This window comes from Phyllostomus hastatus, unplaced genomic scaffold (genome assembly GCF_019186645.2).
Source record: "Phyllostomus hastatus isolate PE091 unplaced genomic scaffold, TTU_PhHast_1.1 phas_contig_283, whole genome shotgun sequence".
NCBI classification, from domain to species: Eukaryota; Metazoa; Chordata; class Mammalia; order Chiroptera; family Phyllostomidae; genus Phyllostomus; species Phyllostomus hastatus.
The window spans coordinates 10,793,487-10,934,823 of NW_025333833.1; the positions used below are offsets into that span (position 1 = coordinate 10,793,487).

Sequence of the window (141,337 nt, forward strand, 5' to 3'; positions counted from 1 at the left end):
CTGGGAGAGGCAATGGAAGGAAAAAGTTAGGACAACAGTGTCTGCAGATCACAAGCCAGGAGTTCAGAGCGCACAGAGGAAGGGTCAGGTATGGGGAAGGGAGGAATAAACTGGCCCACATTAGAGGACATGGGGAGTAGCATAGGAATGAGTCACCTGGGCTAAAAGATGAGCTTCGAAGCTCTGGGCGGGGGCGGGGGGGTGCGCTGAGGAAATTCGGGAGGGGGTTTTGATGGAATTAGTACTGGGCAATCGATCAATTAATTCATCGCACGGTCCAAAATAGTTCCGAAGCATGAGGGAGGAAGCTAGGCTTGGTAGCAACGAGCTTCCTCTCTCCAAGTATAGAAATGACTCTTGATGAGATTTCGTTGATGCCAGATGAAGAGCGAACCCAGGTCCTCAGAACGAAACACCAGGGCTTCGCTCACCCCCAAGCCCACAGGTATTTCCTGAACTTGACCGAGAAAAATCATGTGAGATGGTTCTTAACAATAAATCCCCCCTCTCTCCTTCCTCTTAAGATTATGCAGTTAGGTCTATGGTGGGGGACCCTGATTCTAGAAGTTTAGTCTCGCCCCCCGCCTTTTTTTTTTTTTAGAGAGGGAAGGGAGGAAGAAAGAGAGAGAGAGAGATAAACATCAATGTGCGGTTGCTGGGGGCCGTGGCCTGCAACCCAGGCACGTGCCCTGACTGGGGATCGAACCTGCGACAATTTGGTTCGCCGCCCGTAGTCTCGTTCCTTACTGCCCTTGTGGAGAGCCAGCGGCACTGGGGACACAGCACTCTTGGGTAGCACCGTCTTGCATACGGTTGTAACGCTTGAGGAAAGAGTGGAAGGGAGGTGAAAGGAGAGTTCTAGCTGAGTCTGACGACTCCCCACCAATCGAAAACAAACGGCGTGTGAGTAAGTCCTTTGCCTTTGGAAGCGCAGAAACTTACTCGCGCGCGAGGAACACAATGGCTGTAGGGCGGTGACCGCTTCCGGTTCGAGAACGCGTTTTTCGGAAGGACGTCATCCTCCGTTTCGCTCCAGGTTCCTTTCTTGACTCGAACCTCCTTCCCACCTGCCCTTCGGGGCGATCTCGAAGATGCCACGGGTTCCCTTCTAGCTCCTGGGGTTTCCATGGGGGAGGCCCCGGAAACTGAGAATCGCGAGGGAAAATCCAAGCTGTCGGTTTTCCTTCTTAACCCACCCGGCCATTTTAGCCCCCGTGGCAGCTCTTTCAAAATCCTCCCGTTTTCGACTGTTCAGATCACAAAGGGAAGCCACGTGGACGCGACACAGTCCCTTCAAGATCTTCCTCTCTTCTCTCCCCTGTCCAACCCTGCAGGAAGTCGCTTCCCAATCAGGTTTAATTAAAATATAACTGGAGGATTCCACTTTCTAAGGGAGCAAACGGGGGAGCGCGGAGGCCGCCCTGAGTGCGACAGAAAGAAATCGCTCCCCCAAGGAAGGTATAAAAAACCGGCCTCCCCGAGTGAGGCAGAAAGAACCTGCTTTCTTGGGGGCAGAAACGGCTTCTTTGAGGTAAAAATATCGAAATGAACGCAAAGGAGCGAGCAGCAAGAACAATGTCTGGATTAAGGCTGAGGCTATGTCACAAAAACCGAAAGAGCGGACTCGATTACGCCTGCAACTACAAAGACAGACCCAGGTCAGGTGAAACAGCCCCCGAGGCACAAAACCCCCAAACCTTCTCGAAAAAAACGAAAGCGCATGCTCCCAAGGCCGAGGCCTCCTGTTATAAAGTCTCCTCCCACCCCAATTCCCAATTGGTCCGATTTTATGCAAATACAGTTTCCAAATTCGTCAAGTTCTGATTGGTCTGAATCCTGCAGTTCTGATTGGTCGTCATAGAGCAGTTCTGATAGGTCGGTTTAGATGCAAATAAGGATACAGATGTGCAGTTCTGATTGGATGGGGCAGGTCTCAGACCGTTGATCTCAAGACCAATGTGGAGCTTCCCTGCGGTGGTTGACTCAGACTAGAGCGGCAGTGCATGGTGCGGACAAGTTGAGTTCAGGCTGAGGTTCTTCGTTGTATACAGAGTACGTACATGAGAGCAGTCTCTGCCAGCAAACGGTCCCTAGGCTTTTATTATTTATAAAATTAGGGTCCTTGGTTGACCATGAAAAGTCCATCCCAGCAGCTAAATTCCTACTCGGGGTTCATCACTTCAAATGATTCTTTCTTCTCGGGGTCCATAATTTTTACACCAGGACGCACTCAGGAAAGTCAGTGTCCAACCAAGAGCTGATTTCCAGATGCCAGGGAAAAAAGTAAAAGTCCTCTGTTGCTAGAGCACGTTGCTAGGGAACAAAGAACCCAGTGATGCTTTGATGTGTGTGAAGTTGTGTCAGGATGTTTTGCCACGCTGCTGTTATGTAGGGATGAAGTAAGTCATGTCAGGATGTCAACATTCTACATAGGCTGTCATTGATAAGCAGTCAGCAGCCCAGTTGTGGGGTTCACCAGGAGCTTATCTATAAGAGCACATGGAGATGCAACTCCTGCAAGGCGACATTTAGGCTATAAATAGAGTTTTCGAGGAGTATTTGAGACTTTCAGTTTGGGTCAGGTGACTCTTCCCTAACCTAAAAACTCTTTGAAGACAAAGACCCTTTCAACATTCTTTCCTGTCCTCGTGAGACATTCCTTTTAGATGGTGGTGATAAGCCTCCTGTGAAACCCCTAGGAAGAGATCAGCCTGCCTACCAACACTGGCGTCTTTGTTTCCTAGCAACATGCTCTAGCAACAGAGGACTTTTACTTCTGTGCTGGCAGCTGGAAATCAGCTCTTGGTAGGACGCTGACTCTCCCGAGTGCCTCCTGGCATAAACAGGTACACATTATATTAAATTTGGACTCTATTTCTTCACCTCTCCTTGCCTAGAACAATAGTGTGATTAATCTGTCATTTGTTTGGAATATGTTATTTTTAAATTTTGCTTATTAAGAAATATTATCCTGCTTGCTATTGGCTTGTGAAATTCCTACAGCAAACCTGTGCTAAATAAATTACTTACTGGCGAATACAAACTCAGTTACTGAGCATAACTTTTGCTGCCTCGCCAAAACAAAATGAGTATCTGTGGCACCTGCTCCTGGTGTAGATTCAACTTCCTGGAAGTGCACTATAGTGGGCTAGCATCTTCTAAAACACAAAAGAAAAAGGCTTCAGGTCTCCAGGCCCCTTGGGGCTTCCTCACCACCAACTCATGTAGTCGGTATGGAGGCTGGGTGAACGCAGACAATGTCACGTTTGTTGTTTTCCACTAGGAACACTCCGTACTACACCACACCAGGCTGCTGCAGTCCCCAACAGGGACACCAATGAGCCCTGGGGTGATGCCTGCAGGCAGCTGGCACTCAGTGACCTCCTCGCTATGAACCAAGATTGTGAACTAAGGGCTGCCCCTTTGCCCCATTAAAATGAGGAGCAAATAACTTTCCAGGTAGCCTATCCTGCCACTGGAGACCAAGGACATATGAACAAGTAGTACCAATTATGATCTCTGTTGGTTTCTACTCTCCCCTGTTTGTTTTCTCTCCCTTCTCCTTCTCTCTTTCCGTACTCTGTTTCGTTGATTGTTTTGCCCACCCCCCACCCCACCGCCGCCTTCTGTTGTGACCTCTGAGTTGGCTCAGCATCGCTGTTCAAGATCTTAGTTACATAATATGGCTTATGAAAGCAAAATAGCTCCTGCTGCCTGCCATGCCAGGCTGGGGGGAAACCAGAGTCAAAAGAAAACACCTGGTGCTTGGCACCTCTTGGCTTTCTTGGACTCTGTGCAAGGTGGATCGGCAGGAGGGGGCGGACATGTTTCAAGCGCAGGACGTGCATCTAAGTCTCTCCTGAGACTAACTGAGTCAGGTCTTGGAGCTTTCCAGTCCCTTCAAAGGAAAAGGAAAAACATGTGAGAGACAAGGGAGGGAGTGGGTGCTGGTAAAGAGAGACTCAATGGTCACATAACGTGAGGACTAGAACAAGAATCTTCCATTCCTTCCACCCTCTGTTACCATCTCTAGAATTCCATGTCAGCATCTCTCCTAAAAACTTGGCAATAGTCACATGCATTTAATAACCCCTGAAAGTGCTTATTGTTTTTTCAATAGTTGTATAGACAAAAGGGCAGGGCTGTATGAATATTTTCAAACTTCTAGAAATCCATTATTTTAATATTGTCCCCGGGATAATGTCCCTGGCTCACAGATCCTCATTAATAAGGCAGAAATATTAACGTGGCCCCTTAGTGTCCCTCCTGGGGTTGCCGTGGCAAGAACATAGAAATCTTTGAGGGTTTCTGGGTTTATATTCTTTCTTCTGAGGACTTGCCTGTGCTTCTTAAGGAGCAGAAGAACTTGTCCTTCAAGTCATTTTTTTAAAGATTAGAGAAAGTTTAGCCTAGGGCGAGGAGGAATCAATCACCTCTGTGTGTGTCTGTCCTCTCCAAACATTGAAATTCAGGGGAAATGGGGTGACAATGACCACCAAGGGCATCTTTGATGGGAGGGAGCCATCTCACAGAGAGGGCCGTGCAGGGTTGGACTCGCAGATGTTACAGCTGGCTTTGGAGGGCCTAGAGGAGTCTGATCTGAGGATCGACTTCACATGCATAAACCCACACTTTGGGGCTCTTGTGATCCCTGTAGACATTGCCTTTCTTCCCTGCTCCAGGCTTCCTGGATGGCTCCCAGAGCAGCCTCCTGCTTTGGGGGCTGGAGAAGGGAAAAGCAGTAACCAACATTAATCACTTTATGGTTAAATATTCCTATTACTTCTCATACGAAAATGTTGTCTCATAAGTCTGGCTTCCTCCAAAGAATGCTGCATTTTAAGCCCAGGTTGGTGTGGCTCAGTGGATTCAGCGCAGGCCTGTGAACCGAAATGGCTGGTTCAATTCCTAGTCGGGGCACACGCCTGGGTTGAGGGCCAGGTCCCTAGCTGGCGGTATTCGAGAGGCAGCCAATCAATGTATCTAAATCTGGAGGGAATTTCAGGGATGTCCTTAACTCATCCCAGTGATTCTGTAAGGATGATGTAGGTTTCTGTGGAAGTAAATTGTTTAATGCCAGCTAGCTTAAGTATGTTCCTGTTTCCTCCCAAGGGAAGGGAGGAATCTGAAAGAATAAACTGTTTATCCTGCATTTGGGATCAGGAAGAGGAGGGAACTGGGGATTAACTGCAGGAGTGGAAACCGTCAACTTCTAGGACCAACAATGCTTGGGAATAAACTGCCCCTCCCCACCACCCCAGGCTTCTATTCACTTCCTTTAGCCGATGATACTGGTAGCGACCTTTCTCTGACAATTTAATTCGACAAACATTTACTGAAGGCTTACTTGGGTAAGTGCGTTAAGTGAGCTAGTCTATACAAATGTTAAGAGGTTGGCCGTTTCTGGATCCTAAGCCCACCTAGGAATGAATCTGGTGGTAGCTCGTTTGGGGGGAAAAATCCCATTACATTCATTCCGTGATCCACTCTTGTGAAGGAAGCCCCAGGGAAGTGGATTCTCCTACTGCACCCTCTCTCTCCTAATAATAGCTCCTAATGTATTGGAAATTCTTCCCAGACCCCAGACAAGGGTTCACTTCTTCCACGAAACACCTCCTTCCTCACCATACGGTACTATAGTATTATTTGAGTAGAGTTGCTGAGACGGCTCACAAACTCATTTGAGAATAGCTAGTATACAAAGCAATAGAACCTGAAGTCTCAAACTGCTTGCTGATGCCAATGACATTCTTTTAGCTATAGGAGGAGAGACATGAAGAGGAAAAGAAGAATTCCCATTCCCTTCACCTCTTCATTCATGTGTTTGCACCAAAACACCAAAAATAGTGCCTAGTTGGCCCCCATTTTATTTATTACATTTGGAGGCTCTTGAATTCCTCTCCCATTTAATGTCTATAGAGCAGTATAATAGTCACAAGGGAGCGGTTATTCTGAATCTTTATTGAAAGGGAAATGCAGAAAGGCTTCCGCGCAGAGTTTAGATTTAGTGTGTGCCCACTGGAGGTTAAGCCAGCAGATGTGCTGAGGAGGCCAGATGGTGGAGGGGCTGAGCGAGCTGAGACAAGTTACAATCTCAAGACAATGCAAGTAACTCGACCTGAGACACACGAGGAAGAGGACAACCTGCTAAAAGCAATTCATCAAACAATAGAAATTGCGTGGACACTTCCTCTGTTACATGGGACTAGAACACCATTCACCCCCTTATATCTGAGGGCCTTTGGGGCATGAATTATAGACAGATAGTTGCCAGTGCCCGAGGCCCTCCTCTCTGTAAAGCTCTGGAGAGGGCAGAATTAGAATGGGTGGTTCGAGGTAGAACCACGCTTGAAGAATAACAGCAGCTTTCTGTGCCCTGCCTTCCCACTCCTAGCGACAGCTTCTCAGCCCAGTGAATTCTTTTGGTGTCCTGCTTCCTTGCTCCTTTATAAGATATTTCTTTGGCAAAAGTTCATGTAGGATACCTGTATGGTGTACCTAATGTGTATACATATGCATAAACCAAAATACAGTATGTTTATATTGTACCTATGAGTATGAACACATAGTTGAATATTTGAAAATCAAGTATGACTTTTTTTTTTAAAAAAATGAGTGGTTGGTGATTGAGCTAAAGGCTATAAAATGGCAGGGCCCTAATCCACTCAAACTATTTACAGTAGCAATTTATGGGAAACCCCTGGAATTACATGATGAATTGCCACTTTATGTTCGTTATAACTCATAAAGCAACACGAGGCTCTTGGTAGCCCACCTTCAGCCAGAATTCACCAAACCAGTGGAGTCCTTAACAGCTCAGCACAACAGAACTTTGCGTAGTGCTGTGACCAGGGTTAAAACACTGCCAAACAGCTGAGACCCATGAGGGTTTGACACCCCCCAAAGTTAGTTGTAGGCTGAAACTTCACAAAACTGATACTGAAAAGTAATTCATTAAACAAGTACTGCGGGCACCATGGCAGGTCTGGGGATACAGTCCTGGGAACACAGTCCTGGGAAGGAAAAGCAGGATTCCTGCCTCCACGGAGTTGTCAGAAAGTTCTGTTGAGTGATGAGCTTTCTGCGGGGCAGCGAGTTACTTTGCAGACTTTGCACCTTATTGGTACAAGGGCCAAGCAGCAGCTGGAACGATGTAAGTGCAGCAGCCTTTGGTGAGACTGGTGAAGTCCCAGCACCAAGTGCTTGCCTAGGAACCTCTTTCATCCACGAGTGTGCCATTCTGCCCAGGAGTGCAGATCTGACTTGTTAATTGGCTCCTGGCAGGACACATTCCTGATAGCTTGTGCTGTCATCATTTAGCTCTTATCCAGTGATAGGCAGGTTGAAATGTAAGGGTAACTCATGCTTAACGTGGAGAACTCCTGTTGTGAATACTGGCCTCTCTCTCTAAGGCTGAAGGCTTGGCTGTGCTTGTTTAATCTCACTGATAAAGTTATCATGTAACCCAGTGAAATACAAGAGAATTGCACTGTGACCTGTTGGTCGAAACTAATTCTAGTTGTTTCCACCTAACTCATTTTAATTTAGAATTCTTTTCTATGTGATCTTTGTCAGGCAATTGATTACAATGAGAAAAAAAAAAAAACCCACAAAGTGCTCGAGTCATTGCCTCCATCGTGTACATGCAGTTTGGAACACTCTCCTCCAAGTGTAGGGCTGACCCAGGAAAGGCTGGGGAGAGGACAAAGAACTCCAGTTGGGTACGAATCACCATGTAATTTATCAGCAACACCAGGAAAACACTGAGAGGGCACCCTTAACAATCACACTGAAACTGTAAGTACAAACTGGGACCACACCCAGCAAACCAATAGGTAAGATCATCCATCTGCTTTGAAAATTAAATTGTCAGGGACCAACCATTGTAGTAAAATCTAAAAAAACACCTAAGACTTGAGCAAAATAGGCACTTGCTCAAAGAAAACTCATTTGTTTGCTGTAACAGGCCCCAGTAACATTGAAACAGGATACTACCTTTTAAAAACAGTAATTACTATTGCCCACACTACTGGCACCTTAGGTTAGAGTGTTGGATGTTTTTGCTAGAAGTCATATGCACAGCACTACAGAGCAGGAGGGAGCTCCTACCCAGCCTGGTGCAGAGTTGAACTAAGGCAGGAATAAGGCAGAATAAGGTGGAAGTAATTCCAGGTAAAGGGGGAGGAGCAAAGGCATGGGTGTCAACATGTAGCTTTTGGGGGGATCATAAGCAGCTCACAGGTCTAGTGTAAGTAAAGGTATATCCAGGACATACCTGGGCTGGCTGGCCCCGAGCACACCCAGCCTCAGAAGGCTTTAACCAGGGCAGCAACGTGGTCAATATTTGTTATTGAGATGAATCACTGGCAGCTGGGCAGAGGATGCATGCAAGACCAGTTAATAACACAAATACTTCAGGCTGCTATAAAATTAAGCCAGAGGAATGTTCAAAACAATGTTACAGTATGGTAGATCAAAGCCAAGCTCTGGAGCACCGGGCTTGGGTGGGTGGGTGAGGGGTTTGTATCATTTTACAAAACTCTACGGCTGGGATGTGCCTTAATCCAGAGCTGCCAAATACCCAAGGTACAGGGAAGAGCTGGTTGGCAAGGACTCAAGACTTAATTCTAACAACAGGTAAACCCGAGCTTACTTTGCCTCTTTAGAAACCTCCCCATCTGTGGTAGGAGAGAATGAAATGGCACATAGGGATTAAAAAAACAAAAATCAAGTCAGATCTTATAAGTGTCTGGTTGATTTACAGCTGCTCTGGGCAGTTAAGTCTGTTTACAACGAGGAGTTACCTAACTCTGAACATACTGTACATGGCAATGAGAAGTCGTCAGGGCAAGGGGAAAAAAAAACCCACAGCTGGTCTGCCGCAACCAACACAAACACAGCCAGGAATGGTAGGGAGGACATAGAGATGAAGGTGGGGTTTATTTTTTATTATAAAAGAAAAAAAAAAACCTCCTCGGAACCTTAACAAAGGAATATTTTCACTCAGAACGGACACCAAGATACAAAATTACCAGTGTTTGACCCCAGCCCTGTCCCCTCCCCTCTAGAAGCAGAGAAGGAAGGGGACGGTAGAAGCCAACGAGCAATTCTGCAAGCAATTCCGTAAAACAAAGTCTTCAAATCCCTACCAATATGATTAAAATCTAAACGTTTTGCTCTTTAAAAAATTTTTAATATATCAAAAGGCCTGCTTTAGTGACATGCTGTCCCCCAGAAAAGAACCCATCACCCCGTCAGTTACATGCGCAAGTTGACCAGCCAACTCCTACTTCTAAACCCCTGTGCACACGTGTGTCTTTGCACCAAAGCCAGGGGGCTCAGGTGACCGCGGCTGCCATCCCTGCTCCCTCTTGTTAACCAGCTGGTGCCCACCCACTCCCGAAGGGCAGGCAGGACACAGAGAAACCCTTAAATGGTAGTGAGGGTTTCACAGCCCCTAACAGCCAACTCTTCGAGCATCTCCACCCTCACCCCCCAACTCAAAAGGAGCCTTTTTCAAACCAGACTACTCGTCTCCACTGTGGCTCCTGGTGATCAGAATGGTTTTTCTCCTTTAGAAAAAGCACACATATCCGCACACCCATATATATATAATTTTTTTGTTTTTGCATTTAAATATAAAAATACTACTCTGATTTGTTATAGGTGGGGGACCAAGGAATGAGAGCTTTTCTTCTTCCTAAGGTAGAGCGATCCATCCCATCCCTTTGTGCTGAGCTTGTCTTCAAGTGAGGGTATGTAGCCCCAGGCCTGGGAAGCACAGCAGAGAGGGGCACCCTCCTGCCTGCCGCCCACGCTCCCCCCTCTCCTAATCCTCACTTCCACCAGAAATCTGGTTACAGCCTTCTAAGAAATGGAACTCCTACCAAGGGGGAAAATATCTAACCTAGCCACAGAGTAAAAGCCCAGCCCCCCCAACCCCCTTCAGCTACCTCAAAGAAGAGAAAGGTCCTTCCCCTCCCTTCACAAACACTATACTCACTGTCCGCATAGCTAACGCCTGTTGGACAAACATCTGATTAAGTGAAGCAGTGGTTATGTTTCCCCGCGCCCTCCCCACTAACGCACTAGAAAGCTTCAGTGATGGGGGGAAAAGGGTGTGTGTGTGTGTGTGTGTGTGTGTGTGTGTGTGTGGAGATTAAGAACTTGACCTCTGTAACCTGGCCAAAAAAAGCAAGAGATATTAACTGGGCAGGAGGAATAAAAAAAGACCTTGATGCTCTGCCCTTTGAGTTACGGCTATTATGACAATTGAGGGGGAGAGGGGTGGCGCGAGAGTGGAGCGGGTTGAAGGATTAGAAGGGGTTCAATGGCTGCGAGTCTAGTCCACTTAGTTTTTGTACTGGAAGGGCTCCTCGCCAGTTTCATTAAGAAGACACGTGCGGATGAGGGCTTCTGTCACCCCGAAGGGGTCACAGTTGGCAGAGGGGCGCCGGTCTTCAAAGTAACCCTTCTTCTCCTGGCCAACAGCCCGGGGAATGCGGATGCTGGCGCTGCGGTTGGCCACGCCGGCAGAAAAGTCGTTGATGTTGGAGGTCTCGTTGAATCCAGTTAGGCGTCGGGCATTGTCCCGGCCCCCGTGGGGATCGTAGGCTCGGATGTGGTACTGATGCCGCTTGCTCAGCCTCTCGATGTACTCCTCAATGTACCTAAAGGGAACACAAAAGATGAGAGTCCGGCCTGTCACCAGGAAATCTGTCTTTCAAGGGCAAGAGCAGGCAGGGATGCCAAGAATGGAGTAACTTCTCTATCAAAGATTTTTTCCAGTTTCCAATTCACCTCAACATGGCTCCAGGAGACTAAACACCTGCCTTGCTACTGGCGTGTCCAGTGCTCATAACAGCACCGGACACACAGCAGATGATATTTGTTGAATGAAAAGATCGTAATCAAAGACCTTTCCCCGCCCCCCATAAGCGTTAAGTTCATTCACATGCTTGTATCGTTACTTGGTTCTTATTAAAGATTTTCAAATGCCATTAATCTATGTCAACTTTTCCCTATCACCATCCTTATTCCTGAAGTATTTCTGGCCCTTTTCAAAAAGGAACAGAATGTTGGGTTAGAAGACAATTTTTGAAGCCAAGTAGAAAAGCTAAGGTCCAAAGCGGGAGGTCCTGCTTTCTCATCTGCAAACATAAAACCCTTCGCAAGTAAGTGCTCCTGCACAGAGAAGAGGATGACCATGGCGGGGGAAGGCACTCACTTCAGGCCGTTCTCGTCTCGCGTGGCCTTGGTGCTGAAGTTGGTGTGGCAGCCTGCACCGTTCCAGTTCCCAGGAATTGGCTTGGGGTCAAAGGTTGCTATCACTCCAAAGTCTTCACACACTCGGTGCAAGATGAACCGGGCCACCCAGAGATGATCTCCCATCTCGATTCCTTCACAGGGGCCTATCTGGAATTCCCACTAGAGAACGAGAAGGTTGGCCCTTGAAAATAAAGCCACCTGTTCCCCTGGCTCAGAAGCTCCCAAACCCCCTCCCTTTTCACCTCCAGTCCACCCAAGCTCTTAGGTTTTGGGTCAAGGAGGGGAAAGTGTTGCAGACTAGAGCCATTTACCTGGGCGGGCATAACCTCGGCGTTTGTCCCTGCGATCTTGATGCCAGCGTACAAGCAGGCCCGGTAGTGAGCCTCCACAATGTCCCTGCCGTAGGCTCTGTCTGCTCCCACGCCACAGTAGTACGGACCTGCGGAGACATCCAGAAGAAATGCTGAGAGAACGCCCCTTTCCACCTAAGAAGCATGGCCCAGGGTCAGTCATCAGAAAGCTCGTAACACTGGCTCCCTGGAACCACCACTGACCCTGCCTTCTTCGCCTACAGGAGGGCAGCGGGGCAGAGGACTCCATCTGAGTGGAGTCCAAGGTTTTCCCTCAATGTCAATGGCTAAACATCCATGTTTGGTTGGATCTGCGTAACCGGAGGGCAAGTACTATTCCGGCTAGTCTTCGGGACACCCCCATAGCTTTTTGACCCGCAAGGAATCACTACCATCCCTGGGGAAAGAGACTTTCCTCGCCAATTAAGCAGCTGGGGAGGAGGAGCAGGTTCATCTCCCATCAGCAGGACTTACCTTGGGGCCCCGGGAAGCCATTGGAAGGCCAGCCAAAGGGGTGTCCATCGGTGCCCATGAGGGTGTATTCCTGCTCCATCCCAAACCAGGGGTGCTGATTGCTCACCATGTCCATTATCCGTTTACAGGTGTGCCTCAAGTTGGTCTCTAGAAAAAATAGAGTCAATACGCCTTTAGGGACAGATGGACAAATATATTGAATCTCAGTGCTGAAGGGGAAAAAAAGAAAGTTCTTCCAAATCCATGCGGCCTAAGTGTTGAGAAAAAGCTGAACTGACCCTGAGCCTGTGGGAACCTTTCTATGGCCCATCGGCGTAAAAGAGGAGAAAAGGGGAGAAGCTGTAATTAAACACTTGTGGGGAGGTTCCCGAAAGACTTCAGTTAAAATCAAGTCCCACGACAGTGGATCCAGAACAGAGCAAGTTTTCACCCCATCAGCATGCCGGCCACCTCCTGAGTACCGAATGCCAGGCACTTAAACCCTCTCTTCACGAGACAGCTGCTTCTAGAGTCAGACTTATTCCCAGTCTCTTGGGCTTTTAGAGCCAAATCTATACTTTCTATCGAAAGAAATCATTTATGTATGAAGAACCTGCATTCCAGGTGAGAAGATGAAGTGCTAAGTTAAGCAGAGTATTGGCCAGTGCAAAAGAAAAATATTCAAATGAGATGAGCTCAACTGGAAACAATTTCTATGCTGGACGGGGACTTTAAAATAAGCAAATGCAGACTTATCATAGGCTGCTTACCAATGTGCCAGTAACCATGTTAAGAGCTCTATAGGAAGGAAAACTCACAAGTGAGTCTTTGTAACAACCTGGAAGGGTATTATTATAAGCCTCCACTTTTACAAGTGAGAAAACGAGGCTCGGAGATGTTGGATGGCCTGCCCAGGTGACGAGGCAGGCAGCAGAGCCAGGAAACCTGTGACTGTCCTGGCATCAGTGTGCATGTCCTTTACCACATAACACCACCTCTCGAGACAAAGGCCATTACGGTCCAGAGTCATTAAGAGATTTGCCAGAAGGTCTCACTGGCAAAATGTAGCAAGAGACTTCACGTGAGATTTCAGCTGAGTTTCGAAAGATGAATGACTGAGAACTGGGAGGGAGAGGCATGCCAGACAAACCCCAAAGGCGCAGCTAGCGCAGACCTCGAGGCAAATGTACGTATCAATGAACAAAGATGCTCATGTTTTAGTCAGGGGACAGACAAGAAAACTAGCAGTCTGGAATCAAGTAGCAACCAAAAGATAATGTTAAACGGCTCTCAATTATTGGGACGTATTAATAACATTCTTTCTAATTTTGCTGTATCTTCTTCCTCTCCTTTACAGCATTCGTGAATTGGGGTGGGAGCACCCACATCTCTCCCATACGCACCTGCAGGCTTCCGGTTGTACTTTAGGACTTCACAGAACACCAGCTTGTTGGGGTCCTTGCGGAAAGGGTCCCGAAACATGGCGGCAGGAATGAGATACATGTCACTGTTGGAACCTTCAGACTGCAAAGTACTAGAGCCATCAAAATTCCACTCGGGCAACTCTGGGGTCAAAAGAGAGGGGAAAAATCAAGTTAAAAACGCACAGCTTCCCGAGCAAGCACACAACCCCCCGCTGGCTTTGACACCTCTGAAGGTCTACACCCTCTTCTGCATAAAGTCACTGATGCTTGACTGCCACTTCGGACACCCTGACGTTTGCACATAGCCCCACGATCTGGGGTTCTAGTAAGAACCTTGTATCACTTCCTTAGAAGAAGTAACAGTCACCAGAACAATCTAAGAATGATTATTTCCTCCCCGAGTAAGACCACTGGACAACAAGGAGACACACTGAAATATTCTGACATCAGCACTGAGTCAGTAAGTCGTCATCTAAAATGCTGAAATAGGAGCAACGAAGATCCTCGATTGCCCCACTAGACCACGTGTGGTGCTTCCTTGTCTACTTCATCCCCCCACTGCGTATACAGACGGCCGTGGCCTAAGCCACGTCCCGACTTTGTAGCTGAGGAAACAGACAAGCAGCAGGATGACTTGTACAAGGATGCTTCCACATCATTCTCCACTTTATCCACTATGTTTAAAGACCAGTTTCTTCCTCTCCCTGGCTGACCCAGATCTCCAAAGGTGGAGACCAGGCTCTTAACCGTTGCTTGCCCAGTGCCTGTCTAATACCTGCCACACAGCAGGTGCCCAACAGATGCCTTATGTTATGGTCATTCATTCATTCATTCATTCATTCTAGTGAAGTTATCAGAAGACAAAGCTATCCTAAAAGTAGTTAAGAGGTGACAATTTTTCTCCTCTGATCCCTTTCTAGAAGGAGGAGGGCCATGGTTTACTCTGGACCAAAAAAAAAAAAAAAAAATGAGGGCAACAATTCATACCATAACTGCTACAGGGACAGGCAATCAGATGATTGAAAAATTTCCAAAAGTGGCAACAATGAAACGCAAGTGAATAGCTAATCTAATGAAGAAACCACTTCAGGGGGTCTGCTTGCCATCTAGAACCCCGGCGACAGGAGTTCAAAACCCGTTATTTACAGTTTGTACAGTAAGTGTCTCAGTCAGGCTGAAGCAGTAGTTTTCAACGGGGTTCCCTGGGGTGCCTTAAGCCAACTAAGGCAGCATACCCAAGTCAGTAGTCGCCAGCCCCCCTCTACCCCCCAAAGCAGACTTCTCGTCTTTTGTCTTCTCTCTATTGGCTTACACGCAAGATTCCATGTAAAGAAAGGGGTCCATTGTTGCCCCGCTTTGAGGCAGTGTCGGAGCTTCATGTTGACTGAATGAAGGCTGAAAGGCCCTGCCTTCGGAAAGCTTTCCCAACAGAATAATAAGGAGGCCAAGTCCAGAGGCTGGGGCTCCGGCCGCTGCCCACCCGGACGCGGCTTCCGCCCGGCCCGTCCTCCCCACTCTGCCGTCTCTCACCTTCCACACTCTTGGGCTCGCTGTCCAGCGTCCGGGTCTTGCATCGCAGTCCTTCTCCGGTACCGTCGATCCAGATGTACATAGCTTGGACTTTATCACCCTGGGGCAGGGACATGTATACCTGCTTGATGCCTTTGTTCAAGTGGGAACTCGCTGAGGTGGCCATGGTGGAAGATGTGCTGGTGAGGGGAAAAAAAAAAATTAAGAACACCAATTCCAAACGGATCCTCTGTAGGACTCCTTGGATAAGAACAATGAAATCAACAAGTCAGACTCCATGGTGTATTTATTTATTCCGCTTTTGGGGGATTCAAGTTTTACATTGGACAAAAAGCCCCTCATAGGCTTCCTCAAACTAGAATCTACACATTTGTGAAGACTAAGCTCTATTTTCTTAGTGCAGCCAAGGCAGGGGAATTTTCTTTTTCTTTTTTTTTTAAATATGAATTCACTAAGGGGGAAGAAACCCAAAACCAAAAAAGCTGATGGAGAAAAGTTAAGAAACACATGTTTACTGAACAGATGTGGCCTTCTAATACGAGTCAAATCCAGCCACAGAAAGGCTATTATGGTCTTGGGGCGAGTCTGCCCTTTGCCTGGCATGGAGTGGGCATGTCAGTTATTGAAGGCTCCTCCAAACCTCGGGAGCACCCCCCACACATGGTAGGTAGGATGAAGGGGCTAGCTAGATTTAAGAAGCCGGTGGCTCCCTAAAAGAACTGCAGTCCTTCTAATGCCAAGATGTAGAAATAGCTGGTCGGAGTTGGATTCTCAGATGCGCCCTGCCGTAATTTCCACCAGCTGGGGCCAAAATGCTCGTTCGGGAATGACATTCTGAGACTCCACTAGAGCTTTTCAAGGAATTAGGAAATTCCCACGGAAAAATCCCAAATGAGAGAGATGTGGACTTTGAAAAGCTGAGGCATGCTAGAAACTGCATGCAAGCCACCACCACAAAACCTCGGAAAGAGAAGACAGTCTGAAGCCACAAAACCCAAGAGGAAACGGTTCTGTCCCTCCCTCCCCTGCCAGCAGCCCAGGGTGGCTAGAAGGGAACATATTGTTCTCCTCCTATGACTTGGGCAACTCTGAAGTACAGTGACAAAGTTTCTACGGGCAACCGTCCATGTTTACCCAGCTGAAAACATAACTGCCTCTTCCAACAGCTTCACCCTTCCCTGGAGGGAAGAGGACTTCGTCTGTCAAGATGCCTTTTGCCTCGAGTTTGCCTAGGGGGTCTAGAAGGCTTGGTGGGTCAAATCCCACCCTCATCCCCATACCTGCCTACTAAGCCCAGAAAGAACAATCCCTTGATCCCTCCGGCTCCCACTAAAAGCTACAACCCAGTCTCCAACTTTACTCCCCAACATCAAGCCACACTTTTCTCCCTCGAGCCTCGGTGCCACATTGTCTGCTTTTTTCTGTGAGATGAGTTGGTCGCCAACAGCCTAGTTCTTTACTCTTATCAACCGGTGCCACCGGGAGCTTAGCTAAGTTGACCCGGTGGGGAGAAACGGGATTCTTCGGTTTTGAGCTGTTTCTGCAGCGGCAGCTGGCTCGGGGTCCTCCTCCCTGCCTCCTCACTCACCCCATCCACGCAAGGTCAAGCGTGTCCTTGGGGTTGCCCTCTTTGGCCCTTCTCCTTTTGGAGTGGCATTCGTGCCTGTCCTCCATGTCCGGCTCTCGCTGGTCCAGGGACCGGGGCTTTCGGGGTGAGGGAGTCAGACACGGAGAGGGAATCGAACATGGAGAGGGAATCGAACATGGAGAGGAAACAGGAGAGGGCGAGGGAGTCAGAGAGCGGTCGGGATCACACCGGGACATGCCAGAAAACGCAGGTTGGTGGCTCAAGTTCTTAATGTTGACTCGCGATTTCTCTCCCGAGTTTACAGAATAGGTGACAAAGCCATAGCAATCGGAGGGGAGGTCAAAAGTCCGAGACTCCTGGTCATCTTCATTTCCTTTCGATGCCTTCTTCGTGGATTTGTGGCTAGGGGAGGATCCCCCCTGGCTACCCCCGGGGCGGTTGGGATAATCCACTTTGAGTGCCTTCCAACTGAAATGTCTGGAAAGTTGGCGCCCTGCCCCTCGGGCCCCCGTCCGGATCTCAGGGCCTGGCCGAGGGCGCCATACCCCTCCGAGGGCTGAGGTTGGAGGGGGGTGGGGAAGGGGGCGAGGGGATGTCGGCCGGAGGACAGCGAGACGCCGGACCAGGCCTCTCTACTAGCCGCGCCCCCAGCACGCCGCAGCCTGGGGTCCCCATTGTTCAGTCACAGTGGCAGGTCACGGGGACCGAGGCCGGAGCTGACCGCACTAGCACGGTTACTCCTCTCAACGGAGGCGACTAGAAGATCACCAAGATCATGACTATTGCCAAGGCCTGCCACCGCGGAGGAAGAAGGCGCGCTCACGCGAGGAGCCACCCAGCCACCCATCCACCACGCGCACAACACCGCGGAGCGACCTCCAGGGGCGGCGCTTTGGGCCGAAAGCAGGCTAAGGAAGATCAAAACAAGTCCCCGCCCTCCTCAAATCCAGGCTACCGGCGCGGCCCACCATTGCCAACCCAGACCCATCGCAAGCCAAAGCGGCAGGCCCGCGGGACTGCCCGCTGGCCGAGGCTCCAACTAGGGCCAGGAGGTGGGAAGGGGCCGAGCCCCAAAGCCAGGCGCTGCGGCTCAGGAGGCGGCGGGGGCGGCCTGCGTCACCCCCGAGACCCCCGGCCCGGCGGGCCGCTTACCTGGGGAGCGAGCAGGCGGCAGGGCGGGCAGGCCGTGAGAGCGAGGTGCGGAGAGGAGAAGAGAGGAAGCTGGAAATGCTACTCAAACCCTCAGTTCTTCTCCCATCCTCGGCTCTGCAGGGCCGCCCGCCGCCCTGCAGTCTTTATCGGCGGCCAGGGCCGCCCCCATCGCCCTGATTGGCTCCTAGAGGCGGGCAGCCGGGGCGGATCGACTGATGCGCGCCCGGGCACCGCGGCCATTGGGCGACAAGCGGAGCGGGCGCCGCCAGGGAGGGGGCTAGCGCGCCCGGGAAGAAAGAAAGGGTGAGGGCTGTGGGGGAGGGGCGTGGGTACAGGGGAGGGGATGCTGGTGGGGGGAGGGGAGAGGAGGGGCGGGGCGGAAAGGAGGGCCGGTTGCCTGAGGAGGGACAAGTTCCTGCTGGGAAGGACCCCGCCTGTTTTCGCCCTCGCTCGCCACTGCTGAGCGTCCCCAGAGCCCAGACCCGGGTCTGGAAGCATCTAGCAAGCCCCCTGCAGCCTCCGCCCCTGCAAACTTCAGGTTGGATCGTGTTGCAAAAGAGCCCTCTCTTTCTGGAGGTCTGCATGCCCCATAGCTCCCTGGGGGAATTCTGACCCACCGGAACATAAATTTGCCTTTTACTGTTAGAGAACCGCCCCGCCTCCAGCCCCCTTCTTGGTGCTAGTGCCAAGTCGAGAAGGGCGCAGGGGCCGGAAAGCCCTGGGCCTGCGGAGGTAGGCCTGGGAGAGCCCGCTCTCGGTGGGTTTGGGGAAACGACCAGAAGTCTGCGATCTCGCTTTTGTCATCTGTGTGCCGTGTTTATAGTACCATCCACAGAGAGAGGAGCCTGAGAGCTGCAGAAGCAAAGTCGGGAGACCTGTGTGACACTCCCTTCTGTTAGACCTAAAGCAAGCCTCTCACCAACCTCTCTGGGCCCACGTTTTCTTGTCTGCAAATCAAGGTCTTCAAGAGAGGACCGTTAGAGCTGCCCACCAGATTTGAAGTTCTGTGTGCAAACTTACCCAAGGGCAGCTGAAAGGATCAGGAGGCCTTTGCCTACTCCCAGGGTAGGCAGAAAATGTAGGAGTCCTTAAGCAAATCCTCCTGGTTTTGCTTTCAGGTGACTTATTGCGCCTTCTTTTTAACCTGGAAAATGAGAATCAGTACCCCTTCCTCCGCAGCCCTGCTGTGATAGTGGAGAAAATGTATAGGTGAACACAATCGTGAAATGGAGGCCTTCGACAGAGGCACAATAATTATGTGTGTGTGTGCATGTACACACAGAATATGTATAGAAATATTGTGTATGTACACAATGGAACTGATATATATATATACACATATATATCAGTTCTATTACTTAATCATTCTCTGTTTTTATTCCCTAAAATCTACCCGATGGTATCTGGCCTTGATTGCATCTCTCAGGATCCCCAGTGTTTGAGACTTTGAGATTTTTCCAGTTGAAGACAAGCAAGTCATATTTTCAGTGCCTTTGGAAGAGGAAAGGAGGAAGTTTGTTCTTCTGGTTATTCTTTGTACCACAAATATGGAAAATAAATGTTGCTTGTGACCACACACACACAGCTTGGCTTCTTTGGTCAAAATCCCTCCCCTTCAAGAGTGTGTCTAACACTGTAGTGCCTGAAAACGACAGATGCAGCCTTCATCTCAGAGGGGCTTTGGGTATGTTTCGGACAGGTGACATTCTGGACCCGGCAAAGCGCCTCGCCAGTGTAAGGGATTCCCTATTGTTTCTCTGCTCCATGCGGTTGTTGAGGGCTGGGCTTCAGGTCGGACAGGCCTAGGTTTTCATCTGGGCTTTACCTCTTAACGGCTTTGTGCTGACTTAGTGACTTAGCCACATGAAACCTTAGTTTCCTTGTCTACAAAATATTGCAAGGATTAATCGTGACAGTATATACAAATAAAGTAGGATAGGACCTAGAACATAGTGTTTAGAAAACAGTAATATGATCAGTATAGGATAAAACAATCTGAAGAGATTGGATTCTTTCCCATTACAATCTATTCTATACAACGTTCTAACTCTGTAATGCTCCACTGTTTCATGAGAGTGGGCTTAGACCTGCTAACAGCTGTCTTCCTTCCATTTCTTTCTGTGAGTGGTTGAATTCCGTTTCAGTGGTTGAAGGGGGGTAGTGGAGGAAGTGAAAGGTGATGTTCTTGTGTAAAAAGATGTTGGTTTCCAGACGCCAAACTGCCTAAGCATAATGCAGAGCCTTCTATTATACTCATCACTTCCATCCAGCATCTGAGATGGGGATGGCAAACATAATGGAAAGTTGAATAGCACGAACAAGTGTAGTGGGTTTTTTTTGTTTTGTTTTGTTTTTTTAGCTTATGGCATCCTATTTGCTAGGTATCGTAACCTCCTTGAGTAGCCATTTCATCTTGTTTCCCCCAGGAGCATTCAGGATAGACTGTTCAATAAGCCGTGTTTGTTGAACACACAGAAACGACAGCGGCACCGAGAGGGCTAGCGCTTTGAGCTGCTTTTCCGAGAATGGAAGTGGATTTGCTTTGATCCATTCATGTGACCAGGGACATACTTTGTGAGGGCTAGCAACATAATGCGTGACTGCCAAGTCTTTCCGGAGGGAACAAGAGGCTTGTCTTCCTCGGTCCCCCCTACACTTACTTAACCAGCGGAAACCGTGCTCGCACGGGTCCAAGGACCCACCAGGGACATTTAAAAGCACACGAGGGAAGAAAAAACAGCAAACGGCCCGTTACGAACTGGTTCGCCCCCAGAAGCTCAGACTACTTTTGGAGAAGTTAAAAGTAGAACAGCCTGTTTCATCCAGTTTGGCTTTGCTGTGTCCGCTGCCCTCTGTTCCCCTTCCTCTTCTTCCCCAAATTGAAATCCACCCCCATCCCCCACCCCCTCTGAAGTCCGGTTTTTGCCTGTTAGCATAGGGTCACTATGTCCAAGGGGTAGGTGGAGTGGGAGAGTAATATTTTAGGTAAAGAATTTGTTCCAAATCCAAGGAGTGGGCCAGGGACTAAAAGCATTTTTTCAGTGTTGCTCTGTTGCCTGAAATCAAGGCCTTGTCTTGGATGGGTTTTACCTGTGAGTTTACCACTCAATTTCTATCTCTTTTGAAGGATCCATTCTCACTCCGCGGGTCAGAAGCCCTTCATCTGGCGGTTTGAGGTGCCTTCCCCAGCGTTCTTCGTGGCTGCCTTGCACTCCTTAGAGAGAAGCTTTGGGGTAGGGCTCAAACAGACCCAAACCTTCAGCCATAACATGTCATTTGAGAAATGGAATTTTCCCCATGTCTGGACGATTTCAGTAGGCATCCGACAAAGCTCTTCAATCAGGCTAAAGACACATAGCTGAGACTCAGGCTTCAGAAATACCCTGGAAACCCAACCAAAACTGGAAACTATTTTTGTTTTTAGATAAACGAACACCAGTTCTTTCCAAAAGAATAAACCGTCGTAGAATGCTAAAACAAAAATCAGAAAGAAGAAAAGAAACAGTCTTGGAAGTTAATGTTACTTCTAAGCCAGATTTAGGGAAGAAGCTGCTAGTGGCCAAGCTTTCAAATTTCACTGCACAGTCGAAGGAGGAAAGACCTGGTTTTACGGCGGTTCAGTACCTAACACAGAGAATTTGTTCTTTATATCCTTTCTGATTGTTTGATATTCTTAAGCTCACATTAGGAAATGAGGAGTTCAAATCTCGGCTATGTTTCTTTAGCCTGATTTGAGTCTTCCTGAAAACTCCTTGGAATCATTCGAATACAGGAGAAACTCCATTTCCCAAACTGCAAGTCAGGGCTGAAGGTTTGGGTCTGTTTGAGCCCTGCCCCAAGCCTTGTCTCCAACAGGAAACTTGCCTGGAGAGTTGGGAAGAATGAAGTTCATCTTAGCTAACAACATGGGAAAATAAGTCCTATTGGGAAAATTAAAGCCGTGCAATTCTGGAATTAGATTTTCACATTTTTATGCCTTGACGATGAGGAGACTGAGGCCTTGGTGACTCACAGTAGCTTGCTGAAGTCGCATGTTTCCAAGGTGTAACTCCCGTGCGAGCCCATTTCTTTCCCTTTCTGCGGTGTCAGGCTGTGGACAATTCACTCCTGGACCAGCGCCTCTAGAACAGTAAAATCCCTGCTGTACCCACTGAGGGAAGTCCCCGGTGCAGGGACTGATCTGTTTACCCCTAAATCCTACACTGTGGGTTTTAGTGCCTTCCATACTGTGGACACTCTGTATATTCTTTGTGAACAGCTAGATTACCGGACACCAGAAGGGCTTTATGGCAGATGCTACGGACTCTCTGGAGATCATACTTCATAGTCAATAACCTGCTGCTAGTTTCACTTTTGTGAAGCTCGGATGTTCATAGATAAAATCTGTTCCTTATTCTCAATGTACGTGTGGGTCTATCTTTGTTTTCTCTGGATGGATGGGAGCATTGTGGAGGCCTATGAAAACATTTAGGAGATTGAGCATTGTGGTCAAAACATTACTTGGATCCGAGTGTGCCCTTGTTAGCCGGTGCTTTTCCCAAAGATACCCTCAACTGGACCCTGCGTCCTTCCTCCCTCAACCCCATCCCTGCAGTTGATTTGGGTCCCTCTGTGTTTTCACATTCACATGCCAGGTTTTAATGGGAAACAAACAGCCCTGGGGTATGTTTTCTGGATGCTTGGGCAATACTTAACTTCTGCTGGTTCTGTATTTTTCCTGACCTCCTTTTCCCTACCCCCCAGTTTTAAGCCGGTTGTTGAGAGACTTGTTTACCAGGTTGGAGAGCGAGAGGTTTGGCTGGGTGGTGTGCACGTAGTGCCCTCTGGTGGAATTTTGTGAGAATTACATGTCTCCCTCCAGGCTGAAAAGTGGGAAGTTGTCCCTAGACTGGCCTTCAAGGGGTGGACCTCCCTGGCACATCCCAGATAGAGTAAATGAATAGCTATACTGGATATTTAAGAGATATTACCTTGGGGGTATCAATTGATTCCCAGATGTTTATAATTGTAAAACTAGGTTTCAACTGACTAGAAATGGGCAGCAAGCAGCATGCGTGGTTTTTTTGTTTCGTTTTCTTTGGAGAGAGAGAGAGAGGGACATCAGTTTGTTTTTCCACTTATTTATGCATTCATCAGTTGACTCCTACATGTGCCCCAGACTGGGGATCGAACCCGCAACCTTGGTGTGTTGGGACAGCGCTCTAACCAACTCAGCTACTTGGCCAGTGCCACATGTGTGGCTTTCTAAGCCTTCTCCCATCAGTGTGTATGAACGGTGATGAGAAAGGAGGTCCCCCAAGAAAGGTCATTGGAAAGAGTCTAGGAACCAACAGTCAAGGGAATGTGGGCAAGGACCAGAAACCTTGGTCACAAACAATTCTTACTCTGAGCCCTCAGGTCTGAGCCCAGAAATTTCAGACCCAGCCAGAAGCTGAGAGTCAGGCAGACTCTCTTCAAAGGAAACCCTGGCGGCAGGGCCGGGTGGTGGACACAAAGTGTGACACAGACGGCTTCTATGGGGGTCTACCGTATTTACACTGTGCGGCTTGCTTTCCTTCTCTTTGCTCTCTCGCTCTAGCTATTTCATTTTGAGAATCACTCCCTTCTCCATTGCCATTAACAAAATCACCATGACCCACAGGACAGTCACTAGCTTGAGTCAGACACACCTGCCCTTGGGTTCCTGTCTTGCCTCATAGTAACTGTAAGACTTGGGCAAGTCAACCTGGAGATTCCTCATAGAAATGCTTGTGAGGATTAAAAAACAATTAACAGCAAACAGTGCAGACACAGAATAGGGGCTTTTGTTATCCCGAGAATGAGGAAGAGAGTGGGCCCATGACTCAGGAGATGCCTTAGGCTTTGGGATGATTGTGCCTCCCAGAGTTTCACAGAACCTCGGACCTGTCCGGCAACACTTTCAGAAGAAAGGGTAGGCAGAGGTACTGGAAGGAAATACGCCTTTATTAAGCAGCACATAGTTAGCTCGCCCACAGGAAAGTGGGTAACTTGGTATGGCCAAGTCCTTAGTCTTTACTTTAGGTGGTGAGGAGAGGCCTCCCCAAGGGGAATGATTTCAGAAACAGAACAAAGCGAAGCATGTCAGCCGTACAGACAAATTAACCAGGTGGGTCTAGTATTAGTGCCTCGGAGTTCTAGAAGAAAGGAATCGGAGTGGAGGTCTCCCTGCGGGTGCTCGGTGGGGTAAAGGTAGGGGTGGGTCTTATGCTGCGTACCCCAGCACAGTAAAAATGTGATTGTGGAATGGCTTTTCGTGAGATGCCAGGGAGTGAAATTTGCCAAGACTCGTGGAGAGGATCTAGTAAATTACAGGTGCCGAGGTGATGGTGGTGAAATAGGTAGGCTTTGGCCGGAATAGGAGTATGAAAGTAGGAAGTTGGGGAGATACTAAACATTTGGATTCTATAAAAATTACAGTTTTACTATATTAAAGCATTAATAAGTCTCACTTTATGCATTTGAATTTGAAATTAAGCCAACCCTTAAACATTTGGGGGGGGGGGTGGCGGACAGAACGCAGTTTCAACCTGTATGAACCAATTACAAATTCTGTTTGTGCCACTTCTACCTGAGGGCACCACTTTGGTGAGCAAATAGAAGTACCTGCCCTTCTTTACCAGGATGACTCTTGAATGATTCCAGTTCTGAATGGTAAGAAATCAGTATTCCCTTGGGTAAAAGGCAATCGCTTTTGCCTGGGGAAGCAGCTGGTAGACAGCATGACCGCTGGACTCTGCTCTCCCTTTCAAAGGCCCCCCTCGTACTGCACTCTCTAACCCCATGGCTTTTCCTGCACATTTCTCTAGTCCCCCAGTCCCCCTCCCCCCACCACTCCAATCCATCAGCATCCCTCTCTCAGCCCCCTCTCTCCTCACCCCCTCAGGGATTAGAGGTTCAGGGACAGGACATGTACCAGCAGATGAAGACCAGCTGCTCTCCTTCATGGCCATTACCTTCACTTGGGGACCAAAGAGGGTACAGTGCACGTGTCTGAGAGAGCCCACAAGGAGGAAGGTGGGGTGGACAGTGGGCTGGGCATCCTAGGCCCTGTCTCAGGGTGAGCTCTCTGGGAGGAGGTGAGCCTGAGCCTGGTCATCCTTCTCTGAGTGCTCCACTTCTGGCAGCAATGTGTAGGCGGGTCCTTCAGTGCTCCTGCAGTGTGGCGCTAATTTGGACCTGGTCAGCTTCGAGCTGGGACTGCAACGACGGTGCCAAAAGGAAGAGATGCCACAGATTCCCAACAGGCACAAAGTGTTGGTCATCATGTGCCAGCAGAAGAAGGTGGTGACAAACATGATGTCACTGATGTCATCATCGTCCCATGGATAGCCAGTGACTGGTCTGTACAGAATAAAGCCAGCCTGCACCAGCCAGGAGCCCATCATCAGAAACAGAAAGGTCTCGATCAGTGGGAGGGGAAACGCGTTGGGAGCCCACAGCTCCACAGTCAACACCAGCATCAGCAGGAACACCACCAAGATGAGTAGACAGTGCACCTGCAGCTCCACCCCTGTTGAGTCTCGAACGTGTGACACCAACAGCATCAGGAGCACATAGAAGGCCAGCACCAGGGCACCTCTTTCTAGGAACACACACCTCCAAGGCAGCAGGTTCTTGCTCGTGACATCTGCACAGCCACTGAGGCTGAGGAGGATGAACATGGTGAGGTGCTGCCACTCTTTGGGGAACATAAACCTCGGTGGCAGCTCTCTGTTCATCAGCGTCAGCCTGCCTTTAGTGCTGCTGATCTCATACGCTATCAAGAGGCAGCCAGTCACCGTCTTCAGCAAACCTCTGTAGGATATGTCCCACAGCCTGGCCCATCTCCCCTTACTCCTGGGAGGACAGGAAGAATTGGGGAGAGAGTCACTGACAAGCACAGCTTTGGAGACCACTACTGCCTGGTACAGTCCGTACAAAAAGAGAAACAGCCCTGGGTACACATGACCAATGAAGGTTCCCATTGAACTACAGGCCTGCCTGATGAGGGAGAGGAGACTAGGTCGGCACGTCTGTACCCCCTGGGGCCACGCCAAGGTCTGGGCTTTGGAAAGAATTGCCTTCCACCAACTTTTATCACCTCACCCCACCCACTGCACCCCCACAGAGAGGAAATGTTTCTTGAATCAAGCCTACACCTTGGGTGGCGCAAAGCCTCATTGTTCCGTTCCATTCTGGCACATTGGGAACTGGCTTCTGCCAAAGAAGAAACTTGATGAATGTGCTTTTAGGGGCTCCCCTCTGTGGCCCTAGAGGTGCTTCTTGTCACACTTGTCCCCTTTTCCCATGGCTTCCGTCCCCTTGTGCCGCCCAGCACTCAGAGCAGGAGAGAGGACCGTGGGGCGGGGGATAGGGGTCGCTGTGATATCCAGAGGAAGCCTGGGTGCTCACACACCCTTGAGTATCCTCCAGTACTCCTCACACATAACATGGGTGCAATTGTAAGGTTTTCTTCCCGTATACACACATTTATAGACACTTGGATATATAACCATGTAATACATACTTCTCACCTACCTGGCTTTTCTCTTATAGACACATTCTTGCAAATGACCAAGAAAGCTCCCTTCATCTTCTCCCCTTACCTCTTCACATCCTTGCCCCACCTGCTGCCCCCACTTCAACATCTCTGCAGGAGCTAAAAGACTGCATTTTGATATGATTTGGGGGGCAGTGTTAGTTTTGCAGTACGTAAACCTAAGCTTGGGCCATGTTTCCCGGAATTCTCTTCCCTGTGTGGTTCTAGGTTGAGCTGGCTGACATAGAAATTTACCTGACAATCTGAAGGTGAGAGTGAAGCACTCTCTCTCTCTGAAGGTGTGGGCTCCAGGTACCACTGCAGCCCGTGCTTTCTGCTACTGGTCTGCTGGCTCACCACCTTGGCACGAGCAGCAGCCGGGCGGGCCTTTAGCTCTTAATGTGAAGGGCACCAGCTTCTGCAGGTCTCCTGCCACTGAAGTATGAGGTGGTGGGGGCAGACACGGGCTCCATTTTTCTCCTCATGGGTTTTGGTGTGTCCTTGCTCTTCCCTACTTGCATGTCGTGTACTGCTTCCTGATGTCTGCCACACTGACCTGAAATGACCACAGGCCCATCACACCGCAGACAGGCAACAGCCTTCCACAGACTTCCTTACTACAGATGTGTAAGGTCTAGTCACCACAGGACATCCACAGTCCACCATATTCCATGCCACTGTGCTCCCACGATGCACCCCTAACTGATGCAAAGGGTTAGGATGATCCTTAAAATGCAGATACTGTTGAGAGGAGTGGCGCCAATGAGCTGGTATTGGCCATTTGTAGTTTAATGTGAATCCGCCCATCGGCTTCATTTCTCCGTTACTGGTGTCTGATGTACCTTCGGAGACAGAGTTGTGGATATTGGGTAACAGCCAGATGAGTATAGGGCAGAGCATGGTGGGAAACAAAGTGCAGGGAATGTGACGCATGACCCGAGGCCACAAATGGTTCTGGGTGTATTACAGGAGGTACACGGAATAGGAGTTTCTCTGGGAGAGCTGAGGAGAGAGCAAGTTTATCACTCAACGTGAAGTGTGCTAACATCACAAGTCACCGGCAAAACCATCTTATCTCACAGTCCAAGCAATGCTGTGGAGCAGAGAGGGGGGCACCTGTACGCTGGCAGCGCCCCTGGTGGAGAGGAGGAGAATTCACACCCCGATCACACAGCACTTCCTCTGAGCATATACCTTCTCTTCCTCGTCTGCTTAATTCCAGACAAACGAGATCTCTCTCTGCCATGGAGGATGGCAGTAATTCAGATTGCCTCTTGCTATTGAGAGAGCTGGTGGGGCTGGGGATTTGAGTGTGAGGGCAAGTAGAAAAAACAAAACATAAGCTTGCTTTCTGAAGGAATTTGCTATAGTTTAACGTTGAATGTTAGGTGTTTTTATTCAATGCATAGTCGTTGCAGAAAAGCTAGATAAAATATGTAAGCAAAAAGGAGGACATTCACAATCATCTCTAATCCCACAGCCCGGAGGTGACCCCTGAGGTGTGGAAGCAGTTTCTGAAGGCAGCGCGAGGGAGTGGGAAACGCACTGACCGGACGGAAGTCGGACGTGGCTTCTAAGTCCCGTTCTCCCTGACTTGCTGAACGTCATACCCCTCATCGGAGAAAAAATAGAATGTTGGACTTTCTATTAAAGTGAACACAAAAGGGCGTGGATACTGTTGTACCGAAGTGAATATCTTTCCTGTCTGCTTTTCCCTTTTGGTGGTGACTTTTCAAGACACTTGGAGAACACTGTAGAGCTCAGTGCTTAGAGAAGGAGAGTCAACGTGGCAGATTCTGTGCGTCAGGGAGGGGAGAGCCGCAGGGATTCTCCCTGGTTCTCAGATTTGCTCTGGGGGAAGCATATGGTCCGTTGCTCTTCCAGGCATCAGCGGGGCTGGGCCAGAGACCACATGGTCTGCAGGCCTCAAGAGGGGCTGCATTTGGCCACTCTTAATGTTGCCTCTTGTACCTTGAGGCTGTGGTCCAAGGGAAGTGGGGCAGCAGACCTTGTGCCAGCTCGCACACTCATCTCCCCAGTTGTTCCCGGCAGCCAGGACCTGAGAACAGCAGCACTAACCCAACAGCAGTGCAAAGCTGAAAGTGGCACAGATGAGGACAAGGAGCCCTGCTCAGGCCCCGACCTTGGCCAGACACCAACGCTGCATGTTGTTCATTGAAACATGAACATCCTGCTCTTGACTTTGAAGATAGGTATCACACATCCCAACCAGACACTGCCCACAGGTAGCTGAGAAGGGAGCCAAAAGGGGGTGAATGATTAGCAGAGCTGGCAGACAGTCTGAGTCTGTGGGCGCTGAGCACCTGGGGAGCTGTCGCACCAGGAAAACTCAGCTGGACCACACGGCCCATGGAGGCCCTTCCTGGTCTGGCTGCTCCATGGCCAGGCTCCCAACAGACCCATCTCCCCCACCTGCCAGCCCACGTGCTTGAGGGTCCCCAGGCCCAGCCACTGCCACTTGTCTGGCTTGATATGCCACAGAGAGCAAGAAGGTCCTCAGGAGTTTAGGAAACATGAACGTACTAGACTCTGTGAATCCTGAGTACAGCAGGACATGTGAAAAGTATATGACAAGGTTCTAATCCTCAGAGAGCTTACAGTTTAGTGAAAGGCACAAACCGCCACACACGCTCAAACATACGGCACAGACATAGAAAACTATTTAGACTGCTTCTCTTCTGTGGAAATCAAATGTCACGTGTAATTTCAAAATTTCTAACAGCAACAGTAGAAAAGCATAAAAAGGTGAGATATATTTTAGTGAGGTAGTTTATTTAACCCAGTGTATCTGAAATGGTGTTATGAAAATTATGAACGACGTATTTTACATTCCTGGTTTCACACTGAGTCTTCAAACCCCAGCATACACTCTGTACCGGTAGCACATCTCACTGCGGACAGACCCGGCTCCAGTGCGGCACAGCTCCGTGTGGCTAGTCGCTGCCGTATTGGATCACGCCGATACCGACAGTGTAGAGTGACATGTTGGGTGAAGGTCAAAGTTTTGGTGCAAGAAGTTTGGTCAGAAATGGTGTCCAGAGAGCTACATTATAACCTTCTCACTGGGTGGGGGACTTGACTATGGCGCTGTCTAACAGCACCTTGTGCTTTATCTCCTTTCTGTGCAGGGAGGCCGTCGTCGTCGTCGTCATCATCAGAAAATGATTGCGCCTCACCTTGCAGCCAGGCAGAGACGCATGGTAGGAAGAGAGAAGGCTGGCAGGGGTGGGTTAGGGTTAGGGTTAGCGGGACTGCGTTCCTGGAAGTCGGCCCAAGATCAGACCCAGCACGTGTTCCTATGCTGAACTTTCATCTTAATTCAAGTGAAGCCTTGGGTTTGTCACTGATGGACCAGCACGAGGCTCATGAGAGATGAAAGACAACCTTCTGATTTCTTAGCTTGAAGGGGCATATATGTTTTTTATTTTCCTGGCACACCAGCTCATAATTTTCCTCTCTGGAACTTTCTATACTGTGAGCTTTATACTTGACTGCATAACCATGACCTGGGTTTCACTGTTTACATAATTGATTTCAGGTACTTTTCAACAGCCGTGTTTCAACCGCTGCAAATTTTTTCTGGAAACCTTTGGCCAGGTGGAAGCGCGTACTTACTCTGCTAGACCTATTTCTCCCCTTCTGACTAGGCTGAGGACGGAACTCAGGACCCTCAGCCTGTTTTCCCATCGTTCTTTTCTCTTCCAAACCAGAATACGCATCCCCAAATTAGGAGTTGGGCTTTGTCCCTTCTTGTTTAGGATGCTTAATTCTGCAAGTTGGGAATCCCCACTGTGAATTTCAAAACTCCCGGTGGGAGATACAGCTATCTGACCACTGAATATTCTCACTCCCCTCCGAGGATACAGAAGGTTGCTAGGAAGTTCCTGCCCAGCCAGAGACCACACATGCCAGCTTCGCAGTGAGTCTGGGCCAGTTGAACGTGTGTGGAAGTGACGTACACCGCGTCAGGCTGTGGCCCGTAGAACCTTCCTCCTGTTCCCCACTGCGGCTGAATACAGAGGACTGCGAGGCCTGGAGAAGAACAAGTCACAGGAGGGGAGGAGTCTGGCTTCTGCAAGTTCAAGTAGAAGGCTGCCTACTGACTAGGACACTGGCGTTTGACCTCAGGAGTGTGGTAGAAATACCCTTCCATTGTGTTAAGCCAATGCGATTTAAAGGTTCACCTGTTTTTTAATCAGTTAATTAATATACATTGCCAACCAAGGCTTCAAGAGGCCCATGAAAGCTCATAAATTCAATTCCTAGCTGTGAATTTTGATGTGACATAACATCCAGAGGGTTATGTTGATTATTCCCACCCAGCTTCCTCTTCTGCCTTCAGTAGCTCAGAGTCTAGAAGTCTCCTGCACTCCGTCCCAGCCTCTGTTTCAGGGGCCCAGGGAACTGAATTCACAAAGGCTGCCTTATGATTATAGACTCAGAGCATAAGAACTGAATGGGCCTGAAGTTTCTCATTCCCATTTTGTAACAAGACCGCACACCTTAAAGAACTAGTGTTTCTCGTCCCTGACCGGTGAGGGATGAACTTTCACTCAAAACTAATAGGACCTGTATTAGTTTTCTATTGCCATGAAACAAATGAACTTGAGTGTAGGGCCTTAAGCAACACAAATGTATTATCTCATGGTTTCCATGGGTCAGGAATCCAACGTGGGTTGGCTGAGCCCTCCACTCAGAACCTCAGCAAGCTGAAATCAAGGTTTCAGGGGCTGTGATTCTCATCTGAGGCTCCGGATCCTCTCACAAGTACCCTGAATGTTGGCAAAAACCAGCTCCTTGCAGTTCCAGGACCGAAGCTCCTGTTTGTTTGCTGCCCGTGAGTCCAGGATGGCTCTCAGCAACTGGAGGTTGCCCGCAGTTCCTGGCCACGTGCTCCCCAGTAGGAAGTTCATGACCTGGCTGTTTGCTTTCCTCCAGGCCAACAAGGGTGCCTCTCCCTGGGGGTTCACCTTCTTATAAAGACCTCACCTGACTAGGTCAGACCCATCCAGGACGATATCCCTTTTCACTGATTCAGACTCAACTGATTCATAACTAACCATGGGAGTGATATTCCATCATATTCACTGGTCCCACTCACACTCAAGAGGAGGGGATTCTACAGCGTGTACACCAGGGGCAGGAATCTTGGGGACCATGTTAGAATTCTGCTTACTGCACCATGTAATCTTCTTTTCATTCATTACTGTACTTCAGAATATAATTGTGTATGTCTTTGTATCTTTCTCATTATTGTATTGCTAACCTCTGCACAGTACCTGGAAAATAATAGCTATTTAGGATTTTTGAATGAAGGAAGGAAGGAATGAATCCTTTGGTCATCTTGATTGAAGTTGGAAGATCCCTTTAATTTATTACCCTCCTGTTTACAAAATTAGTCTCCTTCACTCTATGTTCACTTTTGGGAAACTCAGTTATAAAAGTTCTTCTCTTGTCATTGTTCCAAATGTCTGCCGATGAACTCTATTTAAAGGTCTGGCCTCCTGTGCCATTACCCTACTCATGTTTTAGAGAGGGTCCGGTAGGAAACAGATGGCAGGCAGCCCAAATTGGGATCGTTCAAGGAGGGCTTGAAAAGGTCCTTCTTGCACAGGCATGGGCAGGGTGTAAGGAGACCACAAGGGGTAACTGAGTAACGTTTGGAGCTGTTACTGCTTCTAGGCCCCAAGGGACATGGGACTGAACTTCCCGGTATGGGCAGCGACAGTATCAGGGGTTGAGTGGTGGTCTCTAAAAACATACTGCCTAGTCTCAACCTTGGAACCTATGAATGTGACCTTATTTGGCACGAGGGTCTTCACAGATATAATTAAGATCTTGAGATGAAATCATTTGGATTTAAGGTAAGCTCTGAATCCAATGACATGTGACTTCATGAGAGAAAGGCCGAGAGAGATTTGAGACCCAGAGGCACACAGAGGAGAAGACCGTGCGTGACGATGGAGGCAGAGATTGGGGTGATGGTCCCCAAGCCCAGGGAAGCCGAGGATGGCCAGCAGCCAGGAGATCCCCTGTCCCTTTTAGCTCCTGAATAGTACTTCATAATTCACTTCCCCATTCCCCTACTGGCACACGTTTATTATTTAAAGTTCTTCACGGAAACTGTGCTTCAGTAACCATTCTTACGCAGGCTCTTCGTGTAGATGTATGAGTATTTCTAAAAAAGAAACCGTATTAGAGTTCTTAGCTACAGACAGCAAGAGTCCATTCTGGCTAGTTGAAGAGAAAGAAATTTATCAACATAAAGGGGTTAGTTCGCAGAATCGTTGAGAGGGCTAGAGAAGGAGATTCCAGTTTAGCTCTGAAGGACTCAGAATTGCTGCACTGTCGAAATGGGTTTAGATTGCTGCTTCTGGCACTGACCCCAGAGCTACGGGGCAAACCAGCGGGATGATGGAAAACAGAGGCTGCCATGACGGCCAGTCCTCCTGCTACAGACCAGAAACCCCAGGCAGAGCTCCTTTCTTTGTGTGGCTCACTTCTGAGTTCAAGTCTTAAGTGGGCGCGTCTAATCGGTGACAGGCCTGGACCCCAGCTAGCTCCCAGGGAGGCCAGAGATTAACGACAAAAATCTACCAGGAAGGCAGGCCTGGCAAAATGGAGACTGATCGAAATGTTGGGAGGCTGTTTCAAAGGTGTCATTAGCCTCACATGACAGATGTCCACGGCAGGTGGCAAGAAGTGAATTGTTTGCTCGAAGGAAATATGCATTTAAATTGTGGCACAGTCTGCCAAACTGACTTCAAGAAAACATAGACCAGTTTACATTGCCCCCCGCAGTGTATGGCAATTCCCTTTCCCTGTGTTTTCTCTGGCAATGAATAATATCATTTATTTAATATTTTTTACCGTTTTTGACAGCCTGACAGTGAAAAAAGACCATACATTACTCTTTTTTTAGAATTTTAAAAACAATTTTATTTATTTACTTTTAGAGAGGGGAAGGGAGGGAGAAAGGGAGGGAGAGAAACGTCAATGTGTGGTTGCCTCTTGAGCATCCCCTTCTGGGGATCTGGCTCACAACCCAGGCATGTGCCCTGACTGAATCAAACTGGCAACACTTTGGTTCGCAGACCAGTGCTCAGTTCATTGAGCCACTCCAGCCAGGGCAAGATCCTACTTTACTTAATCCTGCTTTTTCTCAAAATTGGTTATGTTAACATATGTGTATGTGTATGTTTATTAGCCATTTGTTATTTTTCTAAGACATAGTCATTTATATCTTCTGCCCATTTTTTTCTATTAAGCTGCATTGTGTCAATGTTAGAACATCTTTATATATTCTGGGTACTGATTGTTTTTGTCTGTTAAATGTGTTGAAAATGCTCTTCACAGGATTCCTTTTCTTTCATTTTTCTTGTATCTTTGAGTCATGGGAAGGCTCTTTTGAGAATTTTTTTCTTGCTCAAGAAAGGTTTTCCTGTCTTTTATTATAAAATACCTTCCTTTAAAACATTCTGATAGTCTATGTTTAACTTCTCAATCCATCTCTGATTCTTTCCTTGTGTGTTGTCTGAGGTAGGAACTAAGGGTTTTCTCCCCCCAGGTGGAGAGCCAGTTACTCCTCATTTTCATTGAGGAGCCCTTTCTTAACGTATATGTAATTCTCACCCTACATTTCTATTTCTGCAGTGTCTATTACATTACACTGTGTTGATCTATAGGCCCATGTTCCTGGCTTCCTCCAACACCGCCACTTTAATTATTTAACATTTACAGTGTATTATGAAAGCTGGTAAAGCAATTTACTCCTTATGTGTAGAAGACACTATTTATTCCTCTGGAATGCGCAGAGCAAAGGAGGTGACTGGGATATGACAAATTCTCTGATCTCAACGAAACTACCCTGAGTGGGTAAGACAGAACATCCCTGTGAAAGACACTGTGAGAAACGGGGCGAAGAGTGTATCAGCAGCCTGGGGAAAATAAGGCAGATTTAGATGAGTTGCTGACGAGTTCCAGATCAAAGGGGCATATGACAATTTTCTGGAGAGAGGCTTCTCTCTCGGTGGCAGCCGTGTAAGGAGATGTGATGCCAGATAGAAAATAACACTGTGTGTCGTTAGTATGTGGCTGGGGATGGCTTTTCCCAAAGTGTACAGTGTGCTTTGGAGAAGGCACGAGTGTAGCACAGGCTAAGTTAGGATCCAGTGGGTTGCTGGTGGGGCTGGTGGGAGTTAATTGAGTAGCCAGACTTTGCTTTGGCTGGATTAGAAGTCAAGAATAAGAACTGTGGTAGCATTTAATGGAAATTTGGTTTATGGGGATTTGAAACACTGATATGAAAGTATTAATTCCCACCTTACGTGCAAAATTTGAAATAACACTAATGTACCAAAATTAAACATGTATTTGTGAGACTCTTATTTCTTCAACCTGGTGGAAGAAGTGAATTATTCCATATCGGTTTTCACAAGGTGAATCGCTTCAGTTGGCAAACAGAAACACCCACCATTGCCATTCTGATTTGTGAGAGAGAAGTCTTTATTCCTCAAGTAAAAGCCTGGGAAGTAGCTGGTAGACGGCATGACCGCTGGACTCCGCTCTCCCTTTCAAAGGCCCCCCTCGTACTGCACTCTCTAACCCCATGGCTTTTCCTGCACATTTCTCTAGTCCCCCGGTCCTCCTCCCCCCACCACTCCAATCCCATCAGCATCCCTCTCTCAACCCCTTCTCTCCTCATCCCCTCAGTGATTAGAGGTTCAGGGACAGGACATGTACCAGCAGATGAAGACCAGCTGCTCTCCTTCATGGCCATTACCTTCACTTGGGGACCAAAGAGGGTACAGTGCATGTGTCTGAGAGAGCCCACAAGGAGGAAGGTGGGGTGGACAGTGGGCTGGGCATCCTAGGCCCTGTCTCAGGGTGAGCTCTCTGGGAGGAGGTGAGCCTGAGCCTGGTCGTCCTTCTCTGAGTGCTCCACTTCTGGCAGCAATGTGTAGGCGGGTCCTTCAGTGCTCCTGCAGTGTGGCGCTAATTTGGACCTGGTCAGCTTCGAGCTGGGACTGCAACGATGGTGCCAAAAGGAAGAGATGCCATAGATTCCCAACAGGCACAAAGCGTTGGTCATCGTGTGCCAGCAGAAGAAGGTGGTGACAAACATGATGTCACTGGTGTCATTATCTTGCCATGGATAGCCAGTGACTGGTCTGTACAGAATAAAGCCAGCCTGCACCAGCCAGGAGCCCATCATCAGAAACAGAAAGGTCTCCATCAGTGAGAGGGCAAATGCGTTGGGAGCCCACAGCTCCATGGTCAACACCAGCATCAGCAGGAACACCACCAAGATGAGTAGACAGTGCACCTGCAGCTCCACCCCTGTTGAATCTCGAACGTGTGACACAAACAGCATCAGGAGCACGTGGAAGGTCAGCACCAGGGCACCTCTTTCTAGGAGCACACACCTCCGAGGCAGCAGGTTCTTGCTCATGACATCTGCACAGCCACTGAGGCTGAGGAGGATGAACATGGTGAGGTGCTGCCACTCTTTGGGGTACATAAATCTTGGTGGCACGTTCCTGTTCATCAATACCATCCCATCATCAAGACAGAAGACCACATAAACTGTGAAGAGGGAGCCAGTGACTATCTTCACCCAACCTCCATAGGATATTTCCCACAGCCTGGCCCATCTTCCCTTACTCCTGGGAGGACAGGAAGAATTCAGGAGAGAGTCACCGACTATCCTGGTCTTAAAGACCACTGTTGCCTGATGCAGCCCATAAGAGAAAAGATATAGCCCTGGGTATATATGACCACTGAACTTTCCCATGAAATTACAGATCTGTCTGAATTCCGAGTGAAAAACAGAGCTCAGCACCTCTCTGTCCTCCTCTCTTTTAAGGATGCCCTAGAGTGTTAGGCTGTTAAATAAAGAGCTAATGTCTACCTACTTTTATCATCTCTCTCTTCCCACTGCTCCCAGACAGAATGGAAAGTTCTGGACAGGAGCCGACACTTTTGGTGAGCAGAGTCTCATTGCTACATTCCATTCTAGTACACTGAGAACTAACTGATTTCTGCCAAAGAAGGAAGATGACTGTTTCCTACTATGCACCTGTGAGGGTGTGCGTTCTCATGAGCTCTGTGAGCTCATGGGCCTCTGAGATGTTGCTGGGCGCAGTTGTCCCTCTCTCCCATGTCTGCTCAGACCCAGTGCATCGAGGAGCAGTGGAGAGGTGCATGAACAGGGAGTTTATCTGGATAAAGCCAGAGTTACTCACAAATATGTACACATCTGTTAAGATTCCTCACTCATATCTTTGTTCATATATTGGAAGCAAAGATATTCTTCCTGAACACAAAAGTTTATAAATATTTGGGGGTAAGCTCACACACACACATACTGAGCACCTGCCTGGCCTCTATTTTTCTATAACAGGCAGATTTGGGGAACCACCCAGAAAGCCCCTCACCAGCCCCCAAATCTCTCTCCACTGGACAGTAGGTGAACCTGAAAAGCCACTTTTGAGATCAATTTTGGGACATTAAAGTGCGGTTTCTTGGTAAGATGCAGAGATGTTGAGACAAGTAGATTTAGTGAGCTACTTATAGTCAATGTGCATCAGCTGGTCGGCTTTATTTTCTCTTTATTTCTATTTGCTGCTGTAGAAACTGTCCTAAGCCCTAGATGAGAACCAGCTGCATCTGAGGGACTGTGCCTAAGGCAAGAGTTTTCATTTAGAGGTGATGGTAGAGAACAAGGTACAGGGAATGTGAGGCGTGCCCGGGTCACACAAGTGGTTCTGGGTATATTGTAGGAGGTACATGGAATAGGAGTTTCTCTGGGCGTGATAATTGTGCTGAAGGGAGAGGAAGTTCATCACTTAATATGAACCATGCTGACATCACAGTCTTCACCATAATCATCTTGTCCTCACCATGTAAGCCATGCTGCGGGGCAGAGAGGCAGCGCCACCCACATGCTAATAGTGCCCCCAGTGGGGAGGAGGAGAATTCACACCCAGGTCACAGCCTCTGAGCCCTCAGTTTCATCCACATATCTCCCTTTCCTACACCCACTTATGTCAGAAAAATTCAATCCGTTCATACCCTTGAGGATGAAGGCCATTTCTTACCGGTGGGAGAGTGGGGATTTGAGTGAGAAAATGCTGTAAGAGAGAGAGCTTCAGATAGCTTTACAGAGGGACTTGCCTTCCTTATTCCATTGTAACTTTAACTTTCTTTTCTTTTCCTTCCATAAGTGTGGCATAGATCGGCTAGCAATCCACTCTGTTCATTTCCTCTGCTTCCTTTGTATGCTAATAAACTACAGTTCCCACCATGCCTATGGGTAGATGCAGCCTTGCAACTGAGTTCCAGCCAATGGAATATGAATGGAAGTGCTATACATATATTAATTTCTGGCCTCTTCCATAAAATTGTCCCTTGTGTACTCTCTTCTCCTGTGCTATTTTCTTTTCCTCTGGCTTCAGACAGGACATCACAGCTTATTTGAAAGACATATGTTGTTGAGGACAGAGGAGCCCCAAGATGGAAGGAACGGGTTTCCCGGATTACTCCTTCTAGGAGGCCTATACATTGTCAGAAACACTCATTTTGGATTATATGTGGTCAAGAAATAAGCTTTTTTTTGGTTAAGCAGTGAAAACTTTTACGTTTGTTATAGCAGCAAGTTCACCCAAGCTAATGCAAAATTAATACATAGCCTTCGGGAAAAAAATTTTGGAAAAATCTGTAAGCAAAAATGAGATAAAAACAAGCACCTGCAATTCCAAACCTGACGATAACCACTGTTAACATTCTGCTGTAGAACATCAGCCTTAGGAAGGCATGGCTGTGAAATGGAAAAAATAATGACTAGAAATTGAGAGACCAGGATTCCAGCCCAAGTTCCCCCTGATTACAGAGCTTCGATTTCTCTGTTAGAGAAAAGAAAGAGCTTTGGCATCTGTGTTCTCTGAAGGGGGGGAGAGGACAAGAAGAAGGAGGAGAAAGGTATGGGAAAAGGAGGAGACAGAGGAGGAGAAGGCTAAAGGGTGAAGGAGGAAGAGGCAAACATGGGGATTACTGCAAGGAAAGGAGTGATTTTTTACTACCCAATGTTTCTTCTACCCAAAACACCCAGAAAACCTGGAAGAGCTGGACACTCAGGGAGAGGAGGTACGAAGGGCAGCCATGAGTATGAGCCTGCAACAGAGTAGACCGTGGAGGAGGAAGCTCTGGGACTCTCTTTGGTTCTTGCCTTTGTTCTGGGAAATTGCTGAGCTGCTCTGAGGGGAAGTGGTCCTCCGTGTGGCCAAGTCCATTGCCCACTAAGTATTTACCATTGTAAAGAACCCATGCGTGTTTCTGAGTAGCCCACCTCTACCTAGAGCAGATTCAAGATGTCCGAAGTGACTGTTTTGGGTCCCTAGAAATGTTTTCTCCAGCATGTCAGATCTGTGGGTCTAAGGGGCATAGTAGACAGTGAAGGACAAGCAGGCAGTCTCCTGACCACCACATGTATCTCCACTTCTTGACCATTCCTGGCATCTGTGAGCCCATGGCCAGAGGAGGAGGAATAGTGGAACTGACCCAACAGCAAGGTGAGGTTGGAAGTGGCATGGATAAGGACAAAGAGACCCACTTCAGGACTTATGTGGGATGCTCAGACCCCCACCTTGGCCAGACACCAATGCTACATGTTGTTTATTGAAACATGAACATCCTGCTCTTGACTTTGAAGATAGGTATCACACATCCCAACCAGACACTGCCCACAGGTAGCTGAGAAGGGAGCCAAAAGGGGGTGAATGATTAGCAGAGCTGGCAGACAGTCTGAGTCTGTGGGCGCTGAGCACCTGGGGAGCTGTCGCACTAGGAAAACTCAGCTGGACCACAGGGGCCCATGGAGGCCCTTCCTGGTCTGGCTGCTCCATGGCCAGGCTCCCGCCAGACCATCTTCCCCACCTGCCAGCCCATGTGCTTGAGGATCCCCAGGCGCAGCCTCTGCCACTTGTCTGGCTTGATATGCCACAGAGAGCAAGAAGGTCCTCAGGAGTTTATAAGACACAAATTTACTAAATGCTGTTGAGATTATAATTTTTGTAGGCTTACAATATAATTAAAAGAGTAGCAAACACACACATAAAATATTGAAATGTACAGTAATCTAAATTATTTAGAATTAATGAATGTCATGCTGACTGATGTATGGAGTGTGTATTAGATTTCAGTGATGAGGAAGGTTCAAGGTTATTCAGAACCTTCCTTAGATACGTTCTAGAAAACTGCCAGTGACTCAGGGAAGGTTTTAGGGTCTGGTTCTTTCAAAAACTCTTATACGAGCTTTAAAGGAATCTTTCACTTCTTATTGTATCAGGACAGACAGACGTGGTTAGGAACGCAGTGCTGTACTGTATGTGGTGTCGGGCGACAGGACCGACTGAATGCTTGCCCCACCAGTCTCTAATGCTAAGACGGGGCCACGTGTAGGAGAAGCAGTGGGGCCCTGAGGTTTGGGATGGGGACACAGGTGAGGCTGAAAACTTTGAACTCCCCAATTCCATAGGACCCCCTGCTTTCTGATAGAAGAAAGCCCTCTTTCCACCTGAGAGAAAGTCTTTCTCTGTAGAAATACCTTTCCACAACAGCACCTGAGAGAGTTCTGGCACCAAGGGACACCAGTCTTAGTAGGACCCACTCCCACTGCCCTCATTACCCTCCATGTTCGTAATAAGAAATCCAGTAACAGCCCAAACAAGCAGGTATAAGACCTGAGGTGGGGAAGGGAATCGATACAGCAAAAGAATTCCAAGACCCCACCAATCAACATTGGCAGGAGTGTGGGGAGCATGGATGTGAATGAATTCTAAAGGTGTTTGACCATTACAGTGAAATGGAAGAGTTGATTGAGCCCCATTTGTCAATAGGAGTTTACTTCCCCGAGATTCTAGGTTTAGTACTTGGCTTGAGTGTCTGGGGATGGTGTGAATAGTCTGCTAGGTTGGCCAGTTGAAACCTGGATGCAGTGTGGGCTACAATCAGTGAAGTCGACCCATTGGAATTTCCCTGCAAAGTCTGGATTGGCATTGCCCAACAGAACTTTCTGCAAAGACGGGAACTTTCTAAACTCTGTGCTTTCCAATGGAATGACTTCTAGCCACCTGTGGCCACTGAATGGTTGAAGTGTGGCCAGTGCAGGTAGGGAACGGAATTTTTAATTTTAATGCATTCAAATTAAATTAGCCTTGTGGACAGTGGCCATCGTATTGAATGGGGCAGCTCCAGTGTAAGGAGTCTGAAGTCTCAGGGAATGACAAGGAGCCGCCCTTTTGATCAGAGACAGAGAGAAACATCAATGTGACAGAGAAACATCAATCAGTTGTCTCCTGTATGCTCCCTGACTAGGGATTGCACTCACAACCTAGGTGTGTGCCCTGACCAGGACTCTAACCGCCAACATTTTGGCGCACAGGACAATGCTCCAACCAACTGACCCACCTGGCCAGGGCTATTTGGACTTATTTTTAACATTTTATTTTATGTTTCCATGTTCCTTTTTTGGTCCTGACTCCAGTTCTTTCTTTAAAAATATTTCCATAGGAATGAGTCACTTACATTTGCTAGAATTAAAATTTCCACTGAAACAAAGAAGTGTCTGTTAGAAATGATGGTTATGGGAATTTGAAGTTGGTGACATTACTGTGTTTCTGTGTTCCCCAGCTTTCCTTACCCCTTGGGCTCTAGCTTTGTAAAAACTGACAAATAATCCTGCTAAATCTTGGAACCTTGGCATGCCACACAGGCATGTCCCGTAGGCCAAGCTGTCCTTGAGTTCTCATATTTCCAACAGTTTATGTGACAACCTCTATTCTTTTGTTCCTCAAAAATATGAATGTTTATATATGAAATTTACTAAAAATCACTGATAGCTCATTCCGAGCTGAATGCAGCAGGTAGAGGTCAGTGTGTTTTCTTTCTGCGAAGAAAGACGAGAACGTTTTGAGGTATCCTAGGAAACAACAGGGTAAGATGGTTAGTAGTGCAGACTCGAGCACTACTGAGCTGTGGGTGGAATCTCAGCTTGGTCACCTCCTCTGCCATTCAATAGCTGTAAGATCTCAGTCCAGCAACAACTTCTCTAAGCCCCATTTTCCTTATAGGTAATACAGGGTCAATAATAGTATCACCTCCAGGGGTTACTGTGAGGATTAGAAGAGATGCCCCATGCAAATAAAAACACTCAGCACAGTCCTTGACACACGCGAGAACCCAGAAAATGGTGGCCGACTTTGTTACTAATCCCCTTAGTCCAAACCCAGGACTCTAGACCAGACCATTTTCACAGGAATGGTTGTTTCCAGGAGAGCTGTGGAACTCCTTGAAGATCATGCTATCTCTGAGAGACATAATCTACTTCTCCTGATATTCTGAGCACCACTGAACCTGACTGCAGATGTCATCTGTGAACACAGGCCATGGGCTTAAACAGATGCTACAGGTATCTGGCCTTGAACTGGCAACCTCTGCACTATTTTTAGGTTTTATCTGCAGTTGCTGCATTAAGAAAACACAGCTTTAGAGAAATATTCAGTCCTGGATCTTTTCATGTTTTGAATGAAGTTTAATGAGCAAACAGGGAAAGATCAAGAGACCCGAGACCGGGACTTAGGGGAAGCTTTGAAGCAGAAGCCAGGACGGGATAGATGTTCTCTGGAGATGGGCCAGCGTGTGCTTTTGATGACAGCGAACCTTCAGATCTCGTTCATTTGAGCTGCAACAAGGGACTCTGGTAGCAGGTACCTGAGATTTCATCTTCTGTGATGCCTCTGTGTTCCTCATTCAACGAACACGTGTTGAATGCCTACTGGGAGTGAGGAACCTACTCCCAATAAGTATTTATCAGGCTTCTCTTACACGCTTTAAGGAATACCAAGATTCGCTGTCATGTTCCACTTGAGGAAATAATGTGTACACAAACAGCCACATTGGGAGGGGGACTGAGATGTCACCAAGGAGGTCCAAAGGAACCAAGACTGCTGTAAGCAGGAAGTTCGGTGGGAGCTGCCCCTTTAACCATACTGGCAGGATGAGCACAGGTAGAGGTGAGCAGCGATCTCTCAGGTGGCACACAGTGTGAGCAGTGGCTGGGAAATCCAGGGAAAATCTCTTACTGTGAGCTCAGTTTCCCCCGAGGGCTAGTTCTGTCTACTCCTGGAAAAGAACCATTTCAGTGGAAGGGTGGGGCCAAGAGTCTGTTTGAAGTTGGCTCAAAATAGGGTGAAAGGACAGGAACTGAGACCTGAGGGTAAACAACTTTTTGAGATTTCTAATAAAGGGAGGCAGGGCCATAGGGTGGTATGCAAAGCACTCAACACAGTGCCAAGCACATAGAAAGGGCGCAATGCATGTCAGCCAAAGAAGGGTGGCTCATGGGGTGTGCTCGGTGAATGCTGGCCTCCTGAATACGTGCTAACAAAAGGAGACGTAGGCACAGGGGCTGGTCAGGAAGGGCTTCTTGGAGTCTTTTCTTTTGAGTCCTAAAGGATGGAGGGGAAGAGCATAGGGGTGAGAGGGTGTTTCAGGCACCAGCCAAGGCACCAAGGGAGGACTTGGGGGAGGGGTAGGATTCCTGCCAAGCCGGGAGATTTGTGGGGGGAGCAACCAGACTTGAGTAGAGAGACCTGGAGACACGGCTGACAGAAGACTTTGAGTACCAGGCTGTGGCATTTTTTTTGGGTCTGATGAATCATGATGCAGCCAGAGATCTTGAGCCATCAGGGACATAGTGGGAATGTAGCATTCATTGTATTTTTTGACCCATGTGCTGTGTTTCTAGTCCAAAATCGAAGCTGGGCAGGTGACGACTCGGGCCCCAGACTATCTAACGAGAGGCACATGTGTTGTTATACCAGCTCCACCCTTCAGTTTCTTCCCTGAGTTAGGACAATCCTGGGGATAGAGTTCTGGGGGTAAAGATTAATAGGACATCAGAATTCATATTAGGGACTTAAGGAGGAGCAGGGAGAAGGAGGTCTGAGTGGGTGCATTGGGTGTGGGCTTGAAAACAGACTGTTTCTGCAGAAATCTAGGCGACGTTCTCAGCTGGCTACTAGGAGCAGGCTCTCGTGTCTCAGACAGCAGGCTGCAGGCCTCTCTCATTCCCATGAATCGGGCTGACAAAATAGTCACCCGGCTGGGTATTTTAGACTTAGGGTGATTCACCTGGTCACATATGGTACTGAGATTCTGACCAGTCTGGGTGATGAGTCTGGGTCCGAGAGGACAAGCACCAGGCTTTGGCTCAGCTGGACCTGAGCTTGAATTCTGACCTTTCACGAGTCCCTGAACCTTGACTAAGTAGTCAAGTCACATGAGAATATGTGACTTGTGAGGGTATGTGATATTATCCTCACGTGACTTGTCTATCACATGAGGATAATGCTCACTGCGAGGCTTCACTAGCTACAGAGTTTGTTGCCTAAGAAGAATATCTATTACTGCCATTCATTTTTTTAAAACGTCATCCAGTTCTGGGTAGTCAATACATGATGGGTAAATGGAGAGCTATGGGAAAGAAGCAGCCATACATTCTGGCAGGACCACAGCAGTTCAGCTAGCTAAACCCCCTTAGCCTCAGATTAGAGTCCGCTCTTTGGCAATCCTGTTTTGGTCGTGTGTTCCAGTTTGTAAGGGACATTCTCACAAGAGTTTGCAGCCATTTCTGCATTTTTTAGATTGTTACATTATGACTCAATATCCTTTCTGATCCTGAGGCTTTTCACACGGAGCAATTGGGCAGGTGCACAGACAGAGGGAATGAGGAGGCAAAGAAAATGCTTGTTAAGCAGTGGCTTTGGGCTTTATCTGCACTCAGAACTATAGCTGCCTGTTAGGTTATCAGCTGCTGGCTGGGTTAGTGGAGACTCCAGGTAAGTCTCCATGGGCATTAGAGACCCGCTCCACCGTGGAAAAGATGCAGGGCCAGCCATGTGTGGGCAGCCGTAGAAATTCATCGTGGCCCGTGATGGGGGTGGGTCTGGCCAGGCACAAAAGGTATTGCCCTAACTGCACTGCCAGAGTACCAATAGGCTGTTTGTTCCAGAAGTCTGGATTTTCCTTATCTCTCAGGAGGATGGACAGCTCTTTTTTTGTCCTGAAAATGCAGACCCTGCCTGGTGTTATACACACTACTGCAGCACAAGGGGTCAGGAGGACCCTTCCTTCAGGAAGCGAAAAAGCTTAGCAGCAGCCTGGCCCTGGGGGAATCCCAAAGGCTGAGACAAGCATGAGACTCGGATTTGGCTGAAAGTAGATGCCATCACTCCTCTGAGCTGGACCTCAGAGGGGACATCAGGGGTCTGATAGGATTGAATGGGGGAGACGCGGTCCTGGGCCCATGTGAGGAGCTCATGTCTGAGGTCGCACACAGTGACTGTGGTGGCTTAGAGTGGCCCTCCTCCTAAAGGCCCTGCTGGCCGGAGCAGGGACTAGACCGTGGCCTTTCCCCTCAGACACTAGAAGGGAGGGACATGGTTGCTGTATCAACAGCAAGAGCGCTGCATCGTGTCTCTGTCGTCTCAGAGTGGCTTGAGCAGACACCTACAGTCTCATAGTCCTGGGGGTGAGGAGTCCGAGATCAAGGGGTCAGCAGGGTTGGCTCCTTCTGCTGCTGTCGGGGGGGTCTTTCCATGCCCCTCCCCGAGCTTCTAGAGGTTGGCTGGTAATCTTTAGCATTCCTTGGCTTCTAGAAGCATCACCTGCTTTCTGCCGTCATCTTCATGGGTGTTCTCCCTGTATCTGTTTCCAGACTTCCTCCTTTCACAAGGACATCAGTCCTATTGGACTAGGAACCCACCCTATGTCAGTATGACCATTTTAACTTAGATAATTACATCTGCAATGCCCCTATTTCAAATAAAGTCACATTCTAAGGTGCTAGAGATTAGGACTTCAACATATGAATGGGGGGTGGGTGCAAAATTCAACCCATAATGGGTCGGTCCACACAAGCAGGGTCAGCTGACACACACGGTCAGTACCAGAGACTATAACAGGGGAATCTAAAGAGAGGCTCTTTACCCTGCTCAGACTCAGTTTCCCCAGCTGTCACAGGGAGGGGGCCTCCTTCACCCAACATGGCTGTTATGAGGGTCGGATGAGATCACGTAGACAAAGCTCTGGAAACTGAAAATGTGAGTTTTCATTTTTATTCCCTTATTTTGTTAATCAAAAACTGACTCCAGTTTGTTGAAGGCTGTGCTAAACTCTATCTCATCCAGTTCTCACCGCAGCCTTGTGTGGTGAACATCCTCATGTTATGGGTAAGGAGACAAAGGCTCAGATAGGTTCAGTCATTTGACCGAAGTCACATGGGTCCTAAGTGGTAAAGCTGGAACTGAAACTTTGGGCTGTCCGGGTCCCAAGTCTGAACTCTTACTTATTCTGAATATTTCCTGCTAGTCAGGCTGAGTTCTAGGCAGTGGTGAGGCCAAGGACGCAGAAAGAAGAGGGTGTGCTTTACGAGGACAGTAGGCGGAGATCTATGGCAACAACAAGTAAGCAGGGTGTTAGAGGGTAGGGGAAAGAGAAATGAAAAGATGAATAAAACCCGTAGTCCATGCCCCAGAGGAGGGAGGAGGGCGAATCACCGACCTGCTGGGAGGGAAAGGAGCGAGGCTGCAGGGGCAGGTGACTCTGACCGGCCTTGGACTGTGCCCCAGGGTCTGGGCTCTGTTTGGAATTCCAACTATTGCAAGTCGAGTGACCTTGAACAAGTTACTTCTGTTCTGGAAACCTCCGTTTCTTCAACTGTAAAATGGAAATAACTATTTGTTTGCCTTCTTCACAGCCACCTGCCTCTTCTTTCCCCCTAAAAGAACCCCAATTTTTGTTTTGCTAGCTACCCTCCCTCTCCTGTGTATCAGACGAGGTGGACCTGGGCGCCAGCCACATTCGCAGGGACCGAAGCAGGCTGAGCCCACTGTGGCTCCCTTGCTTGCGACAGTGTAGGTATGGGCATGAGATCCAGGTCCGGGCAGGGAGATGTGAGCAGAAGCCTGCTCCAGGGTTTCTGATAAGGTCTGCCCCCATCATGAATACACATATGATATACACAGAACAAAGCTCTCTTCTCCGCCCCAGGACATGCTGTAAGGGTGTGGTATCTGGAAGTGTGGCAGGATCTTGAAACCATCCTGGTTGCTTGTTTGAGGGCAAGGCCAATGAGAAGGGCAACATAAAATAACCTGGATCCTTGATGACTCCATTCAGTCACCGCACAACCACCTCTGGAGTTCTCGTTAAGTGAGAAAATAAGTTTCCGAATGTTTAAGCCAGTGGAATCAGGGTTTTCCATCTGTAGCCCAAACCATCCTAAACGATTTCTTACCTGATAGATTTGCACGGAATAAGTGAAACAACTCCTATAAAGGGTTTAGCACTGTGAAATGTTAACAATTATCATTAATAGAACACTTTATTATGGAATTATATATGCCTTTCTTCCTTACTGGTATGTGTCGTATTTCTCCAAATATGTATGAGAACGTTTTTGGCCAGAACTCAAGCTTCTGCTTCTTTGGTGTCCAACTCAGCAAGTCAAGAAAAATGCCTAGTAGATATTTAACATTTGTTTCATAATTTATATATTCACACATATATACATGTGTGAACGTGTGTGTGTGTGTGTTTTCCCTTAAATGTAACTCTGATAGGCAATCTAACCCAGATGCCCTTGTGAGTTGGGTGGAGACTGTGTCCCTAAGAAAAGTGTTTTATTTTGCCAGGGAAAGCGAATCCCAAGACAATCTCATCTTAGTTTGAAAAGGGGGCAAATGGCAGACCTTTCTCAAACTGGAAGGTGCCAGAATCCCAGGCTGTTGGCGCTGGAGAGGCCCCGGGAACTAGCTGGCCCACCTTCTCCATTTCACGGCCAAGGCCCAGAGGCTCATGGCCACCCAGCTAGAGGCCAGGCCAGGCCTGGAGCACAGCCTCCAGACTCCTGCCTCAGTCCCTTGGCTTGCTTTGTCGTTACTTCCTTGACTTTCTCCAGAGTCATCTTCCCCTTCAACCTGAGGTGGGGGAGGCCCTCTCCCGAGAGCCTGGGTGGCTGGAAATCAGTGGGAATCTGCGCATCCACTCCCTACCCAAGGTCGTTCTGCAGAGTTGCTGCCAGGGACCAGGTGGCCTGGCGCAAGATCTGAGACTGTGCACCTTTGTTGACTGCAAATATCATCCCTGAAGGGTCACGGAGGGCCAAGTGCTGGGAAGAGGCCTCTCCCTGTCCACGTGTTGATCAGCATCTAGTGTGGGGGGCTCCTGACAAGGTTACTGAGGGGCTCCCCATGCAGCTCCATGCAAAGGACGGCACAGCTCCTACAGGCTGAGTGGCGCTGTCCCTCCCAGGGTGGGGTTTGGGAGCTCCTGAAAGACTCTTTCTCAGGCTGTTCTAGGCTGTCTCTGCCCAGGGCTTCACCCACTTCACAGCTTTGTTCTCACCATCTTCCATTTCTGGATGCTCCTGACTCTTCTTTCTTCCCCATCTGCGAGGTGTTGGCCAGTGCACTTTAAATTCCATTACAAATCTTTACTCCTCCATCAGAATTAACAGCACTCTCCTCTATGCTCCTACCATACTTGGTTTATTCCCTCGTCACAAAATTTAATACAAGATGGCTTTAGTTGGGTCTTTTCTACTAGATCAGTGCCTCTCAAACTTAAAATGCATACAAATGACCTGGAGATCTTGGTAAAGCAAAGATTTAGATTCAGCTGGTCTAGCACGGGACCTGAGAGTCTGCATTTCTAATGAGCTCCAGGTGATGCTGACACTGCTGGCCCAAGGGTCACACTTTGGGTAGCGAGATACTAATATGGGAGAGGGGCATGAGAACTGTATAAATTAACTAAAGGCAAACAGAGTTAAGTCAGGGGCCTGCTATGTGCTGCCTGACCGGAGATGCAGGCCAACAACAAGGAGCCTTTGGAACAAAGAAAATTCCTGCAAAGACTGATTAATAGCTACTCACCCATACCTTGTTGTTTACCCAAACCATGGAGGGGGAACAGACCACAAAATACACCTTGTAAAGCTTAAAGTTAGTCCCAGTGTTTTCTCGAGTCTCTATTTCCCCATACCAGCAATTTTCCGTGCAAACAGGTAGAAAAGGCCCACCTGCAGAGACAGCTGTGGTCTCTTCCTTCTCTTGTGAGGACAGTCCACTGCTCTGCCTGAGGACTGGCTTTTCTTGTTTGTCCTCTCTGTTCAATAATACCCTTGCTTCCACTTTAACCTCTTGTCGGGCGCACGCCTTGAATTCTTTCCCACATGCAGCCAGAGCCCTCTCGCACGGGGCTTGGGTCTCCCGAGGGACTCGACCCTCTGGCACCGGTAGTGCTGTTGAGTTGTTAGGGGACAGGTGCCCACGCCACATTCTTCTTTTTCACATTCGCTTAGAGCACGAGCACGATATCCAGCCGATTCTGGGTGATGCATACACATTTGGTGCGGTGGGTTAAGGTGCTGGTGTCCCCTTTAGATGTGAATACATGATCTGGGCAGTATTAGAAAACTCTTGTGGCTGGGGTGGCAGAAAGGGGGGTGGCACTGGACTGGGGCTCACAGGAAGGTGGAATAAATCCTGAGTCGGACCAAGACCTTGGCTTTACAGACCCAGAAACCCAACTTTATCAGTGTGTTTAGGTTCTGAAGGGCCGATTGATGCTAACAGATAAACCGGAAGGCCAACTTACTCATTAACATTAGAGGACATGTCTCACCAGCGACTGACTGACTTCCCCCACCACCCATTACCCTCCCCCCACCAGTGCCCCACCCCCACCCCTTTCCCTGGATTGGAGCAGCTAGGGATAACTTAGCTCAGAACACAGACGACTAAATGAACTTCTAGGAAAAATAAAGCAGTTAAAGGAAAAGCTTGAGAAATCGTCCCTTTTCCAGAAAATTTTCACTTCTATAATAGAGTACTTATTTTCTCTGAAATAGTCTTTCTTCTTGGATAGTACTGGATGAAGAACACAGATGAATTCTGTGTTTCTGGATTCCGTATTGACCAGCCGCTCCCACTTCAGCCGACACCTCCTTCTACCAGGAAGCCCAGCTTTCAAAGTAACTGATTTGCTCACATCTCTTCCCAGCGGCATCTAGTTTTGAGGACACATTCAAGTGGGCATTTTATGGCAGGTGGCGAGTGTGTGGCACCTACCTTCTCTTAGGGTGAGACGCTTCTGCAGAGACTTTTCCATTTATTTGATGCTGACCCTCCTTGTCCCCCAATCCTGGGACCCCTCATTTGGCCTCTTCTCTTGACAGTACCACTGGGGCATCGGGCAGAGTGGGATCAGTGGAGATCCAGGCAGTGGGCCAGCTGGAAAGCTGGGCTCTCCCGCACCCGGGGGTTCTGTCAGCCGAGGGGCTGGCTGGGAAGTGGGGCTCAGAGCTTCGGCCAGCTTCCATGTTTGCCTCATGCAGAGCTGGGGCTCTCTTGTATTTCTTGGGGACAGCCAGCTTGTGACTATCTCAGCATATACTTTGTTACCAAGTGGGACACTAACCACGTGACATCCTGTGAATCACTTCTTTCTGGACTTCAGTTTCAGAGGCCCCGTGGTCTTATTCAGCCCTAAGATGACCAACTTTAAGTCATTTATATTTATAACCTGCTTTCAATTCAACATTTAAGGGAATCCCACAATTCCATATTTACCTACGAGGACAATGAGTCTTAGAGAAGATAAGCACCTCATCTTAAACATCTACCTAGCAATTGGCAACTAGGTCTTGAACACAGGTCAGACTCCTCATTTTCTTAATCACTGACCAATCATGTCTCCTGGGGGTGGACAAGGAGGATCTTTTACTTATTTGTTTCCTTTGCTTTCCCCTTTCCTTTCCTCTCCCATCTCAGTGTTGGGGCTGTGTTCAACTTCTTTGTCTTCTTTCTGCTGAGTTCCCCATGCCCTCTCTCAGCCTTCTTGATCTCTCTTTCTCCTTTCTACCTTTCCTTCCTCTCCCTCTCAATTCACCCCTCCCCCATTTCTTCCTTCTCCCTCCCCTATTCATCCCTCTCTTAACCTCCTCCCTTCCCTACCCTCTCTTCTCCTTCATTGCAGTATCTCTTGGTCAACATTGCTGGGTTCTGCTTTTACAAAGATGTTGCTCCACACTCATGGAAGAATCTGAGGGTCAGTGAGGGCAGGGAGATGGTACCTGGGTATAGCCTAAGCTCCAGGGTGGTGTTTCCTAGTCTGGTGCTGTGGCTTCCAAGCATCAGGTGAAGGATGGCTTATATTCACCCTGGCTGGTGTGGCTCAGTGGATTGAGCACTGGCCTGCAAACCAAAGGGTTGCTGGTTCGATTCCCAGTCAGGGCACATTCCTGGGTTGTGGAACAGGTCCCCAGTAGGGGGCGCACGAGAGGCAACCACATATTGATGTTTCTCTCCCTCTCTTTCTCCCTCCCTTCCCTTCTGTCTAAAAATAAATAAATAAAATCTTTTTAAAAAAAAACTTAAAAGAAAAAGGATGGCCTACATCGGAATCACCAGTGGTAGGAGACAAGTGTAATTCAAAATGCAAACTCCTGGGCCCCAACCCAGAGACTTTATTCATTAGGGTCAGGATGAAAACTTAGTACTCTGTGTTTTTAAGAAGCTGTCCTGAGATGATTATGATGAGTGGCAAGGTTCACATCTGTGCCCACCAAGCCCTGTCCCTGGGGGTGAGTCAGTGAGTGGCCAAGTGTTTATAGCAGTTCCAGGAGGGCTGCCTCAGGTGGTTGTTGGTTAGTGCAATTGGCATCTGCTCCCTCCCCGTCCTCAGTGGGTGTCCCATCAGTGGTATGTCTGGCTCAACAGGGGGAGATCCTTGCTTCTGCCACATTTGGGCAAGCAGAGTCTTCTGATCTGCATTCCAACTATGTTTGATTATAGGTCCCTCAAACCTGAGATGTGTCTATTCCTTTCACCCCTTTAGATGACACTTTCTTCTCTTATATCATTGTTACCCCTGTTATTGGCTCGAAAGGATTAAGAAGAGAACAATTTTCACTCAATGGTCTCTAATAGAACATGAGTTTCCTAATCACTTAGTTTCCTAATTACATTAGATCCCTAATTAAATTAGTTTCATGATTAAATTAGGTTCCTAATTAGATTAGATTCCTGATTAAATACCAGGACTTTCCCACAGGAGATCTCTGGGGGACACCCATGCAAAACTTGGTAGAATCTCTGAAGCCATCTGGTCTACCTGTGCCAATGGATCCTTTCAGCATTGCTGAAAGGTGAACAGTCTCCGGACATAAGCTCTGTGCTGCATCACCAGGCTCTTTGCTGGGATCACACTCTGCCCTTTGTTGACACCATGTGCCCTCAGTGGGGACAGTGTCACCCCCAAGAGGGTAAAGAAATCATGATTTTAGATATTAAATTTTCATGGAGGGAAGGTGATAAAGGAACACATGTTAAAAAAATTTCTTAGGTGGAGAAAAAGACTAGAAAAGTGTTGAGTAACACTGGCTTATGCAAAAGGGTCTGTCTCTGGCTGAGAAGTTAAAGTTATGCGAAGTCATCCGCATCCTTCCATTCTGCATCTCCTATGTCCAAGGATGAAGGAGTCAAAGACCCAGTTCTCCTCTAATTGCAGAGCTCTGGTTATTTGTTCCTCTCTCATAGCTTAGCACTTAGCACTAGTGACCTTGTGTCATTTGTATGTATCTGTTCTGTCTTCATAACTATATTATAAAGCATTTCAGGGTAGAGGCCATGTGTTCATTTGGTAGTTCATACGTTTATTCATTTCTCTATCAAACATTCATTGAGCGCCCCTAGGCACGGGGCTAGATTCTAAAGAGACAAAGAATGCAGGATATGGTCTCCAACTTCAAAGACTTCCCAGTAAGTAAAGAATGTTGAAACAGCGTGACAGCGGTAACAACAGGTGTCTATAAGTTGCACAGAGAGGTACCTTTCCCAGTTGGGTGGAGGCAGTGCTTGAGCTGAGACTTGAAGGAGAAAGGAGCTTCCCAGATAAAGACTGTGGAATGGGGAGAACATTCCAGACCAAACAGGAAGCTTCGGATATGCTTGGAGACAATGGTACATGTGGGAAGAGACTGGAAATAAGGTCAGGACAAAGCAAAGGAACCTTCAAGCTTATTCCAAGGACATGAATTTTTATCCATAAAGCAATGGGATGATGATGGTATAAATCCCAGTGCAAGGGCAAAGAAGACCTATGTCCTAGCTCAGTGGACAGGCTGGGGCAAATTTCCTTCTTCCTCTGCCTTTTGTTCTACCGATCAGATGAAACCCACCCATATTGGTGTGGGTAATCTACTTTGCTAAATCTATTGATTCTCATACAAATCCCATAGATTCACCTAGAAATAATGTTTAACCTGGGCTTCTCAGGAGTGAACATTTTCCTGGCAATTCTCAAATAATTGGGTACCATGTATGCTTACTTGTGGCTCTGAAAACTATTTATACCCAGGGGAATGCGTTTGTACTTAGCCTTTGTATCAGGTTATATGTGAGGACTTGTAAGGGACGTACTATACCTTGTGTGTTCTCCACACTTCCTCTGAGTTCTTCCTTATGTTCTGTGAATTTTGGTGGGAAGTGAGGAAGGTAACATTGGCATCAAGAACAAGCGGGAAGAGAAACAAGGGGGACCCATAGCATAGTCTCTGATTAGGGCAGATGCCCAGGCATTGTGCTGAAGAATAAGCTTATATTATTGTTTGGAAATGGTTGGATAGTTATCAATGAACCAGAGCAGAAGACCAGAACGGAAACCATGACACCCACCCCACCCTAAGTTTGGGTTTCCTCCAAAACCATTTCCCTTCTGAATGTGGATGCAGTGAGCTGGATAGAGGATATAAGTCAGCTGCAGGAAGCTCTCTGCACACTCTAGAGCCTCTTGCCTCTGCCTTTGGTCAGACCTGCCCTCAGTTCCATGGGAGGCTTCGAGGGTCATCTGTACCCAGGACTTTCTCTCTTCTTCTATGGGCTTTATCACGCACGACTCGTTTATAGGGCCTTGATATGCAACTGCCCCGTTCAGTATGCGCCACGCTGTCCCTGGAGCAAAGGAAGATGGGCCAGGCTGCAGCAAATATACTATGTTGGGTTGGTGAAGATACTGAGCGCCTGCATTCTAGTAGCCCAAGAGCTGCACAGTATTCCTGGGCATTTTGTACTCATCACCAATATGTACTATCAGAAAAACTTTCTGTACCGCAAGCAGTGGCAGCATCTCACTATGTATATGACCTTCTTCCTGAGCGGGTGTGCGGATGTGGTGAGCCAGAACCTGCTGCCCCAGAGGTGCGCCGCTCTGGAGCAAGGGGCCCAAGCTGTGGGTGTGTTGATGCTTCTGCTCCTGATGGTGTCTCACATGCAGGACACAGAAGGAGTGGAGCTGCAATCTCATATCCTGCTCACCCAGGCCATCTTCCTGCTGCTGTTCGTGGTCATCGCAGAGCTGTGGGCTCCCAACATGCCACAGCTCTGGCTGCTGAAGGCCTTTTTGTATATGATGATTGGCTCTTGGCTGATGCAGATTGGCTTTATGCTGTACAAACCAATCTCGGGCTATCCATGGATGGACAACGACAAAAACGACATTATATTTGTCACCACCTTCTTCTGCTGGCATGTGGCTTTCATTGCCATGGTCATGGTCTGGGTCTATGGCTTCTCCTTTTGGTGGTATCGTTACGTTTGTTGATGTCTGAACCTCAGCGAGCCCAGCATGGTTCCTGTCACCTGCACGTTCTGGAGCATGTGGTTGAGAAGTTGCAGGGAAGCAGAGCTGTCAGAGAGGAGGACCAGGCGTTCTTCTTCCTACCTGATGCAGCAGATCCTGCAAGGACAGGGCGGCACACCCACCTCTCCCCTCTGGCTTCTCTGTCTCATCTGAGCTGTGTGCTGAGGAAAGGTGAATGACACGTGAGAGGCATGCTACTATGACCATCACCCTCAGCTCTCCAGATGTTTCCCCTACCTCCCCTCACTCTGCTCAGTGCCCGCCAAGGCAGCCTGCTCTCCCGCCCCTTCCTGCCCTCCTCACTCCCCTCCAGGAGAATGTAAAAATGGATGTGCTAAGTCCTGCCTCTGGGTCTCCAGAAATACCCCACACCCATCACGCGGAATACCAGCCAGGCACATTTAGCACATCGTAACCATTTACATACACCATGATGACCACCTCCTCAGCCTTTCTCTTTCTGGACCTCTTCCATACTCACACTAAGTCGGAATGCCATCTTGAATGCATTGAACTCTGAGAACTATTACTGAGTTCTTTGTTTTCATTGCTTTATAATTTGTCAAAATGAAAGTCAGATCCCCTTTTTCAGCTTTGTTGAGGTGTACTTAATATATTTTAAAAAGGCACATATTTAATGCACATACTTTGGTGAGATTGGACCTGTGTGATACCAGGATACCATCCCCACGATGCTTAGAGGCAGTTCCCTCTGTGGGGTCTGGTAGGACAGAGCAACACGCTGCACACAGAGGGGCTCAGAAGGGCTTGTCTGCTCCTGGGACTTCTCTAGCTCTGCCTCCCTCCGTGTGGTCTGCAAGGTCTTCTATCTGTGTAGACCTGCCCATTGCTCTGTGCACACCCCAATCCATTTCCAAGTGGTAGACTCACCAGGACCCACTTCTTTCTGGTTTGCATGAAGAATACAACCCATAACTTGTTGATTTCATGTAGTTTTCTTTTTCATCCTACAGTGCCCTGACAGGTCGGTTTATAGATGATAATCTAAAATTCAAAGAAACTGGCTTACAGGTTGCTAGTCATTTTTCCCTGTCATGTAATGCTATAGGCGAGTGTCAAGGAGGGCTGGAATTCTGAAGAGTAGAGTTGAATTATTGAGAAATTGCAAAACTGTCTCTCTGTCACCCATTCTGCTTCTCTCTTTGCTGTCCCCAGGAGATGGAGCATCTGTCAAGCTTCCCTTTCTCCCAGTCATGTCAGACATGAAATATCAAGGCTTAGGACCGAGTGAGGCTAAAGCAGGGATTTCAGAGAAGCATCTTCCTGGTTTCCCTTTTGCTTCTAGTTCCCAGGAGAACTAGATGAATCCTTCTCTTTTTTTGTAAATTTTCTGGCTCAAAAGTTAAGGGGTAGCAGGGGTGAATTATTGCCTGGTTGTTAAGGGTCCCTACTTTCTGGTTTGGGAGGCTGGTGAGCATCCTGGGTTATTGCAAAGGGAAGAGGTGCTTCGCAGTGTCATTTAGATGGGGCTCAGCAGTGTCTCAGCTGGTGGGATGGCATGCACGTAGCTCTCCGTGGAAGGCTTACCCCTTGCACCATTGGGGTGATCAGACAGCAATGCTGCTCTCCCCTGGAGAAGGAAATGAAATAGTCCTCAGGCTACCAACCATCTGCAAAGCATCCCCATGGAGGGGGCCCATGCACCAAAAATCGTTCTGAGATTGCAGCTTTGAGAACGGTGGCACTCAGTCCCCGTTTGGACTTGCTGCCTGAGAGCGCCCTGGGACTCTCCAGCAATGAAGGCTCCCAGTGTCTCTAAATGGAAGATACCCTCCTAGCCCCGCACCAGCAAGGTGGCCCAGGTTTCTCCAGCCCTGCTTACAATGGGAATAGGCTCATTTGTGTAGGTTAGGGCTTGGAATTAGGCAGATCCCTTGTATCCACAAGATCCTGCTCCCACGACCTAGCCTCTCCAGACACTTGCCCGGTTCCAGGCTCCTGGCCACCCTGAGCTCCATGGCCCTCGCTTGCACAGTACACACCTTGTCTGCGGGTCTTAGGAGGCTGGGGCTTCCAGGCCTGTGGAGCTGGGGCCCTTCGTTCAGCTTCTATGCTTCTTCTTGGTCCTAGTGGCCAACAGAGTTCAGCAATGTCCCTTGTAGGTTCTGCGGTGCTCCTGGTTGGACCCTGTGGTGTCATCCCCTTGTTTCTCCCCCACAACCTTGGGTGTCTTTCCAGGCCTTGCCCAGCCTGGCAGCTCCTCCTTCCTGCAGCCTAGCTGAACCTCCTCCAGTGACCCGAACTTGGGGGGAAGGGGGATCTGTGTTCCTCTATACCCTTTCCCTGTGATGTGGCAAAACTCTACTTGCTACTTCACTCAGGCCTCCTCTTCTTTTTGATATTAAGAGCATATTCTTTTCTTTAATTTTTAACCTAAAAATGATATTGTTTTTACCATTATATTCAGACCTCATCTTGAGATAATATCTTTCACTAATTAGGGGAAGTTATATACAATGGCAGAAAAGCAAAGGCCACATAGTAACATTTTGCCATATTATCACTCTGCAAAGGTAGAAGTGGAAGAGATACCAGAGCTACTTGGTGACAGACCTGACCCATTTCTGAGTACTTTTGAGGTCCTGTTAGATACTGATGAGCTCATTCTGCAGTAAATTAATGGCTAGAAATATTATTTCTTACAACATCTATCTTTCAAGTAACATAATAAATATTTGCAGGGGTCTACAAAGCCACAAAGGGTGTTTAATGGGGCCTGATGTAATAATGGTGAAGTAGACGCCTTCCTGTTTGGAGGGTAAGGACTTTATTCCCACATCACAGTCTGCATGAGCACTCTGACAGTAATCTGAGCCCTTGAAATGTACAACGAACTGAAGATAAATTTGGGGGAAAACAAAGCAACAACAGTAATATCCCCCACCCCCCAAAACCAAACCAGTCAAACAAACAAAACAAATAAGGTTTTGGAGAGAAAGGTGTCATCTTCACTGCTCTCCACCAGAGGGCACAATCTCTACAGGAGCCCAAAAAGGGCACTTGCTCTCCATTTGGCGTTGAACTATCAATTTAATAGAAATGCAGGAGGGATGAAGAGGAGGGAAGAAAAATACAGAAGTGAGTGCTATCCAGGCACCCATGAATATAAGGAAGGTCTGCTTGTTTCCTGTTAAACTTAGATGTGTGGACGCGAAGAAGCATAGCATTTAATCAATAGATACAGATTATACTTACAGGTCAATAAACATAGATACATATGTAGATATCTAGACATATACAGATATATAGATATGTGTGTATCTCAAGAATGCAAGTGTCAAAATATGAACTAAAGTCAGTACTTTTTAGCCACCTTATGAAAATCACCAAAATGTTCTTTTTTAGCCTATCACATAATAAGCATGTAATAAGTAGTTGGTGAGTAAGTAAAGAAAGAATCTAGTACACTAGCATCGATGAGGTGTCGGTTTAATGCTGACCTGCGTTTTGAAGGATAAATAGGAGTTCTTCAGAGGGGTTCAGGCAGCCATTCTGAGGGCTTGTAAAATCGCTGTACTCAGACACCTAACTTGGCCTTGCTGCTGCAGGGATGGGACTTCATGGCTCAGTGCTACCGAGGAAAGCACTGAGTTCCCAACGCCTAGGGAGGGAGTCTGAGGAAGAGCCACACAGAGTTGTTCTATGGAAAGTTTGATAATTTGCCTTCCAATTTGGAGACAGAAGGTTACTAATGGCCTCTGATTAACTGAGGGGGAACCTTGGGCCAACACAAAACATGCTTGCAATTGCTTGCATTGTATTCAATATTCAATATGTCAATATTATGGTACACATTTAACAAACTAATTACTAAGCTCTTCACCTGACATGTAGAATTATTTATAAATGCAGTAATTTTATTTACAGTTGCTTTCACTTGTTCATTGTTTTTCAATAAAATCATAAATTTGATGAATCAGATTTTCTGAAATAGATACCATTTCCATATTTTGGAAATTAAAATTCCTTAGATATTTCCTATTTCAATTTTAAAATGTGATTCTCCTAAGTATTTTAAACACCTACTAGGGCATATTTACAAGCCTAACAAACAAAATCCTTGTAAGGACTTAAAATGGGGTTTTGGAATTAAGCCTGAGTTCACATCTCAGCTCCGACACTTACTATCTGTGTTTCAGATCAGAGCCAGCTTCCACTGATTCCCTGTTGGGAACTGCCCTGCCTGGTATCAGAAGCTGTAACCCCTGCCAAGGCTAAGGCTGAGGGAGCGACCTTGGACCGTAAGCCACTAAGGAGACAAAAGCTTATCACCCTGGCAAGAGCACCACTTCTGCTCCTTTTACTTCACACTGCCTGACCCCCAATGCTTGGTCGGTTAGCCAATGACGGGTAAGATCCCCCAAGGGGGAAACTATCTAAGACAGGCACAATCACATGGGAGACCCCCAAGGAAGGACTTTGAGGGGTACAGCAAAAAAGGGTGATGGACCCTCGCTCCTCGGCTTTGACACAGCCTGAGTCCTCATTGTCACTGAGAAAAATCTCCTAATCTCTTGGCTGCCTTACTTCCCTTGCTCCACCTAAGCCTGAAACAATGGCAGAGGGTGGTGCAGCCCTGTGTTGGAAAGGGCGGGTTTCCCAGGTGATCAGGCCTAAGAAAGAATGTAAAATCCTGTGAATCCTGCTTTGTTTAGAATGCTCTCAATTAAATGATAAGGGTCCAAGGAAGAAGTAAGTTTGTTCCTCAAAGTTTTACAGCTCTTTAGCTATCTGACCCAGACTCAGAATAGGCCCTCAGAGTTCTTTGTTATCTACTGTTTGATCCTTACTTCCTGGCAATGATTAATGAGCTTTACCTGAATTCCTGTGCAAACGAACCCAATAAAAGCCTGCTGGGGTGGGAGAACAGGGTGTTCTCCACTAGTGAGAGTGGACGTTTCGTCCCTATTTCTCCACAGGACTTGGTTGTCCGTGTGTATGTTTTCCTCATGTTTCAACAAGTCATCCGCAGTGTTCCAAGGTCACTGCCAATCAGTGGCTGCAACAATTCCCCAAAGCTCTGGGCATCTCCTTTACCCCAGGGCACAGTTACCCGGAGAGGGCTGCAGATCTCTGTCACAGATTAAGGAGAAGATTCACAATAAATACTTGGAAAAACATTGCAATGTTCTTCCTAGAAGGCAAAATGCTTTTTAAAATTTTTATTTTATTTTATTTTATTTATTTTTAGATAGAGGAGAAAGGAGGGAGAAAGAAAGGGAGAGAAACATTGATGTGTGAGAGGTACATCAATTGGTTGCCTCTCTCACTCCCCCAACTAGGGACCTGGCCCGCAACCCAGGCCCTGGTTGGGAATCACACTGACCACCTTTTGTTTCACGTGCTGGCACTCAATCTGCTGAGCTACACCAGCCAGGACAGCTTTTTTGTTGTTTTGTTGTTGTTGTTGTTTTTGTTTTGAAACTCAGGACTAAAAATAGGATGAAGGACCCAATGTTCTACCATGATGGCTCATTATTTAAAGGCTCCTATTCATATAACTTCATTCACTCAACAAATACTTATGGAGCACTTCCATGTGACAGAAACTGCTCTAGAAGTGTGGGACGTATCATTGACAATCAGCCAGAAATTCCTGCCACCCATGGAAATTCTATTCTCAAGTAGTCTCAGTGGGCTACCCACACATGTTTTTCCCCAAGGGACCCTGTGCTCAATAGCCATGACAAAGAGTCTGTGGGTTGGGTCATCCTGGTATTTGTACTGCCATAACTGCTGTTATGATGTCTACATGTACTTCGGTAGTTAGCACCTCCTCCCATTGAATCATGCTCATTTTCAACTACAGCATCTTCTTTCAGCCTTTGTGGCTGTCCCCACTGTGCCACTACTGCTGGCACCACCACCACTGAGCATTTGTTGTCATGGGCACTGCTATGCATAATCTCTTTTTGCCCCTGAGCTACTGAGGCAGCCACACCTTGACGATGAAAAGTCCTGGGCAGGGTCTGATGGCTGAGTTTAGGACAAGTGTGTCCTTGCTGCCAGGGCAAAGGAGGGACTGTCTGGTGGAACTAGGCACCCTTCTGGTGTGCATAGTTCCTCCAAACCCACACAATGATTTCTGACCCCCAATAGACCACCAGAGAGACCACTGAGACAATATAAAACAACACTCAACCCTATTAAATGCACTTGCTGTTGACCCAGTCAATGTCCAGGATCCTCTTTGGGCTCTTTTACATATACCCTGAGTCACAGAAAAATAGGTTATTGTGAGGAAGTCCAAGGAGTGTATTTTTAAGCCCATTAAAATTGATTTTTCATGAGAAAAAGAGGTTTGACTTACTGGCATATTTGAAATAACATGGGCTCTTGAATCAAACTGCAGAGGCAAATGTTAGTGTTGTGCTTACTGTCTTTCAATGGAAAGGTGATAATAATCTGTTCTGCAGGGCTGAGAATTGAATGAAGGCAAAGTATGAGGTCTGTCCAGAAAAAGTCCAACCTTTGTTAATATAACAAGAATGGTTTGTGGGACATCGGTGTAACCTGGCAGCCAAGGAGAGTGGACTGGACTGCACGTGTGTGAATAGTGACTTCACTGTACTAGTCAGTGGGGGTGGTAGACACCACTGAGTGAACATGTGTACTGTGTGCCTGTCGCATTCAAAATGGCTGAGTAAATAGAGCAATGAATCTGCATCATATTATGCGTTAAGCTTGAACATTCCTCCACGGAAACTATTCAGATGATTCAGAAGACCGCAGCTATGGGCACCTGGTGATTGGCAGCTTCGTCATGACAATGCATCCACTCATGCATCATATCTTGTGCAGAGTTTTTTGGCGAAACTTCAAATCATGCAAGTGACTCAGCCCCCCTATATCCTAGATTTGATGCCCTGCAACTTCTGGCTTTTCCTGAAAGTAAAATCATCTTTGAAAGGAAAGAGATTTCAGACCGTGGATGAGGTTCAGGAAAATGTGACGGGGCAGCTGATGGTGACTGGGAGAACCGTGTGAGGTCCCAAGGTGCCTACTTTGAAGGGAACTGAGGCATGGTTGTCCTGTGATGTTTCTTGTCTCTTGTATCTTCTTTGATAAATTTCTTTGTCATATTATGCGGCTGAATACTTTCTGGACAGACCTTGTATAAACCCCTAATCTAACTTCTCCATAGAAGGCATTTAGCTAATGTTTATTGTCTCACTTTTCACAGCCAATGGAAACTGAAGTAGCCCATGGCCAACCAGGGGAAACTATCTGGGAAGGAGGAGAAAGGGTGGAAAACAAACTGGGATATTAGATTGAATGTTCCAGCTTATCTGACAGACACGTTAAGTTATTACATATTCATTGAGTACCTGTTAAATTTCAAGAAGGATATTATACCCAAAAGACACATTAGAAACAGATGACTAGATCCCTCCTTGCCAAAGCACAAAGTCGGGTTAAAGAGATAGAACTTAAACTTGGGACATGAGCTGTAATTGGACAACAATGGCAAAGAACCTGTCAATGCACACAAAATAGTATAGACTTAAAGGCCTACGTGTAGGAAGGGTCTGATACCTTCAAGGGGATCCAGGAGATAGAGTCACAAAAAGACGATAGAATCTGGAACCTTTAAGAACAGGCGTCACTGTGCGTTCTCAGAGAGTGGGGTTCTGTAGACGGGGACCTGCTCTGCTCCTAATCAGTCACAGTGGCAAGGAGAGCATGGCAACATGAACAATGTCGGTGAGTCTCTGAGAGGGAGGGCACTCGGGCTTTGAGTCCCCAAATAAGGCACATCACTCACCTTCCGCCCATGAACAGACCTGAGTCAAGCAGGGGTGCCACAGGTGGCTGTTCTGTTACTCATGCCCTTTGTTTACTTTGCTCTTCTTTCCCCCAGCCCCCGAACCCCTCACCATATGCCACCTATCTTTGAAGGTAGGGCAGGACCCCATTCACAAGGCAACTAAGGCAACTAAGAGGGAGGGAGTGAAATGCAGATGAGGCCCTCCTGTGTCCTACCTCCTCCAGGTAGAAGGCTAGCAAGAGGTTTGGGATTAGCCAGGGCTTCCTTTTGTCCCCAGTGTTACCATGGTGTGGAATGAGTGTTGAAAGCCTTCCCAACCTATCGAGAAGTTTGAAAGAAGAACAGATGAGAATGGAAAAACAGGAATGAGGAAATCATAGGATGGGGAAGGGGAGGATGTACAGAGCCTTGCTCCTGTACCCAGTTGAGACTGTCCTGTTAATGCCAAGCCCTGTCGTCGCCGAGCCCCTTGTCACCAGCAGTGTGTGTAGTTATGGGACACAATCAATTGGGAAATTTCTGTAAAGACCTGATTTCCTGTATTCAGGTATCTTCATAATCTCGTTAAACAAATCCATGCCAGGCTTTGTGAGTGACAAACAAACAGGATTCCTAAAGACTGAAGACCTTCTCTTCAAAGAGCAATTCCTTCAACATTTATAGAACTTAGACATCACACACACCCTTCTAGTGCCTTCCTGTGGGGAGAAAGATGAAAAGGCAAGGGCCCTCCTCTCATGTGAGTTCAGTCTGGTGAGGAAGACAGATGAATCAATGGATGAAAACAATGACATGTGCATTGTAATGGTGGGGAGATGTACATGACCGTGCGGGGGGCGGTCGTCAATTTCACCACTGTAGTAGGTTCCCCCATGCTTGACTCGCCACGAAGATGATACGTAGAACAATTCTTTTTTTTAAAGATTTAAAAAAATATTTTATTTATTTATTTTTAGAGAGGGGAACATCAATGTGTGGTTGCCTCCACACCCCCTACCAGGGACCTGGCCCACAACCCAGACATGTGCCTTGACTGAGAATCAAACCAGTGACACTTTGGTTTGCAGGCCAGTGCTCAATCCACTGAGCCACACCAGCCAGAGCTATAGACCAATTCTTGATGGATGCCCAGTGGTTTGTGAAGCAGACTGGGGTTGTGTAAGAAAGAGCAATGCCTTTGGCTGGTCAACAAGAGCAGGCACCATGGGTGTGAAAAGTCTTTATTAGCTTCTTTTGTATAGATATTGTTTACTTCCTCTTTTATAACATCTGTGGGAAAGAAAATCTAATTAAACATACGAGGACTCACACAAGAAGTGGTGGGAGTTTACACAAGGGTTAACGATGCCCTCAATCCACTCCTTGGCTGGAGGTCAGCGATGCTGCCCTCGGGCGTGCCTTCCACAAACACACCTCGCCCACAGCAGTGGCTGCAGGGACTTCATTCATAGGGAGGGGTCTGTGGCAGCTGCCATCCTGCTGCAGCTGGCCTGGGCTCAGCACACACGGAAGGCAGACTGTCCTGGCAGCCGCCCCCTTGGCTTGTCCTTTTCCATTCCCCTCGCTGGGGCTGAGGGATGGGGTGAGGGGACAGGGAAGGGAGGCCTGCCAACTATGGGCTGAGGCTTGAAGAATCTGAGTTTGTTGATTGAAGTAAAGTATGTCCATTTTTTAAAAAATTTACAACAGTAGGTGGCAAAAAAAATATCTGTATGGAACAGAGGGCAAGAACTGATGTGTACTATTACAATAGTGTTTGATGGTCTGAGCTTTATTTCTATTTCTATTACATGATGACAATAATCACCAAGTGCCATCAGGAAAAGTTACTGAAGGATTGTTTAGTTTTCTTACTTTATCATAACTACACTGTAGTGACGGTGAGTGGTACCCAGATGTTCCACCGAGCTGAGGGATAGGACTAGTGTATGGTATGTAGGTTGCACATTTTACAAGTCTTTCATTATAAACTTCAGGTATGATGGGAAAATGCAGAGCCATTGATAGAACAAGTAGCTCACTATTCACTAGTTGAGCACAGCATTCTAAGAGACTGGCGGTGAACTAGTCCACCTGTGGTGTCCTTGCTTAGCTTTGTGACAGTGAAACTTTACTCTCTCCGAATGAACTTGGGCAGCTCAATGATCAAGCCAGAGAGGAATAAAAAATATTTTGCATGACCAGATCGATATTCAAAAAAGCTCTTGTTGGGTTAGAAGGTTGGGACCAAAGCAACAGGTTGTAATTTGACTGGCATAAATGTAGACTCCTACCCTTGTTTTCTAAAAAGGGGCTGACTGAACAAAGGATGGTGGAGTTAACAGTGTAATGATAACCCAAAGCTTACCCCACTTCTGGCCACACTAACAGAACCTACGGTATGGGTGACAGTTGTCTATGCCCTTCCCCGGCAAGTGGGCAGAGTACGTGAGTTGCAGGGGACACTCTGGCCAAGAAAGGAGGAACCATGGCAAGGAGGCCATGCAAGGAAGGGTTGAAGAACTGCTTAGTTATGAGCCAGAGGAGCTGGAGATAAGCAGTGGGTTGTGATATCTTCACACGTTTGGGACTTGGGTGGATTCTGAGAAGCTTCAGACGGCAGAATTGCTATACGTGGAGAGAAGAAGGAAGGGAGTTCACAGTAGGAAAAATCTTCCTTACAATTTTCTCTTTTCCTAAGTGGAATGGCAGCCTTATGAGGGGTGAGCCCCCCCCGCCCGGCCCCACCGCCATAGCTGGAGGTGTTCAAGCAGACTGATATTGCCAAGAAGAGTCCTGGAGTTGGGGAGAAATTGAGTTAGACAACCCTGAAGGTCATGGCCATGCTGAGACTTGGCCATGGGAAATGACCCATTCATTCAATTGCTCTGTTTTCTCATCCTGAGTGTAGCATGGGTTCATGTGAATGTTCTTTTGCTTCTTTTTTGTTGTTGTTGTTGTTGTTTTCCTTATGTAGAGATAATTGGTTCTACAAATCTCCTAATTCTGCTGGAGGATGAAGTCTTTGCCGATTTTTTCAACACGTTTCTTTCTCTCCCGGTAAGTTTTCTCACTCAGACTTGAATCCACATGTTTCACCCACAGACAAGTAGTGAATCTCCCTGAACCTTATGTCTTTTTTTAAAATAAAAATAAACTTGCCAAATCAAAACTATGTCCATTTAAGTAAATAAATATGAATCAGAATTTAAAATCTCCAGGAGCTTCCCATCATTGATGTAATCAGATCCCCAATCCCCAGCCTCCTGATGAACTTGCCTTTGCCTGCCCATCATGCTTCCTGCTGGAACCAGGGCTCCACCCCTGGGAGCGCACCCAGCGATCTCCCTCCTCTGCACCCCTCCTTCACTGCCCTTAGTTTGCGTAGTTCCACCTCCCAACGTCTTAACCAGTTTCCAAGTCTGTTTAAACCTGTTCTTCTTAAGGAACTTGTTTTCCCTGCCTCTGTGCCCCTTAACACTTGGCAGCTCTCCTCTGTTTCACGTGTGTGTCTCCACGCTGAGTGGTGAGACTGTGAGGTCCGGCAGGGCCAGGACTGCGGGTTATTCACTGCGGGCTGCTCCCCTCCCCAGGTGTTTGGCACACAAAAATTATTGAGTTGTTCGCAGGGACCCAGCCTATGTATAAGATTTTCTCAATCTATGCAACTAACATGAATGTCAAACATCAAAATATTCTCTTTTAAAAGGTTTTATTTATTTTTAAAGAGAGGGGAGGGGAAGGAGAAAGAGAGGGAGAGAAACATTGATATGATAGAAAAGCACTGATCAACTGCCTCACGCACATGCCCCTGACCAGGGACTGACCCGCAACCCAGGCATGTGCCCTGACCAGGAATCAAACTGGCGACCTCTTGCTTGGCAGAATGATGCCCAGCCAACTGAGCTGCACTGGTCAGGGCCATCAAAATATTCTTACACCCAAACCTAGACTAATCCTGCCTCCCTTTCGGTTGACATCTTCAGCTATATCGTAACCCTGGTGCCTTATAAGCTGTGGCTCACCTCAGTGCACTCCTTCCTGTGGAATGCCATCCATCAAAAGGTGAAACTTTAACTGGGAAAAAGCACTCTGTGTTACCCCACAAAGACTTCTTGGGTGGTCACTTTGGCCAGACAATGGGCTTAATGCTGGTACACAGGTAATTAATGGTACCATCTCTATCCTCAAGGAATTCCCAGTCTAATGGGAGAGACTGAAGGTGCATGACATGGTAGAAGTCTCTAGGAGACAGTGGGGTACAAGGAGGGAGAGACTGCTCCTACTTGAAAGAGTCAGGAAAAGCTCCCGAGAAGAGGTGACACAGGCCAAGTCTTGAAAGAAGATGTGGTATTTGAGAATTGGGGGGAGGGTGTTGTGAGAGGAAGAGCTAAGGCAGCCCCACTGGGCCAAGTAGCTCAGCAGTGTGGACATCATCCTGAAGGCCACGGAGAGCCATTAAAGGGGTAATAAGCAACAGAGTGACAACCTCAGACTTTCCTTTGAGACAATTATTTCTGCAGAAATCTGGGAGTGGGTAGGGCTGTCGGGACCATGGTGGAGGCAGGGAGACCAGTCAGGAGATGCTCTCAACAGCACAGGTGGGAGGGGTTAAGGATCGAAAGGCAAAGGGATAAGACAGAGAGATTTTTTACAAAGCAAAATGCAGGACGTTGACACTGTTGAATGTCGGGGAGCGGTGGTAAGAGAGGGAGGAGCTGGGGTCACAGGCTTGGATGCCCGGTGGATGGGGATGCCACCCAGCACACGGAACAAAGAGGAAGGAGGAAGGGGCCTCTGGGAGCAGCTCTTCTGGGCAATTCTCACTCATTCTCTTGCCTCTGCCAGTGTCTTAATGAAAGGTCCCAGAAGTAGCCTTAAGACATTTTAGTTAGTGAGTTCTGGAATTTAAGAAGCCCACAGTAATGTTCTAGAAATGGGGAGAGTGACGTGGGAAGTGGAATCGCAGCCAAGAATATAAGAAAGTCCTGGCTGGGTAGGTAGCTGTGTCCTATGTAGAGAGACAGTGGTGTTTGGTGTTGAGCACGGCTGTCATTGTGCCCATTTCTAAGTAAACTGCCCTGTGAGGTCCCCATCATTTGCTTCTGACAGATAGATCGGAGACGTTAACTGACCTGCCTGAGGTCACATGGGGATGACCAGGTCTGTGGCTCTGGGTACAACTGTCACGTGGTGACACTGCTCCCACACATTCCTCCCACGTGCTCTCACGGCTCCGTGGTCCCACTGCACATCCCATAAAGGTAGCTTCGCACCCCAGGCAGGGCGTGCTGCTGTGTCGCACACTGGTGCAGAGCGAGGAGGGCTCCCCGAGGGCAGAGTCTCTCTTGTAGACTGAGATTTGTGCAGTGCAGGCAGCGTGTCACCTCCCTCTGACACCTCACAGCCCCTCGGGGACAAAGGGGAGAGGAGGAGGGGCCACAGATGGACAAAAGTTTGGGACCGCTAGTCTTGGGGAGATGGGCAGACAGACATGATGTGCTGAGAGCTCAGCCGGAAGTGGGGCTTCTGTCCTTCCAGTTTATCACAAATACTCTGGGGACACTTTGAGACATTTTCGCTGCCTGTGGTGAGACTGCTGAGCTCAGCACAGAAGCCCTATCCCATCCATCTCAGAGCCAGTTGCCTAGGTCACAGTCACAGCTCCACAACAAAAGGCCACAGTAGCCTAGAATTATCTATCGATTTTGGACACTCAATGCCCCCATAAGTAACTTACACCCCCAATCTTCATAGCCTCGGTCCTCTCTACTTTCTCCAGCTTGAGTTCAGGCCATTCCAAAGTGGCTTCTCTTTATGAAAGGGTTAGGTCTCTGTTTTAGCCAATAAATACACAAGATACACAAAACTCAACACCTTTTAACATCAAGTGCTTTGCACACAGGCAAGATACTAATTCCCAGGTTGGGGCAGGGAAGAGTCAAAGATAAACAAATCTTGCAATTTAGTCTACTTTGGGTATTTTTGTGCAAGGAAAAGTTGATTCAGTGAAATACATTTAAGAATGAATGTCCCCGGAAGTAGGAAAGCAATGGACCCTCTCTGCGCCTGTGGCTGCAGACGGACCGTGATGTGTTCATGAAGAGAAGCTCTACCCCTTTGGCTGTCTCCTGGCTTTCTTTTGCAGGTCTTTGGCCAGACACCTTTTTACACAGTTGAAAATGCAGAGTGGGGCTTGTGGCCAGAAATCCCTCATGACTTGGTGAGTGAGGGTCTTACTTCAGTGGCTAAGGGCTTGGAGTGGGGGAAGAGGAAGCTGAACTGGAAGTGTGATTGGGAAACCCAGAGGGAGAAACTATAGAGCAGGCGGGTAGAGCAGTGTCAAGCCAGGTAGACATTTCTCCTTCATGCATCCTTACCACTTGGGCAAGAGATGCTGGCGAGTTCTTTCCTTTATATTCTAATCCTTGGGTGGCAAATGGGATTCACCTCTCATGCTCCCTGTGCCTGTTGGGTAGTGGATGCTTGAAGCACTACATTGCGAAGAGCACTGAGGCCACACCTGAGCCGGAGGAGTCTGGGAATTGATTGGCAATGCCTGCCATGGGTTTGGGAAAGGGAGTCACAGCCCTCGTGGGCCACATAGTAATTATTTGCATCATAAGGTGTAGCTCAAGGTAAGATGCCACTCTGTAATTCCTAGTTATTGCTTGACCCCTCTCCTCCAGAGATTGTCTTCCTCTTTATGTCTTTCTTCCTTGCCCTTGTCCTTTGTCTTTTTCTCCCCACCCCCTTCCTGTCACCCTTTTCCACTGTGTTGACCTTAGACTTGCCAGTGGCTTCCATGTGCCCTCCCAGCAGCAGGTGGGACCAGAAAGACCATGCTAAGCCCTGCTCACAACGAGGTTCCGTTTTCTCTGGGATCTGGAGAACTCAGAGAGACTCACCACTCTGATTCTTATATTTGGTGTTCCTAGCAGAACTCCGAAACTTACACATTTTAGTTTTTTCCTCGCTTCTCCGGTGGCTCGATCTCTCAGGGATCCATCCCATACTTTAAATGATGCCACGTGTGAGTCTGTGTGTGTTTTTGTACATGTTGTGTAGTTGCATGGGCTGGGAGCCTGTGCAAAATTATAAGTGCATTTACAAAGAAGCAAGTTGAGTAGGGTTATGACTCAGCACCGCAGACCAAAGTCCTTTTTGCTTCTCTTCTACAAGCAAGACTTAGATCTTTTTAAAAACAACTTCACCCAGATATAAGGAAGATCTTTTTTTTTTACGAAAGCCCAAGCCTTTTCTTTCCTACCAATCCTTTCACTCATTTGGGAACCTCAGCCCAAGTCTCCAGTCCCCTCAGGTTCTATTTTTAGTCAACACGCCTCTCCCCTGGACCAGATGTGGCAAGTGTGAGGTTATATGTTGCCCTTGCTAAACTGCATTTCTTAGCAGTTCGGTTCCATTTCTCTTTTCTGTTCATATTTTGTTTGGACTCTAGATTTCAAAGTACACAGGATTTTTGACCTGGCTGGGAAAATACCGGTTGCCTTTCTTCTGTAAAACCAACTTGTGTTTCCATTACATTCTCTGTCAAGAGCTCATCAGTTTCATTAATTCCCCAGAAGGAGGTAAGCATCGGGGTATACATGTGGGGAAATGTGGAAAGCCAGGCTGCATAGTGGTGCTGTGCCTGTTAGCCCTACAGTAAGGTACAAATAGCAGCCACCTCTGCAGCCTTAGCTGTGCAGGTGGCTCAGCCTGTGTTGTGTGGCAATAGGTGAGATCTTAGCCTGGGAAATTGGTACCTAGAGCAATAAGCAGAAGTCAAATGGGCTGGGCTCTTTGTCTCACTGCATCCACAAATGAGAGAGTTAATGACAAAATTGTCTGAAATATATTCAGAATCAAACACATCTCTCCACCGTCATTGCTACCACGTGGTCTAAGCCACCATCATTTCTAACCTGGCCACGGAAATCATTTTGGGCACCTTGTTTCTGCTCTTGTTCTGCTGCTCATAGCAGCCAGGGTGAGGCCTTAAACATTGAATTCAGACCATGTCACTCCCCAGTTGGCTATCCCCAACCGCCGCACCAATGGCTTCTTTCCGAGTGTGAAATCCAATGTTGCTTGCCTTCAAGGTCCCAGAGCCCTGATTTCATTTCCTTTCTGGCCTCATCTCTTCCTACTCCCCTCCCCACTCATTCCATTTCCACCACACTGGCCTCCTTGCAGACCCTCAAATATACTGGCCACATTCCCATTTCAAGGCTGTGCACTAGCTCTTCACTCCGCCTGGAACGCTCTTCCTCCATATCCACAGTGGATCTCTCCACCTCCTAAAATCTCTGTAAAGATCTTTCCTACTCCATGAAGACCACAATGCCCACTCATCCAACCCCTGCCCTAGCATTCCCAACCCTGTTTACCCTGCTCTACTTTTTCATTTTTTTCCCGTAGTGCTTATAACCTTCAGCCTCTCTAGGTAATGTACTTATTACACTAATTGTTCATTGTCTCATTCACTAGAATATAAGCTTCTTGAGGGCAGGGATTTTTGCTCTGTTTGCTAGTGTATCCCAAACACCTGGGCTGGTACTTGGCACTTAGTAGACATGTAATAAATATTTGTTGGAAGAATGAATGAATAAAATCTGCATCTAGGATTGAATTGATAACTTTACTCTCAGCTCAACTAACCAAAGGTAACCGAACATGTTTTTCCTGGGGAAGGTTAAGATTTAGGGGATCCACTGAGTAAAATGTTGTAAAAAATCACCACTATGCTCATCTCTCCTGCAATGTATGTATTGGGAAAGTTGGGTTGACAGAATCACTGTCATGTGGGGACCGTAGAAGGCAAGGGACCTTGGTGGGAGTATGCTTTCAATGTTGGATTGTATGTGTGTTTGTGGGTCCCTCATGTGTCACTTGATGCATGTCCCTAGAGGGTCTTGTGCCAAGTTGCAAAAGCACCACACAGTGAGGACCCAACTCATCTCCCCGTCCACCATTTCTTCTCACCCATACTGAGCACATGGGGGTCTGACTATGCACAAGCCTGGAAGAGGGGCCGGGGTCAGAGCTCACTCACTCTCTCTCACCATGAATTTCTCCTGGCAGCCCACATGATGAAGTGGAAAAGAGCAGACCAGTGGCTACTCCAGAAATGCATTGGCGGGGTCAGAGGGATGTGGCGCTTCTGTACCTACCTCAAGGGCAGTGCAGGTGGGTCCTTGCAGTTCTTCCTGGGGCCTTTGCAAGTTCTTAACAGCTTCCAGGGAACCCTAGAGCTCTTACCAACAGTTACATATGTCTACGGTGAATATAAAAAAATGATTTTTAATGCAGTTTGGGTAAAGTCTTTAAAAACTGGGGTCCAGAGTTTAGTTTAGGGCAAACACAATCAGAGTCCCTTTCATTGATTCAATCAATCATTCATTCATTCATTCATTCAACAATGGTATTGAGCACCACTGTATGGCAGCCACTGTGCTGGTAGTTCAGGTATCAAGGTGAACAAGAGCCATAAATCCCCTTCCTAAAGCTGCCACAATGGTGGGGAGGCAGACAAGGAGCAAGTAAATAAATAAACCCCTGGAGCAAAAGTGTTGGGATGCACTGACTTCTGCCCTGTGGGTCCCAGCGGTTGATGAGTGCAGGGAGGTGCCCAGCTGACATTGGCTGACACTCAGTTCAGTGACATTAAGTTTTACCCAGGGACAAGCTCTAGTTAAAGGGTGGAATCTTGGATCTGCAGGTAACAGGGAGGAAAGTACTAGGCAGGCTATTATTGCTGTCTGTCACAGCAACTTCAGCTCTGGCAAAGTTGTGAAGCAGGGAATGTAGCCTTTGACACCTTTTGGCCCCAGGGTCTTGCTACTGGCTACTCTGGGTCTGTTGTCCAGGAAATATTCTTTTCCCTCTGATCTTTATTTTTGGAATCAAACTCAAATGTCTTCTGATCCATCCTATAGATTTCCCTAAAGTGACAGTCTTTCTAACCATAAAAATGTCACAAAAGATCCCTATTCATTAAGTCCCTTCTCCCCATGAATCCCATCTGCCCCCATATTAGGACACTTCTGGAGATGGTGCTTTAACCCACAGGAGTGGCTAATGGTGATGTTGGAGGCAGTAGAGCAGGCTGGAGGTGGGGGTATCAGCTACTACACCCAGAGGTAAGCGCCAAAGGGGCAGGCTTGGGGTGCAGCTCTGTGTCTCCCTTGTCTGCTCTGTAGGTGAAGAGCTGGTGGATTTCTGGATCCTTGCCGAGAAGATCCTGAGCATCGATGAGATGGACCAGGAATTGAGAGACTACTACCTATCTCTGCTCCTTGTGCTGAAGGCCACCCATCTTAGGGAGGGCTCACGGGTAGTGGCTCTCTGCAACATGAACATCAGTAAGAACTCTGAAGTGTATCTGAAATGAAATCCCTGGGAGATGGGACCAAAACATCCGCCTGGTGTCTGATAGTCCTTAGTCTCCTGCTTTGCAGACTGCCACCCTTTCCACCTTCCGTGTATCAGGGACCCCAGTGGGAAATCCAACCATTCACTGTGGGGAGGGGAGCAGAATGAGAGAGATCAGTTGTCCTGAGGCTGGTATGGGCCTCTTCCTGAGATGTTACTTGCCAGGGACAGTTGGCTGCATGGAGTGAAGAGAAATTGGAACCAGATAATTGAACAGCTCCTCTACCTTCTGAGCCTGCTGCGCTTGTCTTCTTTTCTTTAATTGGGATTCTCTAGAACAAACTACAGCCCACAGGCCCAATGAAGTACACATGGCCTTTGAGCTAAGAATGTTTTCATATTTTTAAAGGGTTAAAGAAGACAAGTGTGCAATAGAGACTCTAAGTGGCCCACAAAACCTAAACTGTTTAGTAGCTGGTCCTTCGCAGAAAAAGTCTGCCAACCTCTTCTCTAGAACCCCAGATTAATCCATTTTATTATGTATATATGTATGTATGTACATATATACATATACATATGTATGTATGTATGTATGTATTTAGTGAGGAGGGATTCCTAACCCAAACACAAATGCATTCCAGTGGATTTGCTGTTTGGGATTAGTCACACTACTCTTTATTCATAGAGATCATTGAGAACTGATGGCATGAAAATCAGGGCTAGTAAGGACTTTTTCAAATTATCCAGTCCAAAGACTTTCCTCCTGTCGGATGTGCACCCTGAGAAATCCTGTTCAGAGGTACACGTCTCTCATTCTTAAACATGTTTTCATGTGACTTTTTCTTTCCTTTATAATAACATGAAACAGTCTAAAAAATAACCTGATGAATCCCATAGAAGGACTTCTTTATTTGGGAAAGAAGGAAAGTAATCAGAGAAAGGGGTCACTGTGCTGAGCAAACCCTAAACACATATCCACCTTATATTTGGCCTGTTCCCACCCCTGGATTGCATGAGGAACAAATGAAATTCTACATTCACACAAAAAAAAACTTGGAAAAATTTTTGAAATCTCACCAATGCCACATCATTTTCTCTCTGTCTTCTTTCCAGAGTCCTTCCTGAACTTCTCCATCTGGCATCCCAACCAGTCAACCACCAGGAGGGAGATCTTGAGCAACATGCAGAAAGTGGCTCTGTTCAAAATCCAGAGCTATTGGCTTCCCAACTTTTACACCCATGCGAAGACCATCATAGCTAAGGAGGAGTCATGCCAGGGACTGATGCAAGAATATGAGACTCGCCTGTGCAGTATTTGCTGCACCCATGAAGGAGAGCTCCCTGTGAACATGAGCATCAAGAACTCCCACCACCTGCAGAAGCAGTACTCGAGCAGGAAGACCAAACGGAAGATGTGGCGGTTGACAGGTCATGCCTCTTGGTCTCTAGAATTGGATACCAAGCCAGACACCAACTGTATGTTCTCCCAGGAGATCTGCCCTCAGGAGATGGTTACACAAATGCCTTCCCAGAAAAAGATCTCTTTGACCGACAGAGTAACCAGATCCCTAGAAAAAGATATTCTCTCTGCCAAGAAGTCCAAGATGAAGAAGATAGCCAAGAGCCGCCCCCACATGGAAGGCCTCTTTGAGACAAAGTTCTCTGCCCACCTGAGGACTCTCACCCCCATCATCAGTCACTACCCCCGGATGACAATCAAGAAGGCCATCAAGCAAAGACTCTCCGTGGGGTACACCCACTGGGCCTTGTGTGCTGATGCCTGTGCAGGGGGCCCCTTCCGGGACCATCTGAAGAAGCTGAATTTGAAAGTAGAGCTCCGGCTCCTGGACCTCTGGCACGACCTGCACCATTTCCTCAGTGTCCAGATGACTAACAGGAAGACTGGGAACTCCTTCTTTTGGCACTTGCTGGGCAACCGAATCTGTGAGCTGTACCTGAATGAGCAGATTGGTCCGTGCCTACCACTCAAATCCCAAACCATCAAAGGCCTGAAGGAGCTGCTCCCTTCTGGGGATATGAACCCCTGGATACTCAGAGCCCAGGAGGAGATCTGCCAGGTAGGTCATACTTTACAGTGATGGGTCAGTATCTGGAAGATTAGGTCAACTGACCTAAAATCCTACCTAGTCATCTGTACTAAGTTAATGACATAATTACCCATATAACCCTTCACCTATTGAAGAGTTGGTTAGCCTTAGAGGAGTAGGCTGTACAAATTCCCAAGAACCAGCCAAAACTCCAAAGTAGGATGGAAGTAGGGGAGTGGTCAATATCTACCTTTTATTCTTTCTTCAATTCCCCCTTATGTGGAGTCTCCCCAAACCATGAACCTCAGAGTGTGTCACTGAGGGAAGTTTTAATAACTGTTCTGAACATCATGCATTGAAATGCGGGGTCTTTCTTTCCCAGATTAGCCATCAAGGAAATGGCCAATCCCAAAACCTTAGATAAAAGCAGGAGACCATCCTGAAGACTCACAGGAAGTAAGGCCCATTGCTGGACTAGTCTGTGGTCAAGATCTTGGCAGAAAACAAAAGGCAGAGTCAGTTGGGAAGCAAATGAGCAGCCGGTAGAAGGGACTGATTACCAGGGAGAGGGCTTGAGGGTAGGTAAACCACCAAGGATAGTGCGAGACCCCAGGGCCAGAAGGGTGGGTCACCTTCATCACTCCTAGGCCTGAAGAGTGGAGGAGAGGGAGTAGTTACCAGAACTACTATATTTGTCAAATACATACATGAATGAATGTGGGAGTATAGATGTACAAGCCCAGCTAAGCACTAGCTCATAGATTTCCGATGTTATTGTTGCTGGGTTTTCTTTGTTTGCTTATTTCAACATAATGAAATAGTCTTCACAAGTGGCTAAGGTCTTCAAGTGGGAGATATTAAAAGTAGACACTATGAAAGGAGATAGTTGGTTTTCAAGACCATTTTGTGAATCAAATGAGATAGTATTTTGGAAAGATACAAAGATATATGAGACGTCAAACAACTGCCTGGTAAACTCTTTGTTGTACCTCTTATTAAGTGAATGGTGGTTACTATCCTCTGAGATTCAAAGAGAGGCTGTGTGAGCTGCCATACTTAGGAAGTCAAAGGACTGTCCCCTGATGGGTCATGACGGATGGTTGCTGTTCCACTGTGTCTCCAAATTAGAGAGTCCAGGTGTGGCAGCCTGTTCTCTTCCACGGAAGCACTGGTGGGGGAGATGCCGCGAGCTGAGCACCACCCCCTGACGCTCTGTCGTGTTTGGGTTTCAGATTCTCAGCAGCTGGTACAATGAATTCCTGGATGAAGAGGACTACTGGTTCCTCACTTGCTCAGTAGGAGGGGCTTTGAGTTGGGGAGGGATCCAGAGGTGGAGGGGAGACAAGAGAGAAACTGCTCTTTTAGAAGCTTTATTTGTGAAAGTAAATGAAAGTCTGGTTTTTTTCCCCCTTGAGGCAGCTGGGGGGTCGACATGATCCCTGATGTTCTGAACATAAGCCTCTCAAGGAAAAAGACTCAGGTGCAGAAGCTGACTTTGAAGAAGTCACCTTCACATGGAATCTCCCCCTTCTAGAAAGTGGGTCTGATAAGAAAAGAGAGGGGGTTGGTGTGTCAGGGAGCAATGGTTCCCATCAAACTGAAAACCCTCAGCCTAAGTCCGAGTGACAGGGAGACACAGGAGGACTGGGCTGTTTGAAAAATCTTGCTCCTCGTCTCGTCCCTGTAGCAAATACTGTCTGTCCCTCACCCCCTTTCTCTCAGACTCAGGCCAAGTTCCTCAGCCCCAAGTGGCGTAAGAGAGAATCCACAAGCAAAAAAGAGAACATCCTTCTTTATAAGAGGTTTGAGGAATCCCTGGCATTAAGCCAGGGCTTGGCTAACATGGAAGAGATGGATTCTATGCAGTGGCACAAACTGGCTTCCGAGGACCTGAGGCAAGGCGGGTCTCTCCGGGTGGAGCTGCAGTCTCCGGTGGTTCTGGCAGGTGAGGGCAGTCACCAATTTTTTTTTTTTTTTTTTTTGGCCATTACATGTAGGCAACTGGGAAATATTCATATGCAACACTTACTGATCATGTGCTGGGCGTCAGCACTAGGCGGGGCAAAGATGGCCTCATTTGCTCTTCAGAAGAACCCGAGGTGAGTTCCGAGTCACTGAGACACAGACAGGGCAAGAGACCCTGCCCCAGAGTCCAGTCTGACGCATCTCTGTGGGTCTGTTTTTAACAGCTGCCCTCCTTTCCCCAACGTAATGCCGCAGCCCACCCAGGCGGTGGGGAGAAGTGCTAAGGAGCACCAGGCTCGGCTCTCTAACAGGTCTGGGGTCATGTCCGAGCCTGATCTCTGTAAACTTGAGCAGGGATTTAACCTCTCTTTAAGCCCCAGTTTCCTCATCTGTCAACTGGGAATAATAATAGGCTTGTTGTGAAGATGACCCGTGGTCATCTATGAAAGCTCTCAGCACAACGTTTGGCAGTAGTTCAAGTCCAATAAATGTCAGCCATCATTACTCAAATCGAACAAATTGCTTTAAATTTCTATGCTGAGGCAGTCAGAGTAAGGCAGTATTTCTCAAAGTTGGAGGCACAATAAATCCATTTGACTTCAGTATATGTGTGTGTGCCTATAGACAGAAAAATATTTTCACAAACCAAGGATGGACTCTAATATTCTCTGTCGTGTTCTATTTTGTTTTTGACATACTAGTGAGTGGTGACCTACACTTTGAAAAACACAGATAGAGTAGGAGTGAGCAAAGGCTTTGAAAACTCGTTCCCACCACTCCTTGCTCTGTGAGCCTGGGCAAGTTACTTTGTCTCCGTGAGCTGAGGCAATCGAATCTGTATGTCCCTGCTTCTGACGTCCTCCTCTATAGAAGGGGGACTATGGCCTCCACTTTGCAGAGCTGTTGAGAGGGTTGGAGGTAATGCATTTACACAGCAAACAGGTGTTCAGTAAGCAATACGTCCTCGATTACATTAAAAAATGTAACAGTCAACTCTTGAAATGCTTACATTGCACAGTGCACCCCAGGTACGAAACAAGATGCCTCAGACGCACGGCCCTCGGAGCCACCCCGAACATGAGTTATCTAAATCTATCACGCACAAGCCTCCTGTTCTACCTCAGGGTTCCACCTCCTCTCCAAATCCCGAACACTGCAGAACCCTTCCCAGAAATCAAGAGAGGAGCAGAACAAAGGGTAGCTGGTAAATTGCACCATACACATACACGGCGACAGGCATTTCTTTAGTGGCCGTGGAATGTCAGGAATGGCTGGGGAGAATGGGAACCACCCTCCCTGGAGACGCCCCCCACCCCCAGTACACGTGATTACTTCACCCACCACTGCTGCTCTGGAACACAACCCGACCCGCTCAGGGCTTCCTGTGCATTATCCCGGGGCCCTGGCTGCCAGGTAGGTGGACGCCTCCACTCGGGCTGCGTCCAGAGCGCCAGAACTAGAATGCTCTCCGCTTTCCTACAGAGAACAGGAGTGCCAGGGAGGTGGAAAGGATGCCCCAGCTTGCTTAGCACTCGAGGACTAGAAACCTGGATCCCTTGCAGACATAGCCCACTTCTCTTACACCGTCCAGCCAGGACCCCTGACCGAGAGGTGATAGTGATGACAATGGCCTTTGACTTAAGGGCAGCTGGCACTTGTGAGTCCCCTTAGGATCCCTTCTGGGCTCCACCAGTGTAAGTCAGAAAGCACTAGACTACCCTGGAGAGTTCCAGGACATGTGTGTGTAACGAGGTGAAAAACCCTCCTTGGGTCAGGTGTCTCTGAGAAGGGTGGAACCCTCCCATCCTGGAGGGGAGGAGGTCCTTCGGCCTTGCTTCCGATTGGCCGAGGGAACTCATGTTCCTTGTGTGTGAACATTCCTATAAAACACCATTGCCGTACTTAAATGAATGACATTTCAAAGGCAATATCTTCAACAACAGTGTATGAATCTTTGAACCCAGAGTGGTCCACTGGACTCTCTCCTGTTTTTGTCTGCTTGGTAGACACAGAGAAAATGCCCTTTGAGGAGCTCTGCTATAAGTATCCGAAGGTGGCCATACAGAAGATCAGCGATGACTACAAAATATATTGTGAAAAAGCACCTAAGACAGGTAAGTGTGTAAGCTCAGTTAGATTCGAGACAGCCAGATAAGAAAGAATCTCAATAGGGCCACAGGCCAGAAGAGGAACCAGGCTTTGCTTGAAATGAGGGGTGGTCAGACTTCACCATCATTATTTTTCCCCTCCTTTCAAAGCCATCATGAAAATGAGAGGACATTATAAATGAATGAGGATGAAAATGGTTTATTCCCACCTCCATGTGTGGGTATTACTGTGGGGGGTTAAATAATGCAGATGCATCTTCTGCGGCGTCCCCTGGAGTCAGAGGTTGGTTCAGGGGTGTGCTTAGGCACAGCTCCTGTGAGGGAATGAGGAAGGCACAGCTGGGCGGGGCTAGACGCTGAACCGCCAGGCAGTGGTGCTGGGCCTCGCTGATCCCCTAGGAGGCTGGAAAGCCAGGTGACCCTTCAGAGTTGTCCCTCACTGAGTCAAGGGACTTTTGTACACCTGCATGGACTCCTATGACATGTGGCTGTCCCTAGGGAGGACATAACCTTGGGTCAGGCAATACCCTTTGGTTTCAGAATGAGTTTCAGAACATTTTGCATTTCTGACTTGATATCCTTTGCCAGTTTTAGGAAAATGTCAGTTGTTATCTCTTCAAATATTTGTCCTGCTTCATTCTAGTTTCCTCTTTCTTCTGATGATCTTACTACACATATTTTTGACATTTCAGCCACATTCCCTGTGTCTCACACACTTTATTCTGTGTTTTCCATATTATCCTCTGTATGTTTCAGTCTGGATATTTTCTTCTGCTCTGACCCCTGCTTCAACAGTTCTTAGTTCAGATGTCTATAATTTGTCATTCTACTCATTTATTAATTCTTAATTTTCTACATTTCATTCATTAAACTTTTTATTTTTAGAGTTTCTGTTTTTTCTTTTTGTAATATTCAGTCTATGTTGACATTTTCTCTTTTAATTAGTTCATCCAAATTAATAATTGTAATTTTAAAGTCCATATTTGGATTTTCTTTGTCTATTTCAAATGTCATGTTTTCTCCTTGGTTTTTGGACATCTTTTTATTTTTTATTTTTTAAAGATTTTATGTATTTGTTTTTAGAGAGAGGGGAAGGAGGGAAAAAGAGAGGGAGAGAAACATCCATGTGTGGTTGCCTCTCGTGCACCCCCTACTGGGGACCCAGCCCGCAACCCAGGCATGTGCCCCGACTGGGAATCAAACCAGTGACCCTATGGTTCACAGGCCAGCACTCAACCACTGAGCCACACCAGCAAGGGCTGGTTGTCTTTTTAAGTACCTTGTTACTTCTGCTTTATTTGCGAACATTGTTGGTACAAATTTGTAGAGATAATTTGAGGCTCTGGGTGACATTCTTTTCCTCCAGAGGGGGTTGCTTTTAGTTTAGACACACACTGACCCTTTAGACACACCCAGATAACCTTAATCCATTAAGGGATAGAGCTGGTTCAGAGCTAACTTGCATTCCTTTGATGGATGAGCTAGTTCTGGTTCTCCTTACTTTTAGGGGTCCCAATTAAAAGCCTGGGGTGCTTTTCAGGCCTTCCTCTCCTTTGATGCTTTGTAGCATTTGCCATCTTCTGTCCTGAGAGTCTGCCAAAAAGCTTTGCTGTATTTCCCAGTAGCAATTGTCTTAATTGTCAAATGCATTGAAAGTAAAAGCAGTGACAAACGGTTTTTTTGCCCATTTTCTAAGGGCCCGTGGCTTTGTCTTCTGTCCTGTGGAGGCTTTAACACTGCCGATGCCTCTAGGGCGGCTGAAGTGTGGGGGGCAGCTTCCCCTTCTGGTGTGACCTTCTCTTCGCTTTGCATCCCAGCGTTTTTGTTTTGTTGTATTAATTTCTTACAAACCTTCTTATGAGTTTAAAGTGCATTATTTTTTTATCCAGCATTTCTACGTATCTTTTATTGGGAGGTTTCTTGGGTTTCTTTTGACTTCTTTCCCCAATATCTGGTCTTCCGTAGTCGGGGTTTTACTTTTTCACCTACTCAATTGCATATTAAATCCAGTATGTATGTCTACTGTGTTCAGTCCTTTTGTAAGCTGTCACTGAAAGTAGTACCAACCACACAAAAGTGTCCTGTAGGGGGATATGTTCTGTTTAATAAATGGCTTAAAGGATTGACTGTAACCAGGCCACGTTCTAACTTCTGGGGGGGGTGAGACACGTAATATACTATCCCTGCCCTTGAAAAAGCCAATGTTTTTCTCTACAGTGTTAACCACTTCAAAGGGCTCTTCGAGTACTAAAATTCTTGGAGTCTGTCATTCTTCAACAGTAATATTTGAACACAGGTTTGGAAAGAACGGTTTTGAAATGGCAGTAGGGGAACAGACACCCAGGCCAGGTTGTGTATGGTGGGACAGGGGGCCGCTTGAGAAGCTCGCTGTGGAAGCAGCATCCTCAGGAGAGGGAATGGTTTCTATTAAAGCAAGAAGGTGAGGACGGGGCGGCTCTTAGTAAGAATCTGTGAGCGTTTGCCAACCACAAAGCAGGCCTTCCAGAGGGCAAGTGGAAGGGTTTAGGGTGGGGTAACAGAGGTGCCCGGGAGACCTTCATGTGGAGTGTGGTCTGGTCAAAATGGCTGATCGGGGGTGCGGTGCATTTGATGTTCAAATAAGGAGAAGTGTGACGTACTAGGTCTCAGCAGTCTTCTAAGGAAGGAGGGCCCTAGGCCTGATAGCTAACTTAAAGAACATAGCCCAGACAAATACTAGCTTCAGGGTAAAATCGTCCCCAAGTCTCTCGTGCACAAACAGCCTGTGCATCCCCAGCACCGGTGGCCTGAGAGGGCAGTGACGGTGGGGACTTGGCGTTTTCACTCAGTGTCTGGGAAATGTCCTTGCTCCTTTGTCCCTTCCTCTTTTCTGCAATGTTTGGGGTGTTGCCCGACTTTGTGACTTTTTATTAGATCTTACAGTGCAAGTTTTCAGACAACCGAAGATCCGTTCACCCACAGAAAGGAAAATCTCCTTCTTGAAGAAGGCCAACATTGTAAGGAAGCCGTCCCTGAGACCCAGGTGAGATGTAAGATCTGGCTGCAGCAGCATCCGCCAGGCACAGCCCCCGAGTTCCACAGGACCGCAGTTTTCTGAGTGTTGGTTTCCAGACTCTTTTCCATATATCACACCTACAGGCACCGGCATACTTAGTATTTTAAATCATTATTTTCTACCCCTGGCACCATGCAATATATATTATCCAATAACTTTTTCAACATCAACTATTGTAGGGGACCAGTTTGATTTGGTCTGGCAAATGTGACTCAGCTCTGTATGGAAAACTTACAGAAGCTAGGTGGTGGGCAGGGGCCAGACCTTCAAACCGAGTTTTCCCATGGGAATCAGGCCTAGAAAATGCATACTGACTGTTACGGCATGCTCTTGCTAAAACTCTATCACCCTGGTCTGAAACAATAGACATGTATTGCCTATCTTCAAGGTAATTTCCAAAGCCTGTGTGAATTCTCCCAAGGACAGAGCTAATCAGCTCTCCACCTTTCCCTTCTGCATGTTGTTTTCATTCCCTGGAATGCACCTAACATGTAGACAACAATATTCTATGTAATAGATAATAAATCCTTCTTTGATGTAAAACCAGAGAAAAACAATAAAAGTCTGTCTAGGCGAGGGCCAGGGCTCTCTCCTCTTGCGAGAGTGGCAGAGGCACTCAAAGCAGCTCTCCCCTTGAGAGAGTGGCCGTGCCGTCCCCCTTTTCTCCACAGGATTGCTGTCGCCTGTGCATTTGTTCTCATCCTTAGTCACAACAGGCAGACTCTGCTGGCCGGAGTCTGCCACAAATTATCATGGGCATCCTTTCATGTCCATGTGTGTAGGTCTGCCTCCTTCCATAGCATGGGTGTAGCACAACTTCTTTAACTATGCTTTTCATGGACATTGACATTATCTTCAATTTTTATTGCTATCAATAGTGCCATAATAAATGTCTGTGTGCAGGGTCCTCACATTTCTGTGTTTTCTGGATTGTGTTCTCCTGTACACAGTCCTCCTAACTGGTTCCTGCTGCATGTCTCTGCCCCTTTAATCAATCCAAGAGTCAGCCTCTGGTAAGGTTACCCTAGTAGGCAAGGACTGTGTGGCCCCTTTTGTCAGGAGTGCCCACTCCCCTTTATTCCACTTGCCTTAGTACAAATGCCACCTCTCCACAAAAGGTCCTCCAAATGTATGACGGCCCTCTCCTCTGAAACACTCAGTCCCTAAAATGTGGTGGACTCCGGCCAGCAGTGTCCACCTGTAGTGACTGAAGACGAGAATAAATGCACAGGCGACAGCAATCCTGTGGAGAAAAAGGGAACAGTATGGCCACTCCCTCAAGAGGAGAGCACCATGACCCTTGCCTAGACAGGTTTTTATTGTTTTTCTTGGGTCATACATCAAGGAAAGATTTATTATCTATTACATAAAGTATTATTGTCTACATTTTAGGTACATTCCAGGGAATGAAAATAACATGCAGAAGGGAAAGGTGGAGAGCTGATTAGCTCTGTCCTTGGGAGAATTCACACAGGCTTTGGAAATTACCTTGAAGATAGGCAATACACATTTGTTGTTTTAGACCAGGGTGATGGAGTTTTAGCAAGAGCATGCCGTAACAGTCAGTATGCATTTTCTAGGCCTGATTCCCATGGGAAAACTCAGTTAGAAGGTCTGGCTCCTGCCCACCACCTAGCTTCTGTAAGTTTTCCATACAGAGCTGAGTCACATTTGCCAGACTGAAACAAACCGGTCCCCTACACTAAAATATAGCCCCAGGTACTTACCATGGACTGTCTCGTACTGCTCTTTATTTTTTTAGGCATGTTTTCTACCTTCCTGACTATAATTTTCTTGTAAGCCATGCCATTTATTCATTCATTATTTTTTTGTTAATTTAGTAATTATCTCCTAATAACTAGCTATATGGAAAGTTCTCTCTTAGAGGATAAGGATGTATTAGCACACACAAATTTGGTAGTCAGAAGTCACTGGAAGAATATTTGCATAAAGTTCCCAAAAGAACATTTTCAGTCACTATTAACATTCATAGGGGGCAATAAATCCTTTCTCTTCTATGAGTAAATAGAGAGATTTTCCTCCCTTTCATGCAACTGAAAGAAGGAGTTCCTACCCTTTGAACAGCATGGATGGAACTGGAGAGCATTATGCTAAGTGAAATAAGCCAGGCTGTGAAAGACAACTACCATGTGATCTCACCTATAAGCGGAACCTAATCAACAGAACAAACAAGCAAGCAAAATATAATCAGAGACAGTGAAATTAAGAATAAACTGACAGTAACCAGAGGGGAGGTGGGAGGGGACAATGGGAGGGAAGGGGGAAAGGGGAACGGGCTTTTAGGAACAACTATGAGAGACACATGGACAAACCCAGGGTGGGGTGGAATCAAGGGAGGGAGGTAGGGATAGCTGGGGTAGGGGGAAGTGGTAGGAGGAAAATGGAGACAACTGTACTTGAACAACAATACAAAAATTAATAAAAAATAAAATATATTGGGGGGGGCTCTGCCCAGAACAAAACATTAGCAAACCAAATCCAGCAACATGCACATAGGAATATATAGTATGTCCATGTGGGACTTATCCCAGGATGCAAGATCGATTTGATATCCAAAAATCAATTAATATAATATGCCATATTAATAAAATAAGAGGAGAACTCCACATGATTATCTCAGTACAAACCCAAGTCCCATTTACGATAAAATGTTTTCAGTACAACTAGAATAGAAGGGAACTGTCTCAGCCTTATAACAGATATCTATAAAACTCATGGCTGACATCATAGTTAATGAACTGGGTATATAGAGGAGGAAGAACAAGATGAACAACTCATAGGTGTGCAGAGAAGTTTGAAAAATAGCTATGGCACAAAGATGGCATTCAGTGGGCGGCTAAAATTCAAAGTGGAGCTCATGTAAACTAGAAACACAGTTTCACCATTATCTATGATCATTAAATCCACTTCTTCAAATCAATAAAAATTGAAATCATGGAGGAGGCAGATTACCCAAGGTGGGGGAGATCATAAGGACTGAGGCTGGAACGTCAGGAGCACCTATATTTAAGAAATCCTGAAAAAAGAAATCAGCAGAGGAAATTTAGAAATACTGATCAATAACTGCAGATTACTCATGTTCCACCTCACTGAAGTGACTTCCCATTAGGGGTTATTTTAAATCCATAATGTAGAAAGAGGGTTTCCTAGAAAAACTATTATTTGCGTTCAAATATCTCTCCTCCTTTTCCATTGGGGTTGTCAAATGATTGAGACAATCTTAGGATGGATACATAAAAATTTATCTCCAAAGAAACAGAGTAACCAATTCATTCACCCTGATCCTCACACATGGTAAAAGGCCCCACAGCCTGGGAGAAGTTAGCCCACTCCCTGACTGGAGCAGAATCCAGGGTCACCATCCCATTCTCTCCACCCATGATGCTTTCATGTTTTCCAGAAACTTGACAGAAGTCCTCCTCAACCCACAGCAGGTGGATTTCTTCATGGAGTTCCTCAAAGAACGGAAGGCCGAAAGCCCACTGCAGTTCCTGATGGCTGTCCAGAAGATGAGTCTTGAGACAGATGAAACGGTTTGCAAACCTATCGTCGAAAATATAATGAAGACCTTCTTCTATGGCAAAATCCCTCCTGGTATGCAGCCTTTTTTCTTGATACTGCTTGCTTCTTCCTTTCGTATCTTAGAAGAGCCTGGAAAAGAGCCCGTCTTAAGTGAGTCCTCCTGAGAGAGCCTAGCGAGGGAGCAGCCACACAGAGACAGAGGGAGACAGAGGGACTGTGAAAGCAGAGAACAATAACACATCCAAAACATATTACTAGTAAAAGAAGCCAAGTGCAAGACACGTGCCCTTATATGTGAAATACATACTCTTGTTTGATTGTATTCAACCCTGAAAATAGGACTTTATTTATTCCCTATAAAGTAGGGATCAATAGCTCTTCCTGACTAATGAGGAAAATGAAACAGAGGAGATAACTTATCCAACTGGTGGAACTTGAATTCAAACTCAAGTTGTTTGACCTTCAAATCCACTAGACTGGAGTTAGATCCCAAAGTGAGAGTTTTCTGTATGCAAAATAGGAGTGTCCACCACTCATAGGCTATAAAGGCAGCTGTGCCAGGAAGCAGAACTGACTCCCTGTAAATCCTCATAAATTTTGTGTCGTTTTCTTGCCTGCGGTGGGAGGGTAAATCTGACCCAGGTAAATGGATTTGGCCAGAAGCAGAAGTTGCATGTGAAGTACTGACCTCCAAGTCTGGAGACAAATGAAAGGGGGTGACCTTGATCCACCTTGGAGGTAAACAAATCTCTAGCAAAGTAAAGAAGATAAAGCCTCCTATTTTGACACAGATAAACAGATGGTGTTTATGTGTGTGGTTTGCTTGTGCTTAAACCAAGATAAGGGTATAGACTTTATAAAAATAGAAAATGAGGTAAAATTGACAAATCTTGTAAGAAATACCAGTTAAGTCTAGGGATCTCAAGTTCTGTGCATTGTTCTGAATGAACTGGAAGAGAAAGAAGAGTAAGCAGATACTGTCCTTGGTAAGCTGTCAACTCTTATTGATGAACACCGTAGTCTTTGAACAAAAACCCTATTACCCTTACAGTACGTATTTATAATCTTGGAAATTCCATCTGTCCCAGCAGTTAACTTTAATCTTGTATTCTTCTGCTCTCTTCCTAAACCCAAAACTTCAAACTAGCTGCAGAAATGAGTCTTTTAAACATTTATTCCCCTTGCACACGCATCTGACATTTGAGTAGATAGGACAGTATTTGCTCTACAAATACACTGGCACATAACATGCCAAAGATGCATATGAGATTTTCAAACAAATTATGGAGAGCTCAGAGTCCAACCGGATTGCAAATAAGGACCTATAAGACTCTAAGATGAAAAAACACCAGCTACCTTGGAAATGGTAGACAAGGAAATGATGGCTTCCCTCTCTGTCTCCATCACCCCCTTTCTCCCCCTCACTCCCTCCCTGCCTCCCTCTGACATTTTCTAGAAGAAATGCTGCAGTGTGATGCGCCCATCATCAGAGACATTTCTCAGATGCATCGTGTCAGCACAGTCCCGTTGTTAACACTCCAGGGCTATGTCATGAAATCTCTGGAAGAAAAGTGGTGAGTATTGTTTGGTGAAGGTGGTGAGCCTTTTGGGAGCCACTCATTGGTTCTTCAGAGCCACATGACTCAAGGAGTCTCATAATCCACTCCCGGAGTTTACTGTCACAGCCTCCCTACAAAAGAAGAGCCAGGCACATCCTGAACCCTCTTCCTACCCACCTACCTGCCACACACACACTCTTACACACACACACTGTTGTTTGTTTGCCTGAACAAGGAGCAACCTAGTACAATTGGGAAGGACAGGCTGACATTAGCAAAGGATTGAAACGGTAAGAATATTTTTGAGTATCTCAACGTTATCCAAGTTCCACTTGCTCCAAAGGAGAGGTAGGTTTGCCTTGACTGTTGCTTGGATGTGGCAGACTTTGGCCTTCTTTGACATTCTTGGCCTCCATCTGGCAGGTTTAAAGAATACCAAGACCTGTTCCCAATTTTTCCTCAAGAAGTGCAAGCCAAAGTACGAACTTTGCCCAGGAAGCCCTCGAAGCCGACAGCAACCCAACTACATACGTCCCAGGTCAGTGAGGAAGCCAGTGAAGACAAGACACTGGGGGCCAGAAAATCACTGCCTGGGTGTCGCCCACCATAAAAAAGAGTTTCACTGTTAGCTATTTCAATCACTAAAACAACTACCCTTGGGGTAGGTTTTTGAAACCCCATTTGACAAAGGAGGAATCCGAGTCTCAGAGAAGTTGTTACAGTGGGAATTTAAGGAAGCCCCTCTCTTTACTCTCTTTGTGACAGTTACAGGGACCCATGGAGGTCAAGATGTCAGGGTTTTTAAAATTTTATTTTATTTTATTTTATTTCATTCATTTCTATTCTATTGCATTGCATTGCATTGCATTCCATACTATTCTATTGCTGAAAGCTACTCAAGGTCATGGATTGACCATAAGCCAAATGAGTATGATAATCTTCTCACTGCACCCAAATTAAATTTAATCATCCAGTTTCTATGGCATCATGGAATGAGCTGGTTCCCCACTTACCCAGGTGAGCCCCTTCCTGGATGGGGTGGGGGAGACCCTAACGTGTGTCCGGCAGGCGAGCACCCCCCAGAGAGAGAAGACAAAGGGCAGGACACAGACGGGGAGTATTGCCTCCTTCTTCCAAACTCATCGGTCACCTTACCCAAGTCTTTCTCCCGTTGGAGGAGATAAAAAGGGAAGAAGAGAAGATGGGTTTTTCATTCAGAAAAGTCTTTGTAGGGTTGGAGAAAAAATGCAGAGTATGTCAAATAATCTCTTAAATAACCACTCGCTCAATGTATTATGAGGTTAGTTTGTATCAGAAAAATTCGAGCCCGGCTCTGACCCCAAAGACCACGCACAGGTATGTCTGAGAATAACACCTATGCCCAACTGGCCCAACACTCCAGATATAAACATGGGCTTTCCCAGCCTTCCTCCTTTTCATTTCCTTCACGCATGAATCAACTCCATGTCAAGGTACCAGGAATGAACAGGTAGGACACTGGAAAGAATACTGCACCCAGAACCAGACGCTTTGTTTTAACTTCAGGTCTTTCTGTTCTTCTTAGATAGGTAAGAAAAAAGATATGGAGAAGCCAATGTGTGCATACGCCTACTTTGTGCCGAGCACTGGTTTGGGTTTTCACATATCATCCCTAAGCCTCGCCACAAGCAGGGCAGCTCTGGTTTCTGTCTTACACATGGAGACATGGACACACCAGTTAAATTGACCCAAACTACACAATTAGAGGGAAGCCAGGCTCCATGGTTAAAGTTTTTGATCCTGAATCCACTGGTTTTTGCACTTCACCACTGGCTCTCAGGAGCCATGCTTCTGCTGAGGTTCCCTGTCTGCAGAAGGAGACAACAAACCTAGATCGACCAGATGCTTTCTGGCTCTCAGCATCAGTTTCTCAAGGGGCAAATGAACTGGAGAAGGGTCACTCGATGTCATAAGGAAATGGATGGAGAAACTCATAAAATGAATTTGCATGTGTATGTGCATGTGCATGCGCTATATGAGTGTGTGCATCTAATATTTTTCATTCGTGATTGCTTAGAAATAATTTTATTCATTTCCTTATTTCCTCAACATTTCAAAATCTGCCTGAGCCATTTCTCCCATGTGAGTCATGCTCTTCTCTGTGCACTGTTTCTTCCTGTTTGTAGCTCTCACACCTCCCCTCCTAATCACTGCATCTCAGATCCTCACTGTTGAAAAGCTGTAGTGGAAAGAGCATTGCCTGTGGCCTCAGATACACCTGGATGAAGCTGGAATCTTCCATCCAGCAGCTGCTTAATCTGGGGAAGGTTATAAGCAGTTCTCTGACCTGAGTTTCCTGTGCTTTACATTGGAACTTAGAATTATTCCTTTTAGCCCTGGCTGGGTGGCTTAACTGGTTGGAGCATTTGTCCCATACACCCAAAGGCTCTGGGTTCAATCTCTGGTCAGAGCACGTAGCTAGGCTGAGAGTTCAATCCCCAGTAGGGGCATGTACAGGAGGCAACCATTCAACGCTTCTGTCTCACATTAATGTCTCTCTCTTTCTCTCTCTATCTCCCCCCACTTCCTATCTCTCTAAAATCAATACATATATCTTTGGGTGGGGATTACAAAAAATGATTCCTTTTAAAGCAGGTATTGTGATGATTGCATGTAGCAAATGTCAAGTTCAGGCAAGTAGTTGACTCTCGGTGAACAGCAGCAGTGCTAAAGAATATGTCATGCCCCTCTCTCTTTCCTCAGAAAAAATGCTGGCGAAAAATGGTCAGCTTTATCAAGAGCTTTTGCAAGTACCGCAGATTTATGTCTGATGCCAGCATACGTCCAGAATTTGAAGAATTTCTTCACATGGAAATAAACAACAGCAAGGAAAGTAAGTCATGTCTCTATTTCCTCCCCTTCCCTGTTGACATTTCAGCAGCAGGGCTAGCCCAGGTAACAAACTGCAGGGCTGTGACTCTCTGTCATTCACGCCTGCATCAGCCTGGGATCCAGCAAAGAAGCCCAGGCCTGCCTAGAGAGGGTGGACAATGGCCAGTCCAAAGCAGTGCGAGACCTCACTTTTTTTTTTACCCTCATCTGAGGACACGCTTATTGATTTTAAAGAGAGGGGGAAGGAGGGAGAGAGAGAGGGAGGGAGAGAAACCATGGATGTGAGAGGGAGACATCAACTGGTAGCCTTTCATACCAGCCCTGACTGGGGGACTGAACCCATGACCTTTCGGTTTATGGGATGAGGCTCAGCTGAGTGAGCATCACCAACCAGCTGAGCTACACCAGCCAGGGCAGATCTTTACAAAAGGATTTCCTTATGTTGTTTAGTTGTAGGAGAGACTTATGAAATTATTTCGTTCACTCATTCAGCACACTTTTTGAGGATGTGGCGGGCACTTTGCAGGGTGCCGGTGACACAGTAGTGAACATGCAGCGTAAGGCTGGCTTTTGAGGCACCTCCCATTTTGCGGGAAAGGCAGAGAATAAGAGCCACAGCTGTTGGAGCCAGATTTTCTGGGGGTGAGTCTGGCACTTTGTAACTGAAGGACCTTGTGAAAGTACATCAGTGCCTCAGTTTCCGCATCCGTAGAGTGGAAATAAATGTGCCCGTCTCATAGAGACGTTGTGAAGATTAAGCAAGTTAATATATATATAAAGCCTCTGAGAACTGCTCCTGGCAATAGTAAGTGCTGCAAATGGGTTAGCCAGCACTGTTGCTGTTATGGCATCATTGTGATGAGTGATCCCAGTGATAATAACAGGGAGGCCCTAATTCCGGTAGCCAGCATATGAATGGGTCTTTCTTAAAAAAAAAGAAAAGAAAGTCCACCCTGATGACTTTAGCCCAACTGAGAGGCAATTGTTAAACATTCAGGTATTTTATAAGCCAGTTGACATACCATTTAATGGTTTGAAATCAATCATGGTGGAAGCATTTGCTCTAGAAATTGGCAAATGATACAAATCAGGCCTCCCTCACCCGTATCAGAGGAGATTTATAAACATATCACTCCGTCTAGATTTCTTGGGTGGGTTTAGCACCCTCTTTCCTAAAATCCCTATCATATCAATGTTCACTGTTATTTGGACGGGTTTTTTTCACCTTCCAACTCAAGTCTCACAGATAAGTAGAGACTGTCAGATAGTCAGGAGGGGCCTTATGCTGCTGTGTAACCCTAGGACTAGCACAGGGTCTGGGACCCCACAGGTGCTAGGTGTTCATCGAATGTTGCAGTTACCCTCCCGTCAAAAGGGATCCCATCCGCACTGTAGAGAGCACCATGCCCACATCAATGAACCCTAACCAGATATCCAGAATAAAGGATTTATGGGAGGAATCGAAAATTCTAGAACTGGATTACACAGTTGCTTAAACCCAGCCAGGCAATGAGCTAGTGTATACTTGTCAGATCCAGCCCAAAATTGTTCTCGTCTCAGCCCTGAAGCCCGATGAATGAATTGCTTTGACTATACCTTAGTCGAGAAATTTTCTAAAACAACTGTCTTAGATTTCTGAGACACAACCCAAACCTCCTAGAATTTTCTATGCTCCTCTTTACTCATTCCCATCCCTTTTCTACTCTAGCTTCCTACCCTCTGTGTCTTAATTAACTTGTTTACTCTTCATTTTCTGGCTTTTTCTTAGCACTGCTTTCCCAGTTTACATCCCTGATAAACCTTGAAGAAGCACCACTAGAATCACATCCTCTATTTTGAAGGTCACCTCTGCATATTAATTCCTGCAGAAATGTTAGGGGTTGGCATAACTACGGCATGCTTCTGTCCTACTAGACAAGCACCAGGAAGACACATTTCAATAGACAGCTGATTTGTTTTCCTTGGTGTGGACGGTGTCATAGCATCTGAGCAGTGGGCTTTTCCAGAAGTCCTTCAAATCCAAGCAAAAGGCCAAGCCCGTGGGAGGGAATCACTATTTTGATGGGCCCAAAGGTGGGTCCACAGTTTCCTTTGTTCATTTTAGGTGTGCCCAGATTGGTGGCTTCCCGTGTAAGAGTACCTTGCTCAAGCCAGATTGCTAATTCCTCCCTCTTTCTCCCTCAGATATCTCTCCGCTACCCAAAGACACACCGGGACGCCCACCCCCACACCACCCAAACATCCGGAGTGCAGACGAGAATGGAGACATGCCCCTCGTGAAACGCCGCATATTTGGCCACAGGATTATCACCGTCAACTTTGCCATGAATGATTTATATTTCTTTTCTGAAATTCAGAAGTAAGTCGCTCATCTCGCCTTCGCCCCATGGCTTTCCACACTTAGCACCTCCGGGCCGAGGCAGGGGTGGCCTGGAAGTGGTGCAGTGGCGTTGGAAAAGCTCACCGCATGCTGTCACTGCGTCAGCCTCCAGCGTTCTGTCCCCTGAGCCCCAAAAGCTCTTCTTCATGGTTCCAGAGCTCCCAATATCAAAACACACTTACTCCTACCCAGGACGGGGAACTCGCTTGCTCATTTATTTATTCATACGGTAGAAATCCTCTTCTGTAGCCCCGTTGGACCCATAGTCCTTCGGTTAAAGCAAGGAATTACAGCAACCGTGTGTGTGTGTGTGTGTGTGTGTGTGTGTGTGTGTGTGTGCAGGCATGCCATTAAACAGGTATTTTTAAGTTAAAACATTAATGTACATTCACTCACCTGTCAAACTTTTGATGTAAAGCCAAAGCCATTCTCTTAATTGGGGGTCCACATGTATTTCTTGTACGTGTTAGCCCTGTAATGCTATCTTCTAGTTCCAATTTTTCTCTCGTTCATGTGGGGCGAGAACTTAAAGGTTACTGCAAACCAACTTAATCGTCCTGGATTTTTATACTTGTCTTCGCAATGTTTGAAATTGCCTCGCCCCACCTAACTCAGTAACAGTTTTTGAAAAAGCAACTTGCCTTTATTGGAATGTTCCAAAGCATTCCAACTTGTTTTCACAGAACCAACACACACCTTTATTTTCTTGTTTGTATTTTGTTAGTTTTCATAAATTACGAATTACAGTAACAAGTACAGCAGACAGAAATATCGGGGGAGGAAACATGAAGAACTCCCGGTTAAACGTCTGCTTCAGCGAGCTGGACACACGTGAGCGTGGGCTGAGGCAGGCGCCCCCAGTGCAGACAGCCACCTTGCCGGTGCGTGTCTCGGAAGGTGCAGGACCCTGGCCACTCAGCACTTCAGCTGGGGTGGAGAGCTTTCCTGGGCCCGTCAGTGAGGGACTTAGCTCAGGTCCACAAACACTACGGATAGTTTGATTATTCCTGGCACTGGCTTTAGCACTGGACATATAAAAATGCCAGTTGGACATGCTCTCTATCCTCCAAGATCCCAGTGAAATGGGGATGGCAGAAAAGACACAAAGAAAGGTAGGAAGTGGGGTGCTGGGTGCTCAGGTGTGGTTTCTCGGGAGACAGGTCACCTAAGCTGAATTTTGAAGAGTGAGGAGGGGTTGGTGAGATTTTGTTTTTTAAACGGTGTAAGGAGGGGGCGGGTGGGGAACAGGAAGGAACACCAGTTGGGGTGACGCGCCTCCCACTGCTGCTCCAGTTCTGTCACCGTCGTCGCCACTTTCTCACTGGCTCCGACAAACCGTTCTCCGAACAGCTGCCCGGGGAGCCTTTTAACAATGTCTGCCAGATTAAAGCACTCTCCTGCCTGAAACGAACGTCCCAGCGGCTTCCCTTCCCACCGGAATCAAGGTCCAAACTTCCCCCCACTGTCTACAGGAGCAGGACCAACCTGCATCTCGGAGCTCAACTCCTGCACCTCTGAGGCTCTGTCCTCGGCTCTCCCCGCCCACCGAGCTGGCTTCAGACGACTCTCTCCTTTCTCATTGGTCGTCTCAGCGCCCGCCCCCTTCCCGATTCCATCTGCCTGTTTGTCGTCTTCCAGCCTCTACTGGATATTTCACTCTTCTCCTATTGACTGATGCCTCTTCTCCCCGCTTTGACTGTGAGCTCCTGGACAGCTGGACTTGGTTCACTGCTGCACTCCCTGCTCCTGGAACTGTGCCCTGCACGGAGGAAACCCTTAATAAATGTTTGATGACTGAACACATGAACGGATGTGGGAAGACCTGGTGTTCTACTATTAGGAAGACTTTCAATTGTTAAGCTTTTCATTGGCCTGAGAGAAGTCAGCTGTGTGCATTCATCAAGATAAGGTCTAACTGACAAATAGTTGACAGCTCCTGAAAGAGTATGTTGCTAGGAGACAGAAAGTACAAAGGTCGCTGCCAGGGGCTGGGGGAGGTGGGGAATGGGAATGAGTGGTTCATGGGAATGGATTTTTAGTTTGGGCACATGAAAAAAGTTGTGGAGGTGATGATGGAGAGGATCACACAAGAATGCGGACTTACTGCCGCTGAGCCGTACACTTCCAAACTGGTACATTTTATGTTATGTATACTTTGCGATGGTAAAAACATTTAATAAAAGGAATGTGTTGCTTCAGAGAATGGTGGTAATTGTGAGAGGGTCAACACATACGGGGACAAAAAGAACAGGAGAGCCCTTAGCCCTCGAAGCACTCAGAGACCCAGGATGGGTGAGGAAGGGAGGGTGGGATAAATCAGGGGGTTGGAGGTGGAGAAATACACTTGGAGAAGCACTTAGCATATTATCTGACCTGTGGTAGGCACTCGGTCAGTATTCGCCAATAGATGAATTACGATGGAATGAATGAAGTCACAACCAGCCTGGGATTTGACCCTGTCTTTATCAGGCCAGAAATAGGTCTGGCCTGGCGGCACCAATTAGTCCCTGCTTTCCCAGCAAAGAGCTGACCTCCTCTTGACTGCCTCTTTCAGGTTTAACGATTTGGTGAGTTCAGCTCGTGTGATGCAAGTCAACCGGGCCTACAGCGAGAATGATGTGGCCCTGATGAGGGCGAAACTTACCATCATCTTAAGCCTCTACCTGCATTCAGAGGTCCCTCCAAAGCTAAAGGTAAAGGGGACTTCCACTCCTCTCAGGCACTGTACCAAGGAGCATCTCATGGGGGCTCCCCACTAGAGCCCCCAAAGCTAATTGTCAGGCACCTCCTGAGTCCTGGGTCATCCGGATGTCCTTACCCAAAGCCCCACCAGAAGCTTCTGTGATCTGGGGAGGGGGTGGTCTTAAAGGTTGTGGGGCCTTCCCTGGAGCCCCTGCCAGTGACTGGCTCCCACTCTATGGGTAGGTGAACATCTCGGAGGCCCAGAAGGATTCCATCCTTAATGCCATTTCAGAGGGCCATCTAGATCGGACCGTCTTCCACGGGGCTATCGTGTCTCTCTTCCCCATCATTATGTACTTCTGGAAAAGGTAACTCTCCCCTCTCCCCTCACCAGGTGGGGAAAACACTTGACTTTCTAGAGAGTTTTCCATCTTCCCGTAGCTCTCTCTTCCAGTCTCCATATTCATGGGAACCACGCTGGCGTATTCTTCTCCTCACTGCACTTCCTCCCTGACACGCTCACGCGGAACACAGATTCAGAGGACAGAAGGCCAAGGAAGGCTGGGGATCAGAGCGCCTGGCTCCCAACTCTCCCTGCGTTGGCTTGAAACAAGGATGTTGGTTGGCGTTAGGCACAGGTTCCTCGCCTAAGGGTGACGGTGGGCCACAGCTATTGGGAGCAATTCTGTCCAGGCTGACACAGTTGTGCTCGCGTTCTAGGACCCTCATGGGGGCAGTTAGCCAGAAGAGTTTTGCTCTGTTAGGCCCACATTCCACAACTCCCAGGAGGGGCACAGTTGCTAGGTATTTCTGTTTTCAAGAGGAGCTAGAAATTCAGGTTTTTGTCTTGTCTCCAAATGTGAAAGTAGCAACATGTGACAAGCAACTCAAACCTACAGCATGGTCAGGAAATTGCGAAGGCCACAAGCAAAACCGAAGCAAAGAGAACATCCTCAGGGCGAGTTCCTACCTGTCCTGTCAAGGTGTGGGCTGAGAGACTCACCCACATCCTCCCAGTCGGTCATTCATGCCTGTGGTCCATTGTGGCTCAGGCTCACACCTTCCACGTGATGAATGGCGGTGCCCTGGGTGACAGTGACCACAGGACAACTGGCTGAAAGAGTCCCAGGCCAGGCGATTTGGGATGTTTTAGATTATTACTGTGATTCCAGTTCTAAGGGGGCTTCCTCTCCCATAAATAATAATAATAAGTTAACTTCCTTAATGTAGAAGTGTAAAGGTTGCTTGCCAATCACCAGCCTTTGTTGTTTTAAATCCCTAAGATAAATTATTTGATACAGGGTTGAAAGAAATGAAACAAAAATCGAAGTTTAAGATAACCAACCAGCTGAGTCTTCTAAACACCAGTTGTTACCTAGCACTTAATTCTAGACTTGATTCTACTTCTGCTGACCACAACTAAACAACAATTTGTCCTGACACTTTCCAGAGGACCAGAAGCCCCTGGGAAAGATATGCTCCCCCTGGCTAGAGTCAGCCAGGGCCCATCCCTGTCTAGGGGTGCTTCCGGGAGGCTTTGGATGCTAATCCTCATGCAACTGGTTCTCTACTCGCTTTCCTGCGTCCTTATGGAGAGTTTTATATTGTGCACACTGTGTCCACCTCTGTTATCTCAGACGAACCTCCCAACAACCCTCTGAGGTGGGTGGTGCCAAGTATGATTATCCCTATTTTATAGATGAGGGAACTGAGGTTCAGAGTGGTTAAGGGGCATGCCTAGGTAAGTGGCACCACTTGGTAAGTGGATTACAAAACAGGTCTCTCGGTCTCTCTTACACCCTACGGAAGGCATCTGTGGCATAGTGGGAGGTCCGTGACAGCAGGGAGACCCACTTAGCAGGTGGAACCAGAGAAACCAACATGGTTGGGTAAGGGTATGCCTTGGGGAGGAGGAAAGAGGCCAGCAGTAAAGACCACCAGAGCCAAGGCAGAATAGAAAATAAAGCCAAGAGGAGCCTCCCAGGGGTCCAACCAATCTGAGAGCAGACTGAGGGAGAGCACGGGGTTGGTGGCCGAGGAGGAAGAGATGGAGAGCGTGGTGCGGATCTCGGGGGTGCGGCAGTTGGCAGGTTGGAGTGAGTTTGTGCCTCTAAGTTCGTGCGGGGAGCCAGGTTTCACCCAGGGAAGGGACTGTTGGGAAGGTGAGGGGGTCAAGGCCCTCAGTAAGGGACAGGATGGAAGCCAGGGGTGGTTGGGTCGGAGGAAGGCCAGTCAGATGCTCTGGCTGCAACAGGTTGGGCTGGCTGGGGACCTCAAGAGTCTGGGCTCAAGCGCGCACAGCAGGGGGCGCGCGGCAGATTCTTCACAGGCCCCATTCGCTGGTGGCCCAGGAGGAAGCCCGCACGCCCTGCCCATCCCGGGATCTGGCTGGAGCCAGGCAGGGCCCCTCTTTCGCCTGCGGGACGCCCAGCTCCCCGGCTCCCCGCGCTCTGTGTTGCAGGCCCCTCGCTGGTAGCTTTCTCCCTGTGACCGGAAGCCATTCTTCTCACAGGTTTTGTGTCTGGAGGGCAGTCCGCTCTTACTTGCAGCACAAGGGGATGGTGTTCAAGGACGGAAAAGCTGCTCCCAAGGGACTGTACAAGTTCCCTCCGTGCAGCGGAGGTAAGCTCCGCCGTGACCCACAGCCCCGTTCTCTAGCCAACGGGACTTGCGAAGGGAAGGCGTGGGTTCCGAGCGCCAGCCATGGGGCTCTCGGGGGGCCGGCCGTTTGCGGGCGGGCGGGCGGGCGGGCGGGCAGGCAGGGCATCTCGGTTACTGGGCCCTCGGAGAAGCATTAAAGCCTATTTTGCCTGTGGCTCACAGTGCCAGCAAAAAGGTGCCCCCACCCCATAGGCATCTCCCCAGGGTACCTCTGGGCACGCGGGTCACAGTCTCTGGTGGGGGGCCCTGCCCTACCCGTTTAAGAAGCCCCCACTCCAACTAGCTCCACAAAGCCCACCCTTTGAATAGCATCCATGTTATACTGTTAAGTGAAAAAATCAAAAAGTGGATGTAGGGTATGATTTTACTCTGGTAAATATGTACCCTCGCATGTGGATCTTTATGCAGAGCTGTACTTCTGTGAAAGCGTGGGGGGCAGACTTAGAAACATAGAGCATTAACAGGATTATCTCCGGGTGATGTGATTTTGAGAGATGTGTTATCAACTATATGGTTAATCATATATTATCAATGTATATTATTTACATTATATGTTACACATTTTCAAACACATTGTGTATGAAGACACACGTACGTATGTTTTCTTTGCACAGAGCGGTCACACCCAGTCCCTTCCCCAATGCCTGCACGGAGATCAGTACTTCAGCAAAGGGGAATTCTTTTTCAATTTTTAAAAATAGTTTATTTTATTGTATTTATTTTTAAGGGGGACAAAAGGGAGTTTTAGAGGGAGGGAGGCCGAGGCTGGGTGTCTCGGCGGTGGGAAGTTCCGGGAACCAAGGAGAACAGCTCTGTGCCCCCGGGAACAACCCCAGCGTCAGAACGAAATGCGGGCAAAGGGCGAGAGTTTTGAAAGCAGCAGCCAGCTGCCCCGCGATGGAGCGGAGCACTCGGCCCAGGCTCTTGTCCTTCTCCCCAGATGCCCACCCCCTGCCCCCCCCCCACTCCAGCCCCCCCCCCACAAACAAGCATGCCACCCCGTTCTTTGGGGCTCTGGAGACCTAAATCCATCTCTGGGAAGCAATGGAGCCCGGCTCCTACCCCTCGAACTTTCGAGAGGGTCCTCGCCTCAGTAGGAAACAAATCAAACCCCACCCCCCCCCACCCCCGGTTGCAGCCATTCCTATGGTCCAGGAATGTGGCTTCTTAACCTTGTCTCTGCCCTGGGAAATGTCCCATCAGCAGACAGGAATTAGTCATCTTTTCACCAGTGTCCCTGCAGGTGCAAGTGCTGGCTGAGGATGAGAGTTGGGGACAGGCACAGAGGAGAGGAACCACAGGAAGAGGGAACGGAGAGGGAGGTGGGCAGGCAGGGCGGGCAAATGACACTCACTCCAGGGAGCAAGAAGATGCCCCCAGCGGCAGCAAAAGAGCCCCTAGCCCCTGCTCTAAAGGCTTTTAATGCTCCCCCCCTTCTCTCCCCAGGAGAATACACCACCTTAAGATTCTCCTTGCTCAAAGGTTTTGAATGGGTGCGGATTCAGCAGCGAGACGTAGTGGCAAGTTCAGCCCAGAACTGTAAGTTGGACTTGGAATCTCACTGATACCAAAAGTCCACTACTCAATGACAGGGTGACCCTAAGGCCAACTCGGCCAGTCTCCTTATTGGCCAGGAGGAGACTGAAATCCCCAAAATATGAAGTGACTTGCTCAGGATCACACAGCCCATGAGTGGCAGGGACAGGGTGAGAAGCGGATTTCCTGACTGTCCTTCCAGGGTCCTGTGGCCCGCCCTCGTTAGAATAATCGTATCTTCTTGAGTCTGTTACAGCCCCTTGAAGGTGGGTAACTCAAGCTTCTGGGTATTGCTGCAGGCTCGTCTGCCCATTTCCTGGCATGGCGTGTCATCTCTATTAAGAGACAATCACGACATCCCAGCTGTGACTTTCCCCTCCCACTGAGAGCACCTGCTGCTTCAATGGGACCTTCGTCTCATACCTCTGCTTCCTGGAGGCTCCTGCTAGACACCATCTCATCCCTGTAATAAACACTCTGGTCCTACCCTCCCATCAGGGGGCCATGTTACATCCTTTTTCTTCCCCCCTTCAGCCACTGGGAGTCAGTCCCACTCCAAAACACAAAAGCTGCATTGGTTTCCCCCTGGTCTCTCCCAACAAAACTTTCTGTCCATTGTCAGCTCCCATTTCCACGTTGGAGATTCTGCTGCTCTGCAATGCCAGCCTGCCTGGCCTCCCCATTTGCATGTGTAATCTTACTGCTCCATGCAGTGGCCATTAGGGAACACTGCCCTTGATCCATAGGGTGGAAAGAGCCCTAAAGTTGGGTATTTCTAGGGCTCATCTGGCCTCATCTCCTTATTTTACTTCCCTGAGTCAGCAGGTTGACATCATGACCTGGGCATCCAGACAAAATCTTTCCTAGGACAAAAAATATATATATTGCAGCCTCCAGCCCAGGTCCTCTGATGGTCTCTGGAGCATTGCTGCTTCTCCTTCATTTTCCCAGCCCCTCTGCCAGCAGCGGTCCCGGGACAGCCTCCCGGGTGGGAGGGCTTCCAGGGAGTCTGTGCCCCGAGTTCTGATGTAGTTTTTTTCTGTGTATTTGTCTTCAGCTTCATCGAGCAACCTGACCCAGCCAAAAACAGCCCTCTCCACATTGCAAGTGGGTTCTGCCCAAGGGTAGGCATGCGCCGGAAGTTCTCTTCTCTAGGGCTGAGCCCTTTTGTCCACGTGCATGATGGGAGATGGGGGAAGAAACTTCCCAGAGACCTAGCTCCACCTCCTGACACTCCTTGGCCTATAGAAGCAAGACGTTGAGCTTGCTGCTCCCAGAGAGGCCCGTGGTGTCCTCACCCACCTCCATTAGGACAGCCACTTTAGGGAATTGCAGGCCCTAACCCTTCTTCCTCCAGTGGAACACCACTGCTGGAGGAGCAGTGTCCCAGATGGCCTTTTACTGCTGGCTTCCCCAGCACTCCAGCCTCTGGGGTAACGGGCCTAAGGTGGGGAGGAGAAAGGAGCTGTTCTTGTGCTTGGCAGGGTGTTGATGATACGAACGGAAGGGATTCGAGCTTGTCACAATCTTATTCAGCCTCACTTCTGCAAAAGCATCGAAGTGGGACTGGTGCTTTTTGAAGTGAGGGCTCTGGGAGAATCCCCAGGGGATCATAGAAACAGCCAAAGAGCTGTTTTAAGGTCAAGGTTACAGAAGCAGGCTCTATGAGTGGTAGGCCTTGTCTCCTCACCAGCTCTCCCACCTTCTCAGACCTGCTGCAAGTCCAACAGGGGTTTGGTGCTTGCCCACTGTCAATGGCCAGTGCTGGGGCCTGGAAGACAAGCCAGGTGCATTGGAGCCCTTTGCTCAGACAGGCAATGCCTGTCTTCACAGGTTACCAGCTCGTGGGGAGGAAGGTGAGAATAAGAATAGGAGACGCCCTGTCCTGAAGGCTGGAGACGCCCTGTCCTGAAGGCTAAGGGTTTTGGTTTAGGCTGTTGCCATTCCTAAAGGGAGTGGCGGCCACAAACTGGCAGAGAATACAACACCTCATCACCATTGTGTGAACCGGCCCTTCTCTCTTCCTTCAGACAAAAGTTTCCCGGCCCCAAAAGGGAGAAGAAATAATCTAGTCAGGGCCCCCACAGAGGCAATGATGTCTCGGAAGCCTCCTGACACTGACGGAACCTCTTCTGGTCGGAAATGCAATGCCCTGGCACCAGCCCAAACAGACCAATGGGGTGACCGCCCGGACATGACAGGACTGGATCACAGAGGGCGAGACGTGGGCAGAGAGCAGAAGCAGAAGCACCTGTGCCCTCGCTGATCCTGAAGTCCTGGCAGGTGGTCTTTCCACAGTGGACATGTGGCCGAGCCCTACTCTTGCGGGCAGGAGACCGGGGTGTTGGTCTCACTCTGCAGCAGCATGGCCTCGACAATCCCTGACTCCGGGCTGGTGAAGAACCCTGACACAGACGTGTGGACCTGGCATGAAACACCCGGGGGAGTGCTGGTTTTATCAGCAGTGACAGGTGGGGTGTTTTAATGCCAGGATCTCCCATGTAGACAACGACTCCCACCCGTTGTCTCAGCGAACACTCAGAACCCCATGAGTAACCACGTCCCAAGTCACGAATGTTCATACAGCTGAAGAAACTGACCCTCACAGGAGGAAGTGGTTTTCCTGTGATCACTGAGTGGCAAACGCAGAGTCTGGACTAGAACATCCGCTTCTGATTCTTGGGCTGCCCCGCATTCTGCGGTCGCCATCTCTGCAACTGTTCACGCAAGAAGAAATCATTCTTCCCTGGAGTTCTGTTCATTTGCCAATTACTAGATAAAGAGACTTTTTGGAAAAATTCTGACCTGAAGGCCTAACTTATTCTCATAGTTTAGAGTGACTGGGCCCATTTTTCTGTCCTTTCAGGAAAATCGGGGGGAAACGATAGAGTGTCGTCAGCGAGCTCCCTACCTGAGCTGACGGAGGGGCGGTCAGCGCACTGACTGCACCGGCCGCAGGACGGGGAAAAGCTGGAGAGCGTATTGGGGAACCCTGTCCCACTTCCAACCAATGTTCCCTGCTGTGCTGATGTCCTTTATTTCCCAGGCTTCTCCCAAGGACGAAAAGTGGTGTGACAGGACAGAGATCACAGACAGAGATTGGGACCAGCTGGGTGCACCTATGGGAGCGACAGGTCAGGAAGACCATGGGAGACCTGGCTGGAGACCACACGGTACTTAGTAGGACCACCCTAAACAGAAACACGTCCTGATCTGCGATCAGCTGTCTTGCTGATCGCTCCCTTCGGTTTCCTACACCATCTCACCTCAGCAATCCCAGGTCTAGCATGTTCTAACGCGAGATTTAGACGAGTGTCTCAGAACCAGTCACCTCTCAAAGGCAGACAGGAAACATAAGAGAGAAAAGTAAAGCATGAGAGAAAGCGGAGTGGTCGAGTGTGGGGAACCGGAGAACACATCGCACAGGGGAAAGGGGCAGCTTACTTAGGGAAAAAAAGAAAGAAAAGAGAAGAAAGGAGGGAGGGAGGGGAAGGTGGATGGGAAAAGGAAGAAGAAAGAAGAATGAGAGGTTTAAAATATTTGTAATGCTATGCAGGTCAAGCAAAACTTGCAATCTTTGCTTTAAGCTTTTTCTTTCCCCTTGAAATTATATCTGGGTGTTGGGTTGACCCTAGACAGAAAACACAGGAGGGGGAAGAAAAGCCCCAACAATGGGCCCGTAGAGGCCACAGACATGTAAAGAAAAGGCTATGGAAGGGGCAAAGGAGGCTGGCCTAATCTGGCCCTCTGTTACTTTTTAGTTGGTGCCGTAAACAACTACCAGCATCTCAGTGGCTTTAAACGACACAGAAGGGCTGTCGGGCGGTGTTGTAGGTCAGACGTCTGGCCTGGGGTGCGTGGGGCTAATGTTGTTGGCGCAACTGTGCTCCTTTCAGGAGGCTCTAGGGGTGGGTCCCTTTCCTTGCTCAGCAGGTGGTTGGCAGGATTCAGTCTTCGGTTACAGCACTGAGGCCAGTGTCCTCACCGGCCATCAGCTTTTCTTTGCCTGATTGGAAAACACCGCCAACTCCTTAGTGGCACATACAAGCCCATGGACAGTCTGACACCAGTCTAGGCTTCCAGGCTCCTCTCTCGCCTCTCCCACTCATGCACCCCATCCTCCCACAACGCCACCATCTAAAATGCCCTGCCCTTTGTTCTCCACCTGGTGACAAGAGACATCTCAGAGGTGACACCTCCCAGTTGTCTCCTCTCTCCTCTCACCATCTTTGTCTCTGCCATATGCTTTTTCCCCCTCTTTGGACACACCTGTTTGTGTATGTGGATCACCTACCAGAGCCTAAGCTTCGGTGGGGCAGAGAGCACATCCTAGCTTTCTCTGCGCCTCCATCACGGGCCGCAGTGCCCTGCAGGTGAGGGCTGTCCCATCACTACGCAGTGACGGCGCGAGTAAATGACCTGTGCTAGGTGCAGGGGGTGTGGTGGAGGAAACATAATTCGCAGTTAATGTCTGTCCGTGGTGCTGACTTCACAGCCAGTGAAAGAATTTTGCTTGCCAGAAAATCAAGTCAGTAGTCAATGGCAGTTGTGACTGGCACAATAAAGAAGAAATATCAAATTGTCTTTATGAATTTGTTGTTGTTGTTGTTGTTGTTCCAGTCTTTCTTGATGCCTGAAGAACTTTCTGGTCTTTTTTTTTTTTTAAGGAAGCTCACACAACCCATTCAGACACAAGAGTGACAGAAAGAGGCAGAGGAAAAGAAAACAAAAGAGACTGAGCGGGACGTGCCTTCCCCCACTGAGGAGCCTTTTCTGTTCCGTGTGACAGGGAGCGACGTGAAATCTCCCCTCTTCCTACAGAAGTACAAAAAGACATCTGTCCCTCATGTTGAGCACCTCCAACCGATCCAAGTGTCACCTCACAGAAGGGCAGCACATGCAGCACCTTGGGCACCCGTCCCCACCCGCACACCTCAGCCAGGGCTGCAGAGCACTAACCAGAATAAAGAGTGTCCACACGCACAATCTGTGGGCCTCCCATCCTCTTCTTAAAGATAAGGACACAAGAAGCACTATGTTGCTCCCCAGAGGAGCCTAAAAGTCATTTCCAATTTAAGAGATTATCAGAAATATTACTTCCTATTCTGGATCAAGACCAAGGGCCAGACCTGGCCTGGTGGCTCAGTTAGTTGGAGCATTATCCCCTACACCAAAAGGTTGAGGGTTCGATTCCCAGTCGGGGCACAGACCTAGGGTGCATGCTTGATCTCCAGTCAAGGTGAATGTGGGAGGCAGCTGATCAGTGTTCTTTCCCACACTGATGTTTTTGTTTCTCTCTCCCCTACCTGCTCTAAAATCAATAAACACATCCTCAGGTGAGTATTCAAAAAACAAAAAACAAAACCAACCTGCCCTGATCAACAGAGTCCAGGCCAGGAGGCCCTGCTGCCTTCCCTTCAGAGCCAAGTTTTCCGTGAGGTGGGTTGGTGTTAAATCCCATCCTCACTCCCTAGTAACGTGCGATCTGATCGTCAGAGAATTAGTTAACCTCCCTGAGTCCAAACCCCTTTGTGTCTCAAATGGGGATGAAACTATCAGCCTCACAGGGTTGTTTGGAGACCCAAGAGATGCCACAGGCCAAGTGCACAGCGTGGGCACAGGCAGAGTTGGGGGCAGGGACACCTGTCACTACCTTTCTTTCCACCTTTTCCCTGAACTTCCCACAACATGAAGGAAGCGCTAGACTGGTTGTGGGAGAGTGGAACAGTTAATTTGGGAGGAAATTCTGATTGTGTTTCCTCCAACAAGACGCGTGATTCATGGGGGTGGGGCGGGGTGGGGAGTGCCCAGGACACCCACTGATCTAGTTCATTCCTCGTGTCTACATAGTCTTTGGAAGAGTTACATGTTTACAATTCATAGGAGGTGAAAAAGTTTCCTCCTGTGCCATCATGAGCACTCCCTGAGCAGATGCTTTCAAGTGTTTGTGACCCCTTACTGAGCACTGACTGCATGGCCGAAAAGGGGAGGAACTGTGAGGCTTGTTTTACAGGCTACAGGCTGGCCAAGGGAGGTACAGACAGGTCAGGTCACTCCTTGCTTCCTGCTCGCGTGGTTTCTGAGAGAAGTCAAACATAATTCTGATCTGTACTCCTCTATAGGTAAGGCATTTATTCCTCTGGCTTCTTTCAAGATTTTTTTCTTTATCCTTTCTTTTACTGTTTAAAAATATTTTGATTTTGATTTTTGATTTTAGAGAGAGGGGAAAGGAGGGAGAAGTAGAGGAGAGAAACATCAGCGTGAGAGAGAAACATTGATTGACTGCTTTCTGTACACAACCCACCTGGGGACTGAAACTGCCACCCTGGCATGAGCCCTGACCGGGAATCGAACCGGTGTCCTTTCGGTTTGTGGGGCATCACCCAACAGAGCCACACCAGCAGGGACTTTTATCTTTGATATTCTGCAGTTTGAGGATGATGTGGCAGTTACTTTTCTTGGTGGTCTCTAAGCACCCTGACCTGTGGTTTGGTGTCAAGCATTAATTTGAGGACATTTTCAGTCATTATTGCTTTAAATGTTTCTTTTCTTCCTTTCTTTCTGGTTTTCACAATAATTAATAACCTTCCGAAATAGAATTCCTGAGGCCACGTGGTTTCCCTGTTGAATTCTACCCGACATACCAGTTCTCTACGATCTCTGTCAGGGGACAGAAGCAGAGGAAATGCTTCTTAATTCATCCTGTGGGGCCAGCGTTACTCTGGCACCAAACCCAGGCAAAGACATCGTAAGGAAAGAAAACCACATTCCTTAAATGTGTGGTAGAATTAACCGCGAACCATTTGGGCCTGGTGATTTCCATTTTGGAAAGTTATTCCTTATTAATTGAATTTCTTGAGCAGATACAGGCCTATGTAGATTGTCTGTTTTCTCTTGGTGAATGCTTGAAAATTGTGTCTTTCAAGGAACTGGTCCTAGCGATCACATTTGTGGCATAGAGTGGTCCACAGTATCCCTTTTACTATCCTTTCAGTGTCCATGGGTTACTGATATCAGGGGTCTTTTCAAAGAACCAGCTGTCAGTTTCATTGATTTTCTCCATTGACTTTCTGTTTTTAATTTCATTGATTTCTACTCTGAGTCTTCTTATTTATAATGTTCTGCTTACCGTGGATTTAATTTGTTCTTCTTTTTCTAGTTTTCTACTTACTGTTGATAATATCATATATAAATATCCCAATGAGTTACTATTTACCATTATTTACTACTTATTTACTATTAATAGTATTATATATATCTCCCAATGACTATTAAGATAATTATTTCATGATCATGCATCTTTAAAAAACAAAAGTTTAACCGCAGTTATTCCAAGTGTTGGGATTACTTGGTGGTGTGTATTTTCTTCTCTAAAATTAACTTACCTACAGTGAACTGAAATTAAATATACAAACACATACAAATCTCACATATTTCAAGACCAACTATAATTTGTTATTTATAACGGGAAGAAGTTACATGCTTAAAGTAGCTCCTTGGAGTGTTATTCATATTACTAAGAGAAAGCAAGCTAAAAATAAGTCAAAAGGAAATGTTTAAACAATCTTTAACATATTCACTTGACAGAGCATTATACAGTCATTTAAAACAATTACAATAAATCAATATGATATTATGTTTTTTTAAAGAGTTTATTTATTTATTTTTAGGGAGGGAAAGGAGGGAGAAAGAGAGAGAAAGAGAGAGAAAGAGAGAAACATCAATGTACAGTTGCTGGGGGCCATGGCCTGCAACCCAGGCATGTACCCTGACTAGGAATCGAACCTGCGACACTTTGGTTCACAGCCCGTGCTCAATCCACTGAGCTATGCCAGCCAGGGCTGATATTATGTTTTTAATATAGTAAATTTAAAAAGCAGCATCAGAATGAAATAATACACTCGGTTGTCAATTATGCAACACTCTCCTATGCGTGTAAACGAAGTCTGAGATAGAATATGGAAATTGTAAAGTTTATCATCATAATGAGAGTGTGGCTGTTTCTTTCTTCTGATACTTCCACAGTATTATTTATCAAATAATATAAATTAGATTTTTAGCAAGACACTTCTATCATATCTTCTTCTATTCTCTTCATATATACCTCCTTAGTATATTTCTTAATATACAAGGCAGAGAGAAGCAAGCTCTTATGCGGCTTTGGGTACCAAGGAGTCAGAAAGAGCCCTCTGACTGGGGTGTGGAAGGTGAGGGTGTTCAGCGGACTTCTGAGGGAGCGGAACTGGAACTGGAACTGGCTCACTACAGATCCAAAATCAAAACAGCAAACCCAAGTCCTACGTGAGATGGCCCACACATTCCATGGGCCTGGGCCCTGAACCAGTTCAAAAGTGTCCCAGCCCCTTAAGGCAGTTTCTCAACCTCAGTACCACTGGTACTTTAGGCTGGGCAATTCTTTGATGTGGGGGGCTAGCCTGTGCATTGTAGAATGTTTGGCAGTATCCCTGACCTCTGTGCACTAGGTGCCAATAACCCACCTACCCTCTAGCTTTGACAACCAAAAACATCCAGAGACACTACCAAATGGCCCCTGAGAGGCAAAATTGCTCCCGGTTGAGTGCTACTGCCTTAAATCTGCAGACAACCAGTGCAGGTCATTCTAGAAGGAATGAAATTCATTAAAAAAAAATGAGTGCCTTGACTTGTGCTCAATAAAGAATGAATTGAATGAATGAATGAGTGAGTGAGTGAGTGAGTGAAGAAGCCACCAGGAGCCCTTTTAACAGATTCCTTTTAGGTTTCATCCAGATGATCCCTGGAGTAGTAATTAAGCTCTAAGATGCGTTTCTAAGAGGTAACAACTCCATCTCCATTCACACTTGTGCTCTGTACAAGTCATATGGTTTGAGGCGACTAGTTTAAACTGAGTCTCAAGTTCATCAGTTCTTAAATGGGGATATTAACCCATGTTGCAAGATCATTGGGATAATTACATGAGATAATTGGTGTGAAACATACAGTGTTAGAGGTTTAGGCACTCATTCCTTCAGTGCAATAGACAAGAGGAATCTCAGCAGGATGCCCTTCCAGCTCCTGCCTCTAGCTTTCCCCCGAAAAGCACCAGGGTAATTTGGGCACACACTTTTTTTTTATTATAAATATGTAGGAAATGCTGGGGACATTGCCAGGAACTGACATCGGCCATCCAACTCATCCCTCACAAGCACCCAGGTTAGTTAAGGAGCCCAGAGAGCTGTGACGTGCCCAGGATCACACGGCTCATGAGGACCCCACTGAGCTCAGAAGGCTGGGTCAGCACTCACAGCTGGCTAGCCTGCTGGCCCCCATTGCCCCCACTGTGAGCTTTGGGGAAATGCTTTTCGTACTCCGTGTTCCGCAGTTTCATGTAGATGTAGATGATCAGATCGGGAAATTTCTTCTGGAAATACTGGGAAGGGTCTTGAATTATCGACTTCATACTGAAATGAAATGTAAACATTTTGACATACATCCCCCAAATTCTCTCCCCCTTCATAGCACATGGCCTGGAGATCACTGTGCCCCTTGATTTCTGCGGCAGAATGAATGAGGACCTGGGGATCTGACAGAGCAAGAGTCATCTCCTGACTCTTCAACTGATTGTGTGACCTTTGGCAGCGTGATCATTGTGAACCTCAGCTGCATCATCCATCCATAAAATGGACTTAACTACAATTCCACAATCCCTTATCTACCTTTCCAAAAATCAAAAAGAGACCTAGAAACTAGAACAACTTTTTTTTTAAATGAGTTTGCAGCTAACATTTCAGCAACAGAAGCTGATTTAAGTAACATGGGACTACTTTGTAGACTTTTATAATGTCACATTCATTTTACCCAGCTGTCCCCTCCCTGTGTTTCTTCACACAAGGGAGTCACTAGCCTTCTGTTTAAGGGGAGTCAGCACAAGTTAAAAAGGAAGACGAGAGTCTGCTGGTTACGTCTACCATTCATTGTAAGACCCTGATAAGGGCCCTTTTCCAGGCAGAGAGGAGCTACTTTTCCTTCATCAAAATTAATTTTGTTCTTCCCACCAAATAGCAGATACAAATTTAGAACTGGATTTTTAAATCTTCCTCATTACATATATGACTTAGAAGAATGGAAACAATACTTACCGTTCATTCTTTTTTTCATTAATGTGTTCCCCCAAATTCCGGATGAACTTTAGCAGATCCCCAACAGTGTCCTGATAAAAATTGCTATTTTTTCTATAATACTCATTCATCTTTTTGATAGCATATCCATCAATCTAAACAAGAAAACATTACACAAAAAATGTGGTAGCAATGCAAAATAAATCCTGGTGGAAAACAAAAAGGCAAAATGCAAATCTGACCATGTGTTAACATTGCTAATTTAACAAGCAATCAGTAACTTTAAATTTGTCTCTGTTTTCCAAGTGAATTGTTTTCATAAGAAATTAAATATATTAAAACATGGTTAGAAAATCTTTGGCCACTACTCTAGGAAATGTGCTCATTATACTACCCCGTCTTTTTATCCTTGTGGCCCCCCTTCCAAGTTCATACTTGATCCACTTCATCCAGGCTGACTCCAGACGGGCAGCCACTGCCCAAGTGACTGTGGTTGGTTTCCACTTTCTTTTCTTTAAAATTCTATTTCCAAAGGGGTTATGGGTTTCTCCTTGCCTCCAGGTGTCCCAGGGCAACTGCTGTCACGTGAATGCCTTCCTATTTGTGCCGACAGCTTTGTAGGTGGCTTCGCATTTATAAAGAGTTTGTAGTAAGGGAACAAGATGCTGCAACCAGGAAGCCATAGGTCCCTTAGGAAGAGTGACTGGTGACTGGACCAAGACTAGAGGAGACCTGCTGAGACTGCCCATGTGTTCTACATGCGGAGCACACGTGGGAAATACTGAGCAATGTGCATGTGGGGGGGCGGGACAGCCCAGTGAAGGGAGGCAGGAAATACGCTGGAGAACTTGGCTGGGGACCTGAGCTGCCCCAAATTGATTGTACCACCAGAAAAATCGGCAAGCCACTAAAGTCAACAGAAAAAAAGTCTAAAATGAGAATTTAAAAATATAAGTCTCGAAGTTCATCAAAACTGAATATAAGTCAATACAGTTTAGGGGGAATAACCCATGAATTGGGGAATAAGAGAGTAAGTTTCTCTTCCCAACTCTGCTCATCTCTGGCTTTGCAGTCCCATGTATTTTGGGTTGCATCTCTGAACCTCAATTCCCTCGGCAACAATGACTTGGTGGACCCACTGGCACCAGCTTCAAGTCCTGCTTAACCCCTTATTGGCTCTGTGCCTTTGGAAAAATTGTCTTTGCCCACCTGCCAAACAGAGATATTGGCCTCTGAGGTTGTTTTAAGGATTAACTGTGGCGACTCCCATAAAATCCTCAGAACCAAAGCTGCCCTGGAGCTTACACTACTGTCACCTGCTCTGGCTTCAGATTTCTCTGTTTCTACAAGTTTAAGTTCCAGCTGAAGTTTTATAGACATTCACGTGAAAAAGAGTCATGCCACACCTAGTCCGTGTTAGGAAGAGAAAAACGGACAGGATAACGGGCGGTCTCTGCCTCGTGGGATTTATGGGAGAGCAGGAAGATGAACATCAAGCCAGAAATTATGAGTGTGGTATGGAGCCTGGAGTCAAATGAGGGAAGGGAAGCAAAATGAGACCCAGCGACAAAGTATGTAAGAAACACAGTCGGAGGTCGCCTAAGGTAGGGGAGCGGTTGGTCTCGATGACTTCAGGATTATGGATTCTCCCGTAGTGTTGTGCCCCTGCCTCTGGGCACCCAGCAGGTATCATGCGCCATTGTTTCTATGTGGCTCCTGGCCCCACGTGGACCAGGTCATACTCTATGTGTACCTGTGGCCTCCCGTGGGCCTAGCACATACCTGGTACTTGACCGATGTGTGCTAATTAATACTAATGAAACTTCTTGACTAGATCAAGATGGTGATTAATTTTGATGTTCCACAATATTTAGTTCAAGTTAGGTGGACCTTTTTTGGAAAAGGAGGAATTTGAAAGATCATCTCCTCTTCGTACTCTGTTCTGTCGGGCAGAATGGAGGTGCTATGTGGGTCGTCAGAGCTGGGTTGTTCACAGGCAGCAGAGACCCTGGACTGAAAGGCCTCTGTGAAGCACCTCCTCTGGGCTAAGCTCCATTTAATCAGCTGCTCTTGTTACCATGGTAATAGGATCACAGAACAAGCCTTGAGGGAAAGAGCCACCAGAAGCAAAAAGGGGCTGGGACTAGACTACCCTAAAGAGGAGTCTAGATGGGGGTCTATCAGGAAGGCTTGACCTCTAAAAAGGAGGGCAGAGACCCAAAAGGGAAGAGGGGACTCGGGTGGGGAGGAAGAGAAGGGAAATTCCCTCTTTCATCTGTTGGTTGGGCCAGTCCAATGGTATAAAACAAAGGCTAGAAAAGCTATCATAAAACATGACACAGCTTCTTACTTCTGAAATAACTCACAGGCCTTGGGAATTGTCCATACCTTAGAGGTCCACAGGGAAAAACTTTTGGAACCATCTTCTGGTCCAGGTTCCAGGAGTTGGAGGATACTGCTGTTCTCATCCCGAATTTTGATGTCATTTTCATTCCCCACATCCCTAAGGGTCCTATAGCGGCTGAGGATGACAGAATTATCATGGTCATTCCATCCTTTCCACTGTTTCCAGAAAGAGGACACTGTTAGATTTTGGTTTTTCATAAAAGTAGTAAAACTGTACAGCCAAGGGGGTACCCCAAATAAGGATTTGTAATGGGGTCCAGAACTCAGGGTATCCAAGAAATATTATAAAAATATATGTATAGGATGTCCTAATCCCCACAAGTCTGAGCTGGGGGATAGGACACATGGAGCAGGGCCATTGAGAGCTGTTTTGAATAGCAACAGCTTTGCAGCTAACCTCTGGCATGGTCATTTAACATATCTATAACATTTAACTGATTTCATAGATGTGTTAAATAGCTGTGGCCATGCTTTGAGTCTGGGGAATGAAAGCGACTTCCACCCAAGATGTAACTGGGAGGCAGCTTCCCCTGGTTACAGTGCCTGCAAGAGAGCAGGAGAGCTTGGAGATGATTGGCTCCACGCCGTGGGGCCACACCTGCCCAGACATACTATGGCAGCCTAGTAAAGCTGGAAGAATACGGGAATGCTGGCAGGTGTAACTGGTTATAGGAGGAGTCGGAAATGGGGCCGCAGAGGAAGACTGGTGCTGGATTTAAACCCAGGCACGGCAGCCATGCCAGGGGTGACCCTGCAGCTTGGGCAAGAGTTGGGGTCACGTGGCTTTGGGTTGCTCCCTTTTGTCACGTGGCTTAGGAAGCAGGGGATACTTTGCCTGGAAGAAAAGGGGTAAAAGGACTCTTGCTGGTGGGCCATGAGAAGGTGCCACATGGCTTTGGATTAACTGGCGATCTTGGTGGCAATACACCTGATGGTGCCGGGAGCCTGAATCATGGACTTCTACTTCTTTTCCTGAGATAAGGTACCCCAGACTGGGCAGAGGGAGAAAGAAGGACTGTGTGTGTCTTTGGGTATTCTAAAGGACTTTAGTATTTTAATGAAAACATTGAGTCATTACTCTAAGTCTGTATAACTTTTAAATAAATAATTCCTTTCCTTTTCACCAATCTCTGGCATTGAGAGATGTCTTTCCCCTGGCAATGGGCAAAGTGAACCTAGTACGGTGGGGGGAACCCCCGGAGAAAAGGGAGGGTCCTTTTGATAATAGTACATTGTTCACTCTCCTGCCCCAGGTCTGTCCTATAACAAAACTGCCTTTAAAATTTCTGCCCCATCTGAAGTGGCTCAGCAGACTGGTTCTATTCCAGGTCAAGGCACATGCCTGGATTGTGGGCCAGGTCCCCAGTGGGGTATGCATGAGAGGCAACTATGCATTGATGTTTCTCTCCTTCTCTTTCTCCCTCCTTTCCCCTTTCTCTAAAAAATAAATAAAATCTTTCAAAAATGATTTCACAGAACAGAAACTTATTTTTTAAAAAATAAATAAAATTTCTGCATGATGAGAAGAGATGGACACCTCTCTCTCTCCCTCTCTCTTTCTCCCTCCTCTCTCTTTCTCTCTCTCTCTTTCTCCACCCCCCCCCCTTCAAAAGACAGCACCAGGACCCAGAGAGGTTAAGTCACCACTCCAAGACACACAGCCAGGAAACGCCCAGCTAAGGGGAAAGCTGAGTCTGCAGATTCTCACCCTTACTCCTACCTACACCACCTCACTGTGATGAGTAATTTTCATGTTAACTTGACCGATCACAGGGTGCCCAGATTTACAATTATTCTGGCTGTGTCTGTGAGGGTGTTTCCAGGTGAGATTGGCATTTGAATCAATGGGCCCAGTGCAGTGGATGGCTCTCTTCAGTATTATATATGTATTTCCTGTTGGTTCTGTTCCTCTAGGGAAGCCTCACCAGTAAACTCACTGTCACCATTCCAGGGCCCTGTGACATACCCTTAAGTTTTACTTACCTCTCCCAACTCCAAAAGAAAGGATGACCCAACAGGTCTCTCAGAGGGTTCTTCACATTATCCCCAGGGCAGAACAGGTGCTGAATGAGGTTCTGAGTTTCTTCGTTTGGAGCACGTTGAATCACCTTCTTATTACTTTGGGTCTTCAGGGTCTCAAAAGGGACATCTCCCTTCCCTAATACATATAGGACCAGCCGCCCAAGGGCCTGCACAAAAGCCACCAATCAAGCCAAAGGTGCTTAGGAATGACCACTCCATTGGGTAACCTTGGAGTGTGTGACACAGGATAGGGACAAATGGAAAATGGGAGGGATCTCAAGGAGCCCACGGGCTGGTTAGGGAGGGAAGACACAGGTTTGTGCATAGAGAACTCGTCAAGGTGTCATGTAGTCCTCACAGCTCCAGCTTATAAGGAGCAAAAGATAATCCTGGGCCAGTGTTGTCAGGGCAGACTGCCTGGAGGAAGAGGGATTTGAGCTGGACCTCAAAGTATGGATGGAAGTTAGATAACCAGGGGAAGGAGAGAAGGTCTTAAATAAGGGGAATGTCAGGAGCTGGGAACTGGGACTTTGAATTGGGGCTACGTGAGGCAGCAGGTAAAGGAGCCAGTCCAGGACAAATAGGACACAGGGATGGCCCCAAGGGTTAGGCCATGGCAGGGAGGAAAGGCCGAGAAGGAGGCCAGCGTAGGAGTGCCTGAATCAGGCAAGAAATCTGGAGTCACTGAACCACCAAAGCCAGACCCAGGGGTGGCTATTCTTGTCCACTGGGTTGAAAGTTCAACAACGTGTGGAGAATTCCCCAGAGGAAATCTGCCCTGACTGGGTAAGAATCAATGGGGAGCTTTAGTCTGCAAAGGCTGGGACCTATCTCTTCTCAGAGGAAACAGTTATTTCAGAGTCTCCAGCTTTTTGGTCAAGCTTAGACTCTTTCAAGCTGGGGATCCCTCCTGGGTGTTTCAGAGGACCTTAGCATCTGGCCCTCTTCGGAGTTTGAATGGAATGGGAAAGAAATCTTATTTACTTTGTCCTTAGGCAGAAAATGCCTCCTGCGGAAATTCTGGAGATGTTTTGTGGGTACCTTCTAGAAGTCATTTGAGAAAGGGTGTGGAATGCTCAATTTATTTATTTGTGTAACTAGTGGAGAAAGAAAAGAAATCCAAAGAGACACAGTCCACACCAACCCAGGGAAATGCCCTTGTCTGCAAGGGAGTGACGGTAGTAAGCACCAGGGGAGTGACTTCAAAGTCCTTTCCTTCCTGGTTCAAATAGGAACACCCTCTAATTAGCCACGGGAAGTGATGTATTGAATGAATAAGGAAGCAGAAAGATAGAAAAGACCACAGAAATTACCTCTAGATCGCTCTTGATTTTCCCTGGCTCTCCAGCCCACTTGCTGCTTTTATCAAAATCTGCCAGGCGAACAGCATTCTTGGAATCTAAGGGATAGTTTGTCAAGGTGCATTGAAAACCCTCATTCTTCATGTTGTAATTCATTTAAATAAAAATGTAACATGATATGCAATCCATTATCTCTAAAGAAGACAATAATCAGGCTTATATCTGCATTGCTATTTACTCCTCAGAACACTTACGTACATTGTGCCATTTGACCTATCTAGTATCTCCCAGTAGCAGGTCTTATATATTTTTTTTCCAAGCCAGAGGGTAGGAGTAAAGAGCACAGATTCATAAAGGAGCCATCAGCAGAATTAAAGTAACACCCTAAGGCCAAAGAACAATGAGCCAATGAGGCTCCACACCCAAGACTGCCTTATCATAATGCTCCACCAAACTGAGCTCACTGGACACAGTGCACTATGACATCATCATCAGTTATCATGTGTCCACTCTGTGCTTGTAATGAGTCACGGCCTCCTTGCCCTCTTCAGAACCCTTTTTCCTTGGAGGAAGCCACTAAGTCCTCAGAAAGAAGGTGTGGATGAGGGTGGTCAGGAACAAGATGACAGGAGGGCAAGGCAGTGATTTGTCCTCAAAGAGGTAGCTCCTGCTTCTTGCTTAATGGAGTCTGAGAAGGATGACAGACAGACCAACTGTGTGCTTCTCAAAGCCCTTTTATTCTGAACTTAGAAATCAGCATGTATGGGCCCTGGCTGGTGTGGCTCAGTGGACTGAATGCCAGACTGTGAAGCAAAGGGTCACCAGTTTGATTCCCAGTCAGAGTGATAAGATTAGGTCAATATCCATGACCTAATCCTGGGACCCATGAATGTTACTTTATATAGCAAAGGGGGGGGACTTTGTAGATGTGATTAGGTTAAGACTTTTGAGATGGGAGAGGTTATTCTGGGTTATCAGGATGAATCCTGAATATAGTTGCATGTGTCTTTATTCAAGGGAGGCGGGGGGAGGGGATTTGACAACAGAAGAGAAGATGATATGACTACAGAGGCAGAGATTAGAGTGATGCATCCACAAGCCAAAGAAAGCAAGCAACCACAAGGAGCTGGGAGAGGAGAGGAGCAGAGTCTCCCTATAGCTGCCAGAGGGAATTCGGCTCTGCTGACACCTAACTTGGGGCCAGTAGAACTGCTTTCAAACTTCTGGTCTCCAGAGCAGTGGGAGAATCCGTTTCAATTGTTTTAAGCCACACAGTTTGTGATCATTTGTTTCAGCAGCCATAGGAACCTAACATACTTGGTGAGCTATGTCTCTTTGGGTGTAAATTTTTGTTTCATGCATCTCTTTCATGCTATTGGCACTCAAATATCTTAAGTGATTTTTGACTGTAAGCCCTACAGTCAAAAATCACTTAAGGGATGCAGTTGAGAATCCCTGGTGCCCTGTGAGCTGCTTCTGTTAATTCCACCCAACAGAGGGGAGGGACTGAGGCAGTTGTCAGAGCTTCTGCTCTGCATTTGACTCAGTGAAACTTAGGACATGCCACTTAGGGATCCTTAGCAGAAACCTTGTGGGTCTAATTGCTCTCTGTGTCTCTTGAGATCATCTACCACCCAGTGCCTCCAGTAGTACCCCTGTCTGCAGACAGACATGCCTGTCACAGAGGCTTGGTCCCAGGGGAAGAGGGAGTGCACAGGGTTTGATCTTCCCAGTTTCCACTGATGCATCAACCTGACTTTTAGCTGGTCCTTTGTCCTCTCTTGCACCTGGCCTCCATACTCTCGAGTGGCGCTGTGCTGCACTATTCCCACTCTGAGGAGTGGTGTTTAGTGGAGGCTTCCTGCATTTGACCTGGGCTCCTGTGATCTTCGGTCCCACCCTGTCCATGTTGGATCTCTCTACGATTCGTCAACAATTTTGTTGTGAAAAAAATTCTTTTTTTATTTTGATCTCAGCTATGAATTCATTTAAACATCTTTTTTTTAAAAATCTTCTTCGGGATTACACACAGGGAATAGTCTGTGGTATAGGTGAGGTTCACCTTGAGTCAGAAATGCAAGCAATTCTTTATTGTTCTGTGACAGGACATAGCTGAACAGCAGCCATTCTCAGACAGCAGCCATTCCCAGATAAGCAGCTATCTCAAGGTCGCACGCTAACCCCCGCTTTCTGCTTCTGTATGCCCGCTTGCAGCAGCTGCACTCCTTCCCCCTCCTCCTTCTGTCTTTGTAACCAGAATATAAGCGGGCCTGGCCTGAGCTCGGAGCCCAGAATTTGGAGGCTATCTCCTCTGGGTCCGCATGCGTGAATAAAACTCCCCTTTGCAAACCCCGAAGCCATTTGAGTCGTCTTTTCTGTAACAGTTCAAAATAAGAATGGAAGAAGAGGTGGTTTCCAAATTCCAAAGAATAAGCAGCCACAAGTTATTTTTCTTTAAGGACATGATCTATGACCCTTTCACACCGAGATCAGTGGTTAGAACGAGGAAGGACCTCATCCGTGGCCGAGTCTGACTCACTAGTTAGAACTGCACAAGTTTCTGGCCCTTGTCAGTCTCCCAGGCAACACTTCTTAATACCAGGAAGGAGTTTAAAGCTAAAAGCCAAGCCTGAGTTGTATTCCTATGTATACCTAATTCTCTCTTAGAACCTTAAATACTATTCTTGCTTCTCCATATCTGAACCCATTCTTTGCCCTGTTCCCTTACACTGACTTTAAGTCTCAATGCATATCTGTTGGTTAGGTGTCTGCTTAGCCCTCTAGATAAGTATCTGATCTTTGATTGTATCTACAATATGCAGGTGCCTTGCCTACTTAACACTCTGCACTTAGACCTCATAACAATCATGGGAAGGAGATATTATCAGGCTCAAAAATGAGGAAACCAAAGCTCACAACAGTAAGTGACTTGCTGAGGTTAAGCTACGAAGTAGCAGGACTAGGCTACAAACCTCCCTAAAAATGCCTAAAGCCAAGGCACTCTCTAGGGCACCACACTGCCTTCCTGGGACTTTACATTCAGCTCAGCTTGTTTCCTTTAATGTTGCTTTCATTTACCGTATTTTGCCACATATAATGTGCACTTTTTTGTCCAAATTTTTAAGGGAAAAAATAGGACCACACATTACGCTTGGGTAGTACTAATTCTGTATCAATATAAATGTTTTTAATTCTTTTATTTATGGTTACGCGTTAAAATTGTAACTCTAGAAAGCAATAATGATATCCATATGCAAAATAGTACCGTGGAATACGATAATCAGTTTTGTTGAACTTACAATGAGCTTGCAACGAAAGAAGTTTCGGCCAACGACTCAATGAAAGATCGATGATGCCGATTGTCATCCACTTGATAAGGTAGGTGAGGCTTACCTTATTACCATAGGGTAAACAGCAGGACATTTCTCCTCAGACACTTCAGGTAGGAGAAATTACTGGAAAATCCCAAAAATGGTTGGGATTCTGGAAAACGTCAAAATGGCTTTCGTATACCGCAAGCTGTAAGCTAAAAGTTATTCAGTATGCTAAAAAGCATGGCGACAGAGCTGCCGAGAGACACTCTGGACCTTCTCCCACAGAGAATGTGATCGGACGGTGGAGGCAACAGGAGGAAAAGCTCCTCCAGATGCCAGGACAGAAGAAGGCAATGTGAGGGAAACCACAGTGGCCGGAGGTGGAGCAGGAGGTCAAGACCTGGATTCCGGCGCAGCATGAGGCCGCGAGCGAACCTTGCCCCCAAACTCCCGGCAGCCTATGAGAATCAAGTTTTGGAATTTCATTCTCATGTTATCAATCTTCAAAAGACAACTTTGAGCTGTCCCAAATCGCCAGCATGGATGGGGTCCCACTCCCATTTGACATGCCATCCAACAGAACTGTGGGCACCAGAGGAGCAAAGACTGTGGCTGTTAGAACCAGTGGTCATGAGAAAAGACGTTGCACTGTTGTTCTAGCCTGTTGTGCAGATGGGTCAAAGCTACCACCTATGACCATCTCTAAGGGAAAAATGTTTCCGAAAGAAAAGACTCCAAGTGGAGTTATTGTCCACGTGCATGAAAAAGGATAGATTAATAAAGAAGGCACGAAAATCTGGTTTAACAAAGTCTGGCACAAAGGTCTGGAGGAGTACTTGAAAAACAACAGCTTTGCTCGTTTTTGATCACTTCAAAGCCCATGTTACACAAAGCACAAAAGCAATGGCAGTGGACCTGAAACTCAACTTGCTGTGATACTGGATGGGCTAACCAGCCAACTGCAACCTCTTGATATGTCAGTAAAAAAGCCCTTAAAGGCCATAGTGGATGTAGTCAGCAGGTAATGACTTAACACCTACAGGCAGGATCGAAAAAGCGTCCATCACCCAGGTGTGGACTGGATCCCAAGATAGTGCAATGGTGTCAAGGAGGAAGTCATTTTAAAAAATGCAGCATCAGCAATGCTATGGATGGAACTGAGGACGATGAAATTTACCGGGATGAGGAAAGTGACTCCTCGGAAGACACTAGTAATGTAGAAAATGAAGAAGCTAATACTTCTATTATTGAAGCATTCTTGGCCCTCTGTGATGTGTATTGTGAATTGGTTACTGGCACCTCAAATTTCTTGTACCTTGTATCTGTTCTTGTGTTTTGTAATTATTTGTTACATAAAACTTCTTGTACCATAATATGTTCAAAAATAAATGCTAAAATTCATTTATAATACAAAAATCAAGTATCTAAATATAAATAAATAAACATTGAATTAAGAAATTAAAGTGGAAGGATTTTTTCCCCCTGAAAGTTTGGGCCAAAAATGTAGGTGCGCCTTATACACGGCAAAATACGGTAGTTTGTTTTTGGTTTCAACCAGTAGATGCTACCTGCTCTGCTCTTGGAGTCTGCTTCATTGTGTCGCGTCTTGTCTTGACATCCCCAATTTTGACTTCAGTTTTGCCATTAAGTTTCACAGTAACTGCCACCTTGTCTGAGGGAACACACCTTCAGGATTCTCTGACTTGAAGACTCCTCTAGGAATCCAAATCTCTGGAGCTGGTTCCACCCAAGACATACCTTTGTGTTTGTATTTGCCAAAGGAATATGAGGTGAGCTGGTATTGCGTTAGCACCTGCGACCTCCATGAGAAGGAAGGGTTATAACTGGAAGCAGGAGAGACTGCACTGTAATTAAGACTTTGTTGCATTTACCCTCAAACTGGATAATTTACATTTACTCTAGTCCTTCCCTATATACAATGGGAATACTTCCCTTTTGTGAATAAAGATCCCATAATTCCGAAGAGACGATGGGGGACTCACCTATTAAGATGTTTTGTGGCTGCAGATCCTGGTGCACATACCCACACGACATGTGTAGCTCGGCAACGGCCTTAAATATAGATAAGAGGATGTTTCGGGAAAACTCATCTTCCTGATTTCCCACAGCCTCCTTTCTGTGTTTGGCCAAGTGCATCTCCAGGGTCTGCTCACAGAGCAAGATGCACACATACAGAAGGCCCCCGTGGTGCTCACTCCCGTAGAATGTCACCAAGTGACTGTTCGAGCGGATGCTCTGCAGACAGGAGACTTCATTTTGGCCACGACTGCTGTCTTCATGGAATCGTTTCACAGCTACCTCTTGCTTTTCGTACAACCCCAAGTAGATGCCCCCTTCCGAAGTGCCAGCAATTTTGTATTCTTCTTCAATGAAGATCTTGAGTTTGCCAATCATAGGGCGGTATATGTTGTGGAGATGTTTCAGGGCCGGCCCCCAGCGTGAGCTCTGAGGTTCCCAGTCCTCAGCAGGGGGGCGGTAATCTCTGGCTCCGTGGTTGAGGAGAAGCTTTTCAAGGGCGATGTCGTAATGGCGACTCGCTAACCAAATGAGGTTCCCACAATCCGTGCTGGCTCCTTTGTCACACAGCAACCCGGCAATTTCCGTCAGCTGGAGTTCGACAGCCCACAGCAGTGCTGTTTTGCCCTCTCTGTCTGTCTCATCGATCTCTATGTGTTCCTGATCCAGAAGCATCTTCACCACATCCAAGTGATCCTTTTCCACTGCCAGAATCAGGGGCGTCTTCCCCTTTTTTCCCCTCACGTTGACACTAGCCCCATGGGCCAAGAGAATGCGAGTAATGTCCATCACTACGTCACTCTTCTTAAGGTTCTCGAGAGCGTGGATCAGAGCACTTCTGCCCATATTGTCGCGGGCATTCACATCTGCCCCCATCTCGTCAAGGAGGACCCTCAAGACCTCTATATGCCCCTTTTTAGCAGCATCCATGAGAGCTGTAGCCCCTCCCTTTTTAAGCTTCTTCTGGTCCTCCATTGTCTCTCGACCCAAATTTACCTCTGCTCCGTTCTCATACAGGAATCGTAAGGCTTCGACCTGGCCGTACCAAGCGGCTTCCATAAACGCCGTGAAGCCATGGAGATCACGCTCATTGACCTGGGCGCCTTTAGAAAGGAGAAGTTCCAGCAGCCCCACGTGTCCCACAATCCCAGCAACGATGAAGGGAGTGGCCCCGTTCTTCTTCCTCAGGCAAGGGTCCGCACCGTGACGAAGCAGAAGACGCACAATGTCCTCCCTTTTCATCTTGACTGCATTGTGCAAAGGGGACCAGCCCCCTTCCTCCCCCTGGAAATTGACATCGGCCCCTTCTTCCAGCAATTGCCGGACCCGCTCTGTGTCTCCTTCCCTAACAGCTTTTATCAGCAAACGATTGTTGTCCCCTGAAGCCTTCCCAGTGCTGGAGGCTGTGGGCTTGTCCTGGGGGTCTCGATGGCTGTTCTCCATGACAGTAAGTGCCACCGGTTATAACTTTTTGCCTTGCTTTGAAAAAAATGGAAACTTATCTTCTTGGGACTTGATCAAAGAAACATGGAGCTCTAAAACTCCTCAGTAGGGATTATCTGGCTCCAGATCAGCAGTATGAGGAAGGACAACACTCTCGGAGTCTTCTGACACTACACCTGGAGACACAAGAGGTACTTTGTAATTTTATAATAGTCGGAAACGTTTGAAGTAAAGAAATGAGCAACTTTCTCAAAATACATCTACTCATTTATTATAGAACGTTGTATTACATAATATCATGAATATATATGAATTAAAATTGTGAAAATTATTACTCTGTAATCCCACTGCCCAGAAATATTGTTAATATTTGAGAATAGATCTATAGATTTAAAAAAAAACAGTTGGAGTCATGCTATGTAAGTAACTTTGTGTCCTTTGTTTTCATTTAATGCCAGACCATACACAATTTCCTATGTTATTATAAAGTCTTTTCAAATGTTTTTAATGGCTGTGTAATATGCCATCATTCATTGTTTTATTTCCCTATTATTGAGCAGTTTTTAAAAATAATTTTTAAATATTTTTTAAATGAGAATTTTTAAACAATCCTAAATAATGTTGCTGCAGCAAATTTATCTCATTGTAGTTTGTTTTCTTATGCTAGATCTTATCATAGACTTCTTACGACAGATTTCAAAGAATTGAATGACTAGTCAAAGGATATGCTTGTTTTTAGGATTCTCAACCTGTATTAATAAATTTATTTTCATGCTATTTAAACATACTCTGACTAGGAGTAGAGAGCCTCATTTTAAAAAAAAAGACAAAGAAACAAGCAAAATATAACCAAGGACACTGAAATAGAGAACAGACTGACAGAGTTCAGAGGGGAGAGGAGTGGGAATTTCAGGTGAATTTCAGGGGAAAGGGGGAAGGGTTTACAGGAAGAAGTATAAAGGACACATGGGTAAAAAACTAGGGACGGGTGGAAATGGGAAGGAGGAGGGGAGGGCTGGGTGAGTGGGCTCGGATGGGAGTAAAAGATAGAAAAGTGTACTGCAACAATTAAAATAAAATTAAAAAAAAAGAAAAAAGAAAAAGAACACTCATTTAATTAAACAATAATGTAGCTTTGTCCACTTGCATCTCTCACGCCACAAGAAGGCCGGCCGCTCTCAGGGCACTCCCTGGCTTGTGCACACCTGCTTTGCACACCGTGAGCTCCTGTCCACACTAGTTTAGGGTAAAGAGTGGGGGCTCAACCTCAGCAAGACCTGAGTTTGAGCGCCTGACCGTGTAACTGTACACTATGACGTCCTCATCACAGTTACACGCCCTGACCGTGTAACTGTAGCTTACTGAGTCTCCGTTCTCTGTTCCCTCCAATGCGGACAACAGTCAGCCCGGTCAACTGTACAAAGTGCATTAAAATACGGCGTGGGGCAGATGTTAGGCTTTCGGTAAATGGTAGGGCTAGTTATGTCCCTTTATTAAAAACTGTTCACGAGTCCTGTTCTCCCCATGCAGGCGCATAAACACACTGCACACACAGGGAGCCCAGGAGCATCAGCTTAGTCCAACTGCCCTGGAGCAGACCCGAGCAATTCAGATCCAATGTAAGCATCCCTGCGCCTGCCACAAAATTCACAGAGCAACCACTTTTCTGCTGTCTTGCCGCTCTGTCCCAGAGTCCCCACCCTCTGCACTCTAATTCAATGGTGCTCCATAAGCACAATCACTCAGCAATGGATGCTTTGAACCGAATGTTTCTGTTACAACCGAGATTGGCCAGTCTAAGTAAAGGAGCAGAAAAGGAAGGAAACCCTGAGTGAAAAATATCCGAGTAGAGAATAAAGACATTCCAGCAAAAGCACCGTAAGGAACTACACTGCTTTCAGTTTCATTTTCCCCCGTCTGACCAGAGGTGTTGTTAAACAGAGCCAACTCAAATGAAAAATGTGTGGGTTGTGGCAGAACCTTGGTGCCCTCGGGAAGGCTCGGGACCCAAGGGTCCTGGGGCGGCTCTGCCTCTCCTTCCTCTCCTGGAGTCCCACGCCCTCTTTCCCCTCCTGTCCCCAAAGCCCAAGGAATCCTTCAAAGAAAAGAACTTCTCAACTGTTTCCAGCTCTCCTCCTCCTGCCCCACTTACCTTCTAAACTCAGACGCCTCCTCTGTTGCTTTTTGTCAGCATCTAATCTTTAAACACTGTAGCCAGCCAGAAAAAGCTTCCTTCCAGGAACAGTCACTCGCCAGGGGGGCGGAGCCAAGGAAGGAGTGACAAGGGAGCTAAGTAAGTGCACACACCCACTCCAGCAGGCATAACCTGTGCAGAAGATGCTTTTTTTCTTTTATGGATTAGAGGGTATAAAAGCAGATGGAACTTTGATACTCCTAGGAAAAATGTGGTGGCCCTTCTGGGACTGGTTGTGACCGATTTGATGTCCAAGGTCATGCTGCTCACCTCTCAGCCTTTCAGGTCACAGCAGCCAGCTCTGTCCTTACCACATTATTGCAAATCCCCTGTTGCCTTGAAGGAAGCAAATGGAAAATAAACATTTATTGAGCACTGACTTCGGGGCCTGGCACTACCCTCATTGCTTTGCAAATGACGTGGTCCCAGGTACTCCAGAGCAGTCCTGCAGAGGATGACGCCGAGACTCAGCGAAGCGAAGTGAGCCCAGAGTCAAAGCTCCCTCACCTGTCTGGGCATCCTCAGCACACTGTCCTCCAAGGGCGTTTTGCTGGCATTCTGGAGACCTGGCTCTCCAGCCAGAGCAGCGGCTATTTATAATTCGTCATGTATAGAGCTGTGGCTACTTAACTGAGTGACGTCGGGTGGGTTGTTTAATAATGCTGGGCCTCGGTGCTCTCATGTAATGTGATTTTTAAGTTTCTTTTCTGCTCTCGAAGTTCTGCTCTTGACCCCGTTCCTAGCACTGAGCTACAGTGGGAAGGACTTCCATCCTCAGAGAATACCCAGTCCCGCTGGGGCGACGAGCTGCAGAGAGGGCTGTGGATGGCGCTCAGACTGTGGCTACATGACTGATGTTCACCCGGGTCGTGCCATCCAGACGCTGGGTGTTTATTGGCCCCTCCACCCCAGGGACACCCAAGCCTCCTTCTCTCGCCCTAGGCTCTCTACGGATCTGGAATATGCCCCCAACAGAGGCCTCAGTCATCTCTCCCTCAGTCTGCTCCTAATCCTTCTCCATCTCCATACATGGCAGCACTGCTGGCTGCTAGTCTTCATCCCCATCCCAGTACCAGGTCCTCTCCTCTCATCTGCAAAGCAATGACTCACCTCAGCCCTGGTCACTGTTGATTGCAAGGAACTGTTGACTGACCTCCCAGCCTCTAGCCTGGTGTCTGGTTACCTGCTTCACTGACTCACCACGGTTTTCAGGACAAAGTTCAAAACACTTAACCCATCATTCCTTCCATTAATATTTATTGAGCATTGATTATGTCACCAGTGGCTATTCTAAATGCTAAATGCAGGTTCCTCGAGCAAGTTCTTCATGGAACTTGCATCTTATGGGCAGAAATAGATCATACACAGTTGAAAAATGCAACGTATAACATGATTTCAATTTCAAGTTGTGCCATGGTCCCTGCCTGCCCCTGGTCCTCGTGGGTGTCATCACTACTACCATCCGGTTCTCCATCACATCACTCCACTTCCCACCCCCAGGTCTCCACACAAGTTGCTTTTGCTGCCTGAACTAATCATAATAGTAACAAGGAGGATGGTGGTGACGATGTTAGCCAACATTTGTGTAGCTCTTTAGGATGCTCCAGGAACTATCCTGAGCTTTTTATATCATTACATTACATAATCAAATCCTTATGAGGTAGGTACTATTTCTTTAAATTTTTAAAAATATGTTTATTGATCTTAGAGAGAAAGGAAGAGGGAGAGAAAGAAATGATGATTGGTTGCCTCCCATATTCACCCCAACCGAGGATCGAACCCCCAATCTAGGGATGTGCCCTGACCGGGAATCAAACCTCCAACCTTTCTGGTGTATGGGACAAAGCTCCAACCAACCGGGCCACACCTGCCAGGGCGGTATTATTTTCACTCCCATGGCACAATGAGGAAACTGAGGTACGAAGTGATTAAGTTACTTATCTTGTTCTCAGGAGTTGGGCTGCGTCACTGAACAACACAGACACAGATGCCTGCCCTCATTCTGTTGGAGAAGGGAGACAATGAACGAAATAAGTGAATTGTGTACAGTCTGTGTCCTGGGGGAAAACCTATAGAGCACAATGCGGTGGGATGAGAAGGGCTGAAGGGAGGACGGGAATCGTGAGTCCAGAGGCACATTCTCTCAGTAAGGGAGGCTCTAACGCCATGCTCGAGGCCTGCCTGCGTCCCACGCCCTACTCTTAGGGTCATTTTCCAGTCATTTTAAATTTCGATGTTTTTCTTCATGAAGCAGTTTGAATAGCTGGACCAATTTGGAAGGTTCTGTGGCAGGGGATTATATTGCAATCAGCACTAAACATGCCCCAAACATTTTTTCCTCTTTACCTTAGAGCTTCCATTTTCCTCCATTTTCCAAGTTTTATTGAGAAATAATTGACATACATCAATGTATGAGCTTAAGGCATACAGCACAATGGCTTGATTCACATATGTTGTGAAATGATGACCACAGCAGGATTAGCTAACCCCTGTCATCTCCTACAGAGATGACAACAAGAGAAGAAAAAATGTTCTTGTGAGGAGAACGCTTAGGGCCTGCGCTCTTGCCGGCGTTCTGCATGTCACGCCGCAGTGCTCACTGTGGTTATCATGCGATGCCTCACGTTCCTAGCAATGACTTATCTCATAACTAGGAGTGTGTACCTCTGACCACCCTGCTCCAATCGCCTCTCCCCCGTACCTTGCCTCTGGTAACCACAAATATGACTTCTTTGTCTATGAGTTTGGGGAGGGGTGGGAGTTTGTTTTTCTAATTAGATTACACATGTAAGTGAGAGCATATAGTATTTATCTTTCTGTGTCTGCCTTACTTCACTTAGCACGATGCCCTAAAGGTCCACCCATGTTGTCACAACAGGTTAGAATTTCCTTCCTTTTATGGCTAAATAATGGTCCATTGTATATACAAACCACAACTTCCTTAACCATTCGTTCATCGTTGGACGCTTAGGTTGTTTCTGTGTCTTGACTGCTGTGAATAATGCTGCTGTGAACCGGAATGCAGAGATTTCTCTAGTGTTCTCGCTTGCTTTGGCTACATCACCGGAAGTGGGATTGCCGGATCACATAGTAGTTCTGTTCTAAATTTTTTGAGGCATCTCCATATCCTTCTCCATGGTGTCTGTGCGAATTTACAATCCCACCCACAGTGCATGGGGGCTCCCTTTTCTCCGCATCTAGACCAAGAACTTCAATTCTTAAAGTTACTTTTAACCCTGTTGACTAAAGAAAACATATTATAACCCTTATACCCACTGGGCTATCTTAGCAGTAGTTATACTAATAATTGTTTTATTAAAATGAATTAATAAATGAAACTACAAAATGTATCTCTTGGATATAATTCCAAAGGGAGGAGCCAGACTTAAACTATGATGAAAGCCAAGCCATGCTGAGGACAAAGCTAGCAGAGCCTGAGGTGCCCACAGGGAGGCAGCAGAGGGTGAGGGATGGGCAATGGGGGCGCGGGGCGGGGGGGGGGGGAGCAGCTGTGGGATTTGAAAACAGCACTCGCTGACCTGTGTTTGAGTAACACTGTCTTGATTAAGGATTCAATTCCAGTCTCCTCATCTGGAATTCTGGAAATGCATCGCTGTGTTGACACAGCCGTCCTGTACTTGAAAGACGAGTAGACTTGGCATCCTGGCTTTGAATTCATCCACTTTATTTAAAAAGTCAATCCGTAGTTATTTACTTATGCCTACTCTGTACTTGGAATTAGATGATGGATAATAATTATTATTATTATTAATAACAACAACAATAGCAAGTATTCCTGGGACATCAACATCGTGCCAACACTTTTATTCCACCCAGTGGTCCCTGTCGAGGGGCGCTCTTTGTACCATCGCACAGACAGGAAACTAAGCCTTGGAGAGGCTCAGCTCCCCAAGGTCATCCAGCGAATGAGCCACGATTCCAACCCAAGCTTCTGACTCCATAGGCCCGGCTGTGGACCTCTTTGCGGTGACCTGCTCTGCCCCATCTTATCAAAGTGAATAATATGACTACTGGCCTCAAAGAGATGAGTTTAATGGAAGTAAAAGAGCTATGATGAGATCAATGACAGTGCCACACCATAGGTGTGGCCATCAATAAGAACAGCATGTCCTAGAGTCACGGAAATGACAGCCTTTAACTCTGTGTCATGGACGTCCAAGAAGGCCTCACTGAGAAGGTGGTGTTCAGGGTGGATTTGGAGGAGGAATTTTAAGGAGGGTACTCCCTGCCCCACTACCCAACCCCTAATATAGAAGCAGAAGAAGAAGAAGAAGAAGAAGAAGGAGGAAGCGGAGGAGGAGAGGTCATTTGAAGTCCATCTGGGCGGGACATGAATTAGAAGAGGGACTTAGGTCAACCAAAGTGAGCCTCACATGTCGTGGTAAGATCTGGCTTTTCTCTTGTAGTCAGAGGTGAGCCACAGGAAGGCTTTTATTCAGCCAGGATATGCTCAGATCCGTGCAGCATAGAACGTGAGCTGGAGGGGGAGAGGTTAGGAGAGGGAGAGCAGGTGGGAAGCAGTTTCTATAGCCCTGATTGGAGAGGCTGAAGGACTCCTCCAGGTCAGTTTCGGTGGGCCCGGGGATGAAGCGGCGTCTCTGTGTATCAGCGTTAAGGAAGCAGAAGGCACTAGGTGTCCGAGGGGAATGAGATGACCTTGGTTTTGAATGTGTTGTCTTAAGAAAGGCCTGTGGGACACCCAGGGAGAGAAGTCTAGAAGGAAGTTAAAGATGGTAATCTAAACTTTTCTCCTGCTGGATGTATAACTAATCATTAACTCAAGAGCTATTGGCTAAACACATAGATGCCAGGCCCTGGGAGTAGAAAATTGGAGAGGAGGATGTGCATAATCCCAAGAGTTCGACATCTGGTAAAGAGAGGCAGAAAGCAAGGAGCTAAGTGCTCTTATTCGTGAGCATTGGCCACAGTGCAATAGCAAGGACAGCCATACACAGTGCATCAGCAAGAGCCCAGGGGAGGGTCCCCAGGGAGGCCCTTGAGCCACTTTTGCAAGACACATCCCTAGGCTGATTAAGGAGGGGGCGGCCAGCAATGATAACAGTAAAGGACACAGCAGGGAGGTGGCCCAGCATGTAAAAGCAAGAAAGGATAAAATAGTAGGTGAATCTATCTGGGAATTGTGGTTATTCTTCCAAGGGGCAGGTGAGCGGGATAACAAGAGACCAGGCCTGAGAGGCCATCAGCAGCCTGCTCAGGAAGCGCTGTACCCGCTAAGCCAAAGCTGGTAGTGCTCCAGGGGAAGATGGAGCCAGTGAGTCCAAAGATTATTTAGAGACCTTTGCTAGCTGTGTGCTCTTCAGGAAGCCACTTAACCTCTCGGAGACTCAATACAGTACGGGGCTGGTGTGAGCCCAAGACAGGGAGATGTGTGGGTCGGCAAAGAATCGTTCTTCTTCTGTCTGTAGCACATCCCTACCGCGTTTAGGCCACACCATGGACTCCGGGACCACCCGGTATTGAGAGGGAGGGCTGGAGGGATGGGAACAAGCCTTGAGATGGTCTTGCTGAATGGAGATGCCAGCCAGCTGCCGCCCCAGTCATTGGATGTCCGTCATCCCTGCCCACTTCTCCATCACTCCCTGACGACACCCCTTTTCGCACTGGCGCCCGTATTGCTTCAGAAAACACACATGTGTGCCCTTGTCTAAACTCATTCAGAATCTTCCCCGCCATTTAACAAGGCTGTTTGCAGCTGATGGCGTGATTGTGTTCCTGGTTCCCTGCCAGGCGCACAGGAGGCACTGAATAAACGCATGTAAAAAGGCAAAGCTATGGAGAAAAGTAATGAGAAGAGGACAGTGTCACTACCTCCCTGCCTCCCTGGGTCCCCTTCTTTCCTCTTCCCTCTACCCACCTCTCACAGATGTGATGCGCCCCACCATATGCCTGGGTTCAGATCTCCTCTCTGCCACTTACTAACTTTTTTAATTGAGGCATAATTGACATACAATATTATTGTAGTTTCAGGTGTACACCATAGTGATCTGATATTTATAGACATTACAAAATGATCACTACGATAAGTCTATCTACTGTCCATCACCATACAAAGTTGATACAATATTATTGTGTATATATATCCCCTACGCTGTGCATTATTTCTCCACGACTTGTTTATCTTATAGCTAGAAGTTTGTGCCTCTTGATCTTCACCCATTTCGCCTGCCCCCAGCCAGCCCCCCTCTCCCCTGGCAATCATCAGTCTGATTTTGTTTTGTCTAATTTGTTGGACTTTTTCTTTGTTTTGTAGCTTCCACATGTAAGTAAAACTGCACTGTACTTGCTTTCCTCTCGCTGACCTGTTTCACGGAGCACGAGTGCCCCCAGTTCCACCCGCGCTGTCACACGCTCTGCTCTCGCTCTGCGGCCGGCCACTGCGCTGGGCCGGCTTCCTGCCTCCAGGAGCCCTGTTCCCTGGTCTGCGCTCCAGGCCACCACACTTCATCTCGCGGAGCTGCTGCAGGGGTTCCGGGGGTCAGGGGCCTGCCGCGTTTGTTCCCGTCCTCCTTCCCCCGCCCTTAATCTCAGAACCCCTCAGGCGCCGCCCCCAGAATCAGCAGCCCCTTAGAACTGGGCGGAGCGTGTGGTTCCTGGGGTTTTCTACCCAATGTACCTGACGTCCGGTCACTTTCCGCAGACTAACAATAGGGTTAACAATTGTTAACAAAAATTAACATTTTGTTAATTTGTATTCACAAATAAAAGTCAATATAAGGTCCAGATCTGTATGGAAACAGATAATCCAACATAGGGAAGGTTTGTTTTTTAAATAGTAGTAATGAGAAAACCTTTAGAAGATGAGTAGGAAGAGAAAGGAGAACGGGTTTGGATCCCTGCAAACCTCCCCCCAGGGGTTTCGGGCCCTGCTCACCCCTCTGGTTCCCTCCGCCCACGGAACAGCGCAGTCTCACGGACCGAGGGGCCTCCCAGCCCATCCCAGAGACTTGTATGAAAGTATCGAAGAAGACTCCCTCGAATGGCCATGAAATTACAACATACTCTTGCAAATGGAAAGCGGGCTAAAGTGAAAACGCCACAGCGACCGCCCCGTGGCAATAATGCCTGGCTGCCCGACCACGGGAACGGCCCCCTGAGCTGTTTCCCGCAAAACCAGTGACAGCTGTGCTGTGACTCCGCCCGGCGGACAAACGACGTGGGCTCTGAAACCACAGGAGGCTGAGCCGAGCCCCATCGGTGTTACACAACAGCCCGACACGAGCTGGGTCTGTCATCAGCTGAAGGAAGTCACTCATCACAGCGGCCACCTTTAGACCTCGCCCCTCTCTTTCAGTTCCTCCAGTGCCCAGCCCAGCAGGGGTCTTTCGTCACTCGTGCCTCCACCTGTGACGGGGAAGTTCGCCCATCCGTCCCGTGGGACTTCCGGAGGCCGGTCCCCCCCCCCCAAGACCCCCACGGCACTGCCCTTTCCCGTGTCCCCAGGGGACACACAGCCCTTGACACAGGAGCACCGATTTAGGTTCTATTTTTATTTGACAAGAATGTAACATGCTGAAACAGGAAAAACGGGGGATGCACACATCATTCGCTTCTCGGAAACCAGCTCCAGTTGTCCGCAATAAATAAATATTTAAACAGTGAGGAGTTCCCGACGGGCGCTGAGAGGTCCCCAGCACGTTCAGAGGTAGAGCCTGGTGGAGAGAGGGAGACGGGGCTGCCGGCTCCTGCTGAGAGTCTCAGGTTGAGGCAAACGGAAATTACAATAATAAATAACAATAGCAACAACACCAACAGTAACAAAAAATAATATGCTCTGACAATGGTCACAAAACCAACAATATAACGTTATAACTTAAATAATTTTCTCCTGGAGGAGCTCCCAGTGCAGCGAGAACAGGGTCGGTTTTCCTGGGGCGCGAGGGGCTGCCTGGCTCATGCACCTCCCCAGCCCGGGCTCCGCGCAGGGGCCACCTCGGAATGTGTGTCCAGTGATGCCCTGAGGTGACAGGCAGGTTCTGACTTCTCCGAGTCCTGATCGTCCAAGAAGCCCCTCTCCGCAGCTCTGCTCCCAGCTTCTGTGGTCTGTCCAAGGGTCGCCATGGCCCCTGCCCCGTGTCCCCCAGTGTTCCGGTAAGCGCACCTCATGTCCACTGGAAGGAAGCACAAGGCCCCCCTTCCATCCTAGGGTGCCTCTTTTCCCCGTTCTCATACTCACACACAAAAAAATGGCTTGATTTAAACAGGACTTTCAGAAACTGTCAAGAGATATGTTTCTTAGGATCCTTTGCTCCCTCCCTGCACGCCACCGGGCATGAGAGCTGACCAGCCCCTCACCGAGAGGTCCCACCCCTTGTTCCTCGGGGGCTCCACATTCAGGGGTGGAACCGAGCCAAGAGGGGGCACATCCCGGCAAGGGGCCCTCACCCTGCCCTGCTCACAGGTGGACGCTGCCGCAAACACAGGGTCAGGGGCCACCGACAAGGTCACCGAGAGCACCAGGATTAATTTCACGTGAGCAAAATGGCTTCTCCTCGGGGCTCTCTACTGACTTGGAAAGGGACTCAGAGGCCAGTTTTTGAGGTATGAAAATCTCACTTGGGGCAAGCATCGCATCAGCTCCCTGGGCCTGAAAAGACTGTGAGGCTGGACACAGGAGTGTTAAGAAGTACAGGCTAAGGTGCCCTTGGGCAGCCCAGGGGCAGGGGAGGTGGAGAGAGAGAATGGGAAGAATCCACATCTGGGGCTCCCTCCTGTGCCCAGGACAGTCTGGGAGTCGGGAAAACAGGATGTGATCAGTCAGCTGTTCAACAGGAAGAACAGCTGACCTGGTTGTCTTCCCTCTCGTTTTCCCAGTTTCCCTCCATTCACACGTTTCCCAAACCACCTGGGCCATTTCTTGCCCTGTGGGGAAGGACAGGAGCCAATGACAACTCTTGCTCCACCGTTCTTTTCCCCAGAGAGCACCACGCAACCGCGATCTCCGGCCCTTATACACAAGTCCTGGGAGTTGGCTGGGGGGTACCCTCTCGCGCATAAAATTCAGTCCCACAGTAGCTGGAGGAGAGGCTGTTGCTTCCAAAACAAAACAGCTTTTTCCTTCGCTGTCCTCTTGCTTGCTTTGCAGAACCTGCCTCCCACACAGGGGCAGCTGCCTCAGGGCTGGGTGGCTGAACCTCTCTCCCTGGCTGGCTCCTCACCGCCACGAGGCTCAGGTGTGTAAGGGCTCTGCAGGGCTGCAGCCGGACGGAGAGGTGTTGGTGGCCGAGGCTTGGGCAGCCAGGTCCAGGTAAGCGGTTGACTTCAGGAAGCGTGGATAGGAGTCTTTCTCCATCAGGGTGCGTGTCTTCCCCTGAGCCACATCGAAGCACGTGGCCGTGGCAGCCTGCAGGTTCGTCCTGGTCAGTTCCCTGGTCTCGTGGTCTATGTTCACCTGTGGGAAGGAGAGCAAGCACACAGGTGAGTGGGGGTGGAGCTGATGGAGGGTGTGGTGAGGGGGGGTGGAGAGCGTGATGAGGGGCCCAGCAGATGGAGGCAGAAAGGACTGGCAGACAGGGCAGTGGAAGGAGCCCTGGATTCTGAGCCAGGAACCAGGAGTCTCCTGAGTCCCTTATTAACTGGCTTTCACGCTGGGCCTCTCCCCACATCTGATCCAGTGCCTGCCCTCTAACTTCTCAGAATTCTCAAGGTTATATTAAGACTGTCCACAAATGCAACCTCTTTTCACCCCTCCGTCTGTAACCTCCCTGGCTCTAGTCACCACCGCCTTGCTCCCAGATTAGTGCCAGGGCACCTGCTAACGGGTCTCCCCCTGCTCCCCTCGCCCCTGTGGTCTGCTCTCCACTGAGCAGCCAGACTGGACCCTTCAAACCCCAAGTCAGTCTGCTAGCAGCTCTCGTCTTCCCATGGCTCTCGGAGCAAAAGCCAACGTGTGTGCCGGGCCCACACGGCTACCTGGATCCACCCCTGGCCATCTGCCACCTGCCTGACCTCATTCCCCACTCTCTGCCCCAGTCTCCCCGTTCCCACAGGTCCTCTTGCTGCTGGTACGTGATGACGACAATGCTCTCTGGCCTTTGCACTTGCCCTTTCCTGTGTTAGGACGTTCTTTCCTCCCATGACTCTTTCAGTCCCTGTTCGTGTGCCAGCTGACCGGACAGCTCATCTCTCACTTCCCTTTATAAGATGGAAAGACCTCACCTCCTTCCCTCCACCCGTGGGGACTCCCTCTGTCCCCTGCTTTATGTTTATCAGAGGGTAGGTCACCCCCTAGCAAATGTTTGATTGGTTACTAGCAACTTCTCCAGCTGCTATAGGGGCTTTGTTTTGTTCACTGCTCTGCTCCCAATGACTATAACAGGACCTGGCATGGATTTGGTGCTCAATACATCTGCATGGAATAATGTGGAATCAATAAAAATGCTCAGAAAATAAAATAGAAACCTTGGCACAAAAGCAAAGCATTACTGCCATATGCCCACTAGGTGGCGCCATGTTCTTTATCAAATGCAGGTGCCTGGCAGTGGAGGCCAGAGGGAAGGAGGCAGGCTCGCTGACCGCAGACAGACCTGCCCACCTGAGGCAGGTCAGCCAGGGGAGACAGGCAGGTTGCACAAGGTCCCTAGACGACCTCTCCCCCGAGTTGCGTAAGTGTTTTGGGGGCCTCTAAAGAGGGCTTAGTCTACAAGAGTGGGTACAGACAGAAGCCAACCCCAGCTAGCCCCTCCGACCCCATCAGCGAGTCTGAGGGCAATGGCCCCTAAGCCTGATTTTCCTAGGCTCCAGCCCATTCGCCCTGGTGCCAAACAAATCCAGTCTACTTCCAAACTCAGTCCTTCACCTGCTAGGCCCCCCACCCCCCGATTCTCAGTGGGGAAGGAGCAGGCAGGATCTGGAAGACCCAGGGGACATGTCCCAGCTCTGACCTCTTTCGGGGCTTCGCTGCAGATGAACTCCTCAAAGATCCGGTGAGCCCGGGAGGCCAGCTTGGTAGCCGACCGGATCTTCTTGAACTCCTCACAGGCCAGCCAGAACTCCAGGTTCTCCTCGCTGAACTCCGTCTTCAGGAAGGCATGGAAGGCAGCCACCCCATCTGGGTTAGAGGGAGAGAGAAAGGACTGGTCAGGCTGAGGAACGGCAGGGACCCGCAGAAGAAAAGACAGCAATTGTAGTCAGTGGCTCTATTTTTAGGATGTAATTTTCACAAACAAGTGTCGGCCTTTGTATCGGGGATGGAGGCTGACACACCAGGGGATCGTTATTATTATTGTTGTTACTACTACTGTGATTTTGCCCACGCCTTCAGCTTCCCTCAGGCTGGGTCCCAAGCACATGGGCACACACGTGCCGGCCACAGGCAGACATAACAGGGTCCTACTCACTTCTACTGCTCAGCAGCAAGTCAAAGGACTCTCTCCATCCCAGCACATCTTCTGAGAAGTTTCTGCTGTAAAATAAAAGGGAGGGATACGATTTCAATTTAAAGAAAAAATATCAATAAATTAATGTGCAGCACAGATCCTAGCCAGAACTCTAACGGGAGTTGCCCAATTCACACAAAGTCTTGCCCCGGGATCATTGGAGCTGACTCCTCAAACCCTTGCTTGGGGTTAAGGGTGACAGCGCTGTTTCCCAGAGAACAAGCCAGTAACCAGAAAGCAAAGCCAGGCCCCGTCTGGCCTTCAGTGAATAACTCCAAGACTGTCTCTTCGCAGTCCCAAATCCTTTCTTTCCCCCTGACTCTCCAGGCATCGTTTTTGTACACTTCTCCAAGGAAATAAGGGCCATGTGAATAAAGGTTATGTCGACCCAGAGCCCCAGAGCCCAGCGCAGCACCTGGCACAGTGGATGTTCAGTACACAAGGGCCTCTAGGCGAGGTGCTCACTTATGGAAGTAGAGTCATTGATGACAAACCTCAGGTGCTCTTGGACCCTGTCCTGGCCCTGGCTGCATGTGCGATGACATCTCCAGGTCATTCAAGCCCTGGGTTAAATCCCTGGAGCCACCCACCCAGTTGCCCATGAGCCAAGCAGCCACAGCAGACCAGCAAGAAGCCCCCCTGAAATCTCCAGCAAGGGGTCACCAAGGTCCACCCTATCATATCCTAGTTTCTCCTTGTATTTTCCTTCTCACGGCTCCTCCCACATCTGGCCCCTTCTCCTCTCGGGGCCCGAGGCTGGTCGGCAGGACTTACCCCTCTTTGCTGTGTTTGCTGCTCCACTCAAGCTTGCCGACGCTCCCAGCATCAGAGCCCAGGTCTGATTTGTGGAGAAAGATCCCCAGACGTGTCTTGAACTCTTTGGCTCTGGAAGACAAAGCAGGAACATGTAAGGATTCTCCATGTGCTCAGCCAGGGCAGGGGTTTTCTGGGGTCTCAGAAGAGAGGTCAGGCCGCTGCCACCCCAATGCCAGCCTCAAGGGCTCCTGGAAATGCTTGGCTCTTCCCAGGGCCTGAACTTTGCTTCTCTCCTTCGTATCATGAAACCCCCAAACAATGAAAGCAATGTCTGAGCCGTGCCTGCCTTACACTTCCTGAGTTTACAGCACTTCAGGCACTAAAGTCACACTGCTCTCACCCTCAGGGCTAGCCATGAATATTTCTGGAACTGTGTAAAAACTGATTCCTTATCTTTACCTTTTCCTTCCCAGCCACCAGTTCCAGCAAGGATTGGAGGCGGGTGGGTAGCTCCCTGGGAAGTGGGCACGTTCCTAACCTGCGGACTTGGAAAACACCTCCCCTGCCTTCCTAAGGCTGGAGGAGGCCATGCCCGGAGATCTGGGCTGTAGAATAAAAACCAAGTCCTTAAGAAACTGGGGAAGGTGGTCCAGGTGATGCCAACGTGGTCTTCAGCAGGTCACCCAGGACTGCCCTTTACCAGAGGACGGGGAATGAGTCCTGTTTTCCTCTCTCCCTTCCCTGGGTCGGGTGCTCCTCTGAGACTCCACGGGATGCATCCGAGCATGTGGCGCCAAGCTGACCTCGGCCTCTCCTTTCAATCTTTAGCATCCTATTATCCAGCCCACCCGGGGCCCCAGACCTGCCACCCCACTTCCTCCCGGCAGCTGGACAAGCTCCCCTTACCTCTCCAGGCAGGTGGTGGGGAAGGCGGACAGGGTCCGGCACATGGCTGCGGGTGCAGGGCAGCACGTCGTGGGAAGAATCGTGGCGGGCTCCAATCGGCACCGGGAGTGCGAGGAGGCAGAGGATCCGCGGAGGCTGGTTCTCGGCAGCTGATACTCAGTGGCTGATACTCGTCTGCTCTGGTTGAGTTTATCCAGCTGCATGCTAGCAGCCCGCTATTCCGCGGCTTTTATTCCCTCGGAGGGGGCGGGGCCGACTGCTGGCCGCCGACCAATCCGAGAGCGGGACTGAGCACTGCCCCGGCAGAGGCGGGGCCCGGGAGCCGAACCCGCTGGTCGTCCAGCCCAGGGCTGCTCCCCCACCCGCGTGCAACCTTCACACTGGGGGGCACACGGGGCTGCCCTCCTCCCGGCAGACGCCGGCACGCGGAGGGAGAAGCGGCAGGGAAGTCACACGAAGAGGAGACGCACACACCCAGTTTAGCAGGAAAAAAAAATACCCTGCTGGCCTCTTGTACAATAAAAGCTGGAAACCAACACAAAGGTAGTGGAGGATTTGCGGAGTGGGGTGAGGGTCTGGGAAGCACACACGGGGTCGATCGCGGCCTCAGCCTGTTTGGTCCTGAAATGCAACCCCGGGCGGCACAGCATCGTGATTATACTGATACCTGGCAATTTCCCGTGCTCCTGCCCCGATGGCCACGGGGCTAAGGCGCTGGTACTAAGACTTAGGTTAAACAACTTGCTCCAAGTTACGCAGTATGTGTTGCACCAGAATTCGAGTATGAATTTACTGTGTGTTTCTACTCCCAGAAAAAAAAAAGTCTCACCATCTTTGTAACCCACGGATGGTCCTGGGTAAAAGCAGCTGCTCTGCTAGTTCAGTGTCCTAATCTCTGAGATAAAGGGGAGAATTTCCCTGCCTCTCTCCTCATCCCCCCACGGAGGGGGCGCTACAGCACCCACCTCCCCGCTCCGCAGTTCCCTCCGGGATTGCTGTGAAGACGCTGCCTGGGAGGTTGCCAGTGTGGAGTAGAGCCAGATCCTGGTTTCAAAGCATGGCCTTACCATTGACTGATGGAACCTTAACCTGGTTCCTTAACCTCCACCTGGGCACTGGGCACACTTCTTAACCCTGTCTGCGCCTCGTTTCCCTCGTCTCTAAGATGGGAACATGAGACATATTTCATCCGGTGGTTGTGAGGTGTAAATAAGCTCCTTCTTGGAGTCAGTTTCCCAGGAAACAGGAAATTCAATTCCTCTGAGGCAGAGAAGTGCTGGGCGAAGTTCTTGGAACTGAGAGGGCATGAGGGAAGCTGCGCCGGGCAGAGGGAGGAGGTGAACGCCAGGAGCGGGACAGCCCCTTGAAGCTGTCCCCCATTGAAGCACGGGGGCAAATACCCCCACCCCAACCTTTCACTTGGGGATGCAGATGCCCCAAGAAATGGCTCTATATTGAACAAGGTGACTCTCCCTCTGGCTAGGGCAACCCCTGGAGAAAGATTGCACTGTGAACCTATAGCAGACAACCCTCTGGGGGGTAGGGGATGAGGGCCTTGGTCCCAAAGGGGGAGTTTGGGGGGCATGCCACAGCACCGGCAACAACATGTAAGAGTCCAGCACGTGGTCAGCACTCAGTAAATGTGGGTGCTCCGTTTTACTGAACACAGGGATCGCCAGACAATAAGGAAAAGCAGTGAGCTTTGCGTCTGTTAGAATTCAGGTTTTTATTTCATAAGGGGGCATCTAGGAGTTGCTATTGCTCAGCAAGGCCTGGGAATAAAGTATCAGGAAAAAGAGAACCAAGAGAAGAGTTTCCCCCCCCCTGCGAAAGCTCAGTGAGAAAGCCAAGGAAAGCTGGTGAGGGAAGGAAAGGGAAAAGGCACAGAGTTGGGGGTGGGGAGGCGGCAGGGAGGCCTGTGAGGTGGTCCTGGAGGCATTGCTAGAGCCAAAGAGACCCTAATGAAAACCTTGGGTGGCTTCACGTGTCCAAGCAGATCCCCTGCTTAGCCAGGGTCTGCAGAACTTAATTGAAATACAATGCCCTCCAAAGAGCCCCAGCCAAACCCTGCCCAGTCTCCCTGGGGGGTAGGGGGTTGGTTGGTGGAGCCCGGGGGCAGATATGGCGGCCGCTCACACCTAAGCAGCAGCATCTCTGCTGCCAGCGTCCACGGAAAGATTTAGGAATTCCTGAATCACAAAGGCAATCAGGCTTGCGAGGTTTGGAAATATAAAAGTGGCTGGATGATGACCAGGGAGTAATCACTTCCTGACCAGAGAAGTAGACAGCCCCCGGGGGCTGTTTCCTGGCTGGGCTGTGACAAAATTATGGCTGTCCTCCCCTCCTGGGCAGGGGAAGTTGACTGAGTTCAGCCTGGGTGTAGGAAATGACTGTTTCCCCCTGATCATCCCTCAGGGCTCTGGGTGCAGCTCACTTTGAAAGCTGTTCCTCCCTGGTTTCTTTGCCTCTTCCCTCCCTTCCTCCTCCCCCCCCCCACCACCCAGGGGCAGAGTTCTGACTGGGTGGGAGTGTGGGAAACCTGTTGATCTCTACCCAGTTAGTCCAGTGGACCCCTAGCCTCCAAGGCAGGGCAGTCGCCGCCAGTGGTACCCAGGGACACTAGGAACATACTTGTTGCTAGTATGTACATTCTATGTACGGTACATAAAGCTCTAACCATCTGACCTCAGGTCCTTCTGCCTCACACCTGAACATGCAGCCAAACACGGCAGTCAGCAGGGTACACAGGCGCCATGCTACCTGTAACTACAACCCCCTGAAGGCCCCGGCCCTCCCTGTACAACTCATTTTAAAAGATACTTCCATCAGAGCCCTGGCTGGTGTAGCTCAGAGGATTGAGTGTCAGCCTGTGGCAAAGCAAGGGGTTGCTGCTTGGATGCCTAGTCAGGGCACATGCCTGGGTTGCAGGCCAGGTTCCCCAGTAGGGGGCACGAGAGAGGCAACCACACCTTGATGTTTCTCTCTTTCTTTCTCCCCTCCTTGCCCTCTAAAAAGATATAAATTAAATCTTTAAATAAAGTTACTTCCAATAAACTAATTTTATTCACATATTGATAAATAACTTACATATAATGAAATGCAAAGCATTTCTCAAGCCTTCTGTTTGATGATTTCTGACAAATGCACATACACCCTTATAACCACTACCCAATGAAACTGCACCATGTGGCCATCCCTCTGGGAACCTCCTTCGTGAAGGACACCCCCTTTTAGAGGCAACCACTAGTCTGGGTCCTAGAACCGTAAGGAAAGTAAGTGTGACTCTTCTTGACTTTTCCACGTCTTTCTGAGGCCTAGCTCAAAAGTGCTTTCTCGTCCCATCCTCGGCCCTGAGCAGCATGCCCAGCTCCGTGTGTATATTCCAGAAATGCTGGCTGGCTGGCCTCTGTTTCAACACAAATCACAATAACTAATGTTTATCAGACACGCACTTTGTGCCAGGCTGTCCTTTCAAGTCTCACAATTGCCACATGAGACGGGTCCTTTCTTTTCCTCCTTTGACGTTTGAGTAAACTGGGGCACAGAGTGGTTAAGCGACTTGCCTATGGTCACACAGCAACCATAGGTCTAGCTGGCTTTTGGGCTCAGATAGTTCAACTCCAGAACCTGTGTTCCTAAACATACACCCTGACAGCTGACTGTGTGGCATTTTCTAGAACTCAGAATTTGCTCCCTATGGGGAGAATGAAGCATAGCTTGGGAAATATTGGCAGGATGCTACAACTCATCCTTCTGTCCTCTGAAACTCTCCTTGCTGTGTGGTCTCCCCAACCCCCTTCCCTGCTCACCCCATTCCTCTGTTGCTATTCACATTTTCCACATTCCGTTTTGCCCTTAGCTGTGTGTCATCACCGGCCCTGAACTCTCCTGCTTCCTCTGTTCCGTGTGGATTTGGTTCTGGTGCATGGCTGTGGAGAGCCCCTGTGTCTTCAAAGGCCCCTCGATTCATATCTCGGCTTTGGTTTCTCTTCGCAGAAAACTCTGAGCTCAATGCTTTGCCTGCTTTCCCATCCCTCCTCACTCACTGAGGACCTGGATCCCACCTGGAAGGAGCCCGGGAGCTTGTGAGGGGGGCAGAGCCTCAGCTCCCGAAGTCTTTGGGGTGGTCAGGTCCTGGCGACCTTTGCTCCCCACAACCCCCTGGCAGCCTGAGTGCTGGCAGATGGAGCTTCTGGTATTTTGTGCTTTCCTGGTTGTTGAGTGCCGGCTGTGGCTCTTCCCGGGCCTCGTGCTCGGGGTTTTGTGTTCTGCAGCTCCCACGAGGGCTTGTCTGCCTGGCGGGAGGGTCTGCCTTACCTCACCCCCCAAGTGGACTGTCTGCCAGCCTAGGGCTCCTGAGCTTCTCCTATCTGCCGGTGCTGCAGGGTCCCCCACAGCGAGCCTGTCCTAGGCCTCTCCCCAGCCTTGCGTCATGCTGCCTCCTCCGCTCTCACCTGCAAACACCCTTGCTGTCCTCTCAGTCCGTCCCCTAAAGTACTAACGAAATCAAAGACAGTGAGTGAGCCCTCATCCTGCCAATTCCAAAACCGGAGAACGAATGACCCGGGAACCTGGTTTCTAAACGTCTTCTTCCTCCTTCTCATCCTCCCTCCCCACCCCCTCCTTCATCTGTCACAAATGTCAGGTTTCGGGGAAACTCTCACTTCCACTCACTAAGACTTAGTAACAAAGTTGTTCAAAGGCTGGATTTTTCTCGTTCAATCGTCAAGGGAGGCCCTGAGATGCCACCTCAAAGGAAAGATTACAGGGACGCAGGCGAGGCCCAGGATTCGGAAAGGACTGAAAG

The 141,337-nt window shown here is 47.9% G+C and overlaps 7 protein-coding genes across 7 annotated transcripts; 2 read left to right on the forward strand and 5 right to left on the reverse strand.

Moving 5' to 3' along the window:
* Positions 1 to 8,921: 8,921 nt before the first annotated feature.
* Positions 8,922 to 17,923, reverse strand: GLUL (glutamate-ammonia ligase). The gene is made up of 7 exons (XM_045838853.1): positions 17,766 to 17,923; positions 15,026 to 15,204; positions 13,475 to 13,636; positions 12,093 to 12,239; positions 11,580 to 11,707; positions 11,228 to 11,427; positions 8,922 to 10,670 (listed from the first exon to the last, which is right to left on the reverse strand). Exons 2-7 carry the CDS (start codon positions 15,189 to 15,191, stop codon positions 10,352 to 10,354), a joined length of 1,122 nt encoding a protein of 373 aa, XP_045694809.1. The 5' UTR covers positions 15,192 to 15,204; positions 17,766 to 17,923; the 3' UTR covers positions 8,922 to 10,351.
* Positions 17,924 to 24,838: 6,915 nt separating this feature from the next.
* On the reverse strand, positions 24,839 to 25,750 carry LOC123818567 (transmembrane epididymal protein 1A-like). Its single transcript, XM_045838854.1, has one exon. The coding sequence runs from the start codon at positions 25,748 to 25,750 to the stop codon at positions 24,839 to 24,841; it is 912 nt and encodes a 303-aa protein (XP_045694810.1).
* A 9,456-nt stretch (positions 25,751 to 35,206) lies between these two features.
* Positions 35,207 to 36,118, reverse strand: LOC123818538 (transmembrane epididymal protein 1-like). The gene has a single exon (XM_045838785.1). It carries the CDS (start codon positions 36,116 to 36,118, stop codon positions 35,207 to 35,209), a length of 912 nt encoding a protein of 303 aa, XP_045694741.1.
* A 9,696-nt stretch (positions 36,119 to 45,814) lies between these two features.
* RGSL1 (regulator of G protein signaling like 1) lies at positions 45,815 to 99,765 on the forward strand. Its single transcript, XM_045838367.1, has 21 exons — positions 45,815 to 45,848; positions 64,833 to 64,915; positions 68,004 to 68,078; positions 69,315 to 69,444; positions 70,940 to 71,044; positions 72,058 to 72,219; positions 73,343 to 74,307; positions 75,510 to 75,572; positions 76,000 to 76,222; positions 78,249 to 78,356; positions 81,264 to 81,372; positions 84,827 to 85,020; positions 86,405 to 86,522; positions 86,931 to 87,045; positions 89,250 to 89,379; positions 91,563 to 91,737; positions 94,313 to 94,451; positions 94,684 to 94,808; positions 96,953 to 97,062; positions 98,548 to 98,640; positions 99,695 to 99,765. Exons 1-21 carry the CDS (start codon positions 45,836 to 45,838, stop codon positions 99,763 to 99,765), a joined length of 3,306 nt encoding a protein of 1,101 aa, XP_045694323.1. The 5' UTR covers positions 45,815 to 45,835.
* Positions 53,275 to 54,048, forward strand: LOC123818509 (transmembrane epididymal protein 1-like). Its single transcript, XM_045838751.1, has one exon. It carries the CDS (start codon positions 53,275 to 53,277, stop codon positions 54,046 to 54,048), a length of 774 nt encoding a protein of 257 aa, XP_045694707.1.
* A 6,651-nt stretch (positions 99,766 to 106,416) lies between the features above and the next one.
* RNASEL (ribonuclease L) lies at positions 106,417 to 123,517 on the reverse strand. The gene is made up of 7 exons (XM_045838784.1): positions 123,410 to 123,517; positions 119,781 to 121,433; positions 114,476 to 114,561; positions 113,124 to 113,329; positions 111,123 to 111,255; positions 108,756 to 108,889; positions 106,417 to 108,077 (listed from the first exon to the last, which is right to left on the reverse strand). The coding sequence occupies exons 2-7, from the start codon at positions 121,255 to 121,257 to the stop codon at positions 107,918 to 107,920; spliced, it is 2,196 nt and encodes a 731-aa protein (XP_045694740.1). The 5' UTR covers positions 121,258 to 121,433; positions 123,410 to 123,517; the 3' UTR covers positions 106,417 to 107,917.
* Positions 123,518 to 130,965: 7,448 nt separating this feature from the next.
* RGS16 (regulator of G protein signaling 16) lies at positions 130,966 to 136,729 on the reverse strand. Its single transcript, XM_045838799.1, has 5 exons — positions 136,531 to 136,729; positions 135,643 to 135,753; positions 134,830 to 134,894; positions 134,374 to 134,540; positions 130,966 to 132,881 (listed from the first exon to the last, which is right to left on the reverse strand). The coding sequence occupies exons 1-5, from the start codon at positions 136,572 to 136,574 to the stop codon at positions 132,660 to 132,662; spliced, it is 609 nt and encodes a 202-aa protein (XP_045694755.1). The 5' UTR covers positions 136,575 to 136,729; the 3' UTR covers positions 130,966 to 132,659.
* Positions 136,730 to 141,337: the final 4,608 nt, after the last annotated feature.

Excerpts from the sequence above, each read along its gene's own strand:
- GLUL (XM_045838853.1), bottom strand. The coding sequence starts at position 15,191 with ATGGCCACCTCAGCGAGTTCCCACTTGAACAAAGGCATCAAGCAGGTA. Across the intron at positions 12,240-13,474 it reads GTACAACCGGAAGCCTGCAG|AGACCAACTTGAGGCACACC; the intron begins GTGCGTATGGGA and ends TATTTTTTCTAG. Across the intron at positions 10,671-11,227 it reads CGAGACGAGAACGGCCTGAA|GTACATTGAGGAGTACATCG; the intron begins GTGAGTGCCTTC and ends TGTTCCCTTTAG.
- RNASEL (XM_045838784.1), bottom strand. The coding sequence starts at position 121,257 with ATGGAGAACAGCCATCGAGACCCCCAGGACAAGCCCACAGCCTCCAGC. Across the intron at positions 114,562-119,780 it reads GCCACAAAACATCTTAATAG|ATTCCAAGAATGCTGTTCGC; the intron begins GTGAGTCCCCCA and ends ACTATCCCTTAG. Across the intron at positions 111,256-113,123 it reads TTCTTTTGGAGTTGGGAGAG|CCGCTATAGGACCCTTAGGG; the intron begins GTAAGTAAAACT and ends TGTCATCCTCAG.
- RGS16 (XM_045838799.1), bottom strand. The coding sequence starts at position 136,574 with ATGTGCCGGACCCTGTCCGCCTTCCCCACCACCTGCCTGGAGAG. Across the intron at positions 134,895-135,642 it reads AGCAAACACAGCAAAGAGGG|CAGAAACTTCTCAGAAGATG; the intron begins GTAAGTCCTGCC and ends TTTATTTTACAG. Across the intron at positions 134,541-134,829 it reads CTTGCTGCTGAGCAGTAGAA|ATGGGGTGGCTGCCTTCCAT; the intron begins GTGAGTAGGACC and ends CCTCTAACCCAG.
- LOC123818509 (XM_045838751.1), top strand. The coding sequence starts at position 53,275 with ATGGGAGGCTTCGAGGGTCATCTGTACCCAGGACTTTCTCTCTTCTTC.
- LOC123818567 (XM_045838854.1), bottom strand. The coding sequence starts at position 25,750 with ATGGGAACCTTCATTGGTCATGTGTACCCAGGGCTGTTTCTCTTTTTG.
- RGSL1 (XM_045838367.1), top strand. Across the intron at positions 89,380-91,562 it reads AATAAACAACAGCAAGGAAA|ATATCTCTCCGCTACCCAAA; the intron begins GTAAGTCATGTC and ends TTTCTCCCTCAG. Across the intron at positions 94,452-94,683 it reads AGGTCCCTCCAAAGCTAAAG|GTGAACATCTCGGAGGCCCA; the intron begins GTAAAGGGGACT and ends CTCTATGGGTAG.
- LOC123818538 (XM_045838785.1), bottom strand. The coding sequence starts at position 36,118 with ATGGGAAAGTTCAGTGGTCATATATACCCAGGGCTATATCTTTTCTCT.